Source organism: Cnephaeus nilssonii, assembly GCF_951640355.1.
Source record: "Cnephaeus nilssonii genome assembly, chromosome: 14".
NCBI lineage: Eukaryota > Metazoa > Chordata > Mammalia > Chiroptera > Vespertilionidae > Cnephaeus > Cnephaeus nilssonii.
In genome coordinates, this window is record NC_137085.1 from 1348127 (window position 1) to 1482140 (window position 134014).

The 134014-nt window shown below is 67.2% G+C and overlaps 7 protein-coding genes and 1 long non-coding RNA gene across 16 annotated transcripts; 3 read left to right on the plus strand and 5 right to left on the minus strand.

Annotated features, from left to right (window-relative positions):
- Positions 1–29436: 29436 nt before the first annotated feature.
- Positions 29437–36078, plus strand: EGFL7 (EGF like domain multiple 7). The gene is given in 11 exon segments (XM_079790243.1): positions 29437–29530; positions 32541–32662; positions 32767–32883; positions 33894–34009; positions 34155–34250; positions 34360–34425; positions 34428–34488; positions 34490–34518; positions 35004–35068; positions 35561–35723; positions 35909–36078. Coding segments are annotated over 10 exon segments (816 nt in total). The 5' UTR covers positions 29437–29530; positions 32541–32582; the 3' UTR covers positions 35932–36078.
- A 557-nt stretch (positions 36079–36635) lies between these two features.
- On the minus strand, positions 36636–48401 carry AGPAT2 (1-acylglycerol-3-phosphate O-acyltransferase 2). The gene is made up of 6 exons (XM_079790242.1): positions 48080–48401; positions 40336–40469; positions 39733–39908; positions 39140–39235; positions 38124–38196; positions 36636–37375 (listed from the first exon to the last, which is right to left on the minus strand). The coding sequence occupies exons 1-6, from the start codon at positions 48259–48261 to the stop codon at positions 37200–37202; spliced, it is 837 nt and encodes a 278-aa protein (XP_079646368.1). The 5' UTR covers positions 48262–48401; the 3' UTR covers positions 36636–37199.
- A 12223-nt stretch (positions 48402–60624) lies between these two features.
- DIPK1B (divergent protein kinase domain 1B) lies at positions 60625–70644 on the plus strand. Of its 6 annotated transcripts, none has more exons than XM_079790236.1 (7): positions 60625–60916; positions 61872–61952; positions 62106–62273; positions 67151–67288; positions 68552–68659; positions 68788–68964; positions 69511–70644. In XM_079790236.1, exons 1-7 carry the CDS (start codon positions 60914–60916, stop codon positions 70315–70317), a joined length of 1482 nt encoding a protein of 493 aa, XP_079646362.1. In that variant the 5' UTR covers positions 60625–60913; the 3' UTR covers positions 70318–70644. The 6 variants fall into 6 exon arrangements, with proteins under 6 accessions (XP_079646362.1, XP_079646363.1, XP_079646364.1 ...); XM_079790237.1 differs by having other exon boundaries at positions 67154–67288; XM_079790238.1 differs by having other exon boundaries at positions 61926–61980.
- On the minus strand, positions 64530–66586 carry LOC307111066 (uncharacterized protein; the record flags this gene model as incomplete). The annotated part of the gene is made up of 4 exons (XM_079790769.1): positions 64530–65474; positions 65714–65739; positions 65841–65925; positions 66549–66586. The coding sequence occupies 4 exons, from the start codon at positions 66584–66586 to the stop codon at positions 64592–64594; spliced, it is 1032 nt and encodes a 343-aa protein (XP_079646895.1). The 3' UTR covers positions 64530–64591.
- Positions 70645–71886: 1242 nt separating the features above from the next.
- Positions 71887–74583, minus strand: LOC307110408. The gene is made up of 4 exons (XR_013814440.1): positions 74445–74583; positions 73869–73944; positions 72746–72820; positions 71887–72153 (listed from the first exon to the last, which is right to left on the minus strand). It is a non-coding gene; the product is annotated as an uncharacterized lncRNA (long non-coding RNA).
- A 9545-nt stretch (positions 74584–84128) lies between these two features.
- MRPS2 (mitochondrial ribosomal protein S2) lies at positions 84129–86914 on the minus strand. Its single transcript, XM_079789552.1, has 4 exons — positions 86747–86914; positions 86416–86550; positions 85900–86029; positions 84129–84791 (listed from the first exon to the last, which is right to left on the minus strand). Exons 1-4 carry the CDS (start codon positions 86784–86786, stop codon positions 84182–84184), a joined length of 915 nt encoding a protein of 304 aa, XP_079645678.1. The 5' UTR covers positions 86787–86914; the 3' UTR covers positions 84129–84181.
- Positions 86915–86939: 25 nt separating this feature from the next.
- PIERCE1 (piercer of microtubule wall 1) lies at positions 86940–91854 on the plus strand. 2 transcript variants are annotated; one of them, XM_079789554.1, is made up of 3 exons: positions 86940–87705; positions 88547–88628; positions 89393–89721. In XM_079789554.1, exons 1-3 carry the CDS (start codon positions 87545–87547, stop codon positions 89582–89584), a joined length of 435 nt encoding a protein of 144 aa, XP_079645680.1. In that variant the 5' UTR covers positions 86940–87544; the 3' UTR covers positions 89585–89721. The 2 variants fall into 2 exon arrangements, with proteins under 2 accessions (XP_079645680.1, XP_079645679.1); XM_079789553.1 differs by having other exon boundaries at positions 87526–87705; positions 89419–91854.
- A 6-nt stretch (positions 91855–91860) lies between these two features.
- PPP1R26 (protein phosphatase 1 regulatory subunit 26) lies at positions 91861–101810 on the minus strand. Of its 3 annotated transcripts, none has more exons than XM_079789549.1 (4): positions 101674–101810; positions 99250–99378; positions 97739–97879; positions 91861–97472 (listed from the first exon to the last, which is right to left on the minus strand). In XM_079789549.1, exon 4 carries the CDS (start codon positions 97412–97414, stop codon positions 93917–93919), a length of 3498 nt encoding a protein of 1165 aa, XP_079645675.1. In that variant the 5' UTR covers positions 97415–97472; positions 97739–97879; positions 99250–99378; positions 101674–101810; the 3' UTR covers positions 91861–93916. The 3 variants fall into 3 exon arrangements, with proteins under 3 accessions (XP_079645675.1, XP_079645676.1, XP_079645677.1); XM_079789550.1 differs by lacking the exon at positions 101674–101810 and adding an exon at positions 101417–101467; XM_079789551.1 differs by lacking the exon at positions 101674–101810 and adding an exon at positions 101209–101325 and having other exon boundaries at positions 99250–99371.
- Positions 101811–134014: the final 32204 nt, after the last annotated feature.

Below are 134014 nucleotides of genomic sequence, written 5' to 3' on the forward strand. Positions count from 1 at the left end.
TCTGGATATCACCCTCCCCCTGCACAGGGACCTCAGCACCTCCCTGACCCCTGACCCCCTGCCCGGGCAGCACCTGCCCAGCCATGGGCCACCCCTCCTAGCCCTGGCCCCCTCTTCCTTCTCCCTCCTTCTCTGCACAAACCAGGAGCCCATGAGGGACACAGAGGCCAGGCCATGTGCGCCCGGGCTCTCAGTGACCACAGGGCTGGGCTCTGCCCTCCTGTTGGGGAGCAGGGGCCTCTCGGGGAGTCTCCGGGCCGGCACAGCGCTGGCTTCAGTGGCCTGACGGGCGAGGGGTGGGCAGTGCTCTGGGACCTGCCTCTCGGCAGACCCCGGCGGCCACGTGGCCACACCGCCCAGCTCAGCCTCCTGGTGGGACACGCATGGGGCTACAGCTGTGGGCAGTGGTGGGCGGCGGTGGGTGGTGGTGGGCAGCCGTGGGCAGCGGTGGGTGGTGGTGGGCAGCGGTGGGCAGCGGTGGGCAGCGGTGGGCAGTGGTGGTCAGTGGTGGGTGGCGGGTGGTGGTGGGCGGCGGTGGGCAGTGGTGGGCGGCGGTGGTGGGTGGTGGGCAGCGGTGGGCGGCGGTGCGGTGCTGAGGACAGAGCTGATGGGAGGGGGCACTGCAGCCAGAGGTGCCCTCTGCCCGAGGGGGGATGGTGGTGCCAGGCAGCTCCGGGAAGGGCGAGGAGGGGGCACTTGGTTGCTGGTACTCATGCCCGGCCACCTGCCACACCTTCCTCCGCGGCATTTTCTCACGCTCGGAGCTGGCACGGGGAGCGGGCCCGCCGGGACTCGTCCTCCTGATCCTCCGGGCCGGGGCCGGGCCCTGCAAGTCGAGACACGGCCGGAGTGGGAGCAGCTGCGGAGGCCGGCCCTCGGAGCACGTGTCCCAGCCTGCCGCCTGCCGCTGCACTCCCCCCCCAGGGGGCAGAGGGCAGAGGGCAGAGGGCAGAGGGCCCGGGGCGGGGCGGAGGAGGCAGGCTCCCGGCCTTCCTAGAGTGGGGCCCAGGGACCTGGACCAAGGCCTGGCCCCTCTTTGGTCCCCAGTTTGCCTCCTTTGTATGTTTTTTCTTCTTTTTTGTTTTTAAATATGTTCTTATTGATTTTGGAGCGAGAGGAAGGGAGAGGGAGAGAGAGACAGAAACGTGGATGAGAGAGAAACATCACCAATCGGGTGGCTCCTGCACGCCCCCTGCAGGGAATCGAGCCCGCAAGCCGGCCTGTGCCCTGACCAGGAATCAAACCGTGACCTCCGGGTTCCTAGGTCGATGCTCAGCCACTGAGCCGTGCCAACCGGGCCAGTTTCCTTCCTTTGAAAGTGGGGATCCCTCCTTTGAGGGTGGGGACACCTACGGGGAGTGAGGCAGGCAGAGCGCTCAGCACCATGTCAGACCCCGGATGGTGGTCGGCGTTGCTGGCCTCAGTTTCCCCCTCTGCAGAGTGGGGTGAGGGGGCGCTGCCCGGCTGGTGGGAGGCTCAGCGGGAAAACCTCGCAGCTGGGTCTGCGTCCCCCAGGCATCATGGAGGCATCTTTGAGGCAGAAAGTCGGGAATCCCTAGGGGTCCCCGAGACTGATGGGCAGGGGGCAGAGGCCTGTGGCCCCCGGTTCTCGGGCCTCGCCCAGGTCCGGGCGGCTGCCTCGGGTCGGCCCAGCGGAACCGGCAGCCCCCCTCCAGCTGAGGCTGGTGTCGCCCGTGGGCCTGCCCAGACCTCCAGCGCCGGCCAGTCCCCGCGGAGGTGTCTGGGCCCCTCGGGCGACAGGCCCTGCGTCCCGAGCGAGTCTGTTTCACTGAGGTCAGGCCGGCCTGTGGGTCTCCCCAGCCCACCGGGTCCCGGGGGGGCCTGTGGTTTTCAAAGACAAACAGGTTCCTTCCTCTCTGGACACCAGCCCACAGGCCGCAGACGTGGGCTAGAGGGGTGCCTCGAACAAACCCTCCTCTTTCTGTTGTCGGATGGGGACACTGAGGCCCCGGGAGGCGCAGCCCCAGGGCTGGGTTCCTGAGCCAGGCCAGGCCCCGGGGAAGCAGCCTCCGAAGTGCTCCACCTCCCCGCCCGCCTCGCTGGGCGCCGGGCGCAGACCCCGCGGGCACCGGGGCGCAGACCCCGCAGGCGTCAGGGCACAGACCCCGCGGGCGTCAGGGTGCAGACCACGCAGGCACCAGGGCGCAGACCCCGCGGGCTAGAGCTCCGTCTGCAGGCCCCGGGCGCCGTCAGAGGCTGGGGATGCACGCCCCCTGGAGCAGCCCCTGGACACCCCACCGCTCCTGGCAGGCCCCCAGCCAGGCGTGGGAATGTGACTGGCGGGAATGGAGCCTCTCCCCCGGGAATCGCTGCTGGGAGCCGGCCAAGAGGAAGCAAAGTTCAGCTGCAGCAACTCGACTTGGAACCACTGGGGACAAACACACTGTCCAGACCAAGTCCTGGCCCAGCTCAGGCTGAGCCCTGACCCCAGCCACAGACTCAGCCCTGAGCCCAGCCACAGACTGAGCCCTGATCCCAGCCACAGACTCAGCCCTGATCCCAGCCACAGCTGAGCCCTGATCCCAGCCACAGACTCAGCCCTGACCCCAGCCACAGACTCAGTCCTGATCCCAGCCACAGCTGAGCCCTGATCCCAGCCACAGACTCAGCCCTGATCCCCGCCACAGACTCAGCCCTGATCCCAGCCACAGACTCAGCCCTGATCCCCGCCACAGACTCAGCCCTGACCCCAGCCACAGACTCAGCCTTGATCCCAGCCACAGCTGAGCCCTGATCCCAGCCACAGCTGAGCCCTGATCCCAGCCACAGACTCAGCCCTGATCCCAGCCACAGACTCAGCCCTGATCCCAGCCACAGCTGAGCCCTGATCCCAGCCACAGACTCAGCCCTGATCCCAGCCACAGACTCAGCCCTGATCCCAGCCACAGCTGAGCCCTGATCCCAGCCACAGACTCAGCCCTGATCCCAGCCACAGACTCAGCCCTGATCCCAGTCACAGACTCAGCCCTGATCCCAGCCACAGCTGAGCCCTGACCCCAGCCACAGACTCAGCCCTGACCCCAGCCACAGACTCAGCCCTGATCCCAGCCACAGCTGAGCCCTGATCCCATTAATAGACTGAGCCCTGATCCCATTCATAGACTGAGCCCTGAGCCCATTCATAGACTGAGCCCTGATCCCATTTATAGACTCAGCCCTGAGCCCATTTATAGACTGAGCTCTGACACAGGCCGAGGCCACGCCCCAGGGTCTGGAAGGTGATGGATGGCCCTCTCTGCTGGGTGTCGTGGCCTCTCCTGGACGTGGACCAGACAGAGTGGAATGGGGTTCGGGGGAGAACAAACTGCAGGCCTGGGGTGCCAAGGGAGCCTGGCGGGCTGGTGGGGCTGTGGGAGGCCGGGTCGCCTGGTGGGACCAGGGCTTTGAGCCCCAGCTGCGTCAGCACGTCACCCCCCCACACACACAGAGGGCGTTTCCAGGGGCCGCCGTGGCGAAGAGGAGCCCCTCTAAACAGGAACAGTGATTTGTGGACGTGCCCCACACGTGCCCCAAGTCGGTCTGACCAGAAGCCCAGTTGGCCACGTGCTGGAGACAGGCCTCAGCCTGATCCCACCGGCACCCACCTGGGGGCGGAAGCTGCCTTCAATGGGTGGGCCCCTCCCGGGGGGGGGGGGGCGAAGAGGTGTGGGAGACCCCGGGCTGGTAAGTCAGAGCTGGATCCCGGCGGGGGGTGGGGTTGGGGGTGGGGGCGGGGTCAGCCTGGCTCTGAGGCCTCTGCGCCATCCAGGGTCGTCCGGGAATCTGCTGGAGGGCGGGGAGCGGTTTATTGGCAGCTCTGATCTCCACGCTTATCTGGCATGTTTGCCCATCGAGAGTTCAAACACGGGCTGAGGCCACGGGCCGTGGGGAGGGGCTGGCAGTGTTTGCAGGCTGCTCCCAGCGGTGCTATAAATAGCACAGGCGCTCAGCGTGGAGGGGACCCCGCGGGCACCAGGTGCCAGCTGCTGGCCTGCGCTGTTGACATTCCCCAGCTCCAGTTTGGCTTCCGACGGGCCCCCGAGGGTGCGGCCAGCGTGGCCCTTCTCATAGGGGAGCCCTGAGCCAAGGCCGCGTGCCCCCGCCCCCCGCCCCCCCCCCACGCTGAAGCCCACACCGGGCCATGGGAAAGTCCCCTCCGAGGGTCCTGGCCAGGCCCCCTGCTGGCTGGGGCTGAGAGCAGCACAGCCCGGAGGAGGCCGGGCCCAGCCCCAGGCCCAGCCCCAGGGCCCAGCCCCTCCTCCCCCTCCCCCCCCCCCCCCCCCCCCCCCCGGGTGCGAGCTCAGCCCCAGGAGCTGGGGAGCCTGCCGGCGAGGGGGCAGGAGCGTCAGCAGCCCGGGCAGGGTAACTCGTGGAGCCTCAGTTTGCCCAGCTATGAAATGGGTGCTCGGCCCACGTCACCCAGTTATGGGGAGACTGAGGATGTACCCAGCCCCCAGCCCCCAGCCTGTGCCCTGACCAGCCTCGCCCGCTGCTCCCAGGAGGCCCTTGCCTGTCTGGGTTTACTGGGCCTTACTCACCCTCATCACCCAGTTTACGGGCCTCCGGGCTGCTTCAAAGCCCTTTTGGTGCCAGCAGATTGGGGCCCTCCTGCCCCCCAGATGGGCGCCTGCCAGCCGTTCCCTGAGGCCGACCGAGCCCAGGGCCCCGCACGGCTTTGAGGCTGAGGGACCAGAGTGAGTCAGGGACGTGCCTGATGGCCTGACCCCGGGACAGCCAGCCCTCGAGGGACAGCCAGCCCTGCCCGCGCCATCGCCGCACCCACCGGCGCCGTGGGGGGCCGGGCCCAGGGGAGGTGCCAGGCGGTCAGCGAGGCGCTGGGCATCGGGGGCAGGTTCCCGTGCGGCCAGCGTGGCCCCCGGCGCTTTGCCGTCCCGAGCCTCTTCCTCCAAAAAGAACAAAAATAGTGAGAATTAGGTGGTGTGGTTGTGTTGGTCTAAAGAGAAATACCAAATAAAAATTCAGTTTTTTCTTCTAAAAGGCATGGACGCCCCAGCCGGTTCGCTCCGTGGATAGAGCGTCGGCCCCGATGGAAGGGTCCCGGTTCAATTCCGATCCAGGGGCTGTGATTAGGGGAGGGAGGCACTGATCTATGTGTCTCTCTCACGTCAAGGTCTCTCTCTCTCTCTCTCCCCCTCCCGCCCACTCTCTCTAAAAGTCAGTGGGAAACGCCCCTCGGGTGAGGAGTAAACAGAGAAAGACACGAAGGGACTCCCCTGGGCTCCTGAGTGTCTCCTGGGCCCGGGGCCCGGGGCCCGCTGAGGATGGGCCCCTGGGCGTAGCGTGGCTCAGGAGCCGCCCGCCCTGGGCTCGGGCTCAGAAAGCACTCAGAAGATGTGCCCCGGAGCCGAGGACCAGACACGAGAGGAGCCAGCACTGGGGGGCGGGGGGCTGGGGGTACGGGGGGGGGCAGGCAGAGCAGCAGGGCCTCCTAGAAATGGAGGAGACAGGTTCCACCAGCCTCCAGGCCATGAGGCTGGGAATTGGGGGGCTGGGGGCGGGGCCGGGGGCGGGGCCTGGGGCGGGGAGCCACCCACCTGTGGGGCAGGGCTTTATTCTGAGGGCAATGGGGGAACCACAAGAGGTTTGAGCAGGCCCCGCTGGTGTGTCTCAGCCGTTGAGCATCGACCTATGAACCAGGAGGTCACGGTTCGATTCCCGGTCAGGGCACAGGCCCGGGGTGCAGGCTCGGTCCCCAGTGTGGGGCGTGCAGGAGGCAGCCGATCCATGACTCTCTCTCCCTCTCCCTTTTTAAAAAGGGGTCATGGGGGCACGGACAGGTTTCCATCTGTGTCTCAGGGCCCGGGAGGGGGCGGGGGAGGCGGCTGGCGCTGCAGCCCGGAGGCAGGAGACGCTGCCGTAGGCGACGGGGTGAGGCAGGGTCCCAGCGAAAAGGGGCTGCTGAGGGAGAGGCCAAGAGGCTGACTGGGCCCCAGCCTCAGTTTCCCCACCTGCACATGCAGGGTTGGGCTAGTTGGTCTCCAGGGAGGTTCCTGAGGGCCGACAGAGGAAGTGTGGGCTTGGGGCGAAGGGGGGGTCACTCAGGCTGAGGGGTCTTTATCCAGCTTTCCAGGAGGGGTGGGGGGGAGGGCAGGACAGCCCCCCTGGGCCCCCTGCACCGCAGCTTCCCAGCCTCAGAGCTCGCCCCCCCCCCCCTGCCCAGCCCTGCCCACCCCAGGGGCCTGTGGCCTGTGGTTTCCCAGCTGCGCCTCCCTCCCCCTCCGGCTCCGTGGCCAAACCGCCATCCCCAGGCCGGCGACACCTGTGGCTCGTTCCCACGATCCCTGCCCGCCACCCCCTGGGGGCCCGCCCACCCTCCGCCCACCCTCCGCCGGACTCGGGGGGCCCAGGGGCCCTTGGACCTGAGCCAGGAGTCCGGGCCTGGCGGCGGCGGCCCTCCGTCCGTGAACCTGGGAGACGCCGGCCAGAGTGCGCGCCGGGACAGTGCCGGCCCCTCACAGCTGCCTCGGGGGCCCGGCCGTTACAGGTGAGGAAATGGGCACCTGGGCTCCCCTGCCCTGGGCTCTGCACCTGAGGGGGTTGGGAGCCGGGAGGGCCCTCCGCTGCCCCTCCCGTCCCCCCGTGTGCGGCTGGGAGCCGCTCCCTCTCGTGTGTCAGGGCTGGAGGCCGCCTGCGAAGGGAGAGGGCGGCCACGTGGCTCCTGAGATGTGCTCAGGGCTGGGCGGCCTGGGGGCGCTGTGCCTGGCTCGAGGCTGCCTGTTCTGGGGCTCCCGGCATCCTGTTGGGGGGACCCAGAGCCTGCCCAGACCAGCTGCTCTGTACCTCAGTGTCCCCAGGACCGTGACTCTGGGCCAGGACAGGCCGCAGGGACGGGACAGGCAGAGGCTGCCGACCAGATGCTGCAGCGCTGATTTGTTTTGGGGGGCCTGGGGGCTGGCACACCCTGCCCCCCCACCTTGGCACAACAAACACCCCTTAGCCCATGGCCCCTCCCACTCAGGGCACCCCAACCCCCCACTGAGCTCCCTGCCCATAGCGCTGCAGACACTGCCCACGGTGGGGTGCGCACTGTGGGGGCGCACGGCTCAGTCCCTGGGGGGAGGGGAGGACAGGGGGGTTGCTGGCACAGCCGGAGGCCGGAGGGGACAGTTGCCCCGCTCCAGGGTGGTAGGAGGGGGCTTGTCCTCCTCCTCAGAGACCCGCCCGCCTCCTTCCCCCAGTACCCGCTCCAGGCCCACCCTGCCCAGCAGGTGCTGCAGAGGGAGGCTCCCTGGACCACTGAGGGGTGTCTGCCTCTCACCCCACTCACCCTGCATCCCTGCCCTCCCAGCTTCCCCCAGCCTGCACCTGGCCTCTCCCAGCCTCCCCCAGCCTCTCCCAGCCTCCCCCAGCCTCCTCCAGCCTCCCCCAGCCTCCTCCAGCCTCTCCCAGCCTCCCCCAGCCTCTCCCAGCCTCCCCCAGCCTCCTCCAGCCTCTCCCAGCCTGCACCCAGCCTCCCCCAGCCTCCTCCAGCCTCTCCCAGCCTCCTCCAGCTTCCCCCAGCCTGCACCTGGCCTCCCCCCAGCAGTGATTAGTAAGTGACGTGGGACGAGGAGCCTGAGCTCAGCAAGGCCCCCCACACGCCAGGCCAGGGCTCAGGGTTAGCCCAGCCTCCCGGAGGAGGGGCGGGGAGATGGACACCCCCAGAGAGCTGGCCCCCTCCCACCCCTCCCACCCCTCCCACCCCTGCAGCTGGTGGACCGTCTACTCCCTGAGCTCTGGCGCCACCTGCTGGGCCCAGTGGACCCTGCGGCGCTCCACCCGCTTAACCACTGACACCACGTGGGGGCCCAGAGGGGGAGGGACTCCCATAGGAAGGGGCCAAGGAGGGGAGGGGCGCAGATGGGGAGGGTCTGAGGGGTCCTGTGAGGGGCTGAGTGGCTAGAGGAGGGTGGGTGGCCACACACACACGCACACACACACACACCACACATACACACACGCACACACACACACATGCACACGCACACACACACGCACATTCCTGGGTCCGCACTGCCCCCCAGTGGCCGCAGGTGGCTCCACGCGGAGCCAGTTCAGCAGCCCCGTCCCCGAGGCCTCCCAGGGATGCCCACGCGGGGCGGGGCACTGGGCCATGCGGGGCAGCAGGGCACCGAGGCCTGTGTGAGGGCAGAGCCTGGCACCACTGCCCCGTGCTCTGTCCCCCAAGTCCCCAAGCTTAGTCTGGGCCTGGGAGCCTGGGTTTCAGACCAGGCCGTGCCCCGCCCCGTGGCCAGTGCAGGAGGAACCGCACCCCAGCCCCCTCCCGGAGGGAGCCCGTGGGCCCCAGACCTGCCCTCCGGGGGTGCAGGCCCGGCCCTGGACTGCGGGACGGGACCAAACCCCACAGAACTCAGGGCAGAGACCGGGGAGAGAAAACGGGCAGACAAGAGAGAAAAGGGATGGCCCCGAACGCTGGTGATCGGCGAGGACCAGTAACCCTGACGCGGTCCCGTTTGGACTGATCAAGACGAATGAAAGGAAGTGACCAATGTCAGGCACGGGCGGGGGGCCGCCGCGCCCTGGTCTACGGGCACGAGGCGATGAAACTTCCCCTTATTAATGCTCCGAGGCCCACACTTTGGCCATTCACGCGGCATGGAAACATTCCTGAGACACAAATGATCAAAACAGGCACAAGAGAGAACAGCCCTGTATCTGCCCGGCTGGCGGGCTCAGCGGTTGAGCATCGACCTATGAACCAGGAGGTCACGGTTCGATTCCTGGTGGTCGGGGTTCATGCCCGGGTTGCAGGCTCGATCCCCAGTGTGGGGCGTGCAGGAGGCAGCCGATCGATGATTCTCTCATCATTGATGTTTCTCTCTCCCTTCCTCTCTGAAATCAATAAAATATATATATATATATATATATATATATATATATATATATATATATATATTTGTTTTAAATAGCCCCACATCTATGAAAAGGGCTCCACTTGCCATTTATAATGTTGCCACAGCAAGTCCCGTCCCGATGGCATCACTGGTGACGGCGAGCACACGGCCTCTTCCAGAAAACAAACCCCACGCACCACCATCATCCCGAGACCAACCCAGTCAGGACATCACAGGAAAATGACCTTCTAGCCCAAGCGCCCTCAGAAACATGGACACAAAGACTTTAACAAAATCTGAGTGAGTCGCCCTGGCCGGTGTGCTCAGTGGTTGAGTGTCGGCCTGCAGACTGAAAGGTCCCGGGTTCGAGTCCGGGCAAAGGCATATACCTGGGTTGCGGGCACATCCCCAGTAGGGGGCGAGCAGGAGGCAGCTGATCGAGGTTTCTCTCTCATCGATGTTTCTAACTCTCTATCCCTCTCCCTTCCTCTCTGTAAAAAATCAATTATATATATATATATTTTTTTTTTAAAGAAAGAGCATTAAAAAAAAAGAAGACTTTTTTTAAAAATATATTTTATTGATTTTTTACAGAGAGGAAGAGAGAGGGATAGAGAGTTAGAAACATCGATGAGAGAGAAACATCGATCAGCTGCCTCTTGCACACCCCCCACTGGGGATGTGCCCGCAACCAAGGCACGTGCCCTTGACCGAAATCGAACCCGGGACCCTTGAGTCCGCAGGCCGACGCTCTATCCACTGAGCCAAACCAGTTTCGGCAAAAAAAAAAAAAAAAAAAAAAAAAAAAAAGACTTTTAACAAAATCTGAGTAAGTCGCCCTGGCCGGTGTGCTCAGTGGCTAGAGCGATGCCCCGGGCGCCAAAGGGTCTCGGGTTCGATTCTGGATCCAGGTTGTGGGTTGGATTCCCCCATCGGGGCGCAGGCAGGAGGCAACGGATCAATGTTTCTCTCTCACATCGATGTTTCTCTCTCTCCCGCCCTTCCCTCCTTTCCACTCTCTCTAAAAATCAACGGAAAAAATATCCTCGGGTGAGGATGAACCAAAAAAAAGAAGGAAAGGAAGAAAAAAGGCATGATTCTATCGGTAGAAAATTCTTTTGAAATTACAAAATTAGCTAGTAGGACGAATAAGTAAATTCAGCAAGCGTGAGGAGGAAAGGGTCAATTTAGATGAACCATTGGGAAATTACATTTAAAAAAATCTACAATAGCATCAAAAACATCAAATTTGTAGGAATCAAAATAATGGTAAAAATTTTTTTAATAGAAAGCTAGAAAACTTTGCTGAGGAGAAACGACAGAAGGGCCTAAATAATTGGATCTACTGCGCGTGGAGACGGGAAAACTCAACATCTCTAAGAGAACCATTGTCCCCAAAGCAATGCACACACGCATTGGGAGTCCTATCAAAATCGGCTCAGTGGACAGAGCGTCGGCCTGCGGACTCAAGGGTCCCAGGTTCGGTTCCAGTCAAGGGCAGGTAGCTCGGTTGCGGGCACATCCCCAGTAGGGGGCGTACAAGAGGCAGCTGATCGATGTTTCTCAACGATGTTTCTAACACTCTCTCCCTCTCCCTTCCTCTCTGTAAAAAATCAATAAAATATATTTTTAAAAAGATTCCAGCGGGCTCTTAACCAGTCTTTCTCAAGATGGTTCTAATTTGAACGGCACTGAAGGACCGAGAACAGCCAACAGAATTCGGAAAAAGCAGACAAAGTCGAAGGCCCGACACTTTAAAGACGCGCTTTGAAGCTGTCGTAATTAAGACGGCGTGGCCGGGCAGATGGCTAGACAAACGGGTTAGTGGGAAGCAGAGAGGGGAGTCCGGGAACAGACGGGCTCCCAGACACACGGCCCATCGGTTTTCAACTCGGATGCCAAGCCAACGCCGTTGGCGAGAAAATCTGGCTCACAAATGGCGCTGGCAGAGCTGGATGTTCGTTCCTATAGAAAAAAGGAACCTCGAATCCCATTCCACTCTTGGACCAAAAATGAAGTCAGGGTGGATCCTAGGCCGAAACAGAAAACCCAGAACCTTCTGGAAGAAAACTTAAAAATCTTCGTGACCTTGGGGTGGGCCAAGATGTCTTTCAGGTCAGAAACGCACCCGGGGCCCAAGAAAAGAAACCAACGTATTGGTTTCCATCAAAATCGACATTTTCTACTCGTCCAAAGACACCGTTAAGAAAACAAGTAGGCAATCCAGGAACTGGGGCGGGGGGGGGTGGGGGGCGTGTTACAGAACAATCTCTGACAAAGGTTTTGTGTTACGAATATATAAAGAGCGCCGGGAAGCAAACAATCAAAATACAGACAACCGATTTGTTTAAATGGGCCAAGTATGAGAATGGACATTTCACACAAAGAGATGAACATGTGACCCACTGACTGATGACAGCCAAAGGCTGACGAGGTGAGCCGCGGCTCCGGTGTGGCCCTCCCCCTCCCCCTCCCCTCCCCTCCCCTCCCCCTCCCCCTCCCCCTCTCCTCTCCCACCAGTGGCTCCGAGCACACCCAGCGCCCAGGCCTTGCTCTCATGCCACAGGGACAGGCACCGGCTCCTGGGAGAAGCCCGGCTCTGGGCTGGGGCAGGAGACACGCGTGATGAGCTTGAAGGTCCATGTGGTGCCAGAACCCCCAAGCCCCACGATGGGGGGCGGGGGCAGGTCAAAGGGCCACAGACGCCCCCCGGAGGCCCCCCGGAGGCCCCGAGCTGGAACAAGCCAAGCCGCCTGTCATTTCGTGTTGGATTCCAACCAGGCGTGTGAGCGCCCACAAGTCCCGAGCGAGCGTGGTGATGGGCACGGCGTGGGCGGGGGGGGGGGGGGGGGCGACAGTCACAGCACCCGGAGCCCAGCCCAGCAGGGGCCCCGGTCACCATCGCCATCAGCGGGCAGTCAGGTGGACAGCAAGCGTCCCACGGTCTTCTCCCCAAACCCGCCATCTCACGAGAATACATCCGAGGGCCCCAACCGAGGAACAGCCTTCAGAACCCCAGCCAGCCCTCCAGCCGCCAAGGTCGTCAGAACGAGGAGCCTCTGAGCCCGGCCGGCGTGGCTCCGGGGCTGAGCGTTGACCTGTGACCCAGGAGGTCAGGGTTCGATTCCCATCAGGGCCCAGGCCCGGCTTTGGGCTCCATCCCCAGTGGGGGGCGTGCAGGAGGCAGCCGATTGGTGATTCTCATCATTGATGTTTCTCTCCCCCCCTCTCCCTCCCTCTCTGAGGTCAATAAAGATAAATAAATAAATAATAAAACCAGGAGCGTCCGTCGGGGAAAGGCCGGCCCGGAGGAGCCGCGGAGACGCAGCGGCAACGGCTCAGGTGGCTCCTGGGTCAGGAAGGGCCCCGGGAAAGCGGAGGCTATCTGAATAAATAAAGCGCGGACTTCAGCCCCTGATCCCGTGTCCGTGTGGGGTCACCAGCACCCCCTGCGGGGGGAGGACGGGGGCACCGCGTGGGCTGAACTCTGGGTGCTGAGCCCGATCCATTCTGAACTGAAGGGTTCGCTTACACACCGCCAGGACGCGGCCCGCACACGGCGGCCCAGCAAACCGAAAACACGCGTGCTCAGGACAGGGCCGGGCCTGCTCCCCCCTCCCACGGGGCTCCCCGAAAGTGTCCTCGTCCACGGCTCTCAGCCGGCGCCGCGTCCCCGTCCCGACGCCGTCTTCCCTCCGTGAACTCATCCCCACGCATCAGCTTGTCCTACACCCGTGCAGCCCCTCGTGTTTGCCCGACACCCCGTCTTCCGAGTGGGAACTGGAACGCGGCTTCCGGGGGACCAGACGCTGTGGCTGTAAAATGCCCGACGTGAGGCAGGCTCGCACAGAGCCCGCTGAGCGCCGGAGCCAGACGCAGGCGGACTCGCTGGCTGATCCCTGGACGCGTGCGAACAGCCAGGCTGGCGGCAGGCTAGATGGCGGGGGGCGGAGGGGGGGCAGGGGGGAATGGGGGACGGGAACTTTCTGGGTTAATGCCTTCATGTCTCTGCTTCCATAACTTTTTAAAAAATTATTTTTTTATTGATTTCAGAGAGGAAGGGAGAGGGAGCGAGAGAGAAACGTCAATGATGAGAGAGAATCCTCAGCCGGCTGCACGCCCCCTTGGGATCGAGCCCACAACCCGGGCCTGTGCCCGACGGGGATCAAACCCCGCTCTCCGTGGACGCTCAGTCACTGAGCCACGCCGGCCGGCCGGGGCTCTGCTTAACTTTTTAAAAATTTCCTTTTTCAGTTGTGCTACAAGCCGGACACAGCACTGACCTCCCCACACGTCTAGGTCAGGGGCAGTGGCTCTGGGCCCGTGCACACCGTCCAGGACGGGTCCTCGCCCGCAAACTGAAAACACGTGCAGCCCCTCGTGTGGGGGGGGTCTGAAACCCTAAGACCCCAGGGCCCTCCCGCCTCACCCCGGCTCTGACCCCGAGGGGACACATGGGCAGCACAACGCTGACCCCTCAGGTCGCCGAGTCTGGGACGTGAGACAGAGGTGACTGTCCTGCCCCCCCCAGTGAGTGAACCCCCAGTGAGTGAGTCCCCCAGTGAGTGAGCCCCCCAGTGAGTGAACCCCCCAGTGAGTGAGCCCCCAGTGAGTGAGCCCCCAGTGAGTGAGCCCCCCCAGTGAGTGAGCCCCCAGTGAGTGAGCCCCCCGTGAGTGAACCCCCCAATGAGTGAGCCCCCAGTGAGTGAGCCCCCAGTGAGTGAGCCCCCAGTGAGTGAACCCCCCAGTGAGTGAGCCCCCAGTGAGTGAGCCCCCCAGTGAGTGAGCCCCCAGTGAGTGAGCCCCCAGTGAGTGAGCCCCCCCAGTGAGTGAGCCCCCAGTGAGTGAGCCCCCCGTGAGTGAACCCCCCAATGAGTGAGCCCCCAGTGAGTGAGCCCCCAGTGAGTGAGCCCCCAGTGAGTGAACCCCCCAGTGAGTGAGCCCCCAGTGAGTGAGCCCCCAGTGAGTGAACCCCCCAGTGAGTGAGCCCCCAGTGAGTGAGCCCCCCAGTGAGTGAGCCCCCAGTGAGTGAGCCCCCAGTGAGTGAACCCCCCAGTGAGTGAGCCCCCCAGTGAGTGAGCCCCCAGTGAGTGAGCCCCCCAGTGAGTGAACCCCCCAGTGAGTGAGCCCCCCAGTGAGTGAGCCCCCAGTGAGTGAGCCCCCCAGTGAGTGAGCCCCCAGTGAGTGAGCCCCCAGTGAGTGAGCCCCCCAGTGAGTGAGCCCCCAGTGAGTGAACACCCCTGTGAGTGAGCCCCCAGTGAGTGAGCCCCCCAGTGAGTGAGCCCCCAGTGAGTGAACCCCCCAGTGAGTGAGCCCCCAGTGAGTGAGCCCCCCAGTGAGTGAGCCCCCAGTGAGTGAGCCCCCAGTGAGTGAGCCCCTCAGTGAGTGAGCCCCCAGTGAGTGAACCCCCCAGTGAGTGAGCCCCCAGTGAGTGAGCCCCCCAGTGAGTGAACCCCCAGTGAGTGAGCCCCCAGTGAGTGAGCCCCCAGTGAGTGAACCCCCCAGTGAGTGAGCCCCCCAGTGAGTGAGCCCCCAGTGAGTGAGCCCCCCAGTGAGTGAGCCCCCAGTGAGTGAGCCCCCCAGTGAGTGAGCCCCCAGTGAGTGAACCCCCCTGTGAGTGAGCCCCCAGTGAGTGAGCCCCCCAGTGAGTGAGCCCCCAGTGAGTGAGCCCCCCAGTGAGTGAGCCCCCAGTGAGTGAACCCCCCAGTGAGTGAGCCCCCAGTGAGTGAGCCCCCCAGTGAGTGAGCCCCCAGTGAGTGAACCCCCCAGTGAGTGAGCCCCCAGTGAGTGAGCCCCCCAGTGAGTGAGCCCCCAGTGAGTGAGCCCCCAGTGAGTGAGCCCCTCAGTGAGTGAGCCCCCAGTGAGTGAACCCCCCAGTGAGTGAGCCCCCAGTGAGTGAGCCCCCCAGTGAGTGAGCCCCCAGTGAGTGAGCCCCCAGTGAGTGAACCCCCAGTGAGTGAACCCCCCAGTGAGTGAGCCCCCCGTAAACCCCCCAGTGAGTGAGCCCCCAGTGAGTGAGCCCCCAGTGAGTGAGCCCCCAGTGAGTGAACCCCCAGTGAGTGAGCCCCCAGTGAGTGAACCCCCAGTGAGTGACCCCCCCAGTGAGTGAGCCCCCCCAGTGAGTGAGCCCCCAGTGAGTGAGCCCCCAGTGAGTGAGCCCCCCCAGTGAGTGAGCCCCCCAGTGAGTGAACCCCCAGTGAGTGAACCCCCAGTGAGTGAGCCCCCAGTGAGTGAGCCCCACGTAAACCCCCCCAGTGAGTGAGCCCCCAGTGAGTGAACCCCCAGTGAGTGAGCCCCCAGTGAGTGAGCCCCCCCCAGTGAGTGAGCCCCCAGTGAGTGAACCCCCAGTGAGTGAGCCCCCAGTGAGTGAGCCCCCAGTGAGTGAACCCCCAGTGAGTGAACCCCCCAGTGAGTGAGCCCCCCGTAAACCCCCCCAGTGAGTGAGCCCCCAGTGAGTGAGCCCCCAGTGAGTGAACCCCCAGTGAGTGAGCCCCCAGTGAGTGAACCCCCAGTGAGTGACCCCCCCAGTGAGTGAGCCCCCCCAGTGAGTGAGCCCCCAGTGAGTGAGCCCCCAGTGAGTGAGCCCCCCCAGTGAGTGAGCCCCCCAGTGAGTGAACCCCCAGTGAGTGAACCCCCAGTGAGTGAGCCCCCAGTGAGTGAGCCCCACGTAAACCCCCCCAGTGAGTGAGCCCCCAGTGAGTGAACCCCCAGTGAGTGAGCCCCCAGTGAGTGAGCCCCCCCCAGTGAGTGAGCCCCCAGTGAGTGAACCCCCAGTGAGTGAACCCCCAGTGAGTGAGCCCCACGTAAACCCCCCCAGTGAGTGAGCCCCCAGTGAGTGAGCCCCCAGTGAGTGAGCCCCCCGTAAACCCCCCCAGTGAGTGAACCCCCAGTGAGTGAGCCCCCCAGTGAGTGAACCCCCAGAATGGAGGTGGAAGCGAGGGTCACAGATCCCCTAACCGTCTGGGGGGGTGTCTGGGCAGGTCTCGGAGAACGAGGTGTTGGGCTCAAGCCACAAGCCCCCCAGCTCCCCGGTGCTCCCGCAGAGCCCCACGGGCGGGGTCAGGAGGAAGTGGAGCCGCCAGGGTCCCCCCCCCCGCCTCCGCCCCCCTCCCCCCCTCCAGCCCCCGCCCCCCCCCCCCCCCCCACAGCGGGGCCTCGGCCAGGCCGCCGAGTGTGGACGTGCTCAGAACACGGACGCGGGGCCCTCTGTGGCTCCGAGCACGTCGCACCGCCAGTCCGGCAGCGCTGCCCACGGGGCCGGGCCAGCACCACGCAAGCGGACGCCAGGCCCCTGTGATGGGGAAACTGAGGCATGGACAGGCCCGAGGGGGTGAGGGGCGTGGCTGGCTGCGGCAGGTCAGGGGCCTGGCCAGAGCCGTGTCCTCTCTCGCCCGAGTGTGACAGGCCCGGCCAGGACCAACAGGGACACGCCTGGCCCTGCCCAACGAGGGCCACTGTCCCCCGACCTCAGGCAAGGCACAGAGGTCACGCCCCCGGCACAGCCACGGCCTGGGCCCCGAGCCTGGGCCCCGTGTGTCCCCGAGGCGACGGGAACGCTTGCCCACCAACCAAGCCAAACGCCCAGACAGCGAGGCCGCGGGTCACAGGGGAGCGGCCTCACGGGGCCTCTTTCTGCAGAAACGGGGGGGGGGGGGGGGGGGCCGGGGGAGGGGTGCCTCCTCTCGTGGGGACGGCCTGCGTGACCGCGGGGGCCGGCGGCCTCCAGGCCCTGCCGCCACCGCTCTGCCCCCAGGTCCCACGGCCTGTTCCCACTGAGACGGGGTCCTTTCCCCAGGGCTCACGCTGCACCCCAGGGAGCTGTCAACGTCGCCACTGCCTGGTCCTGACCCGGGTCCCCAGGTGCCACGGCTGAGACAGGTCCCCTCTCCTGTCTCCCTTCGGGAAATGGGGTGACCAGGCCAACAGGGGGTTACAGAGGGCGAGCCCGTGAGCACTGCGGGCCCTTCCAGACCAGGCTCCCAGGCCGCGGGGCCCGGGGCGCGGTGGGGGGCCCGCCCGCTCTCCAGAGCCAACGCCTGGCCTCCTGGAGCCGCAGCCGGGGGCACAGCCTCGGGCCCGGGTGTCGCCCCATCCCCCAACCAACTGTGGTCCCTGTAGGAACCCCCGAGCCCCCCCCCCCCCCCCCCCCCGTCGCCGGCTCATTGCCTGCGGCCACCCCCCATGTTTGCCCATCGAGGCGCACTTTTCATAGATAACGGGAAATGAGGTGCACAGTGTGGTGGCTGTGACAGGCATGTCCCCCCCCCCCCGCATTCCCAGGGCCCCGAGGGGGGCCTAGTCAGCCCCCACGGGGGACTGCGGCACTCTGGACGCCCCAGCCGGTCACTGCGCTGGGGCCTCAGTTTCCTCGGTGACAGACGGGAGATGGGGGTCTGTGCCGACTCCCCTGCACAGCAGGTGGGACAGCGCCCGCACTCCACCTGCGCTGCAGCCCAGAGCCCTCAGCGCCGTGTCCCCCAGGAGCAGATGTCCCCGCGGTCCCCGCGCCCTGCCTGGGCCGGCCGTGGTCGGTGGTCGGAGGCGGGGCGGCAGGAAGGCGGCGGCGCACAGCGCTTCCGCGGAGGCAGCGCCCACCGAGTGCAGGGCCTGATAAGGGCGCACATGGCCGCCGGCACGTCCGCCTTTTGTCCCGGCTCCCCCAGCCTTTCCTGCCGCCCCTCCCCCTCCGGACGCCCAGGCCCGGCCGGAGGGATTGGGGGCCCCAGGCCCAGCCCTGGAATCTGGACTGAGGCGGCCAGGAGCAGCTTCAGGCCTCCCTCCTGCCCGCCGCCAGGCCAGCCGGCTCCTGGGGGCAGGGGAGCGGGGAGCCGGGAGCGGGTCCCACCCTCCCAGTGGCTCAGGAGGCTCAGACTCTGCCCACGTCCCTGAGTCCCAGGCTCAGCCTGAGGTGGTGCCCCCAGGGCCCGCCCCCCTGCTCCACCTGCCGCCTGCCCTAAAGGGAGCCGCAGCGTGAGCGACCCCCCAGCGCCCGCCTGCCCTGCCCCTGCTCACAGCGCCCACCTGCCCTGCCCCTGCTCACAGCACCCGCCTGCCCAGCCCCTGCTCACAGCACCCGCCTGCCCTGCCCCTGCTCACAGCGCCCGCCTGCCCTGCCCCTGCTCACAGCGCCCGCCTGCCCTGCTCACAGCACCCACCTGCCCTGCCCCTGCTCACAGCACCCACCTGCCCTGCTCACAGCGCCCACCTGCCCTGCTCACAGCGCCCGCCTGCCCTGCTCACAGCGCCCGCCTGCCCTGCCCCTGCTCACGGAGCCCACACTGCCCCCGGCTCTTGGCTCAGCCTCAAGCAGGCCTGGTGAGCTGGGCTGATGGGGGTCCCCCGGCCCCAGACGGGACCCCTCTCAACCTCTGAACTCCAGGCGAGACCCTGGGCTGGGGCGAGGGGGACCTGGCCCTCCAGGGAAGGGCCCGCCCTGTCCTCACGTCTGTTCCCGGAGCCCCCGCGAGTGTGGGAAAACGGACACGGCCCTAAAGACACCCTCCCCCCCGGGGCTGAGGCCCTCGGTGCTGACCCCCTGCTGGCTCTGGGGTCCCCCTGAAGCATGCCACCATGTTTGTGGGGTTGGCGAGATGCCCCTCTGTCCGCTCGGCCCCGGACAGCTGTGGGACCTGGCCTTCCTTCTCCTCCTCAGAGTCCCTGGGGCGCACACCCACCACCCGCCCGTGCAAAGCGCACGCTCCAGGCGTTTGGTGTAACCCATGCTCACTTCTGTGAAGTTGTGTTAACATATGTATGGAACATGAATGGGCCGTGTTGCTGTTCATGCGTGTGCGGTTCAGGGGAATGAATCCCAGATGCATGCTGAGCACCCCTGGCGGCCGCCCGCCCCGCCCGCCCGCGGATCCCTGTCTGCGGGTCTGCACCCACACGTTCCACGTGAAGGGAACCAGACGCGTCTGTCCTGCGTCTGGTCCCTCACTCGGGGGCTGGGCTCCAAGCTCCGGCATCACCGAGGTCGGGACGCGGCTCCCGCTTGTGGCTGAGTGACACGCGTTCACGGAGGGGCCAGCTGTCTGCCCCCGCCAGCCGACGGGCACCTGGGGGCCCACCTCTGGGGTGTCTGAGTCCCCGCGGCACCCCCGTGTGCCCACCGGGCGGGTGGTGATTCTCCGTTACTTGGGGAGACACTGCCCCCCCCCGGGGAGTCCCCCTCAGCATGGGCGGGAACGGGTCACAGACCCGCACACAGCGGGGACCCTCCCGAAGGCCCGAGCGGCTGTGTGGTCCCAGGGAGGGCCTGGCGGGGCGCCAGCCACCAGGTGTGGGGCGTCGAGGGGAGGGGGGTCCTGGCGTCGCTCGCTGTGGGGAGAACCCGGGGGACATCAGGACCACGCAGCTGCCCACGGGGAGTGTGGCGTCTCAGAGGGGGCGTGGGCCACGGCCTGATTGGGACTGAGCCCGGGCGACGGCGCCGGATCCGGGATGGGAGCCACGGTCACTCTGGCCCGGTTCCCTCTCCGTGTTGCCATGAGCCTAAAGCTGCCCTAACACGGCCCAGGGGAAGGCGCGTGTCTGACTGTCAGAACCGCACGGAACTGAGGCCCAGGCAGGGGGTCTCGGGGTGCCGGCTTCTCCCCCAGGAAGGCCCTGCAGCCGTCCGGCTGGGGCCCCGCTGCCCCCACCTCCAGGAGTCACCCCAGACAAGTGGCTTTCTTCCTTCTGCGTGTTGCTGCTTTAAATGGGGTGCTGAGCGGGGCGAGGGTTGGGGGAGCCCCTGTGCCTCGTGAGTCAGACGCAGTAAAGCATGATCATCACCATCACATCCCCGAGCCCACAGCTCTGCCCGAGCCCCACGGGGCCTCCTGGAGGCGAGGGGGGGGGGGGAGGGGGGGTTCCCGAACGCCCGGCCGGCCGGCCCTTGGCCTGGCTCACGCAGGGCAGCCTCCCACCGCTCCCAGGGCCGCACGTGGCCTGGCCTGACCCAGCCCGAGCCGCGTTTCCTGCCATTGTCCAGAGGCCGCAGGAAGCCGCCACCCCCGGGAGGGGCGCCCGGCCAGGCAGGCTTGGGGACATCCTGGCTGAGCGTCCCGCTGGCGTCGGGGGGGCTGAGGTGGTGGCCTGTGGCAGCAGCACAGACACCCAGACTTGGGCGACCCCCACGCCCGTGCGCTGCCCGGACGGAGCCGCTGCCGGCCTGGGAGGGCCCCTTCCCTCGGGCACACTGGCACTCGTGGGGCGCACAGAGTAGGCCCCCCAAACACAAGGGGGTGCTGGTGGAGAGTGAGCAGAGTCAGGGAGGCCGAGGACCCTGTCCCAAAGCGCCCGCTCGCCTGGGGCCACTCTAACCCTGGAGCGGGGGCGGGGAGGACAGGGAGCCGGTGGCCCCTCCGAGCCTCGGTTCCCCAGGGCAGGGGTCCCAGGGGAACCCCAAGGCTTAGCGAGGGGCCTGGTCTGGGGAGAGTGGCCCTGGGACCCGGGGCCCTAGACACAGCCCAGACCAGCTGCCGCTCCCCTAAACTGGTGGGGCCCTGCCTCCCTGGTCCTGGCCCCCCCCCCCCCCCGATGGGGCGGGCAGGAAGCTGGGGACAGCGCGCCGGGGAACATTCCCGGGGTTGTCCCAGCGACCCCTGCCCCTCCCGGGGGCTCGGGGACGAGTCCCGGACATCAGGGAGAGACAGGCCCCTGTGGCCCCGGTGGGACCCGCCACCCAGGCTGGGTGACAGCCGTCCCCTGGGAGCCCACGGGCCTTGGTTCCCGCCGAGCCCGGCCCGGAGGAGGAGTCTCGGAGCGGCCCCCCAGCCGCCTGGGCCCTGGGGTTGGCGGGGGGCGCGGTCAGACACCACCCGCTCGGGAGGTGAGACGGGGCAGCTCCTCCAATGAGTTAACCCGCTCCTGGCGTGGACCCGAGAGAGGGGGACACGCATGTGCATGCAGGCTGTGCACGCGTGTTCACAGCAGCTAAAGGAGATGCAGAGATGCAGCCCACCACAGAGTGGAGGCGGGCTCAGAGGAGGGGATGCAGCCCTGGCCCGGCACGGGGGTGGGGTGGGGGGGACACGCCTAAACACACACACACACACACAGACACACACACACACACACACGCTCCGTGGCAGAAACCCACGCGATGGAGCCCAGACATGGAAGAGGCGGAGGTGGCGGCGGCCGCTGGGGCTGGGGGCTCGGTGCGTGGTGGTGACCGCTGAGGGTGTAGGTTTTTCTTTCTTAGTTTTTTTTTTTTTTAAATATATTTTATTGATTTTTTACAGAGAGAAAGGGAGAGGGATAGAGAGTCAGAAACATCGATGAGAGAGAAACATCGATCAGCTGCCTCCTGCACACCCCGCACCGGGGATGTGCCCACAACCAAGGTACATGCCCTTGACCGGAATGGAACCTGCGACCCTTCAGTCCGCAGGCCAACGCTCTATCCACTGAGCCACACCGGTCAGGGCTCTTTCTTAGTTTTTAATCCTCAGCTGAGGGTATTTTCCCACTGATTTCTAGAGAGTAGAAGGGAAGGAGGAAGAGGAGAGAGAGAGAGAGAGAGAGAGAGAGAGAGAGAGAGAGAGAGAGAGAGATTGGTTGCCTCCAGGGATTGAGCCTGCAACCAGGTACGTGCCCCTGACTGGAATCAAACCCGAGACCCTGCATTCCTCGGCCGAGGCTCTGACCCCTGAGCGGCCGGGCCGGGCCGGGGCGGGTGTTTTGGGGAGACGGAGCTGTCCCCCAGCTGACCGGCGCCAGCTGCTCGGCCTGAGGCCCGGGCTCAAGCCCTGGGCCGCGCAGCGGACGGGGGATTGAGCGGTTCGTGAGCCACAGCTCAGTGAAGCTGCTCTATTGAAACGAAACGGAAAGAGCCCTGGCTGGGGCGGCTCGGTGGGTAGTGTCAGACTGCGGGCTGCAGGGTCCCGGGTCTGATTCCGGTCAAGGGCACAGGCCTGGGTTGCGGGCTCCATCCCCGTGTGCGATGTGCCATGATTCTCTCATCGTTGGTGTTCCTGTCTCTCTCCGGCTTCCTCTCTCTCTGGGAAAGGGCCTGGCGGTGGCCCAGTGGTTAGACGCCGGCCCGCACACTGAGAAGTCACGGGTTCGATTCCCAGCCAGGGGCATGGGCCTGGGTTGCAGGTCTGATCTCTGCCCCGTCGGGGCGCGTGTGGGAGGCAGCCCAACGACGTGTCTCTCTCGCTCTCCCCCCTCCCCTCCCTTCCACTCTCTCTAAAATTCAAAGGAAAGCATCTCTTCGTTCCTCGAGTGAGGATTTAAAAACTATTTTTTTTTTTTTAAAGAAACCGGCTGAGCCCTGGTTCTCACGGCGCCAGGCCCTCCCGCAGCCGCGGTCCCGCAGCCCCAGGGACAGAGCCGGGCTGTGGCGCCGGCCTGCGTGGCCCCTGCTCCCGCCTCGCCGGCCTCTGCTCCCGCTTCCTCGGGGGCGAGGGTGGAGCGAGGTTTCCTGGTCCAGCCCGTGTGGCCGGCGAGGGTCCAGGGCGCCCTCCTGTGCCGTGGGGACCCCGTCCCCTGCACTGCACCGTGGCCCCTCCAGGGAGGCCCTGCAGCCCCACCCCCTCCGTGTACCCCTGGGGGCGAGGCCTCAGCACGCGGGTCCCCAAGACCCAGGAGCCCTGGCAGCCGGTGGTGGCCTTGCCCTGCCCCCAACACGGAGACACTGATTTGGGATCAGGAAGAGACCGAGACTGAATTCACGGGGGCCGGAGCCGGCGGGAGGTCAGGCCCCCCCCCCCGCCCCCCCCGCCGCCCTGACGCAGTTCCCCTTCCCCTCTGGGGGGGCTCCTATTGTTCTCGCGTCCCCCCAACCTCCCCCCCCACTCACTTCCTGTTTCCTGGCCGAGAGGAAACAGAGATTTCTGGCCAGGCAGCGAATTCTTGTCCTTTCTCTGCGTTCTGAAGGGTGTGAGGACGTAATGGCGATGACAGGAGCTGTGGCGCTGAGGACGATGGGCCGGCAGGGCTGCAGGCACCCAGGGCCTCGCTCTGGACTCGAGGGGTCCCGGCCCCTTGGAGAGTCTGGTGGGAGCTGCAGACCACGCCTCTCCCCCCTCCCCCACCGAAGGCCTGGGCACACACTGTCCACCGGGACGGAGTTTAGAGACCCCCAGACCTTCCCTGGGGCTCCCCACACCTGCCACCCCCTGACCTGCCACCTGGGGACACGGAGGCAGAGACCCAGGAGCTCATTGGGGCCCAGGGAGGGGCCCCCCCACACCTCCTCGCAGCCCCCACTGACCGCCAGGTGCTGGGGACAGGGGCCTGCCCGTCGCCCCCAGGCCGCTGCGCCCCTGCGCCCCTGCCCCCCTCCCCGCTCCGGCTGGCCCTGCGGCTCTGGGCGGGGGGTCACCCTCTCCATGACCCTGGGAAGCCATTCCTCCTCCTAAATGGGTCAGACTGTGGGGTCACCCTCACGGGGCGGTGACAGGGGGCCACCAGCTTGCAGCCTCAGCTGGCCCGTCTCGTCATTCCCGCACCCCAAGGGCTCCCGAGGGCCTGGCCCCCGCTCTCCCCTCGTGGGCAGGGAGGGGAGGGGACAGGATGGCCCGGCGGGGGCGGGAGCGGAGGGCTGCTGAGCCCTGGCCCCTCCGTGAGCCTCCCCTCACCCCCATTCGCGGGGACTTCCTTTTCCGTCCCGGGAGATAAAGTGTTTTTTCCACCTTAACGGCGGCCCCATCCGCCCAGCTTAGCAAAGTGCAGCTGGACTGAGCGGGGCTTCCGCACAGGGTGCCAGGGGGGAGGGCAGCCCCCTTCCTCAGCCCCCACACGCGGGGGAGCTACGGGCACTGGGTCGAGCCAGGGAGGGTGGGGGTGCGCTGGGTGACCCTCAGGGTCTGGCCAAGCACCGGTGGGTCTCGGACTCAATTGTGGGGCTCTCCCTGCTGAGCAAGGCTCCTGCGGGAGTGGGCGGCCACCCCGAAGCCCACCGCGTGGCCGCAGTCAGCACTCTGACCCCGGCCTGGCCAACAGCTTCGGGGACAGGCATTTCAGGGGGCCTCCTGGGAGCCAGGGACACGCTGGGCACCCCCAGCAGACGTCAGAGCCAGGCCCCAGGCTCAGGCCCAGCAGGTGGCCTCTTCTCTGCACCCCCGGACTCGCTCGGGCCCTGGAACAGGGGTGGGGAACGTCCGGCCCGGGGGCCGCAGGAGGCCCGCGAAGCCATTCGGTCTGGCCCTGCCAAGGCATTGGGGGAGTTAACGACACGTGTGAGCGATGGAGAGGCTGGTTCTGAAGCTGGTCATTTGTGTGGCCCGAGACTGAGGCTGTAAACGTCCACATGGCCTTTGGCAGGAGAAAGGTGCCCGCCCCCGTCCGACCAGCTCAGTGCCCGCAGCTCACACGGCTCAGCTCAGCGAAGCCTGGGTCCGGCCCTGGCGGCTGCCCCGCTCCCCGAGGGCCCTGGCCCACTCTCACCCCCACCCGGTGCCTCCCAGGAGCCTGTTTTCCCAGGAGGAAACCTGTGGTTCAAAAAACACAGAAGTGATAATGCAGCAGCCACTGCAGAACCAACAGAGTGGCTAACAGGATGAGACGGACAGTACCAAGTGTTGGCGGGGGAGCGGGCGGTGGGCGTGCCCACACGGCTGGGGGCGACCTGGCGAGGTGCCGGGCAGCACTAGCTCCACGCCTCTCCTGGGGCTCGCGTTCCTGCAGTCTTGTCTGCAGTGCCCGCGTGCAGGCCGCCTGGGGGGGGGCACCCACAGGGCTCCCACTGCCCCGTGTGCACCTGCAAGGGGTTGGCTTGGTCCCGCTGCAGGGCAAGACGTGCCCCTCGCCCCTCCGCGGAACCGGTGCTCGGGGCGCCGGGCGCGGGGTCAGACGTGGTCCCAGTGCGCTGGGAGGCCTCGGGGAAGCCACGGCAGGGATGTCACCCCCCACAAGCTCGCTGACCACTGGGCGGCGGCCGGGGGCCCCCAAGCTGAGGAGGATGCCATCCCGGCGGGGAGCGTGCCGGCCTGGATCCGGCTGGGCAGTGGCCGGAGGGCCGTGTTCGGGAGACGGGCCCACGGGGACCTGCTGGGAACCAGGACGGGCAAAAGGCGCGTCCTGGGCCTCCAGGGTGGCCCCGGGCAGGGAGGCGGGGAGCAGGAGGTGCAGGACTCCCGTGCCCGCTGACCACCTGGGCGTCCTCCCTGTGAGCTGCGGGTACATGGGCGGTTCTCAGCCCCAGGTGAGCGCTGAGGAGGGCGCCTGGCACAGGGCACTATGTACCAGGCAGGCGTGGGGGGGCAGGCGAGGGGAGGGAAGGACCCCAGGCAGGCAGGACAGACCCCGTGCTCTCTGCCAAACCTGTTCCCTTTGGGGCCTGGCCCCACTCAGGTGCAGGCAGCTCAGGGGGCCCCGGGGGCCGCCCTTCCAGCCGCACGGGGCAGGTTCGGCACACCTGGTGGGAGGCTGGGCGGCCATCCTGTCCCCGCGCCCCGCGCCCAGCGTGTGGGAGATCAACAGGAAGCTCATCTCCCGCTCCGCGCTCCGCTCTTTCCTCCTGAGGCGGCTCACACGCCGGTGTCCCCGGCCTCACGCCGCCTGGACGCCCACGCCGGCCTCTGCCGGGCTCGGTCCATCCTCTCCGGGGGCAGCAGAGGCCAATGCTGGGCGGCGAGGGGGCCCAGGAGGGTCCCGGGGGGCCCCGAAGGCCCTGCTGACCCTGCCACGCCCACGCCCACGCCCGGAGCAGCGCGCTGGGGGCAGGTAAGCAGCGCGACCCCCTCCAATCTCGGTGCCTCGACAGCCCGAGTGCTGAGCCCCCACACCCCCCACCCGCCGGTGCCCCTGAAGCTGGGGCTCCAGGCCAGGTCTCAGCCACCCGGTGTGGACAGCCTGGGCCCCTGGAGGTCACTGACCCATCCCACCCGGTGGCCACCTCTGTGCTGGGCCTGCGGGGCGGGCCGGGCTGTGCCCTGGGCCGTAGGCCTGGGGCGGACTCCTGCGGGCAGGCGGTGTGCTCCATGCCATCAGAGGCGGGGCGGGGGGGCGGGGGGGCCGGGGGGGCGGGCCTGCCCAGCACGAGCCCCTCCAGCCCGGCGCTCATGGTGATCCCAGCGTTCCAGTGCCGGGAGGCCCGTGGGCGCAAAGTGCCCATCCTCGGCTCCAGGCCCCAGGGACTCTGCTGCGTCTGAGGGTGCCAGACAGCGCCCGCCTCTGCCCTCCCCGATCTCACCCCCCCCCCCCGGCGCCCCTGCCCGTCCCCTGACAGAGGCCCAGCCACCTCCTGCACGTGCCCCTGCGGCTCCGGGCCCTGAGAGTGGGCCCAGGTGGGGCAGGACGAGGCTGGTGCGGGGTGGGGGCCCAGAGCGGGGCTGGGCCAAGGACCTTCCTCGGATTGGTTCTGGTCTCGGTCCTGGAGGGGCTGGGTCAGGAGGGGCTCCCGGAGCAGCGGGTGGGGCTGGCACCCAGGAGCCAGCACTGAGACTGACTCCACGGGACCCAGGACCCTGCCTCCTCCCCTCCCCGCGCCTGGCTTCACTCCGCGACCTGGGCATCTTTCCAGAAAGTTCCCTAACATGCCCCTGCTTTCGAGGGAGGGGCGACCCATTACCCTGCCCACACGTCTGGCGAGCTAGCTGCTCCGGTCCCAGGCCGTCCCTGGCGGGGCCACGTCTGAGGGGGCACAGGAGGCCCTGGGGCGGCCCCGGCCCGCCTCCCGCTCCCCTTCCAGCTCGCCGGGCCGAGTCCTCCCCTCTCTGGGCCTCAGTTTCCCCGTCTGTACACAGAGGGGGTGGATCCAGCCAGGCCTGGTGTCTGCCGGTTCCTCGACCGGGGGGCTGGGTGCTGGGTGGTGTGGGCACCTCCTGGGAGGGGGCAAAGCCCACTTGGCCCTACTCTCTGGCGAGGACCCTTGGAGGACACCCCAGCCCCTGGGCAGACGGCCCTCGGGTGGGAGAGCACAGGGGCCCGGGCGAGCCAAAAGGGTGTCCGGAGTGTGGCCACTGCGGGCTGGGGGGGGGGGGGGGCCTGTGGCTCCAGCTCGGGGCGGGGGCACCTCAGCACGGAGGCCCCAGGCCCCTCACCCCTCAGACCAGCAGCACCCGAGTCCCAGGGACCCCAGTCCCACAGCCCTGGGGGCCGGCTCCTCTCTCGTCCCCATGGAACAGATGGGGAAACTGAGGCCCAGAGAAGCCCCGGGCGCTGCTGGCCCTGCCGCCACGTACACCCTCCGGCCCTCAGCATTCCGGGGGGGAATCTCCCAAACTGCTCCCGCCCCCTCTTGGCCAGGACATGGGGGTGGGGGGGCCGGAGGGAGGTGCAGGCAAGCGGGGGGTCAAGGCCAGGCTCAGCGCAGGGATCCCGCCCAAGGCACGCCGGGCGTCGGCGTGGCCACGTCACCCAAGGCCCTCGGTCCGCTGTGTGGCTGGGCAGGTCCCCAGCAGCGGCCCCCTCCCCGGTCACCTGGGACCCAGCACTGCGGTCCCCGAAGCTCGGCCTGCAGGCCTGGGGTCCCCTAATGAGGAGCCGGGCCAGGCCTGGGGCTGGGCCCCCCTGAGGAAGCACCCTAACGGCCCGGCCTCCCTCCACTCGCAGCCCTGCACCCCTCAGCCTGCTGGAGGCCGGGCACCCACAGGCGCAGGGGCTGTCCTCTCAGGGGCAACCCCCCTGGGGGACACAGCCCGATTCCGAGGGGAGGCCCTGCCGCCACGGCCACTCTGGGCTCCAGGGATCCCCAAACCGGCTGTTCTCAGGCCACCAGGCTCCGGGCGCACCCCCCGCCTCTCCTGCTGGCTCCTCCCCCGGCTCCCACACATCGGGGGGCTGCTGCGTGCCCTGGGGGCGTCCACAGTCACCGAGCCACGGCCCCTCCTGTGGCGTCACACTAAAGTGGGGGACCCACGGCTCTGAGAGGGCCCGGCGCGCCACGTCCTCCCTCCCAGGTGGGGCCAGCTGGGCCCGGGGTCATGGCTGGGCTGAGCTTGCCCAGGGCCTGGTCTCTGGCTGCTTCAGGGCCGGACTCGAAGCCCCGGGGGACCGGCCCGCCTCCCCTCCCGAAGCCGAAGCCGGGCCAGGCCCCTCCCCCGTGGCCCCCCACGGCCCGGCCTCCTGTTTGTGCCGGCAGACCCTTATCAGCGGGGAACACACACAGGAAGTCCGGCGGGAAGGGCCCATCCCAATCCCGACCGGCTCGGGAGGGAGCTTAAAAAGCCGCCCTTCCTCGCCGGGAGGCGCCTCGGGCCCCAGCCGCTGTCCAGCATGCACGGCCGGGAGGGCGGCTGCGGCGGGCGGGCCCGCGGGCGGCCTCAGCAGGTGCCGCGGGGCGGCCGGCAAGGGCTAGGGTCCACCCCGGGCCCGCGGCGGCGGCGGCGGTGGCCGTGGCCCAGCGGGGGCCTGGGCAGCGTCAGGTATGGCAGGAGCGGCCCTGGAGGGGCAGGAAGCGGGCAGTGGGGTGAGCACCCTGAGGCCCCCCGGGCCCCGCACCTGGGGCTGAGCTCGCTGCGCCCCGACTCCGCTCTCCGGTGCTGTCTCCTTGTCCTCCCTGTGGTGCCGTCCCCACGGCACAGAGGACACTCGGGCGCCCGGCGAAGGGCGCCCACGGGTGGGTGGCCCCGGAGGAGCAGGTGGGGGCAGCCGGCTGCCCTCCTGGCCGCACCCTGCCTTCCAGAGAAGCCCCGCTCGCCTCACCCCTCCTCAGACCCCAAGGGTGGGCGAGCACTCGCGGGGGGAGGACGGGAACCCCAAAGCCAAACCTGCAGCCGGGGTGAGGTGTGCACGTGGGGGGCACGGAGCCCCCTGGCCTGGCCTGGTGCCGTGGGGTGCGGGCACTCTGTCTGCCCACCTTGGGCCCCAGGGGAGGCCCTGGTTTCCCCCTCTCTGCCCCACCCAGAGCGGCCCAAGTCCCACCCAAAGCCCGAGCTGGGCCCTGGCGCCGGCAGCCTGGCGTCCCCACCGCCGTCTGACGGGCTGAGGGCCGCCCGTGCTCCAGATGGGGAAGCGGGAGGCGAGGCCGAGAGGAAGAGCTGACCCAGCTCCGGGCGGCCCTTCTGCTCAGGCAGGAGGTCACAGGGTCAAGTGACCGCGGCTTCAGGGACAGGATGGGGGCAGGGGACAGGCCGCCTAGGTCTAGCTCTTAACCCTTTCCTGCCTGTGGCTGGACGAGGGCCACCCTGAGTGGGTTTGGGGCGAGGAGACCCAAGGCCCAGAGTAGGGCTCCCAGCAACAGGGGTGTTAGCCCCCCCCCCCCCCCCCCGGTCCAAGGCCGTGGCCCCTGAGGGGCAGGAAGGAGAGGCCTCTTTCTGGGGACTCCTGTCCAGCGATCTGGGTTCCCCGCCTCCCGTCAGCTCCCAGGCACCGAAGGAGGCCCGAGCCAGGCGTCCCCCGCTGCTGGCTCCACAGGACGCCCCTCCCTCCCGGGGAGCCGGCTGGACCCTCACCTCACCGGGCTTCGCAGAGAGCTTCCTTCCATCCCGGGGCCTAGGGCAGGAGCCAACGGCCCATTCCACAGACGGGAACCCCTGTCGGCCTCCAGGGTCGCTGTTACGGGACTGGCCGCAGATCTGGGAGTCCCGTTCAGCTGGGGCCACCACGGGGTGGGGGCGGAGGTCCCACAGCGGCTTCTGAGCTGACCCCTGTCCCCCTTCGGGGTGACCAAGGCTGAGCGCTCACCCACACTGTGTCCGCCCCGCAGACCCCAGGACAGGCGCGGCCCGGGTGGCCCCCGTCACGCGGGAGAGCAGCCGCCACCAGCGTCCGGGGCATGACGGAGCCCCCTTCTCCAGGTGAGTCCCACAGCGAGCCCGGGCTCTGGGCGCACGGGGGCGGGCTGAGCCTGGGGTGCCTTACACCCTCAGCTGACCGGGGACAGGGCGCGGGGCTGAGGGGCAGGCGTGACCAAAGCCATCCCAGTCCCCAGGGAGGCGCCCTGCCTGGTGCCAGCTGTGTGGCGCTGTCCCCCGTGGGCATGCCTGCTCCTGGCCACTCTGGCAAATGCGGAAACGGAGCCAAGGAGAGGGGACCCGCCCCCCCCCCCCCCCCGGAGTCCCCAGAGGTGGCAGGGGGTTTGGGGGAGCTCCCGGGGACTGGGAGGCACTCAGGTGGCCCGAGTGTCCGGAACAAAGGGGTGCTGACTCGGCACCCTGCAGGGGCTGAAGCTCGGGGTCACGGGGACCCAGCCGTGACCTGGGGTGGGCGCTCAGCCCGGGGGGGAGCCAGTGGCCAGTGTGGCCCCACGCGGCCTCCAGGTGCCTGACCAGCGTCTCAGCCCCGCGGGTCCCCGGGAGGGACAGCGGCGCTGGGTTCCAGCTGACTCACTGCCTGGCGGGGGCACCGGCGCTGCGAGGCCTCAGTTTCCCCATCTGCGCAATGGGGCCGGCGGGGGCACGGAGCGCACCCGGGGCGGGGCCGGGCGGGCCAGGTGGGGCGGGGCCGGGGCGGGGCGGGCCCCTCGGCGCAGTGGCGGCGGCGGCGGCGGCGCGTGCGCGCCCGGACCGGGCGGTGAGTGCGGACGGAGCGGGGCGCCGGGCCGGGGTGCGCGGGGGGCCGCGGGGAGCGCCGGGGGCCGGGGGCGCTCGCCGCTTGGGCGGGGGAAGGGAGGTCGGGGACATGGCCGCGCGCGACGCTGCGGGGCGAGGCGGGCGGCGGCGGGGAGCCGAGAGGGGAGCGGGCGGGGGGCGCCGGGCGCTGACACCCCTGCCCCGGCCCGCGCCGGGTCTGCAGAATGGGCCCAGCGGCCGCGGGAACGCGCGCCCCCTGCTGGTGACGGCGCCGGGCTGGGCTCGCGGGGAGGGGTCGGGGGCGCCGCAGCCCTCATCCCCCACCGGGGCCTCCCTGGCCCCGCACCCCAAGCCCAGGCGGGGGGTGTCACTCCACTGTCACCCCCACCCGCCGCGAAGCCGGCACCGGGAGGAGGAGGCGTGGGACGGCGGCGGAGAGGCGCATCCCCAGTGGGTCCGTCTGGTCTCCTCCGCCTCCCTCGGACCCTGACATGCCGAGCGCCCCTCCGGGGCCAGGGGCGACCCAGGACCATCTCCCTGCGGGGGGCCAGGCCTCTCCCTCCGCAGCCCCCGCCTCCCTTCCCGGTGGGGGCTCCAGGCAGACGGGCAGGCGGTGGGCAGGGCTGACACTGGGGGGACAGGACACTTAGGGACCTGGAGGCTCGGCCCCACCCCCCCGCCCTGCCTGCGGCCCAGCAGGGCTGCACCCCGAAGGGGAATGAGATTCTGCCCGCCCAGCACAGACCCGGCAGCCCTCGCTTCCTCTGGCCCAGGGCAGGCATGACTTTCAAAAACTGTTTCCTAAAACCGCCCCTCGCTCACCAGCTGGAAGGGGGGTAGCTGTCTGCTCGGCGGGGAGAGGAGCACAGGGTCTCTCGAACCCTGGCACGGCCCTGCCCTGCCCAGCCACCGCCGCCTTCCCGGCCTGCTCCCCACCAGCCTGCCCCCTCACAGCCCTGCCCAGCCACTCCGAGAACCCCTGCTGCCCCCAAACTAAGTCCGGACGCCTCCGCTGCCCCGCCCCTGGCCACAGAGAAGAGGGGGTACCGAGGGACCCTCCCCAGCTGCCTTTCCGCCCGGGTGGGCAAGAGTGAGCAGCGAGCTCCCAGCTGAGTGGCCAGCGGAGGAACAGGGCACCCCCCCCCTCACAGCCCGCTGGTGGGCGGGGCGGCTGGTAGCTGCTCACGTGGTCACCGTCTACGGGACTGACCGCACAGCCAGGGGGGCCCAGACCCCAGGGGTGTCCTTGCGGAAACAGCTGGAGAAGGGGCCACCTGACTGACTCCACACACACACACACACACACACACACACGTGCGCACGCACACACACGCACACACACACACACACACGCACACACATACGCACACACACACGCACACACATACGCACACACACATGCACACACACACGCACACGCACGCACAGCAGCTTCTTTCTGGGCCTTTCCGCTGGGGGCCTGCAGGGCCAGGGCAGCGAGGGGCAGGGGGACTCTGGCCCTTGGGGCCTCGGGGGGCACCCGGACCAGCGGAGCCAGGAGCTCCCCGGCCCCCCAGGCCCTGGCTGCACAGATGCAGAGCCCCTCCCTGCCCCCGAGTGTGCAGAGCGCCCTCCAGGCCCCCGGCCAGTTGCAGACCATTAATTCCGGGCCGGCTTCTCACCTTCCCAGGAGTCCACGCCCGGCCTCCTGGCTCCCGTCCCCAACAGGAGCTCCATGGCCTTCACTGGCATGGGGGGTTGCTTCAGTGCCCGGCCCGGGTGCCCGGGGCGCTGTCTGGGACTGGTATCCCCAGTACTCCGGACTGGTATCCCCAGCGTACGAGTCCCCCTAAGTGCAGCCCCTCCCCCCTCTGAGGCCAGAACATCTGCGTGCCCAGTGCCCACCCCCGGGGCAGACTCCCACGCTGCCCGTGGCCGATTCCCCGCAGGGGACGCTGAGGCCAGGAGGCCCAGGCCAGCTGGGCTGGGGTCCAGCTCTGCCCACTAACCCCCATCTGCGGGCTGAGATTGGGGTGCAGGTGCCCCCCTGCCCTGCCATGGCAAGGAAGCTGAACCCTGCGGGGCGGGGCGGGGCGCCCACCTGCCTCAGCGCCCTGTCCCGGAGCCTCGATCCTCCCGGTCCACCAGCCCGAGGCCTGCAGGGCCAGGTGCCGCCGGCCCCGAGCGAGGGCGCTGGCTTCCGGCTGCAGCGTCACCTGTGGGTCCGGGGGCTGTGTGTGGCGGGGAGGGACCCCCCCCCCAGGAGCCTGGGTGTTGGGGAGTCTGCCCGGGACTCAGGGCGCTGCTTGTGCTGCAGGCCACCCCGAGGAGAAGGCCGTCCCGCCTGCAGGCGCGGGCCATGGGGGGCTGCCGGGAGCTGCTGCTGCTGTGGGCCCTGGTGCTGGCGGCGGGCGGCACGGAGCTGGTCTACAGGCCCGGGTGAGCACCCTCCCTGGGCAGCCCCCTCCCCAGGTCCTTGGGGTCCCAGAGCTGGGAGGTCCCGGCTCTGAGAGCCCCCGGCTGACTCACCGCCCCCCTTCCAGCCGCCGGGTGTGTGCTGTTGGGGTTCCCCAGGGCCCCGTGACCGAGTCCTTCATGCAGCGCGTGTACCAGCCCTTCCTCACAACCTGCGGCGGGCACCGGGTCTGCAGCACGTACCGGTGAGTGCCCGCCCGCCGCGCGTGCGCCGGGACCGGGGAGGGCAGTGCACCCCGAGGCGGGAAGGGGGCCAGGGCAGCAGAAGGACTCCCCGAGGCCACGCGGAGCCGGTGGCGGACTGACCTGCCTGACCGTGGGGCCTCGCTCTTCTCCCCCCCTCGTTGTTAGCGGGGTCCCCAACCTGTGTGCCTCCCTCCATGTTGGGGTGTTCATCCCACCCCACCCCCCGGGCACACTGGCTTCAGGTTCTGTCCCCGGGGTGATGCCGCCTCCGCTGACCAGGTCCTGCCCTCAGGGCTCCCGTGGTCACCCCTGGAGGGCGTATCTGTCCCCCCCCGCCCCCCCCCCCCCGGCCTCCCTGCGCCTCTGGCCGGCGAGGGGCACGCGTCCCCGTTCTTGGCGTTGAAGATGCGCCTTAAATATCTCATGTGCTGTCGGGTCTCTGAGTCCCGGGGCCCTGAGCCCAGTGAGGGGAGTCCTGGTCCCTGGACGCGGCTCGGTCCTCCCCCAGCTGCCGGCCGGGCCTGGGTGCCGGGGGCTCTGTACTCACAGCCCCGCTCCAGGCCTTGCTCAGAGGTTCCCGCGCGGCGGTTTGGGCCGCACTGGGGCAGGGAGCACCCTCAGCAAATCGGGGAGCCCAGGGGGTTCTGCACTGACCCGGCAACCCTCCGCTCGGGGCCTCATCCCCCCCTGCAATCGGGGACGCCCCGCCCTGTGCCAGGCACAGCGGCTTCCTGCCGCCCGAGTCCCGCTCAGCCCCCCAGCACGGGGCGGGACATGGCTGTGCGGTGACCCTCACCGCTGTCCCTGGGGAGGAGCCGCTCTGGGGACCCAGCGGTGGCCTTGTCCACTCGGGGAGACGGTTGGTGTGGCTTCTGGAGGCTCAGACCAGGAAGGCAGGGCCTGGGGGAAGCCTGGCCTGAGCCCCGGAGCCCTGGCAGCCGCCGGTGAGGCCGCCCCGTGAGGGTCGGGCCCCTCTGAGCTGCCTCCCCGCCCTCCCCCCGCCCCCCAGAACCATCTACAAGACTGCCTACCGCCGCAGCCCCGGGCCGGCGCCCGCCAGGCCGCGCTACGCCTGCTGTCCGGGCTGGAAGAGGACCCGCGGGCTCCCCGGGGCCTGCGGAGCAGGTGAGACCCTGGCCCCGGCCCCGCCTCCTCTCCTCTCCAACCCCGAGCCCCCGCCTCTTTGCTGCACGGCACCCCTGCCCCTGCCCCTCCCTCCCCGGGGCCCGGGGGCCTCTCCTGAGTGAGTGACAGCCCCCCCCGCCCCCAGCAATATGCCAGCCGCCGTGCCAGAACGGAGGGAGCTGTGTCCAGCCGGGACGCTGCCACTGCCCGGCCGGGTGGCAGGGAGGCAGCTGTCAGACAGGTGAGGCTGGTGCCCCGGGGAGGGCCCTGGGGTGGCCTCTGCCGGGTCTGCCTGGACCCCACCCCCCAGACCTCCAGGCTCAGGGCCCCTGCCGGACCCCCTCCCGCAGACGTGGGTGAGGGCAGCGCCGCAGGGGGCCGTGCCCGGCGGTGTGTCAGCACGGCGGGGAGCTACTGGGGCCGTGTTGGGAGGGGCACAGCCGCTCTGCGGGCAGGGTGCTCTGCCTGCCCAGGAGAGGGCCCCCGGGTGGCCCCGAACCCCACCCGAGGTAAATCCCCCACATGCCCCACTGCTGCTGCACTGGGGGGCCGGGCAGAGGGGCTCGTCCTGGGGGAGGGCTGGCGGCCGGTTCCCTGGGCTCTGGGGGAGGGCTGCGGGGGGCGTCTCAGCCGGAGAAGAGGATGGCCCGCCGGCCCGTGTCCCCGCCGCCGCCCGGAGACCGCACCTCGCTGGCGACGGGACATTATTACTTTTGGTACGCGCTGTGACACTTCAAACTCGTACCGTGAGTAATAATGCGCCGTCGGCAGCCCGGCACCGAGAGCGCGGCACGGACTCAGCGGGACCCGTCGGCGCGGCGGGGACCCCTCAGCACGGCGGGGACCCGCACCCAGGGGCCGGCGGGTGGGGCTACGTCTGCCCAGGGCACCCCCAGACCTCCAGGCCGGTCCCGGGGGACAGTGGGAGCCCAGACGAGGGGAGGGGCTCACCGCTCCTGGGCAGGGCCCCGCCTCAGCTGCCTCGTCCCCCCAGGAGCGCACGGGGCGGTGCAGGAGGAGGTGCAGAGGCTGCGGATGCGGGTGGACGTGCTGGAGCAGGTGAGGCTGGGCAGCCCCGTGGTCTGTCGGTTGTGTTCAGTGGGGAGGGTCCCCGATACGGACGGCCCAGGGGGCCCCTGGGCCTGGGTTCCATGCCGGGCGGGGCAACGGGAGAGGACTGGGTCCCCACAGGCGGGGCTGAGAGCTCGGCCCCATCCCTCGGCCACAGAGAACCTGAACCCAGGTCCTGCTCACCCCGCCTTTGTCCCTGGGGGGCAGTGTCCTGTGGGCCCTCCCACAGGGCCTTCGGCCGACACCCCTGAGGTGCTCCCGTCCTCAGGGACCCGGCCCGGCTGTGCCACGGGCCTCGGGCTCTCCCGGCGCCGGCGCTCCCTCTGGTGGACGCCCGGGGCCCTGCAGCTAGACCTGCGGCTGGGGCCGGGCCAGCAGCGCCCTCGGTGGGCAGAGCAGTTCCCTAACGCCTGTGGGCCAGAGCGGGTGAGGGGCCGGCCCAGGCCACCCGCCCTGACCCCGGCCCCCGCCGGCCCCCAGAAGCTGCAGCTGGTGCTGGAGCCCCTGCACAGCCTGGCCTCGCGGGCGCTGGACCACGGGCTCCGGGACCCCGGCCGCTTCCTGGCCCACTCCTTCCAGCAGCTGGACCGCATCGACTCCCTGAGCGAGCAGGTGTCCTTCCTGGAGGAGCAGCTGGGGTCCTGTGAGTGCCTGAGCCCCCCCCCCGCCCGGCCCCCGCCTCCTCCCCACCCACAGCCCCCGGGAGCCTGAGCTGCCCTCAGCGGGGCCAGTCCGTGCCCACAGGCCAAGGGCGGGGGCACATCGGGCTGGCCTGGCAGGTGGTGGGAGCAGTGACCTCTGACCTCAGCCCCCACCCCTCCCCCACAGGTTCCTGCAAGAAGGAGCTGTGACAGGCCCGCCTCCTCCCCAGCTCTGCACTGCCCCCCTCTCCTGGGAGGACGCCCCACCTCTCCTCACGGAAGGACGGGGCAGGGCGGGCCGAGGGGTCCTGCGTGAATTCAGCCCCTGCACCCAGCAGGCCCGTGCCCAGGGGAGTGCGGCAGAGCCTGGGGCCCTGGGGCCACTGACCCGGCCGCGTGTTAGCTGGGGAGCCCCACCCTGACCTTTGTCAGAATAAAATGAGACTTGAAGAGCTGCCGTGTCCGTGGATGGATTGTGGGGGGCTGGATTGTGGGGGGCGGGCGCGTGCTGGCCTCTGGGAGGGAAGGGTGTGGCCACGGGGCAGGGAGGGGCTCCAGCCCACTGGGCCCACCTGGGGGGGGTCTTGGTCCCCCTCCAAAAGGGGCTGGAGCAGTGGCTTCTGGGAAGTGACACAGGCCAGAGACGCTTCCTGCTGGTGACAAGGTGGCCCACCCCTCGCCAGTGGCCAGTGAGCAATCTTCCGCCTCCTGCCCAGTGCCTGCCAGGCCTCGGGGCGCGCCGCTGCCCCCTTCAACTGTGGCCCAGCCCTGGGAAGTCGGGGGGTTGGAAGGCTCTGGCCCCGGGCCCCGGGGAGGAGGCCTGCGGCCCGGAAGACCCCGTGCGCCGCCGGCTGAGCCATCCTGTGGCCCCGAGGCAGCCCTGCCCACCCTCTGAGTGACCACAGCTCACCAGGCACTTGCAAGAGTCCATTTATAAAAACAGCCCTGTGCGCCCCGGCTGGTGGTTCAGTGGTCAGCGTGCCGCCCTCAGACGGAAGAGCCCCAGGTTCGGGTCCCAGTCAAGGGCAGGCACCTCCGTTACAGGCTCAACTCGCAGCCCGGGTCGGGGGGCGTGTGGGGGTCAGGGGCGTGTGGGAGGCAACCAGTCGCCGTGTCTCTCTGTCACTCCCCCTCCCTTCCACTCTCTGAAAATCAATGGAAAGAAAATCCTGGGGGAGGATTAAGCACAACGAAAAAGCCACGTGCAGTTCTGATTCAGTATTCGCGCCCCGCGGCCGCCTCGCCTCAGCCTGATGCAGGCGGGGGAGTCCACGCAGGCCCTGTGTTGGGGCCCTGCCCTCGGCGTTGGGGGAGGCCGGGCGGCCCCTGCAGGGGCGTCAGCAGCCTGGACCGGAGGCCGAAGGAAAGCGCGAGCCGCGGGCCCGGGACACGGGAGAGGATGCTCGGCGGCCGGGGCGGGGCGGGGCCGGGCCTCTGTCGGTTCTCTGCCCCCAGGGTCCGCCTGGCTGCAGGCGCGGTCACTGGGCCGGCTGGGCGGCCGGCTCCGAGGCGGCCCCGTTCTCCTGGCGGGGCTTGGACAGGCGCAGGAAGGCGGTGCGCATGGCGTGGTGGCAGGTGTCCATGAGCGCGGGGACGTCGTCGGCCGTGAGGCCGCTGGTGGGGATGGCGTCCAGGACCTCCACCTTGATGGTGCCTGTGGGCGGCGCTGGCGTCAGCGGCCTGGGGGCGGGGGGCACCGTCCCTGCGGCCCTGGATCCCCGCGGCGGCCTCTCCGCGGCCCAGCGCCAGCTGAACCCGCCCCTGCCGCTCGGCCCTGCGACCCCCGTCGTGGCTGGTTTGCAGCTACAATAACTGACCCGGTCGCCCTGGCTCCTGAGCGCTCACCGGGGTGTGGGCAAGTGTGCCCCCCTCTCGGCACCACCCGGGCCCCGAGCCCCGCCCCCCGAGGGTGCCTGTGCCCCTCCCCGGCAGCCACCCACGCTCCACTGCCATCCTCGGGGGCCGCCCGCTGCCCTTCACACCTTCCCACGGGGACCAGGTGCAGGGTCTGCAGGGAAGGGCAGAGGCCCCGGCTCTGAGGCCCGTGGCGTGGGGGTGCCTGGGAGGCTGCTGCCCTGGGGGTGGGGCCTGGCTCGGAAGCCCCCTCCGCCCGGAGCTGCCCACCCTGAGCCCCGAGCTGCGTGCATAGCCTGGGCCTGTGTGTGAACTTGGGACCCACCCACCTGCTGGGAGCCTCCGTTCCCTCCCTGGGACATGGCCCACGACCACTCACCTCAGGCCCTGCCAAGACCCTAGACTCCGCCCCCTACCTCTCCCCCCATCCCTCCCCCGCCCCCAGTGGCCACTGCGCGGCGGGTCTGGCCGACAGCCACCCCGGCAGGGGGACCTGTATTCTGTGCGGGGCCGGCGCGGCAGGCACAGGCCGCATGCGCGGGCGCTACCTGAGGTGAAGAGCTTCGTCCTGGGGTTGTAGAAGGAGGAGAAGCTGGAGTACACCACGGGGACGACGGGCACCTGTGCGCAGGGAGACGAGCCTCCTGAGAAGGGCCGGACCCCCCTCCCCCAGGGCGAGCTCCCGGGCGCCTGCCTTGCCACCTCGCCCGGGGGTTGCCCACAGCACCCATGGCTGGCAGGCACGTACTCTGACCCGCCTCAGCCCTGCCACACGCTGAACCCCAGGCCTGGGACACGCTGTCTGGGCTGAGCGGCCCCGAGTGCCATAAACTCATTCTGAACTCCTTCACCCACGTGCCGCCGCCTCCGGGAAGCCTTCCTAGGTTGGCACATGTCCACCCGATTCAGATCTGTGTCCCCCACTGGGTCCTAAGATTTCCTAGGGGGGCAGGGCCCTGACCACCCTCCCCAACTCCCCCCCGATCCCGGGAAGGCGGGGGGCAGCACCAGCAGGGGTGGGGGCAGGGCCGGCTGGTGCTCCTGGAAAGCACTGGGGCCTGCAGCGGCGGAAATGGCGCCTGGGCTAATCATTAACCCTGCGGTTGGAGAGCCCTAACCTCTCCCCGGGCACTGGGCACCGGCAGAGATCTGGGCGGTGGAGGGGGGGAGGGGGCTGGGAACCCAGGCAGCCAGTCTAGCAGGCCCCGGAGGGGAGGTGGAGGGCGACGACAGGAAATGATGCCCGTCCCCTGGCCGCCGAGGCCGAGGCCGAGGCTGTGGCTGTGGCTGCCCCTGTCCCAGCACCACCCCCTTTCCCACCACCCCTCCCCCACGCCACCAGCTAAGGGAAGTGACATCACCCACCTGCCAGCGTCCGCACCCCATGGCATTAGCTGGCGGGAGGGGGTTGGCAGGCCCGGGGGTGGAGGGTGCTGAGGCCCTGCCCCCGCCCAGGAGGAGGGTCCCCGAGAGCCAGAGGCTCCCACCTAACCTGCAGTCACCCAGGCCCAGCGCCCCCCACCCCCCCCCACCCCGCTGCCCCGGGAGGGCGTCCCCTGCGCACCTGGGCCTGGACCGCCAGGTAGAAGGCGCCTTTCTTAAACGGCAGCAGGTCCCCGTTGTCGTTGCGCGTGCCCTCGGGGTAGATCCACACTTTGAGCTGCGGGGAGAGAGGAGGGGCTGTGGGGTGGGGGGTGGGGAGGCCGTGCCCTCCCCTCCTGTGGAGCCCGCGGCTTGGTGGGGACCCCTCACAGCGCAGCCTGCTCCCTGCCTTCCGGCGTGCAATGTGCAGACAGGCACCGATGACGTGGGGTTTTGTTTGTTTATTTGTTTTTAATAATTCTTATTGATGTCAGAGAGGAAGGGAGAGGGAGGGAGAGAAACATCAACGATGAGAGAGAATCATGGATCGGCTGCCTCCTGCACGCCCCACACTGGGGATCGAGCCTGCAGCCCGGGCCTGTGCCCTGACCACCGGGAATCGAACCCTGACCTCCTGGTTCACAGGTCGACGCATAACCCCTGAGCCCCGCCGGCCGGGGCTGCCGATGTGGTTTTTATGCCCAAGGGAGTGAGCGGCCTGAGCGGCTGCTCTGACACCCGCCCCGTCCCGCCCGGAGCCGACGCCCCCCGCGACCCAGGCCCGGCCCCACTCACGTTGTCCCGGAGCATGAGCGCGCCCACGTCGGCCATCACGCTCATGGCGGTGCTCGAGCGCTGCCGGTTGATGAAGAAGACGCCGCCCAGGTACATGATCAGGCCCACGGGGCCCGTGAACAGCAGCTCCCGCTTGGCGATCTGCACGCAGCGCGGGGGCAGGATCTCCATGAGGCCTGTCGCGTGGTCAGCGGGGGAGGAGGGGTTCAGCGCCTGGGGCCGCCACCCCCGGACCCCCCACAGGCTCGCCTGGAGTCCCGCCTGCCCGCCCGCCCGCCCGCCCGCCGGCCACGAGGGAGGTCATCCAGCCCCTGAGCCGGTTCCTGCCCGGAAAGGGGGTGTGGACAGAGCACCCGCGGTCGGAGAGGAGGGCCCCGTGGCGCCTGTGGCCCGCGGTCCGTTCCCCAGTGGGAGGCCTGTGGCTGGAGGGAGGCGCAGGCCCCCTCACCTGCAGCTCCTCTGGGCCCGCCTCCGCCCCCACCTCCCCGAGGGACCAGGCCCGCCAGCCCGGCGCCCACCCATCATGCCCCGCCAGCCCGGCGCCCACCCATCATGCCCGCCAGCCCGGCGCCCACCCATCATGCCCGCCAGCCCGGCGCCCACCCATCATGTCCAGGATGCTCTGGTGGTTGGACACGATGACGCAGGGCCGGTCCTCCCACAGCCGCTCGCGACCCTTCACGTCGAAGCGGAGGCCGAACAGGTACTTGAAGGTCCGGACGAACCAGCTGATGATGCTGAGGGGAGAGGGGAGAGGGGAGACGGTGCCAGTGAGCGGAGGGCCGCTGGGTGGGGTACAGGAGACACGCGGGGACCCCCCTCGCTCTCGCGGCCTTTCCCTCCAGGGGGCCACGGAGGCTGCCCTGCCTCCCGCCATCGCGACCAGACAGGAGGGAGCCAGCCTCTGGGGGCAGATGCCCAGCGAAGAGGGGTGCCCTGCTCCCCCGTCTGCATCCCAGGAGCCGCCCAGCCCTCAGCCTGCACCCCTTGCCCGCTGGAGGGGGGCTGCAGGGCCCGAGCCCCACAGACAGGCTGGGTGTGGTTCTCAGCCATGTCACCCACCCCGAGAGGTCCCTGCGCGCCTCGAGGCCGGGCCGCACACCCACACCCTCCAGGGGCCGCGACCCGTCGGGGAGGTGACAGGCCCCCCTAAGAGTGCCACACCCGGAAGTGAGCGCTGGCGCCGAGTGGGGAGCGCGTGAGCAGCTAAAGCTACTTCTGAGTCCACGGGAGGCCCAGGCTCCGCCCCTCACGCCGTGCCAGCCTCGGAGCAGCGCCAGGTCCTTCCCAGAGAAGACGGCGGGAAGGTGGCCTCACCGTGTCACGGTCATGGTCACGGTCACGGTCACGGGGAGAGAAAGCTGTGGAGTCGATGCCGTGCCCCTCCCGGCTGCCCCACCGGGGCTTAGGGGCCTCGTCCCAGCAGCACCTGATGGCCGTGACTGGGTGTGCACGGGGCACCCGTGCCTTTCACGCCCCAGCCGCCCCGGAGCTGTCTGGGCGGCGGGCTGAGTGTGGGCGCGCAGGGCGGGCAGCCTTGCGCCTTGCTCCGCGGTGCTCACACCTGGAGGGACAGGTGCCTGCAGGGGGCAGCCCTCGATGACAGCCCAGGGTGAGCTCGCTGCGCGGCGGGTCCCTGCAGGGCGGAGTTCTCCCACCCGTCCCACTTCTCCCTGAGCACCCCTGTGCCCGCACCCGCGGCTCCGGTCCTGCGGGAAGGAGGGACTGCCCGCTGTACCCAGGTGCGGCCCCACCACCCTCATCCTCTCCAGGACTTGCCAGCTTCCCAAACGGACGCCGTCCCCAGTAAACACCCACCCACCCTTCCCAGCCCCGCACCCACTGCCCGCTTCCTGTCTGTGGATCTGGCTCCTCCTGGGGCCTCATCGGAGCGGGGTCACAGGAGGGGCCTCCTGAGTCTGACAGACCCCCAACCGCTGGGGACAGCGGGCACGTCTCATTGTCTGATGCTGCAGATGGGGAAACTGAGGCTCAGGGAAGGCGCGGCGGTCAGCCCAGCCCGGGCCTTCCTCCCCAGCTGCAGCCTCAGCGGCTCAGCCCGGACCTGCCACAGGCCCCACGGGGAGAGCTGCAGGCCTGGGCACCGGGGCCCTCGTCTTCTCACCCGCAAAAGGCAGCGTCTCGGGTCTCCGTGAGGCCCGGGGGGGGGGGGGGGGGGCGCAGGGGGGAGAACCAACAGGCAGTTCACAGAGAAAACGTAAATGCCCAGCCCGCGTGCTCAGTGGCTGAGCATCAACCTATGAACCAGGAGGTCACAGCCCGATGCCCGGTCAGGGCACACGCCTGGGTTGAGGGTTCAATCCCCAATGGGGGGCCAGGGTGTGTATGCAGGAGGCAGCTGATGAGTGATTCTCTCTCCTCATTGATGTCTCTCTCCCTCTCCCTCTCCCTTCCTCTAAAATCAATAAAAACATATTTTAACAAAACAAACACGTAAATGTCCCACACACATGGGAAAGCCCCGTCTCACCGGGAAGACGTGCCAGTCAAAACAAGAGCGCCTCTCACCCTCGACTGGCACAGAGAAGAGGTGGCAGGCGGCGTGGGGTTGGGGATGGCCTGGGGAGACGCTGGCCGAGCTGGGCGCAGCAGAAGCCGGGGGGGAGGGGGGGGGCTGGCGGCACCGCGGACGCCCTCAGGTCCCCCCTCTGCTCGCAGGAAGGCTGTCAGCGCGGGCGGGAGGGCGGCACACCCGTGTGGTCTAGATTAGGGGATCTGGAACCCCTGTCCCGGGAGGGGAGGGGGGGTGTGACCGTCACGAGGGTCCATTTCGCAGCCCCTGCGCCAGGAAGTGACGGCAGCTCTGCATCTGCTCACAGCGGGCTCCCGCCTGCGACCCTCTGGCTTCCCAGGGCGGCTCCCCGGCTCCTGCACGCAAACCCTCAGGCCTCGGGCAAGGACGGCGCCCTTGGTGGTGGGATCGCCCAGCTGCTTTGGTTTTTCTTTTTAAAAGATTGTGGGAAACACACTCACACATTCGGTCCTCCCTTCGTTCTGCCGCCAGCCCACCACCGCTCCCCAGGACTTCCCATTTCCCTCTTGTATCTGCGTCTACTCAAGTTTTGAACCAGGGAAGATGCTTTGTATCAGCCTCCCTCAGCGGGGACGGAGGTCCGCTCCGCCTGCCCCCACCCTCTACACACACCCCCAGCCGCTCAGTCTGCCCCCCAGCCTCTACACCTGCCCCCCAGCCTCTACGCCTGCCCCCCAGCCTCTACGCCTGCCCCCCAGCCGCTACGCCTGCCCCCCAGCCTCTCAGTCTGCCCCCCAGACTCTCAGTCTGCCCCCAGCCTCTACACCTGCCCCCCAGCCTCTACGCCTGCCCCCCAGCCTCTACGCCTGCCCCCCAGCCTCTACGCCTGCCCCCCAGCCTCTCAGTCTGCCCCCCAGCCTCTCAGTCTGCCCCCCAGCCTCTACACCTGCCCCCCAGCCTCTACACCTGCCCCCCAGCCTCTACGCCCGCCCCCCCAGCCTCTACGCCCGCCCCCCCAGCCTCTACACCTGCCCCCCAGCCTCTACGCCTGCCTCCCAGCCTCTACGCCTGCCCCCCAGCCTCTCTGCCCAGCCGGGTGGCGCTCCCAGGACCGGAGGCTCAGGGGGGACAGACAGCGGGGCGGCCGGGAGCTGCGGGGGCCGGGCTCCGGGCAGCAGCCCTCGACAGTCCCGGGAACGGCACTCTCACAGCTACGGAGCCGCCCAGCTGGCCTCCGGGAGCCGAGGGGGAAAGGCGCGGCGTCCTCGGGACGAGCCCTTCTCCACGCCACATCACGTGGGTGCCCGCTCCTCCCCCTCCCGTGTCCCCCGCGTCCACGGTTCCCTGTGGACACGTGGGGAGGGACGTGCTGTCATTTTAACAGCAGACATTTCTGAATGCCCACCCTGAGCCGCCGGGCCCCGGGCAGAGGGAGCCAGGTGGGGGGCAGCCCCTCGCTGAGCTCTGCAGAACCCCTGCTGTGTGCCCAGGGCTCCCCCGAAGCCTCATTTGCTCTGACAGTAACCCACAAGGCCCACATCCTCACCATACCCACCCTGCAGATGGGAAAGTTGAGGCTCAGCAGTGAAGTGACTGCCCACGGTCACACAGCAGGGAAGCCAGGACGGGACAGAACCCACCTCTTAACCAGGGGGTGGGGCAGCGGCTCAGGGACGGCAAGGGGTCCAGTTCCCAACTGCAAGACTCCACGCGCTCCTCCGAGGCCCCCGAACCCCCAGCAGCAAGGCGGGGGGGCTCTGCCACTCTCCTAGCGGGAACCTCAACCAACCTGTCATTTAGGCCGTGGTCGGCAAACTCATTAGTCACCAGAGCCAAATATCAACAGGACAACGATTGACATTTCTTTTGAGAGCCACATTTTTTAAACTTAAACTTCTTCTAACGCCACTTCTTCAAAATAGACTCGCCCAGGCCCTGGTATTTTGTGGAAGAGCCACACTCAAGGGGCCAAAGAGCCGCATGTGGCTCGCGAGCCGCAGTTTGCCGACCACGGATCTAGGCTGCCCCCGCCCACCCCCCCCCCGGAGCCTCTTCCTGCGTGCCGGACTGGGACATGGCCCCGTCCCTCCACACACCCCCCAGCCCCCAACACCATGACCCTGTGCCCCAAGGGAGGCCACAGGGGTGAAGCCAAGGTCGCCTGAAGACCAAGCGCCCAGGAGAGGGGTAGGGTGCCCAGCACAGCGTTCCTTCTAGAAGCACTGCCCCGGGGTGACTGGGGTGGGCTCCCCGGGCAGGGCAGGCGGCCCCCAGAGCAGGCTCTTCCCAACGGCCTGGGGGGCAGTGGCTCCTCGAGGCCCCTTCCTGGTTTTCAGGAGCCGCTGCTGCCCCGCAGACGGGCGCCATGACCCTTCTCACCAGCTGGGCCCGCGGGACCCAGAGCGGGCCGCGCCGCAGCCTCCCGGGACAGGTGCGCCCGGCCAAGGACGGCTGGGCCCTCGCGAGCTCGTGGTCAGACAGACCCTTCTCACCAGCCGGGAACCCGGGCAGTGCCCTTGACCTCCCTCAGTGCGTAGACAGAGGGGCTGAGCTCGCCGAGGCCGGGGTCCCCGGGACAAGGGGGGCCTGGGCGCTCCCAGACACGGACAATGCCCCGGGCAGAAAAGAGCCCAAAGGGAATGGGAGCAGATCCGCCCCCACGGCCGCCCCCCCCCCCACTCAGGTGGCTGGGAGGCAGTTCAAGGCCAAGCCAGACTACCTGTGACCTTTGCCCTCGGCCTTAGCGGTTTTGGCCATGGTGTGCCTGCCCTCAGCCAGCCCCCAGAGCTAGGGATGGGGTGGGGGCAGCCCCCCCAGGAGCCCCAGATCTGCTCAGGGCACGGGAGGCCCCAGCAAAGCCACCTGCCAGAGTTGGGGTGTTTTCCAACAAGTGTCATGTGAGCTGGGGCACCAGGAAGGGACAAGAACCGGGCTGTGTGGGGGTGCAGAGGCCCAGGTGCTGAGAGGGGGTGTGCAGAGGGGAATCCGGGAAGCCCTCCCGCCCGCGTTGAGGAGCATCTCGGGGTCTCGGGGGCTGCTGGGAGCTCCGGCCCCCAGGCCCAGAGGAGAGCTGGTCCCAGCAGAGCGAGGGTGGCCGTCCCCTCGAGGCCAGGCACACACACCCCCCTCCCCCCCCCCCCCCCGCCCAGGGCCACACAGGCCCCGGCAGCACGGGCTCGGGGGCTGGCCATTCGGAGGTCAAACCCGGAGCAGCATCGACAAGCCCCCTCCTCGATGCTCTGCGTGGGCACAGCCTACGCAGGCCTAGCCCCGCACCGCCTCCTCTCTGCAGCTCAGTGCCATGGCCCAGCTCCTGGCCGCAGGATGGCCGCAGAGCATGTGGTTCGGTCCTCAGGGCCTGTGGTGGCCCGCGGGACCCTGGGAACAGCGGGCAGAGGAGCTGCGAGCTGCCTGGCCAGGCCGCCCGCTGGGGCTCCTGTGGTGCCTGAGTGAACTCTGGGTAAGCCGCTCTTGGGGTTCCCTGACCCTCCGCTGAACCCGACCCCACCACACGGCTTCCCTGGCCTTCACCTTCTTCTCTGTCAAATGGGTGCGACAGGACACCTGTCTCCCAGGACAAGGGAGGCGGCTGTGCACAGGCACCCCCAGCCCGAGGGGCCCTTGGTCTCAGCCCCGTCACTGCTCCCAGCACCTCAGAACTCAAGGCTAAACAGCAGCGGCCGCCCGGGGTGCCCATGCAGAGCACACAGTGGGGCTCCGGACATGGCCGTTGGGGGGCAGTGAGCACAGTAAGGGTGGGGTTGGAGAGAGCGGCACCCGGGGACTCAGAACCGAGAGGAGCGGAGGAACCTGAGGCTCAGCCCCCACACACACACCTCCACCTCCTCCTCCTGGGCCTGGCCCAGCCCCTAGAGCGACCCAGCACCTCCTCATCTCTCAGCCTCACAGCACACCCCTCTGCAAACTCAGGTGCACAGTCCCGCGCCCCCGTGGCTGGGAGTCACCACTGCGACCCGCCCTGTGGGGTCTGGGGTACAGGCTGTGGGTTCCGGGCCCCCAGGCCCACCTTCTCCCGGGGGAGGGAGGGGCAGGGGGCTCCCGCCAAGCACCATCAGGGCCCCCAGGGTCCCGAGGAGGACACCCCGCTGCACAGAACCTCGGGGGAGGCGGGGGGCCCACGTGGGGCTGGGGCTGCGGAGAGCCCGCCCAGGCAGCCTAGGCCAAGGCCGGCCAGGGTGGCGCTGAGGGCCCGCCAGGCCCAACCACCGCTCAGAAACTTTGGACTTGACCTCTTGACCCGGGAAAGCAGCTCTGAAGTCAGGTTCCTCTTGACAGTGCCAGTGGGGCCTTTTAACAGACAAGGGAGCCACTAGCAAGAGGCCACCGATGACACGGCGGGGGGAGGGGGAGGGGGAGGGGGAGGGGCGGGGGAGGGGGAGGGGGCGGGTCACCTCCAGGACCTGCCGTCACTCTTGCTGGAAACCAACTCTGAGCACAGCCCCCCTGCACCCCAGGGCCCCCTCTGCCTCTGAACCAGACAGGCCAGCGCCCTGGACCCAGCACCCCTCCTGACCTCCTGACCTCCAGGCCCAGCCGTCGGGGGCGGAGACAGCTGGGAGCCTCTAAGGAGCCTGGGGCAGCACCCTGGGTGGCCGGGCCGGCACGGGACCTGCTGTTCCCGGCCCGCCCAGAGGACACTTGCCTGGGAAGACTGCGGCTGACGGGCCTCCCGGGCCTGGCTCCCTGGGCCGCTCCCTAAGATTGCCTGGGTCATGGGGCGGGGGGCACAGTCTCACTGAGCACCCCCACTTGGAGCCCCCTATCAGTCTCTAACCCCTGAAGAGGGGCCTGGGACCCATGCAGCGAGGGCTGGTCCTGGCGCACGGGCCTGCCCGGGACAAGGACAGAGACGGCCGCGGCCAGGACCCCTCACCCACTGCCCTGTGGCCACTGGGTGGTGGGGGGCACGGCCAGTGTCCCCACACAAGGTCACAGCCAGGAGGCGATTGCAAAACCCACAGCGCGATGTCAGCCACGGCAGTGCCGCTCCAGAAATGGGTGAGCTCTGCCCAGGGGCAGCATCGTAGCCAATGAGGTTTGTCCGAGGCCGGCGCGTTTATTGCTAATTGAAAAGAAAAAGAAATGGGGTGAAAGGGCAAGAGGAAGCCCCTCTCTGCAGCCCCGCCCCAGCCTTTGACCCGGAGAGGCCTTCGGTCGGCCTGCCAGAGGCCCCTCCACGCCCTGCCCTCGCCCCAACGCCGCTCCTGGGGCCCGGGCGGCTCCCGGAGGAAAATTCCAGCCGCCACCCCTTCCTTCCCCGGACTGAGGCTGGACCCCAAGGGCCAACCCTGCCCCCCCCCCCCCCACCTTCCAGGGCAGAGGGCGCCGGGGACCAGGTGCCAGGTGGGCGGGAGAAGGGGTGAAGGAGGGACGTCGGGTGCCCCGGCGCGCACGGCCCAGCAGGGGGCGGTGTGGCGCCGTCCCGGCCTCGGTTTCCCCGCGTGGCCCGGGCCCTTTCCTCTCGCAAAGCAGCTGCGCCACCCTCCGCCCGGCACCCCGACCCCGCACCCCGCACCCCGCACGCCCTCGGCCGGGCGCAGGACGCGGCGGCGCCGGAGGCCGGGACCCGTTTAGAGCCGTCAGCGCCGGCTCCCCGGCCGGGCCGCCCGGCAAGGACGCGGGGACATTGTGACGCCAGGTCCGGGGACCCCGCCCTCCGCGGCCGCCTCCCGAGCCGCCGTCTCCCCTCGCGCGCGCCCAGAGCCCGGAGAGGCGCGGGCGGGGCAGGAAGGAGGGAAAGGGGAGAAGAAAGTTGGGGAAGCGGAAGCCGCGCGGCCCGGCGCTCCCGCCCGCCCCGCCCGCCGGCGCCCCCGCCCGGCCCGGCCCCCTTGCCTCATGTTCTCCACCGTCCGGCCGCCGTGGCGCAGCAGACAGACGGCGGCGGCCACGATGGAGACGGAGAAGCAGAGGGCGCAGTACAGGCTGACGCTGGCGTAGAACCGGGCCGTGCGGCTCAGCTGCACCAGCAGCAGCAGCAGCAGCAGCGCCGCCGTCAGCCACGGCCAGAGCTCCATGGCGGGTGCGCGCTCCGCGGCGCCCTCGGGGCCCCGACGGCCTGGCCTCGGGCTCCCCGCCTCGGGCTCCCCGCCTGAGCTGCGGCCGCGGGCGCGAAGCCGACTCCTGGCTGCCGGCGGCTGGCCCCGGTCCCCGCCCCGCCCGCGCCCCTTATTGCGAGGACCGAGGGGCGGGGCGGCGCGGGGTGGGGAGAGGAGAGCGCCTAGGTGCGGCGCGCCCGCCCGCGGCTCCCCCTCCAACGCCGGCCCCCGGGCCCGGCCCCGCCCCCGCCGGGCCCCGAGTCACCGGCCCGCCCCGCGCCACGCCCCCTTCCCGCCGCCGGGTCACCTAGCCCCGGGCGCGCGTCTCCCCCGCCCAGCCCCGGCGTCCTGGCCGCCGGCTGGCTGGACTCTGGCACCGCCCCCCACAGCCGGGCCTCCCCGCCTGTCCCGGTGCCCCGGCCCCCAGGGCCCGGCCGCCCTCGGCCACCGTCGCCCCCGCGCCCCGACCACAGCTCCCAAGGCCCCGGAGGCGGCCGCACCAATAGGCCGGTGGACCGCGCTCTGGACGGCAGCCTGCCCCGCAGGTCCCCTCGAGCAGTTTCAGGGAGACCCAGCCGGCCTTTGGGCGACCTCCCCTAAGGGTGCTGGGGGGCGCCCCCCATTTAGGAGGGGGAGCAGCTGGAATGGGGCGTGTTTCCGGGCGGGGCGAGGGTGCCAGCACTGGGTGCCAGGAACAGTGTCACCCGCTGCTCCTGGGGCCGGGCCAGTGGCAAATATCAGGCGACTGTGTCCACAGCTCGGCCGCCGGCCAGCGGGCGTGAGGACGGAGCGGTGAGCCGGGCGGCGGCGGCGGCCACGGCCTCGGAGAGCAGATTGGAGCTTTGAGACCACGTCGCCCCCCGCCCCCAGGTCCTGTCCACCTGCGGGGCTGGTCCTGCGTTTGCGGGGGTTCGGACGTGCCCACCTCCGGGGGCGCTGGCTCTGCACCCGCCCCTTCCTTCTTTCAAAGGCCGGGGTGACCTGTGGCTGAGATGACTCACTGAGACACCCCCCCCTTCCTGAGCGGGACTCTGGCCTGGCAGGTGCGGCTCCTGCGGGGCTGGGGCGCTCACAGGTGGCAGCTGTTCCGGGCGAGGGGCGGGGCCTGCTCGGCACCTGCGGGCGCTTGGCAGTGAGCCTCCCAGCGGCCAGCGGGCCTCGGGCCGTGGTTCTGTATCCGCTCAGAGACACCACTTGTTGGAATCAGTCAGAGGAAGACAAGCATCACATGATCACACTCACGTGTGGAATCTAAGGAACAAAATAAACGGACGAGGAGTGGATCGGAGACGTGGGCGCATGGGCCAGTGGGGAGGGAGATAATCAACGGTAAAGGACCCTGTGCCCATATGTGTGCGCCCTGTGGCCACAGACCGGGGTGGGGAGGGCCGGGCGGGCTGGAGGGGGGGTGGGGGGAGGGGACATATGTACTACTTTCAACAATGAAGAATTCTTTAAAAAAAAAAAAAAGCAAAAAAATAAAGAGACTGCTTGTCTCTCTTTCCACTGCCGAGGCGATACTGCCGCCCCCCGGGGGGAGCCCGGAGGACCCCGGGAGGACTGGCTGCCCCTGGGCAGCCGGCAGTGCTGGAGCGACGTTGGGGGGGCGGGGGGGGGGTCAGCGCCCTGCAGCCAGTGGTTCTGCGGGGAGCCCGGCAGGGCCAGAGTGTGGGCGGCCAGGCAGGCTTCTCGCAGGAGCGGGAGCGGCACCTCAGGGTCAGTCCGGGATGGGGGACCAGGCCTCACCAACCCCCAAAGGGCTGCGCTGCCCGGCTCACCACCTTCCCATCACCCCTCCCTGCCTGTGCCCGCCTCCCCCGCTCCCCAGCACTTCTAGATCCTAGTTGCACATGTGGGGGGGGGGGCTTGCTGTCCCCCCTCCACGGGGGGGCCACCCCATGGGGACCTGTGTTCTGTTCGCTGGTGTATGACCAGCGCTGAGAACCAGCGATGCCTGGCACACAGTAGGTGCTCACTAAATGCCCCTCCGGAGCCAGGGCGCCCCCATTTTACGGATCGGAAGCCGGGGCTCCCAGCGCTGACAGTCACCAGTCAGGAAGGGACGGGAGGAAGCTGACGCCATCGCTGCGTCCCGCGCCCACTGCCCTGGAAGACTTCCTGGCCCTGGGCAAGCGGCGACCTGGCGCGCCCCGGGCGGCGGTTCTGACAGGCCGCTGCCTCCTCAGACGGGTGAGAGGCCGTTGCCCAACGCCACCTCCTTCCCCAGTTCCATCCTCCCCGGGGACGTGTGGAAAGAAAACGTCCACTTTCCCTCCGACAAGAAGGGGGGCGAGGCCTGGGCCTGGGGGAGGCGCGGAGGGGGTTGCGGGCCTGAAACAATATTCAGTCTTTGACCGCGATGCTCCGTTCGGGGCGGGCACACGCCCTGTTTCTAGAAGCCTGGGGGCCGGGGGAGAGGCTGAGAGACGGCATCTCTAACCTCCGTGGCGCTCAGCTGAGCAGGGCCTGGCATGGGCTCTGCTCACTTCCCTCCCACCACCCTGGGCAGGGGCGCACCGTCCGTCCGTCCGACCACTCAGGAAGCTGCGGATGGGCTGGGGGCTGAGTCAGCGCCACCCCACCCCCCCGCCGGACATCAGCTGAGAGCCTCCTGGGCATTTGCTGGGAACCCGCCAGGCAGGGCATCAGGTGACACAACCCAGGCTGGGCTAGCACCACCTCCCCGGCCCTGGGGAGCCCGAGGCCCAGGGGAGGGGACGTGGGCACAGGGCTCTGCGCGGGGATTGGCCGGGGGCTGAGCAGGCCACCGCCTGTCCACACGCCGCCTCCTGGGGGCCGGGGCGGGCCGTGGGGTTAGTTGGGGTCTGGAGGGAGGGGCGGAGGCTCCCCATTCCTAGAAGCGATGTGTGACCTCCCGCCTGCCACGTGGCCTCAGGGGCAGGGCCGGGTGCCCAGCCTTTGAAGTCCCTGACCTCCTTCAGCCTCCCGGGTACCCGCCCGCACCTGAGCCCCAGTTTCCTCCTCGCTGGGATGAGAGGAGTCCCCGTCCCCTGTCCCCCGTCCCACCCCACCCCCCACAAGGCCACGCCCGACTGCCTCTCGCTGTGCATGAGAAAGCGAGGCCGGGACGGAGGCCAGGAGGGGAGCGGGCTGGGAAGCAGCCGATCAGATGGCTGGGGGAGTCCCTGCTGCCTCTGGGCCTCTAGGAGGCTCACCTCCGGGTGAAGGCTGGAGGGAGCCGGGCCTGGAGGCTGAAGGGGGCAGGGGGGCGGCGGGGGAGAGGCCTGGGGGCCAGCTCCTGGGGGGAGCCCTCCGCCGCCTGTAAATAAAGCGCCGGTGAACCTTCCACGGGCTCGCGTTGCGTTTAAAGATGGATGAGGCGAGGCCGCCCAGGGGCTGGGGCCACACGCTCCCCAGGGAGGCAGGAGGGTGTTGGCGGGCACGCGGCTGGGAGCATGCGGCCCAGCTCGGGGGCCGGGGGCAGACCCCCTGGGAGTGCGGTCGCACGGCTGGCCCCCAGGCTGGGCAGAGGCCGGTGAGGCCCCAGAGCCTGGCCATCATGGCCCCCAGCATCCTGCTCTGACGCTGGCGGGCACCCCAGCCTCAGATGGGTCCTCAGAGATGGCCCCGCCCAGCCCCCACAGCCAGGAAGGAACAGGAAGGAACAGAGCGGCCCAGGAGGTTGAGGGGCCCCCCGAGGTCCCTGGCCGGCAGGATGGGGGGCGGGGAGGGCGGAAAGACTGAGGTGAGGGCCTAAGCGCCCAGCACCAGACCCAGGGCCCTGCCCAGCCGCCCCCCACCCCCCGCCCGGGGATCTCAGCCCAGCCCTTCCCTCTGGGCCTCAGTTTCCCTATCTGTGCCAAGGGACAGCGGCAGGCTCTCAGGGGCCTGGCGAGGTGACGGGGACAGGCTGTGTGTGAGGTGCCCGCCGTCCCAGCTCTGCCCCAGGCTGGCTGCCCTCGGCCACCTCACCCCTGGTCCAGTTGGCGTCCGGACCAGTCAGCTGCCCAGGGCTCCCCGGCCAGCCCCAGGCGCAGCCGGGCCTCTGCCTGCCCCACGCCCCTGGTGTGGGCTGCTGGCCGAGGGGCCGCCTCTCTGGGCCAAGGGGCCTCAGAGGTGCCCGCGCCCTGCTGTCCTGCCTCTCGCCACTGGGCAGGCGGGCAACACGCCCCAGGGCTGGGGTGTCCTGTCCACTCCGAAGGCCGCAACCTGCCTCTGACCCTGGGGAGGGGGGCTCTGGGCTGACCAGCCTCCTTCACGCCCCCACCCGAATTCGCTCGCTGCCCTGGAGAGCTCTGAGCTGCCTGCTGTCCCCACCAGGACTGTGGCCGGCAGGACGTCCTTCCCCTGGGCACTGCCCATGGCGTCACCCCCGGCAAACCCAGTCTGGGGGCCCAGACTCGCCAATCTAGGGAGCAATGTCCCCTCTGGGTGAGACGAGGCGGAAGGTGGGAGGCCGGGCGCTGGGCTCTGCAGGGACGGGGCCTGAGTCCTGCCCACCTGTGGCCGCGAGCCCCCCGCCCCCCGGGCTGCCGGCTCCTGGCCACGTGGGAAGAAGGGACTCGGGGAGGCCAGGCCCGCACCGTGGGCCCCGGACCTCACTTCCCGGGGTCTCCTTGGCAGCACTGTGTCCTCAGTCCCAGAGCCACACGCCTGGGGGTACCCGGGGTCCCACACAGGCCTTCCCGGGGTCGCCCTTCCTGCTGCGAGCCAGCTGGTGACGTGAGACACATCCAGACCTGAAGAGAAGTCCAATAAGAGTTTATTTGGCCCAGCCGGTGTGGCTCAGTGGTTGAGCATCAACCTATGAACCAGGTGGTCACGGTTCGATTCCCGGGCTGTGGGCTCGATCCCCCAGTGTGGGGGGTGCAGGAGAGAGCCGATCAATGATTCCCTCTCATCATTGATGTTTCTTTATATATATACTAGAAGCCCGGTGCACGAAATTCGTGCATGGCGGGGGGTTGTCCCTCAGCCCAGCCTGTACCCTCTCCAATCTGGGACTCCTGGAGGGATGTCCGACTGCCCGTTTAGGCCCGATCCTGGTGGGATCGGGCCTAAACGGGCAGTCGGACATCCCTCTCACAATCCAGGACTGCTGGCTCCCAACTGCTTGCCTGCCTGCCTTCCTGATTGCCCCTAACCGCTTCTGCCTGCCAGCCTGATCACCCCCTAACCACTCTGCTGCCAGCCTGGTTGATGCTTAACTGCTCCCCTGCCAGCCTGTTTGCCCCCAACTTCCCCCCTCTGCCAGCCTGGCCACCCCTAACTGCCCTCTCCTGCAGGGTTGATCACTTCCAACTGCCCTCCCTTGCAGGCCTGGTCCCTCTCAACTGCCCTCCCTTGCAGGCCGGGTGCCTCCCAACTGCCCTCTCCTGCTGGCCATCTTGTAGTGGCCATCTTGTGTCCACATTGGATCAGGATCTTTGACCACATGGGGGCAGCTATATTGTGTGTTGCAGTGATGATCAATCTGTATATTACTCTTTTATTAGATAAGATAGAGGCCTGGTGCACGGGTGGGGGCCAGCTGGTTTGCCCTGAATGGTGTCACAGATAAGGGTGGGGGTTCCCTTGGGGTGTGGGGCGGCCTGAGCGAGGGGCCTGTGGTGGTTTGCAGGCCGGTCACACCCCCTGGCAACCCAAGTGGAGGCCCTGGTATCTGGAATTTATTTTCCTTCTACAATTGAAACTTTGTAGCCTGGAGCAGAGCCAAGCCTGGGGCTCCGGCAGCCATTTCTGTGGCAGTTAATTCACCTTCTACAATTGAAACTTTGTAGCCTTAAGCGGGTGAGCCAGGCCAGGGTGTGCGGAAAGCTTTGCTTCCCCTGTTGCCGCCGGCAACCCTGGCCTGCTCTCTCAAGCTCCATTCTGCCGCCATTTGTTTGAATTTGTTTACCTTCTATAATTGAAACTTTGTAGCTTGAGTGGAGGCTTAGGCCTGCAACGGCTATGGAAAGCTTGGCTTACTCTGTTACCTGGGAAACCTTGCTCTCTGTGGCTGTAGCCATCTTGGATTGGGGTTAATTTGCATACTCACCCTGATTGGCTGGTGGGTGTGGCTTGGCTGGTGGGTGTGGCTTATGTAGCGGAGTGATGGTTAATTTGCATATTACCATTTTATTAGAGAGGATATATATAGCAAAGGTGGAGATTTATTGAAGAATAAGTACAGACCTCATCATTGATGTTTCTATCTCTCTCCCTTCCTCTCTGAAATCAATGAAATAAAATAAACATTTTAAAAAAGGAAGGGACGACCCAGACCGGTGTGGCTCAGTGGATAGAGCTTCGGCCTTCGGACTCAGGGATCCCGGGTTCGATTCCGGTCAAGGGCATGTACCTTGGTTGCGGGTGCATTACCCAGTGGGGAGTGTGCAGGAGGCAGCTGGTCGATGTTTCTCTCTCATCGATGTTTCTGGCTCTCTATCCCTCTCCCTTCCTCTCTGTAAAAAACCAATAAAATATATATTTTTAAAAACCCAATAAAATATATTTTAAAAAAAAAGGAAGGGACGTAAGGAAGGTGGCGTGGAGGGTCGGATTACAGGGCAGTGGTGACCCCTCACCCCCCTCACGGGGTGCTGTTCCCGGCACCCTCCCCGAGGTGCACGGGAGCCATGCCCAGGGTCCGCTCAGCACACGCGAGGCCGGGGCGCGGCCCCCTGTGAGCTGGCCCCCAGGAATGTGTGAGCATCGGCCTGCGAGGCTGCCTCCCACGCAACCTGCCTGTCTGCCCACGTGAGTGAGACCCGGAGCCGCCTCCGAGGAACAGGGCCGAGGGGGACCCGCTGGCAGGAGCGGAGGGGCGCCCAGGACCACCGGGCATGGTGCCCACCACGCGGACTGCACCTGCCCCCGCCCCCCGGAGAGGGCAGGCCTGGCCCCCTGGCCTTTGACCTTCACCACACCCTCCACACGGAGGTCTGGGCAAATGAGCCCCACGTCATGGGGCGTGGGTGAGAGGTCAGCCGGTGCCACCGTCAGCTCACCTGACTCAGCGGGGCAGGTGCGGCCTCCTGGGGACCATCCGGGCTCATTAGTCACCGAGCTAATGAGCGTGGAACACGCTGGAGTTTCCGCCCCACCCAGGGCCCCGCGGCTCACGCCGGCCCCGAGGAGGGCCCCCCCCGCAGCCGCCCCCCACCCCGCCCTCCCCGCTGACTAGGGCCCGAGCCCTGTGTTCACCCAAGTTCTCTCCACCTGCAGCTGCTTGGCACCCCGGGACCGGCTGGGCGGCACTGCCCCCTGGTGGGCAGTCCCGGGAGGGAGGGAGGGAGGGAGGGAGGGAGGGAGGGAGGAAGCCGGGCAGTGGAGGAGGATGGGCGAGGGGCTCCCTGTCCCTGACTCCTCTCCCCCGTGGCATTGGGAGGGGCTGTGGGGGGAGGAGAGGCAACCACCTGATAATCAACCCGCCTCCCACCCGCCCAGGGCCAGCGGCCCTCAGTGAGCACACTGGCCCCAGGGACGCAGGCAGGGGCCAGGCCAGGGCGCCCTAGCGGTCGCCTGGAGGCCTGGAGCCCCGAGGCTCTGCCCAGGCCACTGTGGGGGGGGGGGGGGTTCCAAGTGGCGCTTGGAAGGGAGAGGGAGAGAGAGAGAGAAACATCAGTGAGAGAGAATCGTTGATCGGCTGCCTCCTGCACACCCCACACTGGGGATCAAGCCCGAAACCCAGGCATGTGCCCTTGGCCGGAATTGAACCTGGGACCTTTTAGTCCGCAGGCTGATGCTCTATCCATTGAGCCAAACCAGCTAGGGCTGTGTGGGTATTTTTTTTAAATATATTTTTATTGATTTCAGAGAGGAAGGGAGAAGGATAGAGAGATAGAAACATCAGTGATGAGAGAGAATCATGGATCGGCTGCCTCCTGCACGCCCCACACTGGGAATTGAGCCCACAACCCGGGCCTGTGCCCTGACCGGGAATCGAACCGTGACCTCCTGATTCCTAGGTCAGAGCTCAGCCCTGGAGGCTGTTCCCACAGCACGTGAGCGGGAAGCCCACAGGGGTCCTGGCAGGCCCTGCATCCAGCCCAGCGAGACCGCAGGGTCCCGGTGCGCCCGGCCCTCGCGCTGTGCCCTGGGGGACCTGCCTTTGGAGCACAGCGGGGCCGCAGCCTCAGGGAGAGGGTTGCGGGCTCCGACCTGCCTGTGGTCCCCGCAGAGGAACTCCCTCCCTGAGCCCCCTGCCCATCTGCAGAGAGCTGGACCTGGGGAGGGGGGGACTCCCAGCGCGCTGACACCCTCCCGTCGGGGGCATTCACCGTCACTCTGTGGCTTGGACACGGGCGTGCAGGCGTGACAGCATGGCTGGGTGACGCCCCTGAGACTCCCCAGGCATCCACCCACCCCATGCTCAGCGTCCCTGTCATAGACTAGCCCCGTGACACCCGTTCTTCCCCACCCGCTCAGGGCGCCCGACATGCCCTGAGCATCTCCCAGAGTGAGGTCACGCCAGCGCGTGGGGGCGTAGCCAGCCCTCCCCTCCCGCCTCCCCAGCTGCTCCCTCTGCGGGGCGGTGTGTGTGTGTGTGGGGGGGGGGGGGGCGGCGTCCTGACCAGGAGGAGCCCCAGGCCCCAGGCCCAGCCCAAGGTCTCTGCCTGCCCGCTGCCGGGTGCCCAGGCCCACACCCATCGCCCTGGTCATGGCTGCACCGCAGGGAGTCCGGCGGGTCTGTCTGCTGCGCGGTGACCTTGGTGACCTTGGTGACCTCGGTGACCTCGGTGACCTCAGTGTTTAGGGCTCAGGTTTTGTTACTCCCCTTCCCACCCCAGCTCCAGAGTCCCCGTGAAGTCCTCGGGAGATGCTGAAGGAATGAATGAATGGATGAATGAATGAATGGATATCCAGGCTCCCATCCTCCTCAGGGCTGGCCTGTCCTGGGCCTGGAGCGTCGGTTGAGCTCACCGAACATTCCAGCCGCCTCTGGGCCAGGAGGGGAGCGTCCGGGGCCCCGGGGGCCTGGCCACCTCACAGCCTCCAGGACAGTCAGCCCCATCCTTCTTTCAGTCCCAGAATGCTGCCGGAGGAGTCCTCACCCGGCCCTGGGGGGATATGCTCCCCCTTTAGCAGGGCCCAGGCCTGGGGCCCGGGTGAGGGCCGCATAGCTTCTGCTGCCCGAGGGGCCTGGTCGTGGAACCGGCACCTCCCTGCGGCCCTCGGGAGCCGGCAAACGCCCGTCCCCCGCACAGGCTGGCGGTGACCTGGCCGCGGGGCCCATTCCTTAATCCCGAACCCGGGACAGCTTCCTGCGGGAGACAGTGCCCGCCGGGCGGCACCCTGCACAGAGCCCAGCCCTGGGCGTAGTTGAGGGAGACGCGGCCTCCCCGGGGCTGGGGGTTTGGGGGACACTGGTGCGGGCAGCCACCCCCCCGCCCCTGCGGTTGCACGCACACACGCACACGGCCAGCTCTCTCTCTCTCTCTCTCTCTCTCTCACACACACACACACACACACACACACACACACACGCACACGGCCAGCTCTCTATCTCTCTCTCTCTCTCTCTCTCACCCGGGCCCCAGGCCTAGGCCTGCTAAAGGGGGAGCATATCCCCCCAGGGCCGGGTCCGCCCCACACCCCAGCGATGCCGCCTGCCCGACACCCCCTAAGAAGCCCAAGGTGTCAGGGGGGGAAGCAGGGGGACAAGTCTTCCTGAGCCGCAGGGCAGCTCGTCGCCGTGGTGACGGTCAGACGTTAGACAATCTCTCTCCGTCCGCAAGGCCAGGGGCAGCGTTTGAAACTCCGCTCAGAGCTGTGGGCCCCGGAATCGGGCTGAGGACTCCAGTTCCGCTGAGAAACACGATCAAAGAAAAGTGACCCCGTGTACATGAATGACACGCAGGTCCTCACGCGTGTGCTCTGGGCTGCATGTGACTGTGCGTCCACGAATAATAACAAGGCGAAACCCTGGAGGCCTGGGCCCCGGCGAGGACACCCGCGGGTGGCGAGGGCGCAGGAGGCTTCTGTGTGTTCCTGCCCATCTGGAGCGCAGTTGGCTCATAGAGCACACACTTAATCCATGTTGTTCAGAACACTTCCTCGCCCAAAGGAGCCCAAACCCTGCAAACAGCCGCTCCCCCCCCCCCCCCCAGCCCCCGCAGCCTCTAATCCAGTGGTTCTCAACCTTCCTAATGCCGCGGCCCTTTAATGCAGTTCCTCATGGTGTGGTGACCCCCAACCATAACATTATTTTCGTTGCTACTTTGTAACTGTAATTTTGCTACTGTTATGAATCGTAATGTAAATATCTGTGTTTTCCGATGGTCTTCGGCGACCCCTGTGAAAGGGGTCGAGACCCACAGGTTGAGAACCGCTAGCAGGGTCGCCGAAGACCATCGGAAAACACAGATATTTACATTACGATTCATTAACAGTAGCAAAATCACGTTACGAAGTAGCAACGAGAATAATTTTATGGCTGGGGGTCACCACAACATGAGGAACCGTATTAAAGGGCCGCGGCATTAGGAAGGTTGAGAACCACTGCTCTAACCTGACTTCCGCCTGTAGAGTTGTCTCTTCTGAACACGTTAAATCCGGGGAAGCATACAACACCTTTGGCATCCGGCTTCCTCCACTTGAATGTTGGCGAGGTTGCCCGGTGCGTGTGGTAGCGTGTGTGGGAATTCCATTCCCTTTACGCCGAGGGACGTTCCAGTGTGCGCACGGACCACACACGGTGCCACGGGACTCCATTCCTACAGAGGAGCGTCCTGGGTGGCCACCCGCCTGTCTCCGCCGGGAGGCTGGGCCCTCCGCACGGAGGACGCGGCTCGCCGGGCAGGGCTGGCTCAGGGGAGCTGTCCCAGCCCCTCCCTGCTCAGCCCCTCCCCCCGTTGGAGCCCCGCGTTCGGGCGTCAATGGTCGGGGTTCTTTTCCCCAAAGGGCTGCGCGTAGATGATTAAGAAGCAGTCCGGGACGAAAGATAGTTTTGAGAGGCATAGGGGGTCAGAGCGCTTCCAGCAGAAGGAGCTAGAAGCCTCTCCTTGTCTCAGACCCCGTGCTTTAATTAAACACAATCTGTCCCAAGGCCAGGTGGGAATATACACTTCAAAGGGTAGGTATCAAAGGGTTTACAGAGGTTGTCGGTTTTGGGAATAGCCTACAGCTGTGCAGGTGTTTGGCCAACAGGAGGCAATGAAATGCCCTGAGCTGTCTGGCAGTTAACAATCATCCTATTCCTGTTTGGGGGAGATGTGACTCAACCCTGTTGAGCTCCCCAGGCTTCACCAACCTTTTGGTGAAACTCTTATAATTATTACTTGCTGGAATTGGTTCTCGGCACCCCCCACCCCCTCCACGAGCTTCCACCCTCCAGGGCGTCCGAGCCTGCAGGAGGAGGCGTGGTGGCCGTGGGTAGGCCACGGCGGACACAAATCGGAACAGTGGCTCACGTCCTATTTTGGGCTCGTCCAGACCTCGGGGTGCTGACCTGCACATACGAACATTCACTGCACAAAACACAGCGTCCACGCGGGCCCACGGTCTGTGGCCTCTGCACGCTCCGTTCCCCTGCCTGGAACTGCCTCCCTCCCTCCCTCCCCCTCCCCCATCCTCTGGGTCCAAATGCAAATATCACCTTCCCCAGGCCTGGCCCCCATTCTCTCTCTTCTTTCCCCTTTTTAAAAACAAAACAAATTTTTATTGATTTCAGAGAGGAAGGGAGAGGGAGATAGAAACAGCAATGATGAGGGGGAATCATTGATTTGCTGCCTCCTGCAGGCACGCCCCCTACTGGGGATCTAGTCTGCAACCCAGGCATGTGCCTAGACGTTGCAATCGAGTCCTGACCGCCTGGTTCGTAGGTCAACCACCGAGCCACGCCTCCCTGAACACCTGTCTGCAGGGAATGTGTGACCTCTGACCTCAGCCTAAAGGTCATCATGGTTCGGGGAGCGGGCGGGCGGTGTCTGGAAGGGCATGTGCCGGGGCCTCCGTCTCCGTTTGTCCATTTGTCCTGCACACACTGGGGTCCGAGACCGAAGGGACCAGACCCTGGAGTGTTACTGGGACGCCTGCTGCCCAGAAAAGACTGGTTTCCCCGCCTTCTTTGCAGCGAGTCAGGTCATGTGACTAAGCTCTGGCCAATGGGGTGTGAGCAGCAGAGCCTGGCATTTCCAGGCCCCGTCTTCACGGAGAGTCAGCTCCGCCCCCTTGGCGCTCCCGCTGCCCGGCTCCCCGCTGCCGGGCTCCCCGCTGCCGGGCTCCCCGCTGCCCGGCTCCCCGCTGCCCGGCTCCCCGCTGCCCGGCTCCCCGCTGCCGGGCTCCCCGCTGCCCGGCTCCCCGCTGCCCGGCTCCCCGCTGCCGGGCTCCCCGCTGCCCGGCTCCCCGCTGCTGGGTACAGTGTGGGGCGCTGCCGGGCGCAGTGCGGGGCGATGCTGGGCGCAGAGTGGGCGCTGCTGGAGCCGGGGCTCCGCGCAGGGCCGGACGGCCGGGCGGAAGGCCTTTCTGCTCGCACAGCCTTGGGAGGCTTACACTCAGCTGCATGAAGGAGCCCCGCTCCTCCCGCAGTCAGCCACTTGTTTTGGGGTCCCCTGATGAAACCTGTCGTATTTCCACGGACTCCTGGGCTGTAGTGAGGGGGGCAGTCCTTCCAGAACCCCGGATGTGGGTAAAGGGGACACGGCTCGGGCGTTGACCCCGGCTCCTGGCGAGCTGACTGCATGGGATGGTGAGCGCCTCTCGGGGCGGTGGGCTGCACCCCACGCCTTCTGCCTCCCTGGGCCGCTGCCTCCCGGCCCCTGAGACTAAGCGGCGGCCTGGTGCCTCTTTGGTTGCAAAAGCCTCCCAATCAGGGGCCCACCCTCACCTCCCACCGCCCCAGGCCCTGGGCTGACATCCGACTCTCCCTCCTGAGCCTGCCCAGGCCTCCCGCCCCCCCCCCCCCACACACACACACCTCCTGGCCTTTCCCTCCCCTGTCCTTCCCCCTCCCAGCCCCAGGCCTTCCCCCCTCCCAGCCCCAGGCCTTCCCCCCTCCCAGCCCCAGGCCTTCCCCCCTCCCAGCCCCAGGCCTTCCCCCCTCCCAGCCCCAGGCCTCCCCCCTCCCAGCCCCAGGCCTCCCCCCCTCCCAGCCCCAGGCCTCCCCCCTCCCAGCCCCAGGCACCTTACCATCAGCTGCCTCACTCTCAGCTCCCAGGCCCTCCTTTGCCTCCATAACTTGTTTCCTAAGCCCATTTCTAGGAATTACTTTTCCTACCTCTGTGATTTACGCCCCTCTCCCCCCCCCCCAAAAAAAGAAAACGATTTCTGACACCCCATCCCCTCCTCCTGGTCCCCACGCCTTGGTCGGTCGTGCAGCTTGTCCCCGGATGTGGCTGCCCAGAGAGGGAGCCTCTGTCGGGGGGGCTGTCTGGAGGGGGTGCTGTCCAGGTCTTTTTGGATGTTCCAGGTCCCCCCTGACCCTCCCAAGAAAAGGCCCTCCTTCCCCCTCCAGGCCCGTGGCCTCTCGGGGGGACCAGTGTGGCCTTGGGCCTCAGGATAACCGCCCCTCGGTTGAGGACAGGGGGTGTCCAAGTGTGGGCCACGTGATTCAAAGTGTGGGGGTCATGGGTCTCCGTCAGAAAACCTTTGTGACCCCGGGTTAGGCCGAGACGTCTGAGATCGGTCACACACAGGATGCACAGACCCCACAGGAAATGAACGCAGGGACCTCACCAAAACAAGACCCTCTCCTCCAGGAAGGACCTGGCGGCACGGCTCAGCGGGTGGGGCGTCCTCCCGGCCCCCGGAAAGGTTGCAGGCTTCGGGCTCCATCCCCAGTGTGGGGCGTGTGGGAGGCAGCTGATCCATGGTTCTCTCTCATCACTGATGTTTCTCTCTCTCTCTCCCTCTCCTTCCGCTCTGACATCAATAAAAAGAAAAAAGAAACCGGAAAAGGCCCCACAGACCTGGAGAAAGAAAACCTTTGCCAATCACCTGTTGGGCGTGGACTGGCATCCAGCAGACACCAAGCACCCTCAGAGCCCAATGACCGGGAAGCAAGACGGAAAAAGGCAGAAGAACGGAACCGACACTTTGCCAAGAAGGTACACAGGCCGCCACTAAGCCCGGGAAAACCTGCCAGCGTCCCGGGTGGCACCGGGCGGGGCGGCCGGGAGCGCGGCCTCGGGATGCGCGCGGCCGGGACCGGGCAGCGGGTCCCCCGCCCAGGCCGGACCGGGGGCGGCTCTGCGCAGACACCACGGCCCGGTGTCCGGCTGCTCCTCCTCCGGGGCCAAGCGGGACCCCGTCCAGGGTGAGGGGCTGAAGGAGCCCAGCGTCTGTGCCAAGGCCGCGGGGCAGGGCAGGGGGCTGGCTGCCCAGGGACAGGCCGGACGCCAGGGCCCTCGCGTCCCTCCACGGAGCGGGGGTCGGGGCTGCGGGGCTGGGAGAGGGGTTGGCGGGCGGGGAGCCGGGCCCGGACCCAGGCGGCTGCGGTGTGCGCGCCCAGGCTGCGCGGTGCGCGGTGCGCGGTGCGCGGTGCGGGACTGTTTCCTTTCAGACCTGGGAGGAACGGGCAAGCGCAGCCGGGCGTCCACCGCCCCTCCGCGGGGGTTGGCGCTGACCCCGACCCCACTCGGGACCTCTCCCGACAGCTCCGGCCCGGGCTTCCTGCCCGCCGGTCCCCCACGCAGGGGCCCCGGAGGAGCCGCGCTCATCGCGCCCCTCCGCCGGCGCGGCGACCGCCCCGCGCACCACAGCCCCGCCCCCTCCGGCTGTGGGGAGGCTGGGGGCCGGGCCTGGGCGCCCTCCTCCTTGCCGGGGCTAGGGGCGCGCCGCGGGGGGCGTGGGCACCTCCCCGACCGGCTCCCCTCTGCCGCGCCCCTCCCTCCTCTCCGTCCCCATTCCCTCCCCCGCGCCCCCTCCCCCGCCCTCCTGCCCCCTCCCTCTTCCCCGCGCCCCTGAGCATCCCCTCCCCCGCACTCCTGCCCCCCCCTCTCCCCGCGCCCCTCCCCCGCCTTCCTGCCCCCTCCCTCTCCCCGCGCCCCTGAGCATCCCCTCCCCCGCCCTCCTGCCCCGTCCCTCCGTGCCCCCTCCCCTGTGCTCCCTCCCTCTCCCCGCGCCCCTCCCCCGCCCTCCTGCCCCCTCTCTCTCCCCCGCGTCCCCGAGCAGTGCCCCCGTCCCCGGTCTCCACGGAGGAGCGCGCCCTCACGAGAACGCGGCGGGAGAGCGCGCGCGGCGGCGGCAGGAGCGCGGCCGTTGGGGACCGGCCCGCGGGGCTGCGGTGGAGCCGAGCCGGCCGCGCACCGCCCGGGGCCCACCATGCGGCGGCTGCGGCGCCTGGCGCACCGGGTGCTCGTCCGCCCCTTCTCCAAGGGCCCGCAGGTACGCGCGCCGCCCGCCTCGGTGCTGGGCGGAGGCCGGCGCGTGGGTCCAGCCCGGAGCGGGGTGGGGGGCGGGGGCGGGTTCAGGATGCGGGGTGATGGCCGCGGGAGGCTGGGCCGGGCTGGGCCGGGCTGGGCAGTGTGGCCGGGGCGGCGGAGGGGCCGGCCGCCCGTGCTGCGTGCTGCACCCCGCTCCTGGCGCTGGCCACGGCGCACCCCCCTGGGCTGCGTGGACCTGCTTCCCGAGGCCCAGACACCACCCCAAGCCGCTCCTCTGTCCTCCGCCCAAAGACAAGGCTCGTTCGGTAGCGGAACACAGCGCCCCAAGATGGACCTCCCAGCCTCCCCCAGGCACCCCAGCCGCGGAGTTTAGGGTGTGCCTGACCCCAGGTTGACCTTGGCCAAGCCCTGTCCTCGCCGCTGCGGGTGTGGAGGGGGCTGTCACCTCCGCAGGGGGCTCCGAGCCAGGCCCGGGGCGGAGCCAGCTTCCAGGCGCGTCTGTGACCCATGCCTGCAGGTCAGCCCTGGCCCCAGCCTTTCGTGCCCAGCAGGAGGCTGCCCGGGGGGGCCTCCTGGGCCCAGGGCCCGCTGTCCTTAGCTGCTCCGCTTTGGGGAGAACTGTGGGAGCCCCGGACCATGTGGGTTCATGTCTGTGCCAGACCCCCTCAGGCTCTGGCCCAGCTCTGTTGGAAGGGGCGGCCCAGGCCCTGCAGAGTGGGTGGGGCACAGCGGCTGGAGGGGGAGGGACCCAGGGGGGCCCCCTGGTCTGAGCCCCGCTCCGCCCGCCCTCAGTGTCAGGGACACACTCCAAGCCTCCGGTTCCTGCCAGGGGAACCCCTCCTGGGCGGGTGGTGCGTGTGGGCAGCCACCTGCGGGCAGTCGTGGTGCTGGTCCTGTCCCCGAGCACCCTCCCCCGTCCCGTGGCTGCTGCACAGGAGTGAGGCCGCCCCGCCCAGGGCTGCCTCGGCCGGGCAGGAGGGTGGGGTCAGGGGCTGCTCCTGGAGGAGTGCCCACGGGAGACGAGGACCTGGGGTTCAGTCCTAGTTGGCCAGAGGGGTCAGTGCACTGGATGACCTGGCGCCTGGAGGGCTGGGGTGGGGTGAGGGCTGTGCGGGGCCCCTGCAGGCTCCTGCTCCTGCAATCGCTGTGACGCCTGGTCCCCCCCAACCCCCCCCCCTCCCCCCGCCATCTGCGGGTCCAGCCTGCCCTCCTGCGCCCCAGGACCCCAATGCTGAAAGCCCACCCAGGCCCCGCCCAGTGGGAAGTACCCTGGCGGCCACAGCACCCCAGCTGCCCCCCCTCCGCTTTCCTGTTTTTCCTTGTGAACAAATCCGACGGAAACAGGCACAGGGGCAGGGACCAGTGGGCTGAGGCCCAACCTCCTCACCCGCTCCAGGCCCCCCCTCCCCCACCCGTCCCCGCTGCTCCTCAGTGGCCACCAAGGCGCCCAGGCTGCCCCCCAGCCTGCGAGGCCCTCCCCGGAGGCCGCCGTGCGAGTGGAGGCAGCGGGGGACCTGCCTCTCCGTGAAGAGCCACGAACGCAGTTGTCCTGGTGGGCGCTGGTGCCCACGTCTCAGGGCAGCCCCAGCCCCCAGCTGGCCAGGACCAGGACCAGGACTGACTAGGACCGACCAGGACCAACCAGGACCAGGACCCAGCTCCCAGCTGACCAGGACCCAGGACCGACCAGGACCAGGACCGACCAGGACCAGGACCGACCAGGACCAACCAGGACCAGGACCAGGACCAGGACTGACCAGGACCAACCAGGACCAGGACCCAGCCCCCAGCTGACCAGGACCAGGACTGACCAGGACCAGGACCCAGGACCGACCAGGACCAACCAGGACCAGGACCCAGCCCCCAGCTGGCCAGGACCAGGACCAGGACTGACCAGGACCCAGGACTGACCAGGACCCAGGACTGACAAGGACCAGAACTGACCAGGACCCAGGACTGACCAGGACCAGGACTGACCAGGACCAGGACTGACCAGGACCAGAACTGACCAGGACCCAGGACTGACCAGGACCAGAACTGACCAGGACCAGGACTGACCAGGACCAGGACTGACTAGGACCGACCAGGACCAGGACCGACCAGGACCCAGGACTGACCAGGACCAGGACCGACCAGGACCAGGACCCAGGACTGACCAGGACCCAGGACTGACCAGGACCAGGACTGGCCAGGACCCAGGACTGACCAGAACCGACCAGGACCAGGACTGACCAGAACTGACCAGGACCGACCAGGACCAGGACCAGGACCGACCAGGACCAGGACTGAAGCTGCTGCCCAGCTGCAGGGTTGGGGGCGTGGCCAGTGCTGGCAGTGCTGCCTCCTCCGAGCACAGGCTGGCCTATCGATGCTGCTTCTCTCTCATGTTTTTCTATCTCTTTATCCTTCTCCCTCTCTCTAAAAATCAATGGAAACATATTTAAAAAAAAAAGAAAAGAAAAACATCATCAGTAGGCTGCCCCCTGCACGCCCCCTACTGGGGATCGAGCCCACAACCCAGGCTGTGCCCAGATCAGGAATCGAACCAGTGACCTGGTTCACGGGTCAACGCTCAGCCACGGAGCCACAGGGCCGGTGTGCCTGGCTTCCTTCACGGAGCATCAGGACTGCGTGGTCCAGCCGCGATGTGGCAGGCGTCAGGTCCCCTCCGTTCTAAGGCGGGCGATACCCCTGCCTGGAGCGGCCCCGTTGAGTCTGTTCGGTCTCTGGTCAGGGGCACTGGTTGTGTCCGTTTGGCTGTTGGGAATACGCTGCTGTGAATGTGCGTGTGTGAGGCCGCGTCTCCAAGGCTCGGGGCCGACTGTGCGGCCGGGGCCCTGCCCTCTGCCCCAGCGGCCTCCGAGGCCGGACTCCCTGCTGGCCCAGGCCCAGCGGGAACTCTCCCCCCGTTGGAGGCCAGCGCGCCTGCCTGGCGTTCTCAGAGGTTACTGGGAAATGAGGGCAAGGCAGAAGGGAAATGTGTAAAAAAGTCTTTACTCGGCAAAATAGAGAGCTGACTCCCCTGTGTCCCCCATTTTGAAACTGATTTTTTACCTGTCCGTGTATTTATGTAAAAAATATTTTTATTGCCTGGCCGTGGTGGCTCAGTGGCTGAACGTCGACCTGTGAACCTGGAGGTCACGGTTCGATTCCCAGTCAGGGCACAGGCCCGGGGTGCAGGCTTGATTCCAGTAGGGGGCGTGCAGGAGGCGGTCGATCAATGATTCTCATCATTGGTGTTTCCATCTGTCCCTCTCCCTTCCTGCCTCCTACTCACCCCCTACTGGGGATCAAGCCCGCACCCCAGGCCTGTGCCCTGACCGGGAATCGAACCGTGACCTCCAGGTTCACAGGTAGACGTTCAACCACTGAGCCATGCTGGCGGGGCTGCCCATGTATTTACAGTGAAAGTCTGGGCACCTGCCCCCACCTCCAAGTGGGTGAAGTGAGGGGGTATGGAGATGGGGGGAGACCCCTGAGCGTCCCTGGGCCGCACAGTTTTTGATGCTGGAGCAGGGCGGGCCCGTGGGAAGGCTGGGATCTGTGAAGGGGGTGACACCCCCCAAATGTGGCGCTTCCTCCTGTGTTCCCTCCCACAGCAGGGCCGGCTCCCAGGCCTCAGGGTCAAGTACGTCTTTCTGGTCTGGCTGGGCGTCTTTGCAGGCAGCTGGCTGGCGTACGTGAACTACGCGTCCTACACGGAGCTCTGCCGCGGGCACGTGTGCCAGGCGGTCATCGTAAGTGTCCCCGTGGGCTGGGCGTGGGCTCCGCCCCTCCCCGTGCGGCCTGGGCCGGCCAGGCAGGGACCCGCCTTCCTCTGAGGCCCTGAGGTGGGTTTCGGAGGGACCCTCTGGCTGGCGGAGGAGGAGGTGGGGTGGCTGGCGGAGGGCGGGGCTGGGGAGGCCCGGCAGGCACGCCGGTGCCAGGGGTGGACAGACGGGCGGACTCCAGAGGTTGGGGAGGGAGGCGGAGTGGGCAGAGGTTGGTGACCTTGAGGGCCCAGCCGTCTCAGGCTCCACGGCTTGTCCAGGCCACACCTGGAGGGCGGGCCCCGGGCTCGGGGCTCGGGCCCAGGCTGCAGACGGAACCGGGCCTGGAGGACACACGGCCCGCCCGGGGGGCGCCTCTCAGAGCAGTCCGCCGCCCCGTCTGATGCAGAGCAGGCCCCTTGGGGTGGGGCCTCCCTCAGGTGGGGGTGGAGGGTGCGGTTTTGGTTTTCCTGTTTTCCCTCCCCGGCCGGGGCGGCCACAGCCGACGCCTCCCTCACGCGGAGCCCAGGCCTGGTTTTGTCCCTCCTCCCCCCTCCCTGCGTGGGTGGCGCTGTGCTCCCTTGCCTCTGCCTCCTCCGGGCCTGGCTGGCCGGGCCTGGGCTCCATGGCAACCGAGTGCACCTCAGCATCCACTCCGGGAACTCACTGCAGAGGGAAGGGCCGCCCCGGCTGCCTCACCTCCCGCCCCGTTCCTGCCCAGGGCCCGGGCGGCTGCTGGGGCTCCCCCCGTGGCCCTGGCTGAGGCGTGGCGGGGGTTGGAGGGGCTGCAGGGGACAGACAGTCCAGAGGCGCTGGGGGAGCCTGCTGCTCTGGAGGGCGAGGCAGCCCGACCACGTCCCCCAGCTGGCACGTGCCCGCCGGCTGTGGGCTCTAACTGGGCACCTGGGCAGCGTGAGGGTGCGTGTCACTGCCGCTCCGCAGCAGCTGAGCCAGGAGAAGCCGGCGTCTCCGGGACGGAGGGATGGTGGCAGGAACAGATGCCAGTTCCGAGAGCGCAGTGAGCTGGGCAGGCGCCCGCGTGTGGCCGGAGGCTGCCCGGCTCCTGGCTGCAGCATTGGGGCCCTCTGAGGAGTGTGTGGCCTAGGAGCCGGGCGCCCCTGGCAGACGTGATGAGGGCGTCGGCCACCACCCAGGGGTGTACAGCATGTAAAGGAGGGGGGACTCGGGTGGCCAGGGTTGGAGCCCCTGAGCCCCGTCTCCCCGGCCACTTCCCGGCGTGTCTCCTCCTAGTGTGACCAGTACCACAAGGGCATCATCTCGGGCTCCCTGTGCCAGGACCTGTGCCAGCTGCACCAGGTGGAGTGGAGGACCTGCCGGTCCTCTGTCCCCGGCCAGCAGGTGAGCCCAGGGGAGCCGGGCCAGGGCCGGGCCAGGAGGCCTCCCCCCGCGGGGCTGGGGGCCGGGCTCAGAGGCCTGGGTGCAGCGGGAGAGGGACTTGTACATGGGGACCCCTGTGCCCCATCCAGGTGTACAGCGGGCTCTGGCAGGGCAAGGAGGTGACCATCAAGTGTGGCATCGAGGAGAGCCGGAGCGCCAAGGCCGGGCCGGATGCGGCGCCCCGGCGGGAGCTGGTGCTGTTTGACAAGCCCGCCCGGGGCACCTCCATCAGAGAGTTCCGGGAGATGACCCTCAGCTTTCTCAAGGTCAGGCGGCTCTCGTGGGGGCTGCGTCCAGTTCACGCCCAGGGACGTGTGCACAGAGCGGGAGGCAGGCCTGGTGGTTCAGGCTTCTGGCTGGGCCCCAGCTCCAAGCATCAGGATCGCCCACGAGGCAGGGAGCACCCTGCTCCCAGGGTGTCAGTAGGGAGAGCAGGGAGCTGGGTGTGCACGGGAGGTGGGGTCAGAGCCGATGAGAAGCGACTGGCCCTGCCCAGCAGGCTCTCACCTCCGTGCTGAGGTGCCCACCCCCAGGCCCCTGAGCCCTGGTGGAGACACGGGGACACCGTCCTCGGAGGAGCCGCTCCAAGAGAGATGCTGGTGGGAGGGTAGTCCAGGTGGGCTTCCAGGAGGCGGCAGTTGGAGGCTGGGCTCCTCTAAGCTGTTGGATGTGCTGGGTCCCGGGTGCAGCCCACCCAGCCAGCACCCGGGCACCCGAGGGCCTGGCACCCACACCGAGGCCGGCGTCCTGCCGCCTCAGCCACACCCTGGCTCTGAACCGCTGTCCCCCTCTCGTTTGGTCCCAAACCTCAGGCAAACCTGGGAGACCTGCCCTCCCTGCCCGCGCTGGTCGGGCAGGTCCTGCTCCTGGCCGACTTCAACAAGGACAGCCGGGTGTCGCTGGCCGAGGCCAAGTCGGTGTGGGCCCTGCTGCAACGCAACGAGTTCCTGCTGCTGCTGTCGCTGCAGGACAAGGAGCACGCGGCCCGGCTGCTGGGCTCCTGCGGGGACCTGTACGTCACCGAGGGCGCCCCGCCGGGCTCCTGGCACGGGGCGGCGCCCCTGCTGCGCCCGCTGCTGCCCCCCGCCCTGCACCACGCCCTGCAGCAGTGGCTGGGGCCCCCGTGGCCCTGGCGCGCCAAGGTGGCCATCGGCCTGCTGGAGTTCGTGGAGGAGCTGTTCCACGGCGCCTACGGGACCTTCTACATGTGCGAGACCACGCTGGCCAACGTGGGCTACACGGCCACCTACGACTTCCGCATGGCCGACCTGCGGCAGGTGGCGCCCGAGGCCGCCGTGCGCCGCTTCCTGCGCGGCCGCCGCTGCGAACACAGCACCGACTGCACCTACGGGCGCGACTGCAGGGCGCCCTGCGACCAGCTCCTGCGGCAGTGCAAGGGCGACCTCCTGCAGCCCAACCTGGCCAAGGTGTGCGAGCTGCTGCGGGACTACCTGCTGCCCGGCGCCCCCCGCGAGCTGCGCGCGGAGCTGGGCCGGCAGCTGCGCACCTGCACCACGCTCAGCGGGCTGGCCGGCCAGGTGGAGGCCCACCACTCGCTGGTGCTGAGCCACCTCAAGACGCTGCTGTGGAAGACCATCTCCAACACCCAGTACTCCTGACCCCGCCAACGCGCGGGGCTCCCGCCAGGACTGCCCGCCGGCCCGGGCCCCTCCCGGGGCTGCAGCCGCCTGAGCTGCGAGCCGCCTCCCTCCTCGCCTGCCTGGGACAAAGGGGCGGCTGCAGGGCCTGGGCCGGGCTGCTGTGTCCAGCCCAGGGGCTCCTGTGACCAGCGGCCCCCTCACCGTCCCTCCCTCCCCCCCACCCCCCCCAGGGTCCAGCAGCCCAGATGGAAGGACGGTTTAGCAGGAACGAGGGGCTGGGAGGGGAGGCGGGAAGGGGGACCTAGAACCCACCGAGGGCTGGCAAGGGGACCCGCCCTGCGGAGTTGGGTTTTGTTACTTTAAAGATCACCTGATGTAAATAAAGAGCTTTTCTGTGAGTGCGCGTTCTCCTCCCTGCCCTGGACCCGATTAATATATTTTTATTGATTTCAGAGGGAGATAGAAATGTCAATGAGAATCATTGATCGCCCCCCACTGGGTACCAAACCTGCAACCTGACTGGGAATCGAACCGTCGCCTCCTGGTTCACAGGTGGACATCAACCACTGAGCCACGCTGGCCGGCCAGATGTGCATTTCCTTCAATGACTATTGGAAACCTGGATTCCAAGTTTTGAAAAAAAGCTAAACCACGTAGCCTATAAGTATCAAAAGACCTAGGTGTCATGAATGCCTAAAATGTTCTATTTGAGGGTGACCTCTCGTGGCCCCGTCAGTCACCGTGTTTAGGGTGAGAACGCATCACGTGACACAGGGACCTGGTGAGGCTAGGGTGCTGGGGGTGCTCCTCGGAGCAGAGCACCCAAGTGGGACTGCTGGACATGTGCCCTCCTTCCGCATGGACCAGAGAGGAAGTGTGCAGCCGTGGGGGCTTCTGGGAAAGGCCCTCCACTCCAGGCAGCTCTGGGCAGGGATGCTGCAGAGGTGCTCCCAGACACCACCGCGGTCAGAGGAAGGACCCTCGCCCGGCCAGGTTCCCAACGCAGCAGTGTCCCCACCCCCCAGTGCCACCAAGGACAGCATCCCTCAGGCCAGGAGGGGACAAGCTTTGAGCAGGACGCCCAACTGGGCTGTGCAGACTAGAACCTTCTCCGGGGCAGCCCCACCGATGCTTTGGTGCCTTTAGCCTGGAAGGACCTGGCCTGAGGGTCAGCCTGTCACCGACACTGCAGTGCCTGCCACCCAGAACCTGAGTGGTGAGTGGCATGGCGGCCGACTGGCCCCTCTGGCCCCCAAGGCACAGGGCACAAAGGGTCAGTGGTCAGGCTTCTCTGCGAAGCCCAGCTGCCCCCCCATGACCCACTGCCTGAGTGAACCCCACCTCGCCAGCAAGCTTGTCTGGTGTCACGTACAGTGAGGGCCGCATGACTGTCCCCGCCACCCCAACTGGCGTGGCCACGGGCAGCCTGTCCTTCCACAGGCACGGTGACATTTCACTAAAATTGGCCACGAACCACATGGCCACACAGAGACCGTCACACGGCAGCTTAAACACGGATGTTCCCAAAACTGCCCGAGAGAACGACCATCATGCCCGGGGGCTCCTTCATTCACTGAATCAACAGTCACTGTAAACAGATGCGGTTTCCTTTATTGAAGGTGGACCCACGCGTGAACTGCAGGGTCACCCAGCACCTCGCCCCTCGTAACATCGCCAAGGCCTCCCCAGCAGCGGCGGCCAGCTTCCACCCCAGCACCCGGCAGGAAAGACTCCGCCGGCCTGCGCCTGCGCCACTTCTCCGGCCGAAGGCTCCCGGCCGCCCCGCAGACGCTGCGACCAGCAGCACGGGCACCCGCTGTGCTGTGAGCCGGGCAGGTCCAGCAGGAGCCCCACCTGCAGAAGGAAAACCAGCCGATTCTGAGGCCCCGCAGCGCGCCCCGAGGTGGACCATCACCCTCAGCTCACCAAGCCCCCCCCACACCCCCCTCCCCCGTGGCAGCAAGAACAGCCAACGTTCAAGGCGACAACTGTAATCAAACGCCCCTCCCAAACCTGGACCAAGGGCCCAGGGCTAGGACAACACAGCACACTTCCTGCCACCTCCCAGAAGCCCCTGCCCCCCATCAGGGTCACAAGGCTTTGGGGGGAGCCAGGCGTGGTGAGGACTCAGCCTCCTGCCAGCAGCCAGAGCCTGCACCTCAGAAATCACCGGCCAGGCCACTCCTGACCCCCGCGACGGTGAGGTGACGAGTCCTCCCTCTCCTAAAGGACCGAGCTCCTGGGCAATCTGTCCTCAGCCAGCAGGAACTGACCGCCACGCAGGCAGGTGAGCAAGGCCCGGGACAGTGACCGCCTCTCGCCAGCAACGGGAGCTCGGCCTCCAGAGGTCAAGGGGCCCTCCCTCCCCACAGGGCCACCTGCGTGCCCCCCACAGGTCACCTCCCACAGGGAGACACTTTAGGAAACGAGATACAAAGGGTCTCACCAGACTTGAACAGGTGGTTCTCGCCTTGAGCGCGTGGCCCCATCTTGTCCGGCTGCCACAGCACCGAGCTCTCAACTGCAAAGGGACAAGGACAGTGGGTTACACGGGCCGCCCCAGCAGGTTACCCACAGCCCCCTCCCTCCCCGGTGCCCTGGCTGCGACAGTTCCCATCGGCCCGAGGGGATCCACGTGGGGCCAGATGCTGGGAGCGGGCCTCTGGCACCCCCCCCGCCCCCCCCAGTGCTCTGCTGGTCTCGGTCTCTAGTGGGCGCTCATGTGCCAGGTGGCTAGCCGCCCAGCCCTATAAACCTCCAGGCAGGAGCCCGGTGCCGGTCGGCCCCACTGCCTTTGCCACGTGCATCACCCACCCACCCAACAGCCTTGTCCAGAGGGAAAGGAAGAGCAGAGCTCAGGGTCCCGCCCGCGGTCCCCAAGTGTAAGCCTGGGCACAGGTCCCACGGCCGCACACACGGACCCCAAACGCCAGCCGGGCGTGCCGGGCATGTCAGGCTACAAACCATTCTTAGTGCCCACGGTTCTGAGCACTGAGCGTAGAAATAGCCACTTCCTCTGCGCCCTGGCGTCACAGGTGCAGCACGGCAGCCGCGTCTGTGGTGCCGGCGGGTCCAGCACCCGCAGGGCAGCCACCCCGCCCCGCCCTTCCCCACCGGCACCTTTCCCACCCCAGACGGACACCCGAGGTGGAAAGCCAGGACCTGGGCCGTCCATTCTGGCGCCTGGCTCGGAGTCTGAAGAGCCTGGGGGGCCGTACAGCCAGGAGGGCCCTCCTTACAGATGGCTGCACCCCCTCGCCCAGCTCCCAGTGAGGTCCCCCACCGGAGGGGAGGCGCCGGCACCTCCAGGCCTCACTCGCTGGAGGTCCCCCTGGCCTGTGGCTCCGTCTCCAACCTCTAGCAGGACTGCTGGCGCCCCGGGCGCACGGCCATAGCTTTAAGAGGCAGAGCAGCTGCCCACGAGCACCCCGTGACACTCACACCCGCTAAGACGGAACCACCGGGTTGCTAGGTGACAGCCCCCCCAAGGGAAGATTTTGCGGCCACTCTTCACCCACGTGGCAGTAAGCAATGCCCAGACCTTCACCAAGCAGCCCAAGCCTACTCACCTTCCCCCCTCGGCCCTGCGCCGGCTCCTACCTCCTGCAGTCAGGTGCATGCCCGCCGCGCGATCGGGGGCCCGGCCTGGGGAATTAAGGAGCTGTTACCTGGCGGGCACCGGGTCGCCGGCCCCCGCCAGCAGCGCAGAGCAGCGCCGAGTGTCAGGCTGTCAACCATCCAGGCGCCCACGGCCAGGGCGCTGGGCGTAGGCGAGCCTCTCTCCTCTCTGCCACCTCCTGACGCAGGCGGGGCACGGCAGCCCCCCCTGCAACGCCTCGAGGGGCAGCGAGCGGAGGCCGGCCCGGCCTCACCCCGCCCGCGCCCCGCGGTCCCTCCGACATCACACAGCAGGGGCTGCACGTGCAAGCTGCACTGGGGACCCCCCTGCAGGCTCACCCCGGGCCCCAGGAGCCCTCCCGGGGCTCAGCTTCCGGCAGGCGAGCTCCCTGGAGAGGTGACTGAAGGTCACGCGCAGGGGCATCGGATGGAAGACAAGGGGGCACTCGGCCCGGGGCCCGCCGGGCAGCACGTGACCCGGGCGCCAGGCCACCGCGCGGACGCACCGGGGGCGACGGCTCCCTTACCGTCCCCGCCTCCTCTCCACGGGGCGCGCCCCCCGGAGGCTCCAAATCCGCGGGCACCTCGGCGGGCGGGTGCAGCCGGGGCCGCGGACCCCGGGGCCGCGCGGACCCGCCATGGACGCAGCCTCCTCGGCCGCTCCCGCCGCCCGGAAAGAACGCGAGAGCGCGAGCCGCGCCTTTTATAGCGCGTACGGCGGCCCGCGAGGTCCAAGCCGCGCCCGCCCCTCGCCGCCGCCGCAGCGCCCCCTGGCGGGCCCTCCCGTTCCCGCCCCGCAGGCCGCGACACCCACCCTCCAGCCGGAGGTTCGGTTCGGGTAGTTGCGGTTGCAGGGCTCCCGGGGGGGTGCGACCGTGCAAAACGGGGTTCCGGGGACCCTGCCTCCGCGCGTGGCGGACACGGGAGGCGGCCAGCCTGTGCGGAGCGCCCGGAGCAGCGCCCGCACTCCGCGGGGTCCAGCGTGGCACTGCCCGGCCCTGCGGGACGGCCCGGAGCCGGGCCCTTGTTCGCTGCGGAAGAGAATCCGTGTCTGTCCGGGGCGGAGTGGGAGGGGAGGGCCCCGGGGCACCCAGACCTGCCTCCTGGGCACCCAGGCCACTGGGGCCGAAGTCTGGGCAGCACATTGGCCCCCTGGCCCTGGGCAGGGGGTGCCCTCCCCGGGGAACTGCAGTGCAGAGACGGAAGAGGCCTGACTTGGAGGTGTTAACGTAAAAAAAACCATTGAAGCCTGTGAAGAAATTTTGTGAGTTTATTTGAGCCAAACTGTGGACATATGCCGGGAAGCAGAACCTCAATGAATGGAGATAATGCTCCGGAGAATGGCGGGCTACATCTGTGTTTATACATTGCCATCAGAGGAGGGCCGTAGGCGGGTTATGTGAAATCCATTGGTGACGGATTAAGGAGGTGGGAGAAAGCAAAGCGGTGGGAAACCCCTGGGATTCGATAAAAAGTGGACACACGCTTAGGTGGGTGCAGGAACAATGAACATGATAATGAAGGAATTTGAGGCATCTGTCCTGGCGCCCACCACATCAGGTTGTGCCCCAGGGGCTCCAGAAAAAAGGAAGTTACAAGTTACCCAGACATCGCACAGATATGTTATCTTAGAGGCAACAAGGCAAATGGGCTCAGGAAAGATCTACGTTGATCTTTGTCAGGGAAAATATCGGCCTAGGACATGACTGCCCACCATAACCTGTTTGTAGTTAAATATTTAATTTTCAGACCATCTTGTGTGGTTATTTTAGGTCTCTGAGTTCGCAAGACCGCCACGCAGGCCTCCCCTGAGCTTGTCAGGTCAGCAGGTGGCTCCTTTCGTCCACAGAGGGGACACACGGGCTGGCTGGGTTGGAGAAAGGACTCCCCCTTCCTTCCCTCCCACCGGCCTGGAGGGGACCAGCGGGGAAGCTGGAGACCTAATTCTCCAACATAGAGAAGTTTCTAGAACTCTGCAGAGGGGCCCTGGCCCTCCCATGACTCGCCCTGGCCACGGGGATCCGTGCTGCACGCTCTTGTCCTGTCCCCGCCGCGCTCCGGGCTCCCAGCAGCTGGCCACACTGGTGACGTGGGTGCCGGTGGCCGGGTGGGAGGGAGTCTGGGTCCCCTTGCTCTTGTCCTGCTGGGACCAGGGGAGCTCGGACAGTGGCGGGACACCCCCTTTTTGAGCAGCGTCCCCTGGCCCGTCACACCCGGGAGCTCAGCGAGGTGGCTCCAGCCTGTGGGAGCCCTGGTGGGTGCTTGCCCGCTGAGGGCGCCCAGCGCGGCACAGGGACCCCGCTGCACAGGAAGGACCAGGCCCGTCCGCGAGGGCGGGCGGGAGGGGCACCTCGGAGCTGGGGTTCGGGCCGTTTCTACGGGCTTCACCGCACCTTTGACCTTTGCTAATACCGCGCAGTAACGTGCTGATCACGGCCAGGGCCTGCGTGACCTCATCATAACAACATGCATGCACCTTCTCCACCACGGAGGGGCCTCGTACAAAAACCAGCTGCGCCAGGACGTGGACCCGGGAAGGAAGGGAGCGCGCTGATGGGGACACGCGGGTTCTGAGGTTCGGGGACTTCGGTGCGGACACCGGCGACACCATTCCGGGCCGCGGGCCGCTCTGACTGCTTCTCCCCTCTTCCCCGGCGAGCAGAGTCAAGGCCACAGTCTCCACTGAGGACGTCAGAATTGGGGGGTTCCTGCCCGAAGCGAGTGCTCATGAGCAATGCCCCCAGGTGGCAGGAATATCCGTGTCCTTGTCCCGTGACCTCAGACGCGAGGAGAGGACACATCACTGACCTGCCTCTGAGTCCGTCTCTCTGAGCTCTGGGTCTTCGAGTCCCACCAGGTTTTGGGGAGAGAGGACTAGGGAGGCTGGCGAAGCAGGGGTCCCCCAGGGTCTCAGGGTCTCTCATTCCCAAAGCAACCCCCACGGGAGGGTGGAGACCTGGCCGAGGTGGGCCCGCCAACCCCGCACCCCGCTGCCCTGCCTCAGTTTCCCAACCGTCCCCTGAGGGTTGCAATGGAACAGCCTCAGCCCAGCTCAGCGCGGACACGGGCAGGGTGTGGAGAGCGGCCGCCGTATCTGCACAGGTTCAGGCCTCGGGCTGACGAGAGGGCACAGTCCTCACGGCCACGTGCAAGGCCCAGCGTGGGGGGCAGAGCCTCCCAGCACCGTGATCGCCAACAGCTGGGGTTGTGAGCGTGAACCTGTGGTCCGAACACGGGGCCCCACAGCCTGAGTGATAGAGGCTGCAAGTAAACAAAGCTGGACCAGGTGCCTGTAGCTGAGTGGGATCGAAACCCAGAGAATGCTGTAAACACCCTGACCCGCCCTCACTGTGCCGAGTGGCACCGGCTATAAAAGAAAGACACGGCTGGTGGTCCGTGGTGCTGTCGCTAGCTCTCCACGAGAGAGGACAGCGTCCCACCGAGACCCAGCTTAGTTCTCTGTCTTTTCCAATCCTTCACGGTCCCTGAACTGGGCTGAGCTGGCGGCACATAAGGCCTGGGGCTGAGCATGCCGTGGCCGGGCGGCTCGCCACAGCAGGGCTCCCCACACGGCGGGGAGGTGCATGAGCCTCTCTCGTGGACACGGGGGACCCAGGTGGATCCCACGGGAGACAATTAGGCGTGGCCCCCAGTTGGGCGCCCACGTGACCCCACCTCACTGCGCACATGCGCCATCCCAACGGCGTCTTCCTCCCGGCCCACCCCCCCATGGCAACACAGCTACGGCGCCCCCAAACAGGCTGGTCCCCAGTGTCCCGGTCCAGGCCACGTGCTCTGTACCCCCTCATCCGCGGGGGCGTTTGGAGGGTCCTGGATCCTGGGGCCTCGTCCTGTGCGCTGAGAGGTGGAGGACGGAGTGTGGGGTGACTGGTTGGGGGCGCACACGGAACTCTGGGCCCGGGCATCGCAGGCTGTGCGTGTGCGAAGGCGTGACCGCGTCTCCACGTCGCCAGGACCGGAGCGACTGACCTCGGAGCCCGAGGAGCCACCTCCTTCCCCTGTGAGCTGGCTCCGTGGGGGGGGTGGGGGGGGTCTCTGTGCCTGGAACCTTGGTCCTGGCGCCCTGCCTGCTGCATCCCGGGGACCAGGGCGCCGCTCGAAGACCAGCTGGATCCGTGACTCCGCCGTGGGACAGGGACCCTGTGGCGAGCTGCCCTGCAGGTGAGAGCTGACCCAGGTCACCACAGGAGCCCCGCGCTGCCGCCACTGTTCCCGCCCCACTGGGCACCCGTGTCCCTTCTGCTGTGATGACTGGTGGCGTGCGCACACCCGTGTCCCTTCTGTGATGACTGGTGGCGTGCGCACACCCGTGTCCCTTCTGTGATGACTGGTGGCGTGCGCACACCCGTGTCCCTTCTGCTGTGATGACTGGTGGCGTGCGCACACCTGTGTCCCTTCTGTGATGACTGGTGGCGTGCGCACACCCGTGTCCCTTCTGCTGTGATGACTGGTGGCGGGCGCACACCTGTGTCCCTTCTGTGATGACTGGTGGCGTGCGCACACCCGTGTCCCTTCTGTGATGACTGGTGGCGTGCGCACACCTGTGTCCCTTCTGCTGTGATGACTGGTGGCGTGCGCACACCTGTGTCCCTTCTGCGATGACTGGTGGCGTGCGCACACCTGTGTCCCTTCTGCTGCGATGACTGGTGGCGTGCGCACACCTGTGTCCCTTCTGCTGTGATGACTGGTGGCGTGCGCACACCTGTGTCCCTTCTGCTGTGATGACTGGTGGCGTGCGCACACCTGTGTCCCTTCTGCTGCGATGACTGGTGGCGTGCGCACACCTGTGTCCCTTCTGCTGTGATGACTGGTTGGGGGCTCACACCTGTAGTTCGTTGCAAACTCCTCCCCAGCCCCCAGGGGACATGTGGGTTCTGAGGGAGCTTTCTGTCCTGTGGTTTGGGGGGTACGGGTAAGAGGGCTTTGAGGGGTCAGGGCTCGTGCAGGAGGCACCCAACTGATGTTTCTCTCTCTCTCCCTCTCCCTAAAAATCAATGGAAAAATAGACTCCAGCGAGGATTAAGGCCGCGGTTTGCCGCTCTGTTGACTGAGTTTGCCGACCACTGGACTGGACTAAATGTTACCGTGTGGTTGGAAGCTGTGAGGATTAGGCAATTGTGGCATGTTGTGTGCAGAGAGGTAAAGGGTAGTATGTGACAGTGGTCGGCAAACTCATTAGTCAACAGAGAGGCAAACCGCGGCTCGAGACCACTGAACTAAAGAAACAAAAAACCAACAGAAAACCGCTCGGAAACCCCATGTGGAAAGTCGGTACCCTCCGCTTTGCCTGGGTCACTCCGTGGGGCACGGGGCGCTTCTCGCTGAGCGTGTCCTATTGGGGTGACCAGCCCGTTTTGGACAGAGGGAGGGGGTTTCTCGGGTTCCTGATGAGAAAGGGCCCGGGGTCACATGCCAGAGAAGCTCCCAGCGTGCCCTGGGGCCAGCCGGCTCCCTCCTGGGCCTCAGCTCCTCATGGGGAAGTGGGGCTGGGAGGGGGGTGCGGGGGGGCGTGAGCAGAGCCCCGACAGCTGCTGGCCTTCGGTCACACATGCTCCTCCAGCTGTGGCAGGTGGTGCCCGCATTTCCCCCTTAAGCTGGGGAATGTGGGAGCCGATCATGGAGCAGAGCCCCCCACCCCCCACCCCCCCACCTGAGCCCTGAGGGTCCCCTGCGCACTCTCACTGCCGCGTGCAGCTCCTCCTGGTCACCACGGCGCCTCGGGACCTTGCACACTTTCCTGGGTCTCTCGGGAGGACGTGTGCACCTGGGGAGGGCCTGCCTGGTGCCCGGAGCCGCGCTCATCCGCCATTCATTCCCAGTCCTGTTTGTCTATTATTTCTTGGTAATCCTCACCAGAGGGCATTTTTTCTGTTGGTATTTAGAGTGGAAGGGAGGAGGGAGAGACGCAGAGAGAAACATCAATTGGTTGCCTCCCGAACAGGCCGGTCACAGGTGGGGATGGAGTCCGCAACCCGGGCCTGTGCCCTTGACCGGGAACCGAACCTGGGACCGTCAGTCCGTGGGCCCACGCTCTATTCACCGAGCCAAACGGGCTAGGGCTCAAATCCTATTTTTTTAAAAATGTTTTTATTGATGTTTATAGAGAGGGAGGGAGAGGGACAGAGAGAAACATCGATGGGAGAGAAACATCATCGACCGGCTGCCTCCTGCACGCCCCACACTGGGGATCGAGCCCGCAACCTGGGCCTGTGCCCTGACCGGGAATCGAACCGTGACCTCCTGGCTCACAGGTCAACTAAGCCATGCAGGCCTGGCCAGACGGGGCCTCCTGGGCAGCCTCCCTGCTACGGAGCCGCGCTCTGTGAACACGGGGGTTGATTTGCTGAGGCCTCACGCACCCGCTTTTCTGTTGCCGGAGGCGGTGCTGACCGTGTTGCCGGCTGGCCGGCCTCTCGAGAGAGCTGTTCTGCGGTGTGACGGGTACAGGTAAGAGGGCTTGGAGGGGTCATCCGTGTGTCCAGTCGGGCAGCGTCCACCCAGGCTTCGCCCAGAGCCCTGGGCAGTGCCCGCAGCGCCCGTGTGCTGTGCCCGCTCTGGGTGGACGGGCTGGCGCCGGGACCCTCTGGCTCCGCGTGTCTGAGGCCGTAGGTCCCGGCGATGCTACAGGGACGGGGACGCAGTGTGTCAGAGTGTTCGCCCGATCGGGGCCTCCAGTGGAACGACCGGCGGGATACGTGTGCGTGTGTGTGCGTGTGTGTGCATGTAAAGCAGAGCGGAGATGGACTTCACCCCGTTGGCTCCTGTGATCCCTGGGCCGGCACGTCCGCACCCAGCAGCCAGGCGGGCGGGCGCCGAGCGCGGGCGGGGTCTCGGCGCTGCGGCCTCCGCTGGCCCTGGTCCCGTCCCGCTGTGCACGCTGCCCACACCTGCAGACTCATCCCGCCACACGCAGATGGCAGCCCGCCTGGCGAAACCATCACCCCTGTCACCACACGTGTCCTTGGGCCACATTTAATGTTCAGGACACGGTGCAGCCGTCCTGTGTGCGGAGGAGGCTGCGGCCCGGGCGGCGCTCACGCCCTCGGGCGCCTGCAGCTTAGGCCCTTGTGTGACCTCGGTGTGGTTGACGCCTCTTGGGGCGTGTGCCCGGAGATGAGAAGGGCAGGGAGGGAAGAAGGAAGTTCAGTCACACACACCCACACACACGCACACGGCTAGTTTGGGAAGATGCCGGAGTGGGCCCTGCGGCCTCGGAGGCGGGGCTGGCCTGGGTTGGAAGGCGGCTGCGGTGGGGAGCGCTGGTCCTCTCGCAGCGCCAGCGCCCGCTCGGCCCCAGCGCCCACGCTGGCCGCCCTCGGGGCCAGATTAGCACGATTCGGAGTTGGCGCCATCTCTGGCCCAAGCCCAACAGCTGGACGTCGTGCCAGCACCAGGTTGGCACCAGCTCCAGGACCAGCTCCTGCGCCAGGTCCTGAGCCGCAGCCACTCCCAGCACCACCGGCTGGAGCACAGCAGCGGCTCCGGCCCCACTGCAGACAGCGGCCGCTGCGCTCAGCCGGCTTGCCGGCTCCAGCACCGCCAGCACCGGCTCCGGCGTCTGAATCGGACCCGGCCGCATCCCGCGTCTCAGACAGCAGTGGGGGGGCGGGAGCTGCCTCAGCACAGCCCTCGGCACCGCCAGGCGCTCGGTCAGCCGTTGGCACCAGAACTCGCCTGAGCACCAGCCCCTGGGCCAGAGGCGAGGGCCGCTCCAGAGCGAGAGCAGCGCCACCCGCTCCCGCGCCAGCGAAGAGCTGGAGGGGTTTCCGGAGCCCACACTCTGGGGTCAGAGCCCATTGCGGCCCCAGCGTCAGAACCTCCACGGCCAGGTCCCTCACGGACCCTAGCACCAGCTGCCCAGCAGCCCCGGTGTGGGATGAGGGAACCCCAACTGGCACCTCACAGCTATCCAAGAGGGCCCCCCAGCCTGCCCCCAGGGCCCTGCGCTGGCACTCAGGGAGGGGACCCCCAGATAGAAGCCGGAACCTCTATGCAAATGGGGACTGCTTCACCCTAGGCACAGGGCGGCGAGAGGTGCTTGGGGCGGCCAAGTCAGAACCAGCACAGCCCTGGCAGCACCCCCACTCACGACAGCCCCGGGAGGGGTCCTCTAGCGCCACCTTCACATGAGCAACTGAGGTTCAGAGAGGGCAAGCAGTATCCCCAAGACACACAGCAGCGCCCGTGCTGTGGGGGGGTCCCGTGCTGTGGGGGGTCCAGGACCTGCTGGGCGGTGGTGAAGGCTACGTGGGCGACAGGAAGATGGTGACAGGAGAGGTTGCTGCTCTCGAAGGCGGGCACCGGGTACCCTACCAGCTCCTTGACGGGTCCGCACTGCCTGTCCCCCTGGTGGGGTCACGGGCAGGGCTCCTGGTCGCAGGGCCTGCTGGGGGGAGGGACGGCTGATACCGGAAGAGCACGGAACTGCTGGTTCCGCGTCCGGAGGGCAAGGGGCCGTGAAGACTCACAAACGTGAAAAGGACTCTGGCCCTGCGCAAGGCTGCGGCCCGGCGCCGGGGGTGGAGGGAGGAGGGCCCCGTCTCCATGGTTGGGACGGGGCCACTCAGGTGGCAAAGCCCTGGGCCGGACCTGGGCGGTGTCTGGGCGAGCTGACCCTGGCTCACTGGGGGTGCCGGGCTCCATCCCTCACCCACTGTGGCCCCAAGTGCCCAGCCCAGCGCTCGGGCCCTTGCTCTGGAGGCTCTAGTCCCCCTGCACCCAGCCGGTCGGGTCTACGGGGCAGGCCGGGCACCATGCGGCAGGAGGGGGCTTGGGGGCCAGCCCTGCCGCTCCTGGCCTCCGGCCTTCTGGGCGCTCTTGGGGTTCATCTCCAGCGTGGCACTCTTGGAGGTTCCCTCCTGCTGGGCTCAACGCCCCGCTTTGCCTGAGCCCCTGGGGGGCCCCTGGCAGCTGCTGATGGCGAGGCCCTGGCCGGCCGCGGCTCTGACCTGCGCCTTCCCCCTCGTCCTCACTCCGCCCTCGCCACCCCGCCTCAGGGGCACCCATCCGGTCTCCCACCTGGAACCCATGCAAACTCCTGCACCCGGTGGCCTTCAGGGGACACAGGACGGCAGGGGCCAGGCAGGCCCTCCCCGAGGTTCTCACAGAGTGTGGAGCGGGGTCCTGGGGCGTGGACCCCTCCCAGGCTGCTCCCCGCACCGGCCCTTCGGTCAGCCCACACCTTCCTTCCGCGTCTCTGACGTCTCGCCCAGGCCGGGCGAGCCCGGAGCTGATGGACACCCTCCCTAAAGGTGGCCGGCCCTCTGCCCCTCACTCGGGGTCGGGGACTCTTCAGCCAGCAGACCTGGTGCTCGATGTCCAGCCCCTCGGGTCCCCCGTCTCTCGGGTCCCCAGCTCGGCTCGGGAAGCGTCAGCTGCGCACCAAGCCCCGCAGGGCTGCTGACCGGCCTGGACACCTGCGCTAACTTCAGTTTGCCAATTAAAGTGACGGTCACTCCTGGCTCCCGTGGCACTGGCTCCTTGCGTCTCCCCAACCACAGCCGTTCCCCATCCCCCAACCCTGAGGTGGTGGCGGGACACTGGGGACTCGCCTTCCTGTCCCCCATGTGCTCTGCGGGGCCCGGGCTGGCAGAGGTGGGCTACCCTGTCCCAGACCCTGCTGCTCGCTCCCCGGCAGACAGGCCGCGCCTGGGGTAGGTGCTGACCCCGAGGAGGCAGGCAGGACAGGGCCCCACCCAGCCCAGGACAGTGTGGCCAGAGGGCCCGCCCGACCACTGGGTGCGTCAGGAGGCCTGAGCCCAGCTCTGACGGTGGCCTGAGGGCAGGTGCCCGTCGTCCCGCCTGAGTGACACATCGTGTGCCTGCCAATCGCCTCAAAGCCCCAGGACCCGAGCGCAGGGACCTTGGGGATCCCTGAGGGACTGGGGGGCATCTGGTAAGTGCCACACCGACGCCTGTCCACGGACCTGTCCACAGACCACGCTGTTGAACGCAGGGCTCCGGGCCACGCGCTGCCGGACCCGAGCTCGTTCCGTCCAGATCTGCCGTCTGCCCACCCAGTGGGGGACTCGCCTGCAACCTCCTGTGATGGAACAGCCCGGCCAGGGCCACTCGGGTCCGGAACCACACTGCCGGTGAGAACCTCACACCAAGGACCCACCTCGGGGCGGAAACAGGTTCCGGGACAAGCGTGCTTCCCACGGGGCCCGCCAGGCCGGGACGACTCGAACTCGGGACCAACCAGGCTCGGCGGCGGCTTTTATTGAGGAGGGGGGTGGACCTGTCACAGCGAAGGACCCGCGTCCAGCGAGGCCTGCGTTCCTGGGAGTGAAGGGTCGGCGGGACCCCGGCCCTCGGTCCCCTCCTGGCCCTGCAGCCGGTACAGGGCCTCGACCTGCCGGCGCTTGTCCTTGGCCCGGCTGACGACAGTGCGGAAGAGTGTGCAGAAGAGCCGCACGGCGGGCGGCGAGTCGTCGTTGCCGGGCACGGGGTAGGTGATGAGGCAGGGGTTGCAGTTGGTGTCCACGATGCCCACGGTGGGGATGTTCATCTTGGCCGCGTCCCGCACGGCCACGTGGGGCTCGAAAACGTTGTTGAGCGTGTGCAGGAAGATGATGAGGTCGGGCAGGCGCACGCCGGGGCCCAGCAGGAGCGGCGCGTTGGTCAGCAGGCCGCCCTTGAAGTAGCGGGTGTGGGCGTACTCACCGCAGTCCCGGGCCGTGTTCTCGACGAGGTGGCAGAACTGCCGATGGCGGCTCACAAACAGGATGATGCCCTTGCGATAGGCCACGTGGGCCGTGAAGTTCAAGGCCAGCTGCAGGTGCGCGGCCGTCTGCTCCAGGTCGATGATGTCCTGGTCCAGGCGGCTCCCGAAGATGTAGGGCTCCATGAACCTGTGGGAGACGCCCCCTCCGGCAGTGAGCAGGGCCCCCCGTCCTGCGGGGCCCCCCCTCCCAGAGACGACACAGGAGTGAGGACCCTGCCCGGGCGTGACGGCTGGGCAGGCCACTTCCAAGTGACGGGCAAGTGGCTTGGCTGGGAGCCTGCCCCTCGTCCCCCGGGGACCCTCCGTGGCCGCCTGGACGTTTAAACACAGCGTGCCCTGCTCCCTGCCGCTCCCGTCACAGCCCCTTCTTTGTACTGATGTCAGGGAGGAAGGGAGAGGGAGAGAGATGGAAGCATCAATGATGAGAATCATTGATCGGCTGCCTCCTGCCCGCCCCACACTGGGGATCGAGCCCGCAACCCGGGCATGTGCCCTGATCGGGAATTGAACTGTGACCTCCGGGTTCATAGGTCGATGCTCAACCACTGAGCCACACCGGCCGGGCTGTCGTTATTGTTCTTGAGGCTTTATGACCGAGGTCCTTCTGGGCTGGGCCGAGGGGCCAGCAGAATGGGGAGGGGCCCAGGCTGCAGTGTGAGGGGTCGGGACAGGAGCCAGCCAGGCCTGGGAGGGAGCCCCGAGAACAGAGGGCCAGTGGGCAGGACAAATGTCACCCCTCAACATGGGACTTGTCCCGCCCTCAGCTCCACTTGCGCTCACGCCCACCTGGCTCTGTCCCTTCCTCTCAACAGACTCTGCCCACGGCCCACAGGCCCCGTCCGCTTGGCAGCTCCCACTGTGCAGCCCGCCCTCCTGCTCTCCCCGCCCGCCGGGCCCAGGATGCTCCCTCCCAGCACCCACGTGACAGTGCCCTGGGGTGGCCAAGGTGCCACCCTTCACGGTACCCAAGCTCCTGAGGTCCCCAGGCCTCCCTGGTCCTGGTCATCCTGGTATAGGCCACTGACACTGTGCTCTGCCCCCGACCCCACCTCCAACCCCAAACCCTGGACCCCAGCTCTGCCCCACCTCACAGCCACGCTGTTCCAACTCTCCTGCCCCCACCCGGCCTCTCCTGGGGCGCAGGGATCCCATCTGAAGAGGAAGGGGTTGCATGCAAGCTGGCACGTGACCCTGCGCCCAGGGCCCGGGGCAGAGGGTCCCCAGCTCCCGCCCACCTGTGCCGGCAGCCGGCTTTGTGTCCCAGGTGCACGCGGGCATCGAAGAGGCTCCTCACGGAAAACAGCTCCTTGACGTTGAAGAAGTCCGAGTGCTTGAGGGGCTCGCTGAGGACCCGGTCCTGGAGGTCTGGGGGGGACAGGGTGCTGGGTCTCGCCCCGCCCACGGGAGGCCGGCTGCGGGCCAGGGCCGGAGCCCCGCGAGGCGCAGGCCTCAGGGTCCCCTCGGGCGGCCGGTGCCGGCCACGCTTTGCTCCGGGGTCCTTAGGGCCCTCCCAGGGCCGCAGAGACCGCCCACGAGGGAGCCGAGCCGGCCTCCCCCGTCCGCAGGGGTGGGTGGGGGGTCACGAAGGACAGTCCAGGGCCCCCGTGGGGCTGCGGGGGCCGGGCCGCCCCTTCTCCTCCCGGGACTCGGACCCTCCCGGGTTTCACAACTAAAACAAGCGGAACTCGGGACTCCTGGCGACTTCCACCCAAACTGGGGAGGCCCGCGCCCCCTCCCGGCCAGCCCCGCACCTGCATGGCCGCTGCTGCCCGGGGGGTCGCTCACGGCGGCGGCCGCCGCGCTTCCCAGCGTCCTGCCGCTCGGCCGGGCTGGCCCCGGGGTCGCGGCCCGGAGGACGTGCAGCCGGAGCGGCCGGGGCCACGCACCTGCGGAGAGAGCGGGGCGCGGGTTCGCGGCGCGGCCTCCCGGGCCCCTCCCACCCCAAGTCTCCACGCGGCGGCCGAGCGGGGGTCCCCGGGAGGCGAGCAGGGGTCCTGGGGAGGCGATCCCGCAGGGCGGAGCGGGGCGGGGGCCCCGGGAGGGGGCCGTGCAGGCGGGGGCGGGGGACCCGGGCGCGCTCACCCGCGCTCAGCAGCCGGGGCAGGGCGGGCGCGGGCGCCATGGTGCGGAGGAGGCGAGCGCGGGGCCAGAGCGGCCTCCTCTTCCGCCGCGGCCCGCGCGCCCGCCGCCCCGCCGCCTGCAGGCCCGGAGGGGCCACTGCACCCCGCGCCGCGCTCCCCGGGCGTCCCCGCCTCCTTCCGAGGGCGGGCCGTGCGCGTCCCCTCGCGCCGCCCGCTCTCCCCGGGACCCGCCGGGCCGGGGACTGTCGGCTCCGGGCAGCCTAACCAGCCTTCGCACACGCTCGCTTTAGTTTTAAATGCACTCGGCTTAGGAGGGTCCCACCCGTTAGGAGGATCTGGAGCCGAAATGGAGGCCCTGGGCGCTGTGGGGCACGACCTCGCGGGGTCCGGGAGCGCCCCGTGCGCGGGGAGCGTGGGCCCCTGCGGGCAGAGGCCTGGCGGAGCTGCAACCCCCGCGGGTGGCTGCTTTCCCGGCATTTGGGACAAGGTCGGGCGGCCCCGCGCGCGATGACGGCCCGCCCGGCCCGCATCCCGGGTCCCGGGCGCTGCAACCCCAGGAAGTGAGGTTTTGTTATCCCGGCCTGCGGGGACCCGGCCTGCTCGCCCCGAAGGTTCTAGACTTCGAACTTCAGCCCCTCCGGCCAGCAGAGGCGCGGCGCCTTTAAGGACTCGACCCACCCAATCAGGTGACCAAGCCGTCGCTTAGCAACGGGACGCCGCGCGACCCAGGCGGCGCGGGCTGCGGAGAGGCTGTGCCTGGCCTTTCTCGTCTCCCCCGTGCAGCTCCGTGGACGGCGGGATGTCCAGCGAGAACCCCGGAGAGTGCGCGGAGCCCGTGGCGAGCGCGGAGCCCGTGGAGCCCGCGGCCCAGGCCCCCATGGAGAAAACCAGCGACTACTACCGCGTGGATGAGGACCTGCCGGCGAGGTTCAACCACCCTGCGTGCTTCCGGGGCTACAGGTGAGGCCACAGGTAGGGACCACCTGGCAAAGGCAGGAGAGAGAGGCCACCTTCCCAGCGGGCGGCCCTGCGTCCGCCCAGATAGTCCCCAGGTCCCCAGCCCGCCTGGCACCCCGTCAAAGCGAGGTCAGCTCTTCACCACATGGGCTGCCAATGCTGCCCCGAGCTTTGGACTCGCGTCAGTGGGCCCAGCCGCAGTGGGGATTGATCCCCGCAGGAGTCGCGAAGCCCAGTTCTGAGGCTGGGGGGAGGCGGCCAGCGGAGTGAGGCCTGCGGCTGCTTCAGTGCATCGCAAACCTACACCCTTCATCCCGCTGCGCAGTGATGCGAAGGCGCGCACCTTCCCGCCCTCAGTCCCCCCACAACCCCGAGTGGGATCTGTTCTCCTCCTCCCCTTCCGGGAGAGAGGACTGGGAGGGTGGGAAGACCTCGCGGTGCCCGGGACCTCGCAGTGCGGGGCCCACAGCCCACGGTCAGACTGCTCTGTTAGTAGAGTTGGTACCAGGGGCTGCAGGCAGGCTGGGGAGTGGAGGGACCCCCCCTGGGGGGGCAGGGTCTGGAGGCTGAGCCACACACAGCTCCAGGCCTACCCACCGACCCAGGGAACGACCAGGTGTGCCTGGCCGGGGTGCTGAGGCCCAGCTCTTGTTCCTGGGGGCAGAGGTGGGCAGAGGGACCAGGAGGCCGAGCCTGCACGCCCCGGGAGCCCACATCCGGGGCTGCATCTCCAGCCTGGGGCATTTCCAGCAAGGCTCCCTCCACCAGACCGTGAAGGCTGTGGCTCGGGCAGGGTTATAACGAACGAATGCACGGAAAATAGAGGGAGTCTGTCCCCTGCCAGGAGGACCAAGGAGCCGGTCTCGGTGTACAGGACCAGTAACCAGGCCTACGGGGGCCGAGCGCCCACCGTGCACGAGATGCCGGTAAGCGGGGAGGAGCCCGGGGAGGGTGGGCGTCTCTAGAAGAGACCGGAACCCTGGATTCCTCAAAGGCCTCACACCTCGGGGGAGGGCTGGGGGCGCCCAGAGCTCCGGGCGGCAAAGCGGGAGGCACCGGAGCTGCTGCGGGTGGGAATGAAGCGACTCGCCCTGAGATCTGGCGGTGAAATTGCTCCAGGGTGCAGAGTGCATGTGCACTCTCCCAGGGTGCCCGGGGGACCGGCCCCATTCACTCACACTCACATGCACGCACACGCACACGCACACGCACACACACACACACACACACACACACACGGCCCCATTCACTCACACTCACACGCGCACACACATGCACACACACACACACGCACACACACATGCACACACACGCACACGCACACGTGTGCACGGAGGCTGTCCGTTCTGAGGCAAACAAAGAAAGGTCCAATAACTGGCCTGGTGGCACAGTTTGTAAACCAGGAACTGGGGGTGGCGTGGGGCGGGACCCCCAAATCAGGGCTCGTAGCCACACGCAGGCGGCCCGGAGCTGACCCTCCGTGTGACGGTGGGAGGAGGCACAACTGGTCATTGTCCCGACGGCGGGCGTGACCTGGGTCGGCCGGGGCAACGAGGCCTTCCTGTCGCTCACTGGCCTCGCTGCCTCCTGAGAATAGAGACGTTTTCTTACGAATTCTTTTTCCCAAAAATACCGAATGACGAGCCGGTAAGAGTGCCCCGTGCACGCTGTGTTTCCTTTGCGCTTCCAGAAAGCATTCTATGCGTATTCAAATAGCTTCTCCAGACAACTGGCAGCTGCTGGAATGTTCCGGAACACTTCTTTCAACGTCCACGTGGAGAAGAGCACCGTGTCGGGCGCCGACAACTGCATCACCTCCTACAACCGGCTGAACTTCCACCCCAGCTACAACGTCCGCAGGCCCTCCATCTGCAACGACTGAGGCCGGCGGCCGCCCCCCCCCCCCACCCGCCCCCCATGGCTGCCCGGCGGGAAGGTCCGAGCTCGCTGCTGCCCCTCCAAACGCCTTTCCTCTGTGTGGCCCCCTTTCCCGGCTGACAGCTGAGGGGGGAGGGGGCCGCTGCCTTGTCTTCGCATTAAAATGTTGCCCCATCCCGAGTCCCCGACTCACCTGGGATCGAGGGGCAGGTCGGCGGGCGTCTGGGGGCCCACGCGTCGCCCTGAACACGCCCCCGTGTCTCTGTTGGGAGCCGTGTTCCTGCTCACGGTGCTCAGCTGTGCGGGGAGGGTCCCCCGCCCGGGCCCGGCCAGGGAGGCGCTGCGGAATCCTCTGGAAAGCACCAGGCAGGCCAGGCAGCAGGGCCGTGTGGGTCCCTGAGCCACAGAGGACAGACTCGGGGTCCCCGCCAACACCCTCCGGCCACGAGGAAGCCGGGCGGGCGGCCGATAAACGGGACACGGCGGGCGGGCGCCCACAGGGGAGTTCTTGCCTTCGTGTTCATGTAAACTTTTCAGTAAAAAGTGGAAAAAACCCCAAACCACGCAGGCAGGGAACAGGTTTCCTCAGGAGGGAGCGCCTGCAGCAGCCGGTTTTATCTGCGTGGCCGGTCCGCGGCCGGGGTCCCGGGAGCCGGGGGTCCTCAGGGAGGAAACAGCCTCATGGCAGCCACACGGATGCCGCCTGCAGGGGGACCCCGCCTTCAGGAGAACCCCGCCTGCAGGGGGACCCTGCCTGCAGGAGGAACCCCGCCTTCAGGAGATGCGCTCGTCACATGGGAAACCAGATAGAAGCAGCGCCTTCTTCACGGACTTTCACCCGAAGAGAGTGACTCGCACCTGGATTTGGGAGGAGACGAACCCTCAGTTTATTCATTGGCGCCTTTGGGGATCGGCACCGAAGTGAGCACCTTGGCAACACCCTCCGTGTCCAGTTTGGGATGAACGCGGTTTCCAGAGGAAGCCAGTACGTTTGATAAGAAGGCGCAGGCCTGAGCCCTGGCCCGCCGGGCTCAGTGGTTGGAGCGTCGGCCACGCAGCGAAGGGTCACGGCTCGATTCCCGATCAGATTCGAGGGCACGGACCTGGGCTGCAGCTTCGATCCCCAGGGGCCCCACGTGGGAGGCGGCCGATCGACGTGTCTCTCACATTGATCTCTCCCCCTCCCCCTCTCCCTCCCCCGCCCTTCCACGCTCTGAAAATCAATGGGAAAAACAGAAGTATCTCCGGGCGAGAATTAACCAAGAAAAGAAAAGAAATAAAAAGACACACGGAGCTCCTGAAGCCGGGACCGGCGCTAGCTGAGCAGGGACACCCCGACCCCAGGCGTCCCGCTGGGGCTCAGTTCTGACCTCCCTTCGTTAAAACACCGAAGACGGAGCCGCCGTCCGAGTTCAGTCTCCGGATGAAACGAACAGAGAAGAAGGCCTCCCACCACGTGTCTACACTCAGCAGAGAACGAGTCCTTCCTCGGCCGCTGAGCCGGGGGGAGGGGGGGGTCAGACCGGCAGACAGCCTCTCCTCGTGCCTCAGAAGCGGCGAGGCCGGGACCCCTGTGACGAGGCGGCTGCCCGAGCCGGGCACCAGGGGAGACCCCTTACCCGGACAGACTCCCCATCCTCAGCGCGGCTCCGGGCTCCGGCTGGCCTCGCCCGCTGACGGGATGGGAGGGCCCCCGCACACCACCGCTCTGAGGACAGCGTGGGCAGTGCCTGGGCACCGTGGTCCAGCAGAGGCTGCTTTCTCCTTTTTAAAAATAGGTTTTTAAGTTTTTTAGAGCGAGAGGAAGGGAGAGGGAGAGAGAGAAACATTGACCGGCTGCCTCCCGCACGCTCCTACTGGGGATTGAGCCCCCACCTGGGCATGTGCCCTGACCGGGAATCGAACCGGCGACCTCGGTGCACGGGATGACGCTCAACCAGCCGAGCCACAACCAGGCTGGGCGGCAAAGGCTCCTTAAAGGAAAAGACGGAGGAGTTCAACGCCATTGGAAGGGAGCTCTAGTTAGCCCGGCTGGTGTGCTCGGTGGTGGGAGCGTCAGCCCCCAAGCGTTTCCGGTTTGATTCCTGGTCAAGGGCACATACGAGCCTGGGTGCGGTTCACGCCCTGCCCCTGGTCAGGGCGAGTGCGGGAGGCGACCAGTCAATGTGTCTCTCTCATATCAATGTGTTTTTCTCTCTCCCCCTTCCTCCCACTCTCCCTGAAAAGCAATGGAAAAAATAGCCTCAGGTGAGGATTAACAACAAAATAAGGGAGCTGTATTTATTTTCCTAAAAAAAAAAAGATGCCAAGCTCCCCGACGGCGTCACCGGGGAATGCTGGCACGGCGGGCAGAGGGGCTTTGGCTGCTCGTGGCCAATAACTGCCGTTTCTAACAGCTGCTGCCAGAGTTGCGGGCCTGGACTCTGTGCCCATCCCAAGGGGAAGGCGGGCGGGAAGGAGGGAAGACCTCTGTGCCCGCGCTTCTCCCCAAACTGGCCGCCGTCTGCAGCTCTGGCGCCGCCGGCCGGGCGCTGTGGCGGCCGTTCCTCCGCGTCCACCTGCCGCCTACGGTTTGCAAAGGGCTTTGACGCTGTCCCCTCCTCGGACCCCCACACCTGGGGCAAGTCTTACTCCTGCCCCCCATTTCCCGATGGGAAGCTTAGGGCCCAAAGGAGGTGGCCCCGGCCGAGCCGCTGTGGGGATGTGCTGGGAGGGGGGGTCCCGGCGTCTGACCCGCCTCCTGGCCCTCACTTCCTGCACGTGCACACAGATCAGGGCTCGGCCACCACAGGCCCCGGGGCGTTGTCTCCAGCCTGTTTTCAGACCGGAAGCCGGGTCCTGCGGGGGAGGCGTCAGGCCTGGGTGCTCCCAGAACCCGCCGTGTGGGAGGGAGTTCGCACAGCGCGGCCGAGGAGACGAAAACACCCTTCGGACCGTGTACCGAGCTCATTCCCGCGTACATCCAACCAGAACTACTGCAGACAAGGCGGTCGGGACGTGGGGTGACCGGAACATGGGGGGACAGCGGCCCGCCCCACAGGGTGCTGGACGGGGTTTCCACGGCTCCCGGAAACCGCGCTCTGCCCACCAGCTTCATCATCTCCCCTCCCCTCCCTTCTCCTCCCCTCGGATAGCAAACCCGGAGAGGGAGGTTTGTGCATTTTGCTAATCACTCCATTGAGCTGCCGGGTTTGCTTAAAACCAGGAACTTCTTACCCTCAAAGCTTACTTTCATCGGTGCTTCTGTATTTTTCTTCGGTGACCTTTTGTCTTTTAATGATAGTCAATCAGGGTAAGAGGTTTCTAATCTATTGTGACCGATCAACGCTGACAACAGCACGGGAATGGCCAGCACACCGAACGCCACGCCCGCCCGCGGGCCCCTCCCGGCAGCCTGCCGCGAGCCTGGCGTGGGCTGCAGGCCGGGAGGGTGGGATTTGCCCTGCTTCACCCTCTAACGGCCCCTTAAATTAACCCTGAGAGGGGGGTCAAGGTGACAATACCTTTGTTGTTTTTTTACAAAGTGTGTCTTTAAAAAATTTGACTTCAGAGAAGTGAGAGGGGGAGAGAGAAACATCGATGATGAGAGAATCATCGATCGGCTGCTTCCTGCACGCCCCCCACTGGGGACTGAGCCCACAACCTGGGCCTGTGCCCTGACCGGGAACCGAACCCTGACCTGGCTCGTGATTCGATGCTCAGCCCCTGAGCCCCGCCGGCCGGGCACTTGAGACCTCATCGTGCTCTGGACACGGACGCTAAGCGCACGGCTGCCTGCTCTGTGCAGGGCCCAGCGGGGAACGAGGGCAGGGCTCCGTGCACAGGGCGGTTTATGAGCTGCTGCCTGTGCTCACGGAACAGCACCGGACGGGAGACAACACAGGCCCGGGCGCCGGGTCCTCGCCGGCGTCTGTGCTTTGCTGCGTGCTGGTCGGAGGCTGCGGCTGCAGAGCTCAGGGGATGTGCTCAGCCTCCCGGCCCAGGGTCCCCTCTAACCAGCCACGTCCAGGAACCCCCGCACGGAGACCTCAGGGCTCGGGGGAGGGGGGGTGCGCTGGGGAAGCCACGAACCACCGCCGGGGACGCCCTACAAAACCCAACAGCTCTAGTTTCCAAAAATAGTTTTTACAGCACTTTAAATAATTTACAAAAAAAGCTACAAAAATCATATTTACCAGGACACACGTGTTAAATAAGGGCATCGCTTCCCGTTAGTGTACACATGTACAGGGCGGTCACAGGGGCCCGTCCCCCTTCCCGGTGTCACTATACACACACAGGTCCACACGCACGTCCACGCGTGGCCCAGACACGCGGGCGCCAGGAGGACGCCTGCTCACAGCTGGAGGACTTTGCCCTTGGCCACGGGGCTGCCGTCCTCCACAGACGTGTCGCTCAGCTCGCTGGTGTCGCTGCGCCAGGCCTCCCGGTCCTCGTCTCGATTCGCCCGCCGTCGATACCTCAGGTCCAACACGTCCTCGTCGGAGCCCGAGTTCCTGCCGCCGCGCGAGCCGAGCGCCCTCCTCCGGGGCCAGGGCCGGGCCTCCTTCCCCAGCAGGCGTGAGCGTCCAAACCGGCCCGCGTGGCCGGCGGGGGCCTCCCTGAAGGCCGAGAAGGCCGGGCCCTGCAGCGGCAGGCTCAGGCCGGGGCTGAAGAGCCCGGCGCCCGGGGCCCCCCAGGACGCACTGCTTCCGAAGTGGAACAGCTGCGTGGGGAGCAGCGGGGAGAAGCCCGCGAAGGGCAGGCCCTTCCTGGGGTCGGTGGCGAGGCCGGCGGCGCCCCGGGCCTGGCCCTCCGGCGCCCTCTCCCTCTCGCTCCCCAGCGCCCCCTTCCACGCCACGTCCCTGCCTTCTGAGCTCAGCGCCCACGTGCCCTGCAGGGGACTCTGGTGGGCGAACTCGCCCCACGGGAGGGCGAGGCCGGCCTGGGGGCCCCCCTCCCTGTCGGCTCCCGGGCTCCGAGTCGGTGCGCCCCGGCTCTGAGAGGCCCCGGGCAAGGCCCCCCCGGGACTCCGCGCCCGGGCATCCGCCTCCGCCACGCTGGACGCCCCTCGCGGGCTCTGGTCTCTGTGAGGATGAAGGCTTCTCTTGCCCGCGGGGGACCCTCTGGCCGACACAGTCCCGCTGCTCCGGGGCGCCCCCGGCTGGCTTCTGGGCGGAGCAGCGGGGAGGCAGGCCGGCTCCGTGCGGGGGGTGCCCCGGAGCCCCGCCGTTGGCTGAGGGGTCCCCCTGCCCCTCTGGCTCCGTGTGCACATGCCCGGCTGTGGGGCCGGGGCCGGGGCCGCCCCCTTCCGGCACAGAGGCTCCGGCCTGGGCCCGCTCCCCGGAGCCGCGCCTGGAGTTTCTGAGCCGCTCTCCGTCTCCTTGGCCTTTTCGGCCAGAAACTTCCGGATCTCCAGCTCGATGCTGTCGTCGCTGTCCACGGAGCTGCTGTCATCAGACCGGAGGCCGGGGCTGGCGGCTGAGCCGGGGCGGTGGCAGGCCTCGGCCTCGCTGGGGAACGGACTCAGCCCCGACGGGAGGGCCTGGGGCGGGTCCGCGGGCCCAGCGCCGCCCGGCCTGATGCTCTCCGTGGGGCCGCAGAAGCCGCGGGAAGGTCTCCCGGGCGGGCCCGCCCAGCTGTCCCTTTTGGACTTGGAGAGGCAGCTTTTCAGCGCGGCCGGGCTCCTGTCCCGGCCGCCTCTCTGGGGGCCGCCCTGCGGACCCAGGGCCCGCGCCTCGGTGCTGCCGAACCTGACCTTCTTCCGGGCCCCGGCTCGCGGGTCCCTCCAGCGCCTCCTGAGCCTCCGCTTGGACCGCAGCAGGTCCTTGATGGCCGTGTCCAGGTCCTCGTCGCTGTCCAGCGAGCTGCTCTTGTCCTCGGAGCTCTCCTTCCCGTCCACACTCGGGGCCTCGACCACCTTCCCGGGGCCCGGCGCCACCCCGCCCCTTGCGTCCGCGGCTCCGTGCTCATCCCCCAGCCCGGCCGTCCTGCAGGGGGGGCACTGCCCCCTGGCCTCGCCGTCCCTCCCAGGGGCCTCGCCGGCCTTGCCGGGGCCAGTGTCTGGGGCGCCCTCCTTCACCGCCTCTCTCGTTTTCTTGGGTGTCAACGACCGCACGGCGCCGCCGCCTGCCCTGCGTTTCCTTCTGCAGCTCAGCGGAGGCTCCGGTGCTTTAGGGACGGGGGCCTTGGCGTCACCAGCCTGCCCGGGGGGGCCCGGCGGCAGCAGGGGGCTCTGTGTGGACGGCGGGCAGGTGTCCGCTCTGGCCAGCAAAGTCCCCGACTGTGCCTTCAGCGCCAGAAAGTTCCGGATCTCCTGCTCTATGCTGTCGTCACTGTCCACAGAGCTGCTGTCGCCGTCCGGGCGGGAAGGCACGCTGGGGGGGCCAGGGAGCGGGCTGGCGGGCGGGGGCCTGGCTCCGCCCTCCCCGGGGGCCGGCAGGATGGTCTTGGAGATGTCCAGGATCGCCTCGGCGCACATCAGCTCGGCGGAGGTGTCCGCGCGGCACGAGGCCCCGTCCGCAAACCGGCTCCTGGCCGCCGTGCTTCCCGGGGCGGCGGGGGCTTTGGGCTCCTTTGGTGGCTTGGAGGGGTGGTCGGGGTCCGGGCCACCCGGGCCCAGGTCCGCAGCCTTCGAGGCCACGGGCTTCTTCTTGCCCGGCGCTCTCCTGGGGGTGTCGGGCAAGGCACTTTTCGGGGCGTGGCTGGCGCCGTGGGCAGGAGGGACGGGCGGCGGCTCCCCCGGCGGGGTTTTCTGGGGCAGGTCCCCGCTCGCCTCCTTCCTCTTCTCCCGCTGGTACCGCTGGATGGCCTCCTCGATGCCGTCGTCGCTGCTGGAGTCGGCCGCCGCGCGCACGGGGTCCGGGCCGGTGCTCCTGACTCCCTGTCCCCGCCGCCCGGGGCCCAGGTTCCTCCTGACCCGGCCCTTCCCGGGGGCGTCCGCAGTGCGGCAGGCGGCGGCCGGCCGGGGGGGTGCGGGCTTCGGGCCGCCCACGCTCTCCGGCTCGGCGGCGACCTTGGACCTGAGGCTCCTGGGTGGCGCGGCTGCCGTGGCCAACCGGGGAGGATTCTGGAAAACAAGCTCCTTACCGGCGCCCGCCGCGTCCGGCCGGGGCGCCTTGCCCGCCGGCTCTTTGCCGGGCCTGAGTGCGGGCGTGGCCAGGTGGGCGCCGGGGCTGGGCTTCCTGTCTGCCGGCCGCTCGCCCTGCGGGGCCTGGTGCTGCCTCTTCTCCCTCAGGAACCGCTCTATCTCCGCCCGGATGCCCTGCTCGAAGGAGTCCTCGCTGCTGACGCTGCCCGGGGAGGCGGAGCCCGGGGCCTGGCCGGCTCCCACGCGGCCACCGGGGATGCCTCCTGAGCCAGGGGCCCGCTTTGGGGGACACGGGGTAGTGGGGGCGCTGTTCGGAGGCGGCTCCGGGTGGCACCGAGGGTCCCGGTCGGCGGCCGCGGGCTGGGCGGCCCCGCTCTTGGCCTTCAAGTACTCCTGGATGGCCTCCTCGATGCCCCGGTCCACCGAGTCGTCACTGTCCGAGTCCCGCCCCGGGGGGCCGGGGGCCGAGGCTGCCTCCTTCCTCTTGGGGTCCAAATGAGCGGCGAGCCCGCAGGCGGGGGCGGCGGCCGGCTGGGCGTGGCGGCCCCTGTGGCCTCGGTGCAGGGCGCGCTCCTGGCCCCGGCCCCGCGCTGCCCGGTCGCCCCGCAGCGAGCTGATGATCATCTGCACCCGGGCGCTCACCGCCGCGCCCGCCGCGCCCTCCGGCTCCGAGAGGCAGCCGGGAAACCGACAGCTGCCCGGCGGCCCGCAGGCCTCCCACGCGGACTGGAGGGCGAGCACAGGAGGCGCGTTCATGAGGAACATCCTAGCGACCAACAGGGAGGCACGCAGGGGCCAGTCTGTCCGCCGCTCGCTTCACATCCTGCGGGGAAGAGACGCGGGTGAGACGCACTGCGGGAGGGACCGTGCCGGTGGCCGCCGGTCAGCCATCAGCGGTCAGCGTCTGGTCGGCAGGGGCCTCGGGCTGCGTGGCCTCAGCGTCCTGGGCTGGGCAGGGAGGACTGCGGGGAGGGCTCAGGAGGAAAACGCGTCTTCGCCAGCCGCTCCGCCCAGAAGCGCCCACGTGAATGCACACGTGTCTGCCCTTCCCCGTCCCTGCGCCCACTTGGCACCCCCACTTTCTCGTACCTCCGGGGGCTGCCCAGGGGCCCAGGCGACGAAGGCCGCACTCCCTTCTCTGCAGGTTCCAGGGCAGGAGGACTCGGACCCTAGGGGGTGAGCGGGCGGGACCCCGGGGGTCGGTTCATTCTTGACGGGAGCAGCGAGCCCCTGAGAGAGAACATTAAAGAGGTGAGCAACTCAGCAATCACTTCCCCAAACATCTTTACAGTCACTTTTTACTTAAAAACCAGTGGCCTGGTGCACGGATTTGTGCACATTGAAAGGAAATTAATTAGAAGGAATATTTTAATATCGCTGTTCACCCTTTCTCTATAATAGAAGTGTCAGCCAAATTCACGATGGACAATGACAGATCGAAACACACGCGTGCGATTGGCACCAGCGAGAGCTTTATAGGTATCGCGCATGGGCGAGTCAACTTAGCCTTTTATAGATAGAGAACAAACTTGCTTAGTTAGACCTGCTTTCTGATGTAGCTAAGCTTTTTCCAGCTCAGTGAAGCACCCCAACTTCTCTTCCAGGTCATTGTCAGCAACACAGCAGGAAATATCAACACGAAGCAGATTATTATTGTAGATCACACAGCGAGGGCAAAGGGTGAAATATTTAACTGCAGCAGTGTTTGACTATATTCTGCGCAGTGAGAAAACCTGAAGCCATTTCAAGGTCCACCATTTCTTACTTCTGTTCAGTCAGGTCAAGTTCCTAAGCTTTCTAAATCTCCGTTTTCTGGCTAATGACAAGAAAATAGGATTCCACCGAGTCTCCTATCTACCTACTCCAGGACTTCTGTGAGGGTCAAATGAGATGAGGCACGGAAAACGCTTCACAGACATTTGGTTACAGTGTGAAATGTTTGCACCTGGCTATAAAGCAGGTTGTGTTCCTGGGCTGAAGAGACTCTGAGGAGGCTCGTCGCCAGGGAGAGGAAGCCGGCGGCATTTTGAGCCACGGGGTCTCAGCAGCATTGGCTGCGATTTGGTGGGGTGTTGCTTGGGGTGGTGGCGGGGCCTGTGTCCCATTTGGGGGAAGCCGAGTGTTGCTTTGTGGGTGCCAGGTCCGCGTTGCCGTTTCTCTGTAAATGGCCAGTGTGCGTCATGGGGCAGCTCCTGCGTTGAGTGTCTGCCCCCTGGTGGTCAGTGTGCATTATAGTGACCTGTCAGATGGTCAGACTCTTAGCACATTAGCCTTTTATATATATAGATTATATATAGAGATGTCTAATGTAGCCCAGCTGCCGTGGCTCAGTGGTTGAGCGTCGACCTATGAACCAGGAGGTCACGGTTCGATTCCTGGTCAGGGTACATGCCTGTGTTGTGGGCTTGATCCCCAGTGTGGGGCGTACAGGAGGCAGCCGATCCATGATTCTCTCTCATCATTGATGTTTCTATCTCTCTCTCCCTCTACCTCTCGGAAAAAAACAAAAAACAACAACCATATATTACACACACACACACACACACACACACACACACACACACCAGGAAACTACAGTGTCAAGGGATTCTTGCCCTTACTTGGAACTCTCTTCAAGTCCAGGTTCGGAGTTTGGATAAAGCGGCCAACGCTGGCGCGTCGCGGGCCTGAGGTCTCCATCGCCCCACCTGCCCGCGTGGGGTCCTTTCCCACGTGTGAGAGACTGTGCGCTGCCAGGATAGAGAGAGGCAGAGACACGGAGTTCCCAGGCTGATCATACATGTATATCTTTATGGAAAGAAACAGCATCAATTTAAGGGCCCCAAATTAGATTTTGGAAGAATTCGCCCTGTGGCCAAATAGTGTTCATCACGAGTTTACCACCCCCCGGGCACAGGGGCACCGGGAGGGTGGGGGAAGCAGGTGACCCAGCCCCCAGCCTGGCACCCACGCCACCTTGCCCTCACGTCCCAGCCGCAGAGCAGTGGGCACCAGCGATGGAGGGGCCGCGATGGAGAAGGCTAACCCTTAAGCACTCCCGTCAACGCGGGCCCCGCGGACAGGCCGCAGGGGTTTCCACACCAGGAGGCAAAGCCGGGAGAACCAGGGGCCGGTGCTGACGGTGCTGACCGAGTGGAAGGCGCGGACGGCCTTGGCTGGCTGTAGAGCTCGGACTCTACCAAACGGTTTGTGACAGGGGTCCTCAAACTTTTTAAACGGGGCCAGTTCACTGTCCCTCAGACCGTGGGAGGGCCGGACTATAGTTTAAAAAAACTATGAACAAATTCCTCTGCACACTGCACATATCTTATTTTGAAGTAAAAAAACAAAACGGCAAAAACACCCGCATGTGGCCCGCGGGCCGCGGTGTGAGGACGCCTGGTTTGTGAACGGTCCACCTGCCCCGTGCAAGATCCGGGTTAAACACTCAGGGGCATCTCCAGCAACAGCCTGTGGCTTTAAAGCAACTGCCCGAGGGAACCTCTCAGGAGAACTCCCTAGACCACACTGCCCCTGCACCCCGAGAGCCCAGGCCAGGTCAGAGCTGGCTGGGGGGACACCCAGCCGGACCCCAAAGTCGCGTGCTGCCAGAACTGAAAAGTGGTGACGGGCCCTGGGCATCCTCTCAGGCTGGACACACTCCTCCGGGCGGAGAACACTGGCCTGTATCTTGCACAGCCCGGCTCCCTGCACCTAATGCCCCCCACACATCCCCTAATGCCCCCCACACATCCCCTAATGCCCCCCACACATCCCCTAATGCCCCCACACATCCCCTAATGCCCCCCATACATCCCCTAATGCCCCCACACATCCCCTAATGCCCCCCATACATCCCCTAATGCCCCCATACATTCCCTACTGCCCCCACACATCCCCTAATGCCCCCCATACATCCCCTAATGCCCCCCATACATCCCCTACTGCCCCCACACATCCCCTAATGCCCCCCATACATCCCCTAATGCCCCCCATACATCCCCTAGTGCCCCCATACATCACCCACAGTGGTCCAGCCCTTGGTGCCTTCCAGGGGGGGCGTCCCCCGGGATTATGGAGGGGAGGGCCCGGCAGGCCAACCGGAGGTCGGAGGTCGGAGGTGAGGGGTGGGGGGTGGGGGGTGGGCCAGCTAGGAGGCCAGACCTCACAATCCCGCAGCTCGTCCCCAAGCAGAGCTGCAGGGCCAAGCGGTGCCTGGGGTCCGAGGCAGGGTGGGGCCCTCACAGCTGACCACCCCCCCCCCCCCCCGTGCCCTCTCACCCCGAGCACAGGGCTCCCTTCCTGGGGGCGCCGGTGCCCGCACTGCCTCTGCCGGGCCGACCAGGTCCTCAGCCACGTGGGGCGAGCACCGCAGGGGAGGGCAGCCCCCCCCCCCCCCCGCAGTCTGCACCCCGGTTGGGTGCCTCTGGGTCCAGGGGCCGCGGGGCGCGCCAGGGACCCTCCCGGAAGCTGCGCCGGACGCCACTGCCCTTCCGCGGGGTCGGGGTCCTCGGCCGCGCTCCGAGGTGGGGGCGCCGGCCGGCCGGAAGCGGCCCCGCGGGCCCTCACCTGCGCCTCACCTGGTGCGCCCCGCGCCCCGCGGCTTCCCGACCGGGGGACACGCAGGGGCCGGCGACGCGGCGGCGGGGCCCGGGGCTGCCTCGGGGGCCGCGACCCCCGCCCGGGCGGTACCAGCCCCCGCGCCCGGCGATCGCGCCTCCGCCCCGCGCGCCCTCCCCGGGGCCCGCCCGCCGCCCCCGCCCCCGCCCCCGCCCCCGCGGCGCTCACCTCCGCCCGCCGCCCGGCCCCTCGCCGCCGCCCCCACCCAGCGCCGGCCGGTCCGGCCCGCGTCCCCGGGGAGGAGCGGCGCGCGGGGGGCGCGCGGGGCCGCGGGGTCCCGGCGCCCCGCCCCTCGGCCGCGCGGAGGGGGCTGGGCCGCCTGCTCCCCGGCGCCGCTCCCCGCGCCCCCGCCCGGCGTCCGGGGCCGCGCGGAGGGCGGGGCGCGCGGGGCGGGGCGACCCCCGGTGCCCCCTCCCCGGACCTACCGGCGGCGGCGGGCGCTGCGGCCGCGCTCCGGAAGCCGTGCCCGCTGGCTGGGCATCATGGGAATGGCACGGCCGAGTTCCGGGGGAGGCGCGCGGCCCGGCCGGACCCCCGCCCGGCGAGCGCGCGCCCACCTGCCGGCCGCTGCGGAGCCGGGCCGCCCCGCCTCCCGACCGTGTCCCGGCGCCGCGGGTGAACTGTTGTTGGTGGGACCCCCACACCCCTGCGGAGGCGGGGACCCCGGGGCTGGTGGGCCGCCCTGTCCTCGACCACTCGGTGCCGGGAGTCGGGGAGGCCCGCCCTCCCTGCACCCCGAGGTGGGAGTGCAGGCTGGGAGGTGGGGCGCGGGCGGCTGCTTGATTCTGAGGTCGAGGCCCCCCGTGCGCCGGCCCGAGCTGCACCTCCTCCCTCCGGGGTGAGCTCCCGGCAGAGCAGGGAGAGCCTGGCCCCCAGCCCCGGAGGCAGCCGGTCCCTCTGCCCGGCCCCAGGTGCCCCCAGCTGCGCGCTGCAGGGCCAGCTCCATCCGGGCCTCCGGCTGCCGTGGCCTCGGGGTCATGGCCCAGGGAGCCAGGCCGGCGGGGTTCCAGCCCGTGTTTCACGGAAGCTGCCCGCAGTCACTCAAGACCTGGCCACGGGGCCCAGCCGGGCTGGCTTCGTGGTTGAGCTTCGACCTGCGAGTCAGGAGGTCACAGGCGGGGGTGGCCTGCTCCATCCCCAGTGGGGGGTGTGCAGGAGGCAGCCGATCAGAGATCCTCATCATTGGTGTTTCTGTCTCCCCCTTCCTCTCTGAAGTCAATAAAGAATAAATTAAAGAATGGAAGGAAGGGAGGGAGGGAGGACTGTGTGTGGGGGCGCTGGAGGAGGGAATGGGGGGAACTGGTGACTGGCTCCCATGGGGGCGGGGCCTGGTGCCACCCCCCACTCCTCCTGTCCTGCTCACCTGGCCTGATGGGGAGGGGGACGGGGAGGGGACACGCGGGTTCTGTCACAGAACGGAGGCTTGGACGCTTTCCCAGTTTTTTGTTTTTTTAATATATTTCTTTATTGATTTCAGGGAGGAAGGGAGGAGAGAGGGACAGAAACATCAATGATGAGAGAGAATCATTGATCGGCTGCCTCCTGCACGCCCCCCACTGGGGATCAAGCCCACAACCCAGGCCTGTGCCCCTGGCCGGAATCGAACCTGGGACCCTTCAGTCCGCAGGCCGACGCTCTATCCACTGAGCCACACCAGCCAGGGCCGCTTTCCCAGTTTAATTTCTCAAACAATCCAGAGACCTTCGCCCACGGCCCACGGGTGCCGCTCAGGGTGCCAGGGCCGTGGGGACGAACCCCCACTGTGCAAGGGGCAGGACAAGAGGAAGACAGCCGCGTCTCCTGTCTGTCCGTCCGTCCGTCCCTGCCGGCGCCTCTGCGGCCCACACGGAGGCTGTGGGGGTAAACCGGGCGTCCGTTTCCTGTCTGGAAAACGCCAGCGTCTGGTAAAATAAAAACCAGCGGCGTTTCCCTGGGCCGAGGAGGGGTCCTCCTAGTCTCCAGCGTCCGGGAACGTGGCGGCCGAGTGTCAAGAAACCCATGGAACGTGGTTTTAGTGCTTCGGTGAACTGTTTTAACAAACAATGTTTTCTCATTACAAGGGTCAGATTCTATTCCCAGGCCGGGCCTATGCTTAGGTTTCCGGCTTGATCCCCAGTAGGGGGCGTGTAGGAGGCAGCCAATGGATGTTCGGCTCATTGGTGTTTCTCTTTCCCCCCATCCCTTCCTCTCTGTGAACATCAATTAAAAAAATGAGGAGCCCTGACTGGTGTTGCTCAGTGGATAGAGCGTCGGCCTGCAGACTGAAAGGTCCCAGGTTCGATTCCGGTCAAGTGCGTGAACCTGGGTTGCAGGCACATCCCCAGTCGGAGGTGTGCAGGAGGCAGCTGATCGATGTTTCTCTCATCAATGTTTCTAACTCTCTATCTCTCTCCCTTCCTCTCTGTAAAAATTCAATAAAATATATTTAAAAAAAATAAGGAGGAAAAGAACTAAACAAAAAAAAATAACAAAAAAGAATAAAAACAAACAAAAACAATAAAAAAGAACAACCCCCCCCAAAAAAAAACAAACAAAAAAATGAGTAATACTCATTACCCAAGATCTGGGAAAAGGTCCCTGATGAATTGCTAACAACCCGGAAATACAGACTATAAATGTGTTCGCGTGTGCTTCCTGGTTAGGTGGTAACACGTCGCCTGAGTGTGCCTCAGGGTAAGTGCTTAGAAGAGACACCTGGGGCCAAGGACTAGGATGCATTTTGCCAAAATGCCGCCAGCCCCGCCGGGCGCGGAGGGTGAGTGGCCTGAACTGGCCGGGCCCTTCCCTTTCCGGCAGCCTCCCAGGCAAACAGCCTTTTCACCCTGAGCTTTTTTATTTATTTGTTGTTAGTCCCCGCCCGAGGACACCTTTTCCCAGTGATTTTTAGAGAGCGGGGAGGGGAGGGGAGGGAGGGAGGGGCAGAGAGAGAGGAACACCTGCCTGAGACACATCAATTGGCTGCCTCCCGCACGTGCCGGGGATTGAACCTGCAGCCCAGGTGCGCGCCCTTGACCTGGAATTGAACCTGTGACCCTTCGGGGCGTGGACTGACGCCCTCACCACGGAGCCAGGCCGGCCAGGGCTCATCACTCTGCTCTTAGTTCTCGGGCTGCCGGTGACGCCGCACGCCTTTGCCTCTCGTTATTGGCCATTTGGAAACTTGCCTGCCCGTGTTCTGTGTGTTTCTCCTTTTCCTTGTGTGTGACTTCTCCTCACCCAGAGCTTTCTCTGTTAGGGCTCTCAGTCCATCTCCACCACGTACTGGTGAGCTAACCATTTATTTTTCAGTTTCTCATTTTTCTTTCCACTTGGGGTTTAGCCTTTTCTTTCTTTTGCTGTTAGAAAATTAGTCTTGTCTTCTTTTTTTTTTTTTTTTAGCGGTGCCAGAGAGGAAGGGAAAGGGAGAGCGAGAGATCGAAACATCCCTGATGAGAGAGCCTCATTGATCAGCTGCCTCCTGCACGCCCCCTACTGGGGATGGAGCTCGCAACCCAGGCATGTGCCCTTGCCTGGAATCAAACCCGGGACCCTTCCGTTCACAGGCCGACTCTATCCACTGAGCCACACCGGCCAGGGTAGGGTTTAGCTTTTTGCTCGTGTTCTTTGCGACGTGCACGTTTTAAATGGAGCCACACCTGTCAGGTTTTCTTCCCTGGTCTCTGGCTTTGGGGCGAGGCCCGTGGTCGCTCCCGCCACGCTGAGATTTCACACGAGCTCACCGATTTACTGGCTACATTTCCCAAGAGGAGCTGGTGATGCTCACCGTGGAAGACACCATTGGCAGCTGGCTCCTGTTTTGACATCCCGGGTGGGGACGGGGTGGGGGGGTGGGGGCGTGGGGGGGCGTGGAACTGCCCTGAGGAACTGGCCCCAGTCCTGCGCACGCCCTGTGCAGGGGGGTCTCTACAGAGACTGCTCTGCGCTCAGCAAAGCACAACAGCCCAAGCGACCAGCACGAGGCCAGGGAAACGTGGTGGTGCGTCCGGACGCTGCTGAGCCCCCGATGGAAGGAACGAGGCCGGTGGTGCTCACAGGAGCGGGTCCACGGAGGCCTCATCCAGGAGTGCCCGAGGCCGGGGCGGGGCGGGGGGCAGGTGGCCGCTGCCTGGCGGGGGGAGCATGGCTCCGGGTCCTGCCTGGGCTGAGCAGCGGGGCTGGAATTGTCTCTGGGTGGGGCCTGGGGCGGGGCCCGGCCTGGAGAAGGGTCCTTGTTCCCTTTACCCCATTTCAGTTTAAAAACCCTGAGCGCCCTGACCCGTGTGGCTCAGTGGATAGAGCGTCGGCCTGCGGACTGAAGGGTCCCAGGTTCGGTTCCGGTTAAGGGCATGTACCTTGGTTGTGGGCACATCCCCAGTGAGGGGTGAGCAAGAGGCAGCTGATCGATGTTTCTCTCTCATCGATGTTTCTAACTCTCTATCCCTCTCCCTTCCTCTCTGTAAAAAATCAATGAAATATATTAAAAAAATAAATAAATAAAATAAAAAATATTGGAAAAAAAAAAAAACCCTGAGCGCCCTGACCGGTGTGGCTCAGTGGATAGAGCGTCGGCCTGCGGACTGAAGGGTCCCAGGTTCGATTCCGGTCAAGGGCATGTACCTTGATTTCGAGCACATCCCCAGTGGGGGGCGTGCAGGAGGCAGCGGATCGATGTTCCTGACTCTCTATCCCTCTCCCTCTCTGTAAAAAATCAATAAAACATATTAAAAAAAAGAAAAAATATTAATTAAAAAAATAAATAAAAAGCCCTGAGCGTGCTTTTCACATATAAAAATACTCGCCCTCGTGGAGCGTCTGAGGGGATGCATGAAGGTGAACGCACGTAAACGTGTCCTGTGCACAGTCCCCCCAGCCAGGTCCCAGGAGCCGCCGCCGCCTGCATTCCATCTTTGGAGTTTTCCTTTCTGCCCCAGTGTTAAAACCGCTCGCCTCAGGAGGGACTTTTACTGGCGTCGCCCGGCTTTAGATCTTCGTGTCAGGTTCTTAGGGTTCTCCTGCATGAATTCCATCCGTTTCTGGGCCCATCGTGACGGTGAGGTCAAGTCACAGAAGCTCGCACCCTGCACAGGAGAAACCAAACCTCCTGAGAGAGAGTGGTTTGGGAGCAGCATCAGCACAAACCCAGGACACGTGACCTCGGTTTATTCCCGAGGGCAGGGCGGGCCGGCCGGCGTGGCTCAGGGTTTGATTCCCGTCAGGTGACTTCAAGGTTAAGCCTTGAACAATAGTCTGGCTTCTCCCGGGAGATGCCCAGCGGGGCGTCGGGTCCCTGGCCGTCAGCGGGGTCAGGGCCCCGGGGCACAGTCCCCACCTCCACCCAGGAGACACCCAGGGGAGCGTGGGGCCCGGAGCAGCCTGTGGGGGACGCTAGAGAGGAGGAGAGAAGGTGAGGGCCCGGGGCTGCGAGGCGGGGCTGGGGAGGTGACGGTAAGGGGGCGGGTCTCCCTGTGGAGTGACGTGTTCTAAACGGGTCTGTGGTGATGGTTGCACTTCTGGCAAATATCCTAAAAGCTAGTGAACTGTGCTCTTTGATGGATTGATTGATTGATTGATCTCCACCTGAGGATATTTTCCCATTGACTTCTAGGGAGAGTGGGAGAGAGAGGGAGAGACAGAGGGAAACATCCATGTGAGAGAAACACATCCATTGTTTGCCTCCTGCACGCGTCCCAGCCAGGGCCTGGGCCGGGGAGGAGCCGGCAATTGAGGCACGTGCCCTTGACCGGAATCAAACCCGGGACCCTTTGGTCCGCAGGCCGACGCTCTATCCACTGAGCCACACGGGCCAGGGCAGGTTATGCACTTTACATGGGGGAGTTTGCTGGGTTTGAACGATCCCACCATGAAGCCATGAATGATGGGCACGTGACCAGGGGTGGGCATGTCGGCCCACGGACAGAAAGAGGCGCCCTGCCCCTGAGAGCCGGACGCCGCAGGTGCGAGGGGTGGGCGGCAGGCACCTGCCGGGGGCCTGGGCAGCGCTGGGCAAGGGGGTCCCACAGGCCTTCCCTGGCACCCGGCCAGGTGCCCGCTGAGAAGGCGGCGGGTGGCAGGAGGCGTGGCTGGCGCTCGCCCAGGAGCAGAGCTGGGGAGCCGAGGCAGCGGGCTCCTCGCTGAGCACCAGCCCCGTGGGCGCGGGCGGAGGCTGCAGTCCCGCCGGACAGCCTGGGGCCCGGGGACACCGGTCCTGTGTGCTTCCTGGAGGCCCGTGCTCAGCCTGACCCCGTGACCGGCCTGGGACACCTGCTCTCCCAGTTCTGGGATTTCTCTCTAAATCTGGGAAAACTAAATCCAGGTGGACAGCGTGGCCGTGCCCCCAGGATCTCTCTCAGGCCCCAGGGCCGTCTCCACAGAGATGGGGTGGTTTAACCTCCAATCTGTTTGAATCCTGTGTTGCTTTTCTCGAGTTATGAAGTACAGGCTTAGTGTGGGACATTGGAGATAGACCATCTATAACGGGGAAATTTAACACCGACCACCGGCCGGCTGGTGTGGCTCAGTGGTTGAGCATCGACCTATGAACCAGGAGGTTACTGTTTGATTCCTGGTCAGGGCACAGGCCCAGGTTTCGGACTCGATCCCCAGGAGGGGGCGTGCAGGAGGCAGCTGATCAGTGATTCTCTCTCATCATTGATGTTTCTATCCCTCACTCCTTTTCTGAAATCGATAAAGACATCTATCTATCTATCTATCTATCTATCTATCTATCTATCTATCTATCTGTCTGTCTGTCTGTCTATCTAAAAGGCTAATATGTCCCTGACCGGTTTGGCTCAGTGGGTAGAGTGTCGGCCTGCGGACTGAAGGGTCCCAGGTTCGATTCCAGTCAAGGGCATGTACCTTCGTTGCAGGCACATCACCAGTAGGGGTTGTGCAGGAGGCAGCTGATCGATGTTTCTAACTCTCTATCCCTCTCGCTTCCTCTCTGTAAAAAATCAATAAAATATATTAAAAAAAATAAAATAAAAGGCCAATATGCTAAGTGTCTGTCTGGGTAATGATGTCATGTAGCAACGCCCGGCTTCTTCTCCCTAGCGACCAGCCTCCTTGCAGTTTCTTCAGCCCAGGAACACGACCTGCTTTACAGCCAGGTGCAAACATTTCACACTTTAACCAAATGTCTGTGAAGCGTTTTCCGTGCCTCATCTCGTTTGACCCTCACAGAAGTCCTGGAGAAGGGAGATAGGAGACTCGGTGGAATCCTGTTTTCTTTTCATTAGCCGGAAAACGGAGATTTAGAAAGCTTAGGAACTTGACCTGACTGAACAGAAGTAAGAAATGGTGGACCTTGAAATGGCTTCAGGTTTCTCACTGCGCAGAATATCGTCAGACACTGCAGTTAAATATTTCACCCTTTGTCCTCCCTGCGTGATCTACAATAACAATCTGCTTCGTGTTGGTATTTCCTGCTGTGTTGCTGACAATGACCTGGAAGAGAAGTTGGGGTGCTTCACGGGGCTGGAAAAAGCTTAGCTCCATCAGAAAGCAGGTCTAACTAAGCAAGTTTACTCTCTATCTATAAAAGGCTAAGTTGACTCGCGTGTGTGCGATACCTATAAAGCTCTCGCTGGCGCCAATCGCACGCGTGTTTCGATCTGTCATTGTCCATCGTGAATTTGGCTGACACTTCTATTATAGAGAAAGGGCAAATAGCAATATTAAAATATTTCTCCTAATTTCCTTTCAATGTGCACGAATCCGTGCACTGGTCACTAGGATATATATACATGTATGTGCCCTATGTGTATATGTATGTGCCCACGGTGGGCAGGGGTTTCTCATCTGTGTGTACTCCCCGGAGGCCTGGACTTTTCTGAGGGAAGGTGTCACCTGTCCGCCTTCAAATACTGAGGTTTTAAGAAAAGACAAGGCCCCTCTCCAGAGACGCGGCTCAGGGGCGTTTCCCGGTAAAGACAGTCCTTTTCCTGAGGGAGGTGCTTGGCGGCATCCGGTTTGAGGGCTGTCTGTGACCGCACGCCCGCTCTCAAGTACAGCCCACACTGAAGGCTTCCTCCGCTGGAGACCCTTAAACAGGCCGCCCCTGGGCTACGCGCCAGGACACCTCTCGCCGGGTCTCACCGGGAGAGCGGGCCGGACGTCCCTCCGGGGCTGCTGCTCAGCGTCCTGCCTGTTCGTGCAGCGCCTCGAGGGAAGAGGGGCCCCTCCTTTCTGGGGCTCACAGCGGACAGGGGTGCCGGTCGCCCCTCCTGCAGAAGCTCAGGGTCCAGGGCCCGGCTCGCCTGGACCGGCCCGCGTGACGGGAGGAAGCACCAGGAGAAGGCGGGGGACGGGTGCCAGCGCCCCAGGGCCACGCGGGACTCACAAAGGGCCCCCCACTTCAGAAGCCAGAGGACTCAAACCCTGTGTCTTCGGACGGGGCCCTCCCGCCCCCAGGCCCCCCCCTCTCGGAGGCAGTTAGTGCCTGCCTCACTGTGTGTACAGAGAGGCCGCGTGGAAATCCCCCACGGACACTCCTCCCACCCCGGGGCGAGGCGGGGGACGTCAGGAAGGACAGAGCTGGCCCAATTGGGGACCTGGGGGGGCTGATGGTCAGGAGGGAGGGGCTGATGGTCAGGACCTGGGGGGCTGATGGTCAGGAGGGAGGGGCTGATGGTCAGGAGGGAGGGGCTGATGGTCAGGAGGGAGGGGCTGATGGTCACGAGGGTGGGGCTGATGGTCAGGAGGGAGGGGCTGATGGTCAGGAGGGAGGGGCTGATGGTCAGGAGGGAGGGGCTGATGGTCAGGAGGGAGGGGCTGATGGTCACGAGGGTGGGGCTGATGGTCAGGAGGGAGGGGCTGATGGTCAGGAGGGAGGGGCTGATGGTCACGAGGGTGGGGCTGATGGTCAGGAGGGAGGGGCTGATGGTCAGGAGGGAGGGGCTGATGGTCAGGAGGGAGGGGCTGATGGTCAGGAGGGAGGAGGCTGATGGTCAGGACCTGGGGGGCTGATGGTCAGGAGGGAGGGGCTGATGGTCAGGAGGGAGGGGCTGATGGTCAGGAGGGAGGGGCTGATGGTCACGAGGGTGGGGCTGATGGTCAGGAGGGAGGGGCTGATGGTCACGAGGGAGGGGCTGATGGTCACGAGGGAGGGGCTGATGGTCAGGAGGGAGGGGCTGATGGTCAGGAGGGAGGGGCTGATGGTCAGGAGGGAGGGGCTGATGGTCAGGAGGGAGGAGGCTGATGGTCAGGAGGGAGGGGCTGATGGTCAGGAGGGAGGAGGCTGATGGTCGGGAGGGAGGAGGCTGATGGTCGGGAGGGAGGGGCTGATGGTCAGGAGGGAGGGGCTGATGGTCAGGAGGGAGGAGGCTGATGGTCAGGAGGGAGGGGCTGATGGTCGGGAGGGAGGGGCTGATGGTTGGGAGGGAGGGGCTGATGGTCAGGAGGGAGGGGCTGATGGTCAGGAGGGAGGGGCTGATGGTCAGGAGGGAGGGGCTGATGGTCAGGAGGGAGGGGCTGATGGTCAGGAGGGAGGGGCTGGAGCTCACGGGCAGACGGCTGCCCACGCGGAGGAAGTGTCCACGGAGCGGTGACCTGGGCGAGGCGGCTTCCCCTGCAGACAGTGGTCTCGGTCAAGTGATTGCGAAGGCCTCCCGCGGGGACCTGGGGACGGGCTCTCCCGCGGGGACCTGGGCACGGGCTCTCCCCCAGCTCCGAAGGGGCAGGCGGCCGGGTGCTCTGATGGTTGGAATGTTGTCCTGATACCCTATGTCTCTCTCTCTCCTTCCCCCGCTTTCTCTCTCATTCTCCCCCCGCTTCTCTCCCTCTCAAATCAATCAATAGCCTTGGCTGGTGAGCACAGTGGTTAGAGCGTCAGTCTGAGCACCAACGGGTCTCAGGTTTGATTTCCGGTCAAAGGCCTGTGCCTGGGTTGCAGGTTCAATCCCAGGCCCCCAGTGGGGAGTGTGTGGGAGGCAACCAATCAACGTGTCCCTCTCACATCGGTGTTTCTCTCTCTCTCTCTCTCTCTCTCTCTCTCTCTCTCTCTCTCTCTCTCTCTCTCTCCTCTCTCTCTCTCTCTCTCTCTCGTGCTCTGGTAGCAGCATCCTGGGCGGTGGCCGTGTCTGCACGGCCCCAGGACACACGACCCGGTGCCCGTGACACTGCACGGCGCCCACCCTGCTGGCGGGCCCTCCGGGGACAGGAGCGGGTCTGGGCCGGGCAGAGTCACACGGGAGTTTCGTGCACAGGCGTTATGGGGGGGGGGGGGGAGCTCCCCGCACTCCCCCTCGGGGTCAGGGCTGGTGCAGCCCTTGGAGAGTTAATTGGCTTAATGTTCGAACCCGAAGGCAAGCTGCCGCGATGGATGCGTCAACACTGAGGAATAACCAGGAGGCTGGGGGGTGGGCAGAGTGCAGCCTCCACCTCTCCCTTCCCAAGCGGAGGAGGCCGAGGCCGGGAGATGGGAGGCGGGGGACGGGAGGGCTCAGTCGGGGTAGCCGGCGCCTCCAGAGCCTGCCTTGGCCCCCCCGCCCCCCTCCCGCTCTCCGGCTTCGGAGCAGGAGCTACAGGTGCTCTTAGGAGCCGCACCTCTTCTCTCAGTGCCAGCAGCTCCCCTGCCTCAGGAGGTCAGTGCGCCGCCTCCGAAATCGAAATCGGCGCTGGGCGGCCGTGCGGCCGGGCCTGGGGTTGCAGCACCTCTCAGGCCGGCAGGGGAGGGGGGCGAGACAGCGCGGGAGGTCCTGAAACCCAGTGTGCGCGCGCACATGCACGTGTGTGTGTGTGTGCATGTGTGTGTATATCTGTGCACGTGTGCACACGCTTATAAGGAAATAGAAATGACCAAGTTGACTGTAGTGTTTCCTGTGTGTGCATGCGTGTGCGTGAGCCTGTGTGCACGTGTATGTGTGTGTGTGTGTACAGGTGTGCATGTGGGTGCTCGTCTGCACATGTGACACGCCCTGAAGAGGAGACTTTCCATTCAGGTGGCTGACGTGGGACGATGTCAGCGCGCACCCCTGCGGCCTCCCCTCCGCTCCCCTGGCCGCGGAGAGGCGCCCCTGCAGGGGGGAGGCTGCAGGGGGAGGCTGCAGGGGGAGGCAGGGCCCGCCACCCTCCTGAGTCCGGGCCCAGGCTGAGCCGCCCGCGGCGCCGGGACCCGCAGGGCGAGCGGGGAGCCGGCTGGGTCAGGTGTCTGCCCCGCTGACGGGAGCTCTGACCAGGAGACTTCCTGCAGGTCCCCGCCCCAGCACGTGGCTGTTCCCGGTCATCGAGGCCCGCACACGTGTTTGCAGCCCAGAAAGCCATGCCCACGGCGGCGCTTCCGCTGGGAGGCGGGCAGCCTCAGGGGTGACGCCGGGTCCTGTGCACACGCCCCTCGCCCCCAGGCCCGGGATCAGCAGCCGCACCTCCTCCCGCTCCGGGGGTGGGGTCAGGACTCCGGCCGTGCCCTGGGCAGCTCGGCCTCTTCCGTGGGTGCTGCCGTGCTGCGGTGGCGGGACCCCAGGGGGACCAGCGGCCACGTGAGGACAGCTGGCTCAGCCGCAGCTGCTGACCAGAGCCTGCACACGGCCCTGCACGCGGCTCCTGCACGCAGCTCCTGCACGCGGCTCCTGCACGCGGCCCTGCACGCGGCCCCTGCACGCGGCCCCTGCACGCGGCCCCTGCACCCGGCCCTGCACGCAGCTCCTGTTCATGGCGCCTGCACGCGGCCCCTGCACGCGGCTCCTGCACGCGGCCCTGCACGCGGCCCCTGCACGCAGCTCCTGTTCATGGCGCCTGCACGCAGCTCCTGCACGCGGCCCTGCACGCGGCCCTGCACGCAGCTCCTGTTCATGGCGCCTGCACGCGGCTCCTGCACGCGGCCCTGCACGCGGCCCTGCACGCGGCCCCTGCACGCAGCTCCTGTTCATGGCGCCTGCACGCGGCCCCTGCACGCAGCTCCTGTTCATGGCGCCTGCACGCGGCCCCTGCACGCAGCTCCTGTTCATGGCGCCTGCACGCGGCCCCTGCACGCAGCTCCTGTTCATGGCGCCTGCACGCGGCCCTGCACGCGGCCCCTGCACGCGGCCCCTGTTCATGGCGCCTGCATGCGGCTCCTGCACGTGGCTCCTGCTCGTGGCGCCTGCACGTGGCTGGGGTCTCTCCCAGGGCAAAGGCCCGCCTCCAAGAGGGAGCGGCCGGAGGGACCGTCCGGGGAGCAGGGGCTCCGGGGGCGCCGGGGGAGCTGCCTGGCGGGTGCTGACGCCCCCAGACGCACGTGGCCCCAGCCCGTTACTGACTCGGGGCGTGTTCCCAGCTGCACACCTGGTGCCCGCACCCCTTCAGGGCCCACACGGCCTCGGCCAGCCCTGTAACGAAGGCCCTTCTGCTCTTGGGGGGACAGGGGGGCAGGGAGGACCTGCTCGCGGCCCTAGGAGAGGACGGGGAGGCCCAGAGGCCCCGGGAAATCCAGAGCGCCCCAGGTTCGCGACCCCCCAGCTTCAGAGCGGGGTCCCTGCTGGAGCTCAGCGCCCGGCAAGGATGCGGACACCCGTGAATGAAATGAGGGCCCGGGCCGGTGTGGCTCAGGGGATAGAGCACCGGCCTGCGGATGGAAGGGTCCCGGGTTCGATTCTGGTCGGGGCACAGGCCCGGGTGAGGCTCATCCCCAGCACGGGGCGGGCAGGAGGCAGCTGATCCATGGTTCTCTCTCCTCATGGATGTCTCTCTCCCCCTCTCCCTCCCCCCATCATTAAACATGTCCTCGGTGAGGGTTAAGAGAAAGAAAGAACGTCACCCCTTTGCAGGCTGAAGGACACTCCGTGGTGTGGACGGACCACGCGGTGTCTCCGTCATCAGGCCGGGGCGCGTGGCTATTGCTACATTTGGCCGCTGTGCGTGAGCTCCTGTGCGTGAGCCGCCGTGCGTGAGCTGCCGTGCGTGAGCTCCTGTGTGTGAGCTCCTGTGTGTGAGCTCCTGTGCGTGAGCCGCCGTGCGTGAGCCGCCGTGCATGCTGCTCTAGAAGTGATTTCTGAGCGCCTGCGTTCAGTTCTGTGGGGAAAGGACTTACACGGAAGAGGCCGGGGGAGGGGGCGGGCGTGCAGGGGGGGCTGTGCAGCCCCGTGCCGCTGCCTCCCGGACACAGAGCTTAGACGCCCCCCTCGCCCCCAGGGGATGGGCCTCGGGTCCCCCAGGAGTCAGTGTGTTGGGCCGCAGATGCCCGGACACCAAGGTCTGCCTGGCGGCCTGTCCTGGGGGCTGGGCCCGGAGGCGGGGAGCAAGGGGCCATCGCACAGTCTGGTTACCGCTGGGGGACCACGGCCCCTCGGTGGGGAGTCCCCGAACTCCAGCATCTGTCAGCACGGGGTCCCCTCCCGCCCCTCCCGCTGTCAGCCCTGCATCCGGGGACCCCGTGGGCTGGGAGGTGGCCACGCCAGGGGCCCCAAGCCCGGCCGCTGCAGAGTGGGGACACCCAGGATGGGGTGTGCGCCTTGTTGACCCCCCTTGACCCCTGTCTTTGCCAAAGGGCTGGAGGTCCTGGGCCGGCCCCGAGGTCCAGCTGTGGGTCTGCAGTCCCCCTCCAGGGGCCAGGGAGAGCTGGGGGGGGGGCAGACGGAGCGGGCAGGGGGGTAGGCAGCTTTGCGTCTTGTGTTTGTATCTCGAGCTTCTGGGCCGCACTGAGTCCCCAGCGTTCACACCTCGAAACCCATTGGCGGCATTGGAGGCAGGGCCTGCGGGAGGGGCTGGCCAGGTCCCGGGCGGGCTGCCGGGCACAGTGAGGGCACGGCGAGGGCACAGTGAGGGCACAGTGAGGGCACGGCGAGGGCACAGTGAGGGCACGGCGAGGGCACGGCGAGGGCACAGTGAGGGCACGGCGAGGGCTCAGTGAGGGCACAGTGAGGGCACAGTGAGGGCACAGTGAGGGCACGGCGAGGGCACAGTGAGGGCACAGCGAGGGCACAGTGAGGGCACGGCGAGGGGCACGGCGAGGGCACGGCGAGGGCACGGCGAGGGCACAGTGAGGGCACGGCGAGGGCACGGCGAGGGCACGGCGAGGGCACGGCGAGGGCACGGTGAGGGCACGGCGAGGGCACGGCGAGGGCACAGTGAGGGCACAGTGAGGGCACGGCGAGGGCACAGTGAGGGCACGGCGAGGGCACAGTGAGGGCACAGTGAGGGCACGGCGAGGGCACAGTGAGGGCACAGTGAGGGCACGGCGAGGGCACAGTGAGGGCACGGCGAGGGCACGGCGAGGGCACGGCGAGGGCACAGTGAGGGCACGGCGAGGGCACAGTGAGGGCACGGCGAGGGCACAGTGAGGGCACGGCGAGGGCACAGTGAGGGCACAGTGAGGGCACGGCGAGGGCACAGTGAGGGCACGGCGAGGGCACAGTGAGGGCACGGCGAGGGCACAGTGAGGGCACGGCGAGGGCACAGTGAGGGCACGGCGAGGGCACAGTGAGGGCACGGCGAGGGCATAGTGAGGGCACGGTGAGGGCACGGCGAGGGCACAGTGAGGGCACGGCGAGGGCACAGTGAGGGCACGGCGAGGGCACAGTGAGGGCACGGCGAGGGCACGGCGAGGGCACGGCGAGGGCACGGCGAGGGCACAGTGAGGGCACGGCGAGGGCACAGTGAGGGCACGGCGAGGGCACAGTGAGGGCACGGCGAGGGCACAGTGAGGGCACAGTGAGGGCACGGCGAGGGCACAGTGAGGGCACGGCGAGGGCACGGCGAGGGCACGGCGAGGGCACGGCGAGGGCACAGTGAGGGCACAGTGAGGGCACGGCGAGGGCACAGTGAGGGCACAGTGAGGGCACGGCGAGGGCACAGTGAGGGCACGGCGAGGGCACGGCGAGGGCACAGTGAGGGCACGGCGAGGGCACGGTGAGGGCACAGTGAGGGCACAGTGAGGGCACAGTGAGGGCACAGTGAGGGCACGGCGAGGGCACAGTGAGGGCACAGTGAGGGCACGGCGAGGGCACAGTGAGGGCACGGCGAGGGCACAGTGAGGGCACAGTGAGGGCACGGCGAGGGCACAGTGAGGGCACAGTGAGGGCACGGCGAGGGCACAGTGAGGGCACAGTGAGGGCACGGCGAGGGCACAGTGAGGGCACAGTGAGGGCACGGCGAGGGCACAGTGAGGGCACAGTGAGGGCACGGCGAGGGCACAGTGAGGGCACGGCGAGGGCACAGTGAGGGCACAGTGAGGGCACGGCGAGGGCACGGCGAGGGCCCAGCGAGGGCACAGTGAGGGCACGGCGAGGGCACAGTGAGGGCACAGTGAGGGCACGGCGAGGGCACAGTGAGGGCACAGTGAGGGCACGGCGAGGGCACAGTGAGGGCACGGCGAGGGCACAGTGAGGGCACAGTGAGGGCACGGCGAGGGCACAGTGAGGGCACAGTGAGGGCACGGCGAGGGCACAGTGAGGGCACAGTGAGGGCACGGCGAGGGCACAGTGAGGGCACAGCGAGGGCACGGTGAGGGCACAGTGAGGGCACAGTGAGGGCACGGCGAGGGCACAGTGAGGGCACAGTGAGGGCACGGCGAGGGCACAGTGAGGGCACGGCGAGGGCACAGTGAGGGCACGGCGAGGGCACAGTGAGGGCACGGCGAGGGCACAGTGAGGGCACAGTGAGGGCACGGCGAGGGCACAGTGAGGGCACAGTGAGGGCACGGCGAGGGCACAGTGAGGGCACGGCGAGGGCACGGTGAGGGCACGGTGAGGGCACGGCGAGGGCACAGTGAGGGCACAGTGAGGGCACGGCGAGGGCACAGTGAGGGCACAGCGAGGGCACAGTGAGGGCACGGCGAGGGCACAGTGAGGGCACGGTGAGGGCACAGTGAGGGCACGGCGAGGGCACGGCGAGGGCACAGTGAGGGCACGGCGAGGGCACGGCGAGGGCACGGCGAGGGCACGGCGAGGGCACGGCGAGAAGGCCGCCTCCTGTGCCAGGGGTCCAGCCTCCCGGAGCCTCACTGGCGGCCCCTGGATCTGGGGCTTCTGGCCTCCAGGGGGTGGGGCTCCCCGCAGCCGAGGACCCACCCCACCTCCAGGGCCAGGCGAGGGGAGGCGAGGTCAGAGCCTAGGTTTTATTTTTAATATCTTTTTATTGATTTCAGAGAGGAAGGGAGAGAGAGAAACATCAGTGATGAGAGAGAATCATTGATCGGCTGCCTCCTGCACACCCCCCACTGGGGACTGAACCCGCAACCCAGGCCTGTGCCCTCGACCGGAATCGAACCCGGGACCCTTCAGTCCACAGGCCGACGCTCTATCCACTGAGCCACACCGGCCAGGGCGGATCCCGTGTCTACTTAACCTTTGATCCTTTGCACATCGTGGGTATTTTTGCATTGATTTTGATTTCAAAAAATGACACTGAACACTTTGTGAAAAACCTGATTGTTGAGTTCATTGGCGTCCCCTTAACTCGTTCTGTGCTCAGGGCAAGGGGCTCCCTCGCCTCCCCCCCCCCGGCCCCCCGCCCGGCCCCACTTCCCGGGGTTTGGTCACGGGGTGCAGAGATACCCGCTCCTGCCTCTGGGTGCCAGGGTTCCCCCACTGGAGAGGCCGGGCGCAGGCAGGACAGTGTCCAGCAGGGGGCAGTCACGCTCTGCCTCAGATTAAGGCCGAAAGTGGAGACTTGCTGTCGCTCAAATGCTTGCTAAACGAGTCCCCCCCCCCAAGCCCCCCCCGCCCCCTGGGGAGGCGAGGCTGAGCGCAGAAATGCCCCTCTTCCCGGCCACGCCCGGCGCTGACCACTGACCGCAGCTCCTCTTTAAAGAAGTGCTTCAGCCCTCGGTGCCGTCCAGCCAGGGGAGGGCAGTCGCTCGCCCTCTGCTCTGGGCAGCTGACCTCCAGGGCAGCCGGGCGGGGCGCGGGGAGATTTGAAAGTCCTTGGTGCTTGGAGCTGTGACTTTTCCGTGGTGGAAGGAGGGGCGGGCGGGGGGGGGCTCGGGGGCATTTGAATCACCTGGGCAGGGACCGCCGCTCTGGGCCTGGGCGTCTTCGTTCCTGGGCCTCTCTCTGCAGGCAGCGTGGCCCCAGGGCTGAGGGGGACCCCGAGAGACATTCCTCATCGACGCCGGGGCCAGGGCCGGGGCAGCTCTGACCTCGACTTCTATCTCTGATTCGACCCCAGTCGGCTCTTCACGGAGGTGGGCTGCGGGCTCCGGGGTGAGCACGCTGTGTTACTCGCGGCCCCGGCCCTGCCTCCGTCCACCTCCTGCTTTTCGGCACCAGCCACCATCCCTCCACTCAGGTGCTGAGCATGAGTGTGTCTGTGTCCCCGTGCGTCCTCCCGTTCATCTCTGTCCATTTGTCTGTTCTTCCATCCATCCATCCATCCATCCACCATCATCTATCACCCATCCACCATCCATCCATCCATCCATCATCCATCCATCCACCATCCACCATCCACCATCATCTATCATCCATCCACCATCCATCCACCATCCATCCACCATCCATCCATCCATCCATCCACCATCATCTATCATCCATCCATCCACCATCCACCCATCCATCCATCCTTCCCTCATCCTATAGATGCTTTCCTTGAGGAAGTGGACACGCTGTTTAGGAAGCTGGGAGCAGGTCGGGAGAGATCCAACGGGAGAAACCGGATCTGTCTCTGCTCTCACAGGGCTGCGGTCTGGTGGGCGGCGGGTGTGGGAGGGGCGGGGGAGGGCAGCTTGGGGCTCAGGGAGCCAGAGAAGCCGGGCCTCGTGGCGGTGGCAGCTGGGGAGAGACCCCGGGGGCTCCCTGGAGGAGACGGCGGGGCGGGGCTTGGAGGCCTGTCTCCGGCCGGCCAGCTAGCTCTCCGTTGCGGCCCCTGATGTGGGACAGCGGAGGCAGCACGCCGCAGTCTGTGGTGACGGCCCACACGGCGGTGCCGCCGCCCTGCCCACCAGCCATCTGCCTCGTTCCTTCCTCCCCAGCGGGCGCCAGAGCCCCGCTGCCTGGCTGCCGGCACCGCCTCCAGCTGCTGTGGGCTCATCCCGCCCAGCACGCCGGCGCCTGGGGCCCTCGAGGAGGCGGGCTGGGCCCAAGAGCCCGGGACCAGAGGGACGCCTTCCGGGCCCTTTAACAGCCCCCAGCGGGTCCATGGCCCCTGGAGGCAGGGGACGCCCCCGTCAGAATGGCAGTGACCTCTGGGCGAGGCGGCCCCAGGAGCGGCTTCCCAGCAGCCTTTGCTGCCCTCGAGCCCAGGCCTCCGAGGAAGCTCCCTGGACGGAACCTCCACTCCTCCCGCCCGAGGGTCACGTTGATTTCATTCCGTGTCTTCGAGCTGTGAGCCGTTGTCTGAGCCCGGCAGGACCCTTCCTCACTGCCACGGTGCGGGGCGGCGAACAGCGAGGCTCGTTTGTCCTCTCCTGGGCGTCAGGGAAGCCGAGGGGCCGGGACGGCGGGGCTGGGGAGGGGGGGGGCGTCCTGAACCCGGCAGAGCCGAGGCGGGCGGGCGGAGAGCAGGTCTGGGCGATGGTGCTGGCGAGAACGGTGTGAGAGCCCCGTGTGTTTTTCTTTTTAAATCCTCGCCCGAGGGTATTTTTCCATTGACTTTTAGGGAGAGTGGGAGGGAGAGGGAAAGACAGAGAAACACGGGTGTGAGAGAAACACATCGATGGGTCTCCTCCTGCACACGCCCCAACCAGGGCCCGGGCCGGGGAGGAGCCTGCAACCGAGGTAGGTGCCCTTGACCGGAGTCGAACCCGGGACCCTTCGATCCGAGGGCGGACGCTCTACCCAATGAGCCACCCCGGCCAGGGCTGCCGGTGTTCTGAGGCCTCTAGGAAAGGCGCTGCACCGCCACCAGAGGGCGTGGGGGAGCTCGGGCGGCCCGAGGAGAGGAAGGATGGAGGGGGGACCTCTGAGGACGTGCTGGCTCCCAACGGTCCATTCCGGTGCTCGCTGAGCCCCAAGCACAAGGCGCACGAAGAAAACCACAGCCAGAGGCTTGGTGACCCAATGGCTCCGCCCCCGGGGCGAAGAGAAAACCTTAAAAGCAGCCGATGGAGGAACGGATTCCGAGGAACAAAGACGGGAGGCGGCAGACCCCTCCGTGGGAACGGGAGGCCCTGGGGCGAGGCCTGTAAGGCGCCGGGTGAAAAAGGCGTCAATCCAGAATCCTACACCCGCGGCAGGCGTCCCTCAGAGAGAAAGGGCGGACTTCCGGGCGCACGGAGCTGGGAGAGCCGAGCAGGAGGAGGGCTGAAGGGGGGCTTTCAGAGGGGCGAGGAGGCTGACGGGACGATGGGTTTACACCCGGAATGCCGACCGCGAACGGGCCCAGGCGATGGGAATGAACACGGCGGCTCGTAATTGGAGCTCCTGACCAACAGCAATCGCCTTGGACAACGTCGACGAGGACGCGCACAGGCACCCAGCCCTTGGCGTGGTTTCTGCGTTCCATCTCGCAAACCCCACGGGGCAGCCCCGTTCCTGCCCCCTTTCGCAGGAGAGGAGCGGGACCTGGATGGAGGGGCAGAGCGGGCGTCGGCTCAGGGTTGAATTCCGCTCCTTCCGCTCCCCAGGCTGTGCAGTCCCCACTCTCCCGGCCTCACACCCCTCCCTGTCCCCCGGGACCCCTCCACCCAGGTGCGTCGGCCCCACGCTCAGGGCCCCGGGGTCTGGCCAAGGCCAAGGCGGGGGCCTAGAGCCCCTTCCCGCCCAGCCCGGCGTCCGCAGCACTGCCGGGGCCGTCCCCAGTCTCCGGGAGATGAAATATGGGCCGGGGCTGTTGCCGTGGCAACCACTCATCATTTATTGATGACCCGAGAACCACTTGCTCAGCCGGCGGGAGTGATTAGCCGGGGCCGGTTCCCGCTGGCACAGGCCATTCTCGCTTCGGCTCAGGGTGGGGCGGGGCGGGGGGAGGGCCGGGGAATCCGTGACCCCGCTCTTGGCCCCGACCGTCCTCCCCGGCACCAGGAGGACCATTGCGTTTCTGCTGCTGCTTCAAGGGCTTGGCCTCACCTGGGGTCGCGCAGGGAAGAGCAGCCCCTGCCTGTGTGCGGGCGGCCGGGCCCCCGGCTCCCAGCTCCGAGGCGCCCGGCGGCCTGGCCGGCTGTCCCCCGCCCGCTCCACTGAGCCGACTGGCCGCCCGCCCCGGTTCCCATCGCCAGGGGTGCGTGTTCGCGTAGAAAACGCAGGAACAGCCAGGCGACGAGGAGCCACCGCGGCCAGTCGTCTGCCCTGCGCGGCGTGAGCGAGTCCCCACTCGGGCTTGTGTCTCCAGGAAGTTCTGATAGAAACAAATGCATGTGGCCCTGGCGGGGGTGCCCGGGGTGGGGTGTGCCCCGGGGTGGGGTGTGCCCCGGGGTGGGAGGTGCCCCGGGGTGGGGGGGTGCCCCGGGGGGGGGTGCCCAGGGATGGGGCGTCGGCCTGCGCACTGAAGAATCTCCGGTTGGATTCCCATCAAGGGCATGTCCCTGGTTCAGGGTCAGGGTGCGGGCGGGAGGCAGCCAGTCGAGGGGGCAGGGGTTGTCTCTCTCCCCTCCCACCGCCCTCCCTCCCACTCTCTCCGAAAAGCAACAGAACAGTGTCCGCAGGTCGGGATCACCAACAGCAAACACCAAAGACAAATACACGCGTGTAATCCGCTTAGTTACTGGTAGAATTTTAAACAACGTGGTGAAATACACATGACACGACGGAGACTATTTCAGCCGTTTCTGAGCGCGCGGCTCCGCGGCCTGAGGGGCATTCACCGGGTGTGCAGCCGCCGCCCCATCCTCCCCAGGACTTCCCGTCTTCCCAGGCTCCGTCCCCCCCAAACACCTGCTCCCCACCACTCCGGCCGCCCGGCCCCCGCCGGCCACTTCCTGTCTGTGGACCCCACTCCTGTGAGGGCTCAGGACTGGTCCTTGGTGACCGGCTCACGTCACTCAGCACCGTGTCCTCACGGCGCGTCCACGCTGTCCCAGAAGCTCCTTCTTCCGCTGTGGGGTCGGCCCCTGCTGATGACCGATCATCCGCCCACGACGCCTGCTGGCCGGCCGCCCTCACAGCCCCTCCGGGGTCTCCCAGCCCCTCCACCAGGTCCTCCCGCGAGGGGTCTCTTTCAAGGTGATCTGAGCCCAGCTCCCTCCTGGAGGAGCCCCGAGTCCTGGCCGTCGGTCACACGTGGTGCTCCGGCCACGGCTCACCTCGGACGGTTCTGGTGGGCGCTGGCCTGGCAGGAACAGGAGGGGCTCATAGCAGCGTGCTTCAGGGAGGCGCCATCCTGCTCCCCCACCTCCCGTGGCCTCTCCCCGTCCCTGACAGGGTTGGGGCAGGGTTGGCGGGGGGGGGGGGTTGGGGCGGGGGGGGGAGGGTGGGAGGGGACAGGCGTGGGGGGCGGGGCAGGGGCAGGGTTGGGGCAGGGTGGGCGGGCCGTCCCCCAGCCTCCTGGTGGGTCTGGCAGGAGGGCTGGCCGGCTCAGGGGGTGCAGGCACTGGAGTCCGTTGCACGGGGCTCGGGTGGACACAAGGGTTGTGGTTATCATGGAGCCAGCAGCCGCAAGGAGGTCATCTGGGCCCGGCAGGGGGCACGGGGCACGGGCACTTGTCTGCCTCAGAGGGGCCTCACCAGAGACTGGGCGGGGGAGGGGGGAGGGGCAGGTGGCGGCTGTGCTGAGTTTAGGAGGGGGAGGGGGAGGGGGGCGGGCCCGGGAGCCGCACCAGAAGGGGAGCGGAGACGGGGGTGTGGGGGGGAGTGTTTCAGGGGCAGCCAAGGCCAGCCAACCGCTGAAGACGCCTCCGGGTCAACAGATCAGCTGGGGCCCAGCCGGCCGCGGGGACACACCAGGTTCTGTGGCTGCCAGGAAGCTGGAGGCTGGTGCCATCTGTGTGCCCCCCCCCCCCCCCCCCCGGCTGGGCCCCTCGGGCTCCTTGGCAGCCCCGCTGGGGGAGGAGGGCGGGGACGGGGAGGGGGAGGGGGCCGCCCTGGCTGGAGCAGCTGATGGATGGACCTGCAGAGGGAAGTTAGGGGTCCGCAGGGAACCGGGCGCAGTGTTTGCCAGGAAGGAGCCATCCGTCAGGGCGGTAGTTCAGCGCTATCAGCGCCTGACGCGATGCTCCAGCCGGGCGGGCGGCACGGAGGGGCGGGGGGTTGGCGCGGAGGGGCGGGGGGGGGGGGGCGGGCGGCTGCGGCTGGCTTGGTGCTGGGAACCTGGGTGCTCTCTGCGGCGTGGGGAGCAGCCCCTCGCTCTGTGTGGAGCTGAAGGTGAGGGTCAGGGGCCATGTCCCTGGGGACGGGGAGGCCTCAGGCCCAGGGCTGTGCGCACGGGGACCCCACGCAGACCCTGCACGCGGGGGGTGGGGGTGGGCGGGGTGCCACTTCCTCCCGGGGCTGTGCGCGGGGGGACAGATCACTCCCCGTGTCCAGGGCACGGGGCGGGCAGCGGCCGGTGATGGAGCTGGGCTAACAGGCCGGCGGCCGGCACTGCCTCAGTTTCCTGGAGGCCCTGGTGCCACGGTGTTGAACCGAGGGCAGGGTGGGGGCAGGGCGCTCCCCCGGGTCCCCCGAGCTCTCTGCACCCACCTCGCCCACCCGGCCCCGCTGGGCCTGCAGAGCCGGGGACCCGCGGGGGGATGGGGTGCACGCGCATGGAATGGCACCCTGGAAATCACAAAGATGATTTGTTGCCGCGGTGGGTGGTGGGCGGCAGGCGGCGGGCGGCAGGCGGGGGGCGGGGGGCCCTGTCCGCGGGTGGTCAGGAGGCGGGTTTAGCGGGAGCCGGGAGGAGCGGTGACCAGCTGAGGTTTTGGGGGTGACACGCAGCGCATCTCAGCGCCGATCGCAGGGGGTCGTGTCCAGCGGCTAACGGTCCCCTTGGGAAGAATAACGTTACGGACACGATGGGGCTGCCAGAGCGACTGAACCGAGAAGAATGGGGACGCTGCTCCCAGGAAGGGGTTCCCTCCGACCTGCCGCACGGGGCAGAATGCGGGGACCCGCACTCAGGCCTGGATGACCTGGTGAGGCCCGGGGTCAGGCCCGCTCCTGTGGGGACACTGCCCCACCCCCCGCCCTCTGCCCTCTGACCTCTGCCCCCCGCCCTCTGCCCTCCTTCCTCCGGGAGCTGCCTGCCCACGGCCCCCAGCAGGACCTGCAGGGGGTGTGAGTGCTGACCCCGAGGCGCTGGGGGACCAGCCGGGAGAGGCGCCGGATCCGATGAAGGAGAGACGAGTCCCGGGGCCGCGGGCACGGTGTGGCACGGAGGAGGGGCGGGCGGCGTGGCAGCGTCTCCTGTGAAGGGCTGGTTTGTAGCGTGTGTGTGTGTGTGTGTGTGTGTGTGTGTGTGTGTGGTGGGCAGGCCCCCCGGTGGGAGCTCCACAGCCCGCACTTCCCGGGGGTCGGTAGGGGAAGGGGCCGCCCCGGGTCCCGGGTCCCGCCTGGCTCGGCCGCAGGGGCACCGGAGGGTCCGTGCCCGGCTCTCCGGCTCGGGATGGGGCGGGACCTGCACAGCCGGGTTTCCTAGCAACGGGATGAGCCCGAAGCAGGTGCCGCCCAGACTTGATTAAACTGAGTCAGGATCCAATCAATCAGGGGGTCGGCCTGCTGTGGGCGCCACGCCGCTCCCGGGAGCTGGGCCGGAACCCAGGCGGGAGGCCCGGGGAGAGGAGGTGGCAGGGGCTGTGGGTGGGGGGCGACACCGGGTGGGGGTGCGGGTGGGGTGAGCCCTGTCTGGGCACATCCACAGTCGGAGAAATCTCCCCAGAGCCTGGGGGGCCAGGCTGGGCCGCAGCACCCGCCTTCCCTGGGACATGCCTGTGCCCGGCCGGGTCCCGGGCGCCTGGAGGCTGCAGGTTCGCACTCCCCCCGAGTGTTGGAGGTCGGCTCCTGGGAGGGGGCGTCTTGCCCTCAGCCTTCCTGCTCGAGCCGCCGGCCCCCCCCCTGCCCCCGCCGTGCGATTCCGTGGTTCCCCGTGTGGCGCATCCTGGCTGTCCTAGGGCACACAGGGGGGTGGGGACAGGCCATGCTGGGGACGTGCATTCAGGATTCTCTTTCCTTAGAACCACAGCCATTTATGTCAAATCAACCCACGGCCAGTGGGGGAGACTGGGAGGGCGGCACCGGCTCGGGCTCAGCAGGCCGGGCCTCTCTGCCGCCTCCTGCACGGCGCGTGCTCTGTGCTCACACCGCCTCCCTGACCCACCGCCGCCCGCGCACGCTCCACCCGCACCCCGTCCGCCCTCTCGGCCCTCGGCCCTCTGCCCAGGTCCCCTCACTGTGCCCACCCCACCCCGCCTTCCCTGTGCGATCCTGGCGAACCCCAACCTGGTTAAATCGAGGCCTCACCTGTCCCCACGGCACCTGCCCCGCCCGCTGCGGCCAGAAAGCTCACCGCTGGGCTGGCTGGGGGTGTTTACGCCCATAGGCCTCGGGGGTCTGACTCCAGGCCTGCGCCCCTCCCTCCCCTCCCCTCCCCCACTGCCCTGGGGAGTGGGCCTCCTGGGGGGCAGCCGTGCCCCTGGCCGCCCTGTGGGTCCCCCCGCCCCGCCCCCGTGCTGACAAGGAAGAAAGCCGGTCACGAGCGCCCTGACGCTGAGGCAGGTCAGGAGCGGCCGGGCTGGGAAAGGCCCGCACCCCCCCTCCCCCCCCCCCGTGTTAGTTCGCACTCTCCGTGGACGGCTGAGCACAGGCCCTCATTAGGGCGCCTGGAATCATGAGCCTGTCTGTCCTCATGGCACGGAGACCACGGCCCGAAAGCCGCTCAGAGGGCAGGCGGGCGGCCTCCAGGGGCGTCGGTCCTGGGACCAGGGCCAAGGGCAGGCACGCGGCCGGGGCCAGGCCCAGCCCGGGATGGGGCCCCTTTGCCCTGGGAGGGTTCAGAGGGGAATGAAGCTGGAGGCGGGGCCGAGTGTGGAGACCCCCGCGGGCCGCCCGCCTCGGAGGGCAGTGGCCTGGGGCCTGGCAGCCTGGTGGGGGGCGGGCCCAGGCGCAGGGTGTTGCCACTGGGGAAGCTGCTGGGGGGAGGGTGCGGTCGGCCCGCCGGCTGTGAGGCTCCACGCAGCGCCTGCTTGCTCCGCTGGGGGGCGTGCTCTCTGCAAACCGGGGGGGGGGGGGTGGCATTTCACGCCCCCCGTGGGTGAGGGGCTGTCGGCCACACCTCCTCGCGCTGTGCCCTGCGCTGCCAGGTGTGTCTTGTTGGCAGCGCCGCCCGATGTCACGGTGACGAGCGCTCAGCCCGCAGCCGGTGTGACAGGTTGGCGGGTCCTGGTGCTGCCGCTGGGCCGTCAGATGGGATGCACCTCCGGGGAGGCCGGGCGGCGCACAGGCTGTGAGGCTCCGAGGGCGGGAGGCCGGGCCTCTGCTCCAGGCTGGGTGCCGGGCGGCTTCGCCCGCCGTGACCACTCTTTCACGTGAGCCGGCTCTGGCTGCCCGGCCACAGGGTGCCCGTCCCACCTGGAGTGTCAGCCCCTCCCAGAGGTGCCTCTGTGCGGCCTCCTGCCCACGCTGCTCCCGTCACCTCTGCAGTCGGACCCAGTGCACACCCGGCCGGCTCGGGTGGGGACAGGGCGTGGGGTCCATGACGGGGAGGGACTGGTCAGGGCCAATGCCTGGCCTCGCTGGCCGTGGTGTGCGGGCCCCGCAGGCCGCCGGGGCCGGGGCCGGGGCACAGTCCTCGCTCCTCCCCTGTCTTTTCTCTGTGCTGCCGCTGCCGCCGGCCGAGCAAACAGAGGACGCAGAGCCTCCTGGGCCGGAATTCCAATAGCGTTTCTTCCAAGTGTCACAGCTGATGGGCGCAGGTGCCTCTAATGGCTTCAGGGGAAACAAAGTAATCTGGAGCGAGAAATGGCTATCGATTGAGCCAACAACTTACCGCGGGCCGTCCGCTCCTCGGCTGGTCTCCCTCCCGCCGCCCGGTGTCCCGAGAGCTACAGTCCCAGCCCCACGGCCGGCCCACCTCCCAGCGAGGACACGGGGCCTGGGGCTCCCGCCTGCTCCCCGGCGCCCACCTGTCCGGTGAGAGGCCCCCCTGCTGCCCAGAGGCCCCGGGCCCGGCAGGCGGCTGAGGCGTGGACGGCGACTTAGAAGGGCTGACTGTGCGCCGTCCCCACGCACCACGCCGTGGAGGGGAGCAGGCGGGAGGGGGTAGCGGGTTGGGACACCTGTGGCCACGGCGATGTCCCTGGCTCAGGCACCCAGGGCCTCGCACACCTGTGAGCACAGGTTCCCGTTGGAGTCTGGGCCCCTCTGCCCATGGCCAGCGGGCCGACCGCCGTCCTGAGCCCCAGCCTCCCCTCGGCGAGCGGTGCCCGTGGTGTGAGGGTGAGGGAACGGCCGCAGAGCCTTCACTCACAGCCACGGCCACGGCCACGGCCACGGCTCTGTCCTCACGGAGGTCGCTGCCCCCTGCGCCAGCCGTGCCCCTTGGGGGGCCGTGGCCGCCCCGGCAGGCTGGTGTGGTGGGTCCCGGCTCCTGCCCTGGCAGGGCCCGGCGGGAGGCGGCCTGGGCCGGGCTGGCAGGCTGCCCCCTCAGCTGGGCCTGGGCGGCGCGGGCTCCGTGCCCGGAGGCGGCAGATGGCTGTCAGCCCCGCTTACGCTCAGCCTCCTCGGAGCGGCCAAGCGTGCGGCGCCGGAGCCGGAGCCGGGGCGCCGTGGGCTCTGGTGGCTCCTCCCGGGCCGTGACGCCGGTTAGCAGGGGGCGTGAAGGCCAAGGGAGCGGCCCAGCGCGGACCTGCCGGCCGGCCGAGCGCGTCACCAGGGGGTGCCCGGAGGCCGAGGACCCCGGGAGCTGCTGCGCCCACAGCGGGCCCCTCCGTCCCGGGAGCCGGCTTCCCGAGGGACCTGTCAATCACAGCGGCCAGCTCTGCTCCCCTCCCTCAGCCCTGCTCAAAGCAGCACCATCCCCATTCCTGCTCTTCCCCCACTTCCTCCCCCTTCCTCCCCCCCGCCTCCCCCTGCACTCTCCCTGCCTCCCCCCCTTGCTCACCCCCCCCCGCCCCCGCCATCTCCAGACAAGAACTCGGGAGGTTTATTACACCAGACGCCGGTCACATAGAAACGAGACCATCCTGAGCACAGAGAAGGGGGGGACCCCGCGCCCCTTCCCTGGAAGTGGCCCTGGGCTAATTAGGGGCCTCCCTCCGGGGCGGGGCCCACGATGCTCCCGCAGCCACGCGGGCGGGTGCGGCGTCACCGCTCAGCAGTTTACCGCGCGGATCTGAGCGGGTCCCTGCGGCGGGCTGTGCGGTGAGCCAGGCCCCGTCAGAGCCCCTCGCTGGACACGCAGGGACACACGTGGGCCGCCTCGGCGGTCTCCTCAGGAGAATGCCGGGCGGTGAAAGTTCTGGTCAGAGCGGGGTGTGCACATATATGACCTTCAGAATGCACGTGGTACAGGCAGCCCTCGGGTTACGTCGGACTCGACGGACGTCGCTTCGTGGTTACGTCGCCATCTCCCATTTATTTATAAAAAAGTTCCGTCATTTCGACGTCTGTACATGTGCTTTATGTTTTTTATTATTTATTTACCACAAGTAAAGGTCAGGAATCGTTACCTTTCTTTTAAATTTCTTTTACGGTTTCACTTCATCCCTGCCATGTCTGTGCTCCATGTGAGTGACGGAGGTGCTTATGTGGGTGGGTTCCGACTGACGGCGAAAATCGCGTTACGTCACCGCAGGAACGGATCTCCGACGGAACCCGAGGACCTGCTGTATTTATTTTATAAATCCTCACCTGAGGGCATTTCCCTGTTGGATTTTAGAGTGGAAGAGAGAGAGAGAGGGAGAGAGAGAGGGGGGGGGGGGGAGAGAGAGAAGCATCGATGTGAGAGAGACGCAATGATTGGTTGCCTTCTCACACGCCCCAGCCAGGGCTGGGGATCAAGCCTGCCACCTAGTACGTGCCCGGGACGCAGTTGAACCCGGGACCCCTCAGTCCCCAGGCCGACGCTCTTTCTGCTGAGCCCAGCCGGCTGGAACCAGAGCGAACATGTCACCACCGGGCGTGGCTGTTGGACACAGGTCTGTGGGGCTGCAGCTCACGCTGCGTCACTCCACACGGCGGGTCACCACGCGGCGCCGGCCACCCGCATGCCCACCGGGACAGACCCGGCTGGGGGCCTCTGGCTGGAGGGGGGCTCGCAGGCTCTGGCCGAGGGACGGGGAGCTGGTGGCTAGCGGCTGCTTCGGGCTCTGTGATGGGCTGCCCGGCTGTGGAGCATGCATTTCGCCTCCAGGTTGGTGCAGAGTCCCTGGGCGGGGGCGGGGGGGGGGCTCCTCACCTCTAAATCCTCCTCCCAGGGACACAGTCCCCTCCCCCTGCCGACCCCGTAGGAGTAGGCGGAACCCCACGCTCCCCAGGATTGCTTTTCTGTCTTGAAACTGAGCAAGAAGTGGCTGCGTCTGTGACCAAGCCCCAGGCCCCTCTAGAGAAGGCCACTGCCCGGGAGAGGGGTGACCCCAGTCACCGCGGCCGCGGCCACACAGGAGAGCCGCCTACAAGCCTGGGCCTCGGGGGCTTGGCTGCGATGAGCACCTCACCCCCAGAAGGCGCTGCAGCCGCTGCAGCTTCAGTCAGGTGCAGAGCGCCGGCCACGTGCATGATCAGCGGCTGCTGTAATGGCGTTAATCTACTTCCCAGCGTGGAGCTCGGATGCCTCCCGCTGCTGCCTTGATTGGATCGGAAGGACGGGCCCTGCGCTGGCTCGTGAGGGGTTCAGTTCTCGCAGGACGGGGTGGGGAGCGGGCTGGGGCAGGGCCGGGGGCAGGGGGAGCTTTGCCTCCCGGGGCCGAGAGGCTCCTGTGGATGAGCGCGGGGTCAGGAGGCCACGGGCAGTGGTTTGGTTTTCTCTCTCCTGCCTCTCTCGACCGTGTTTCCTGAAGGGGGCGCAGGGTATCGTTGGGAAATTCTTTAAAGAAATTCCTAAACGGGGTATTTGAGATGGGTTCGATAGAAGGGGAGGTGGAAGATGGTGGGACCATTTGGGTGGGGCATTGTTTTTGAAAGGATATTTTTACATGTAGGCTGCCCTATTCTGTACCATGGGATCAGCCATCCCGGCCAAGGATGGTTATCTGACCCCAGAGCAGCCACTTGGAATTGCCAGCGGCTATGAGTTGGCCTCGTGCTACAGCACTGCCTGCCAGGGCTGGCCTGCCCACTGAGGATGTTGTCTTTATAGGGACTCTACTCACAGGGCCAGGACCTGGTCCCTCTGGGGGCGGTGGGAGTGGCTTCCCTTCACGGGCTGCCTGCCGGTGGCAGGTTTCTTTGCAGCTGGTGCTAGAGCTCCCCTCAGGGAAGGAGCGGTCTGCTCCGGGGGCCACACGAAGAGAGCTGCTCGAGGGGTGGGGGAGGGAGGAGGGAGGCGGGGGCGGGTGGAGCCACTCGGCAGGGATGGAGTCCAGGCACGCAGTGTGGCCAAGGAGGTGCTTTATTCTCTCAAAATCATTTTTAAAAAGGTCGCCCAGCAGGAGAGATGTTCTGTGTCTCCCCCACCTGCTAGCGCTGCCGTCCCTGCCCCAAACAGCCAGAAACGGAGGAGGGTCTCAACACGGCTGGGAAGCCATTCACCACCCACGGACCCGGCTCAGTCTCCACTGACGTCCTTCCCGCTTCCAGGGTCTGACCGGGGATCCGACCGGGGATCCGACCGGGGATCTGACCGAGGAGGAGCTGTGGGCCGGGCTGTTGCTACGAAGTGAGATGCCATAGACCACAGCAGGCAGGAGCCAAGCCAGGCAGCGTCATCACGGATGCTGTGGGACGCCCCGACTGAGGGGCTCCGTGTGGGTGAGTCGGGGCGGGTCCCAGGGGCCGGGCGGGACCGAGCGGGCAGCTCTCCCCTCTCCCCTCTCCCCTCTCCTCCTCCCCCCTCCCCCCTCCCCTCTCCCCTCTCCTCTCTCCTCTCTCCCCTCTCCCCTCCCCTCTCCCCTCACCCCTCCCCTCTCCCCTCACCCCTCTCCCCTTTCCCCTCTCCCGCGCACGCAGTCCCTCTGGGCATCTCGTGGGTGAACTGCAGCGCGGCCCACGGGCTGGTCTTCCTGCTCCCATTCCCGCCCACAGGTCATGACCCCGACAGCCGTGGGCCGCGGGCTTCTCTGGCCCGGGTGGTCCCGCCGGCCTCACACTCGGCTCCCCCACCTGCCGAGTCAGACACCCTGGGAGGGCCCGGCCGGCGTGGCTCAGGGGTTGAGTGTCAACCTATGAACCAGGAGGTCAGGGTTCCACTCCCATTCAGGGCACAGGCCCGGGTTGTGGGTTCGATCCTCAGTGGGGGGCCTGCAGGAGGCAGCCAATCCGTGATTCTCGTCATCGCTGTTTCTGTCGCTCTCTCCCTCTCCCTCCTCTGAACTGAGTGAAAATATGACAAAAAAGCACAAGAAAGCCCGGTGGGCCCTGTGTTCTAGGGGCTTCCACAGCCTGGGGTTTGGGCAACGCTGCCCGGGGACAGGTCCCTGCACAGTCCTGGGCCTCCCCCTTCCCCCCTCCCCTCCCCTCTCCCCTCCCCAGGTCTCTTCCCCCTCCCCCTCCCTCCCTCCCTCCCGCCCCCACCCGCACAGCTGGCACGGGCGGGGTCTTTCCGGCACTCACTGTGGGCGGGACATGCGCATCCCTGCCCGGCTCCCAGCGCCCAGCCCAGCCCTTACCCACCTCCCCGCCTTCCCAGGCGCCCGGCCTGCACCTCTGTCCCCCTGGGAGCGGGACCAGCAGAGGCTGGGGGGGGGGGGCACAGTCCCAGGAGCTCTTCCTTCTGCCCGCAGCTGGGGGGGGCGGGGGGGGAGGGGGGAAGAGGGGAGGAGGGGGCGGGGTCGTCCTCCCGCTGCCCCATTGCTGACCCTCACCGCGTGGCCGTGAGGCGGGTTTGGCTGCATCCATCTCCCCGCGCAGTCTGGGACAGCCACGCTGCCTCCTCTGAGTCGCAGGCACTTAAATGGCCAATTTATTTAAATTTATGTGTGAGGATCCGGGCGGAGAAAGGGCCATTGCACAGGCAGTTCCTGCTTCACGGCTGACGGGGCTGCGGGCCGCGGAGCAGAGGGCTGGCTGCTCCCCGCACCACGGGCGCCAGCTGTGCGGGCAGGGGAGTCCACTCCCAGCGGGCAGCTCGTGGTTCAAATCCACCCCCACACTGAGCGCCGATCCCACCTTCATGCTGAGCCCCTGTCCCACCTCAACGCCGAGCCCCGATCCCACCTCCATGCTGAGCCCCGATCCCACCTCCACGCTGAGCCCCTGTCCCACCTCCACGCTGAGCCCCAATCCCACCTCCCCGCTGAGTCCCTGTCCCACCTCCACGCTGAGCCCCGATCCCACCTCCACGCTGAGCCCCTGTCCCACCTCCACGCTGAGCCCCAATCCCACCTCCCCGCTGAGCCCCGATCCCACCTCCACGCTGAGCCCCTGTCCCACCTCCACGCTGAGCCCCTGTCCCACCTCCCCGCTGAGCCCCGATCCCACCTCCACGCTGAGCCCCGATCCCACCTCCACGCTGAGCCCCGATCCCACCTCCACGCTGAGCCCCTGTCCCACCTCCCCGCTGAGCCCCTGTCCCACCTCCCCGCTGAGCCCCGATCCCACCTCCACGCTGAGCCCCGATCCCACCTCCACGCTGAGCCCCGATCCCACCTCCACGCTGAGCCCCTGTCCCACCTCCACGCTGAGCCCCTGTCCCACCTCCCCGCTGAGCCCCGATCCCACCTCCACGCTGAGCCCCGATCCCACCTCCACGCTGAGCCCCTGTCCCACCTCCACGCTGAGCCCCTGTCCCAGCTCCACGCTGAGCCCCTGTCCCACCTCCCCGCTGAGCCCCGATCCCACCTCCACGCTGAGCCCCTGTCCCACCTCCACGCTGAGCCCCTGTCCCACCTCCACGCTGAGCCCCGATCCCACCTCCACGCTGAGCCCCTGTCCCAGCTGCACGCTGAGCCCCTGTCCCACCTCCACGCTGAGCCCCGATCCCACCTCCACGCTGAGCCCCTGTCCCAGCTGCACGCTGAGCCCCGATCCCACCTCCACGCTGAGCCCCTGTCCCAGCTCCACGCTGAGCCCCTGTCCCACCTCCACGGTGAGCCCCGATCCCACCTCCACGCTGAGCCCCTGTCCCAGCTGCACGCTGAGCCCCTGTCCCACCTCCACGCTGAGCCCCAATCCCACCTCCACGCTGAGCCCCGATCCCACCTCCACACTGAGCCCCTGTCCCACCTCCACGCTGAGCCCCGATCCCACCTCCACGCTGAGCCCCTGTCCCAGCTGCATGCTGAGCCCCTGTCCCACCTCCAAGCTGAGCCCCTGTCCCACCTCCACGCTGAGCTCCTGTCCCACCTCCCCGCTGAGCCCCAATCCCACCTCCACGCTGAGCCCCAATCCCACCTCCACGCTGAGCCCCGATCCTACCTCCACGCTGAGCCCCTGTCCCACCTCCACGCTGAGCCCCTGTCCCACCTCCACGCTGAGCCCCTGTCCCACCTCCACGCTGAGCCCCGGTCCCAGCTCCACGCTGAGCCCCTGTCCCACCTCCACGCTGAGCCTCGATCCCACCTCCACGCTGAGCCCCTGTCCCACCTCCACGCTGAGCCCCTGTCCCACCTCCACGCTGAGCCCCGATCCCACCTCCACACTGAGCCCCTTCCCACCTCCACGCTGAGCCCCGATCCCACCTCCACACTGAGCCCCGATCCCACCTCCACACGGAGTCCCTGTCCCACCTCCACGCTGAGTCCCTGTCCCACCTCCACGCTGAGCCCCTGTCCCACCTCCACGCTGAGCCCCGATCCCACCTCCATGCTGAGCCCCTGTCCCACCTCCACGCTGAGCCCCGGTCCCACCTCCACGCTGAGCCCCGGTCCCACCTCCACGCTGAGCCCCTGTCCCACCTCCACGCTGAGCCCCTGTCCCACCTCCACGC

Coding starts and splice junctions, on each gene's coding strand:
- PIERCE1 (XM_079789553.1), top strand. CDS start 87,545: ATGTCCAGCGAGAACCCCGGAGAGTGCGCGGAGCCCGTGGCGAGCGCG. Junction 87,706..88,546: donor GCGTGCTTCCGGGGCTACAG/GTGAGGCCACAG, acceptor GTCCCCTGCCAG/GAGGACCAAGGAGCCGGTCT. Junction 88,629..89,418: donor CCACCGTGCACGAGATGCCG/GTAAGCGGGGAG, acceptor GTATTCAAATAG/CTTCTCCAGACAACTGGCAG.
- MRPS2 (XM_079789552.1), bottom strand. CDS start 86,786: ATGGCGCCCGCGCCCGCCCTGCCCCGGCTGCTGAGCGCGG. Junction 86,030..86,415: donor GGGCAGCAGCGGCCATGCAG/GTGCGGGGCTGG, acceptor TGTCCCCCCCAG/ACCTCCAGGACCGGGTCCTC. Junction 84,792..85,899: donor AAAGCCGGCTGCCGGCACAG/GTGGGCGGGAGC, acceptor CGTCTCCCACAG/GTTCATGGAGCCCTACATCT.
- DIPK1B (XM_079790236.1), top strand. Junction 61,953..62,105: donor CTGGCGGCACGGCTCAGCGG/GTGGGGCGTCCT, acceptor ATCAATAAAAAG/AAAAAAGAAACCGGAAAAGG. Junction 68,660..68,787: donor CCTCTGTCCCCGGCCAGCAG/GTGAGCCCAGGG, acceptor TGCCCCATCCAG/GTGTACAGCGGGCTCTGGCA.
- PPP1R26 (XM_079789549.1), bottom strand. CDS start 97,414: ATGTTCCTCATGAACGCGCCTCCTGTGCTCGCCCTCCAGTCCGCGTGG.
- AGPAT2 (XM_079790242.1), bottom strand. CDS start 48,261: ATGGAGCTCTGGCCGTGGCTGACGGCGGCGCTGCTGCTGCTGCTGCTG. Junction 39,909..40,335: donor GAGCATCCTGGACATGATGG/GTGGGCGCCGGG, acceptor ACCACGCGACAG/GCCTCATGGAGATCCTGCCC. Junction 37,376..38,123: donor GACGAAGCTCTTCACCTCAG/GTAGCGCCCGCG, acceptor CGCCGCCCACAG/GCACCATCAAGGTGGAGGTC.